At 36.5% G+C, this 144,179-nt stretch overlaps 3 protein-coding genes, 3 long non-coding RNA genes and 1 pseudogene across 7 annotated transcripts; 4 read left to right on the top strand and 3 right to left on the bottom strand.

The window, feature by feature from the left end:
- The window catches only part of LOC133193913 (vacuolar-sorting protein SNF8-like), a 16,113-nt pseudogene extending 6,315 nt beyond the window's left edge, over nucleotides 1–9,798 (bottom strand).
- A 5,076-nt stretch (nucleotides 9,799–14,874) lies between these two features.
- Nucleotides 14,875–16,684, bottom strand: LOC133193638 (uncharacterized). Its single transcript, XR_009721961.1, has 4 exons — nucleotides 16,620–16,684; nucleotides 16,262–16,388; nucleotides 15,734–15,912; nucleotides 14,875–15,633 (listed from the first exon to the last, which is right to left on the bottom strand). It is a non-coding gene; the product is annotated as an uncharacterized LOC133193638 (long non-coding RNA).
- A 61,959-nt stretch (nucleotides 16,685–78,643) lies between these two features.
- LOC133193637 (uncharacterized) lies at nucleotides 78,644–80,820 on the top strand. 2 transcript variants are annotated; one of them, XR_009721960.1, is made up of 3 exons: nucleotides 78,644–78,731; nucleotides 80,262–80,377; nucleotides 80,521–80,820. It is a non-coding gene; the product is annotated as an uncharacterized LOC133193637 (long non-coding RNA). The 2 variants fall into 2 exon arrangements; XR_009721959.1 differs by having other exon boundaries at nucleotides 80,262–80,397.
- Nucleotides 80,821–82,287: 1,467 nt separating this feature from the next.
- Nucleotides 82,288–85,170, bottom strand: LOC133193636 (uncharacterized). Its single transcript, XR_009721958.1, has 2 exons — nucleotides 85,108–85,170; nucleotides 82,288–82,597 (listed from the first exon to the last, which is right to left on the bottom strand). It is a non-coding gene; the product is annotated as an uncharacterized LOC133193636 (long non-coding RNA).
- A 15,551-nt stretch (nucleotides 85,171–100,721) lies between these two features.
- Nucleotides 100,722–110,000, top strand: LOC133193635 (fibroblast growth factor receptor 4-like). The gene is made up of 7 exons (XM_061329592.1): nucleotides 100,722–100,788; nucleotides 103,583–103,749; nucleotides 106,647–106,770; nucleotides 107,176–107,336; nucleotides 107,569–107,812; nucleotides 108,332–108,415; nucleotides 109,393–110,000. Exons 2-7 carry the CDS (start codon nucleotides 103,723–103,725, stop codon nucleotides 109,602–109,604), a joined length of 852 nt encoding a protein of 283 aa, XP_061185576.1. The 5' UTR covers nucleotides 100,722–100,788; nucleotides 103,583–103,722; the 3' UTR covers nucleotides 109,605–110,000.
- Nucleotides 110,001–111,065: 1,065 nt separating this feature from the next.
- Nucleotides 111,066–118,367, top strand: LOC133193634 (fibroblast growth factor receptor 4-like). The gene is made up of 6 exons (XM_061329590.1): nucleotides 111,066–111,161; nucleotides 112,818–112,981; nucleotides 114,400–114,523; nucleotides 114,718–114,878; nucleotides 116,716–116,965; nucleotides 117,833–118,367. The coding sequence occupies exons 1-6, from the start codon at nucleotides 111,074–111,076 to the stop codon at nucleotides 118,006–118,008; spliced, it is 963 nt and encodes a 320-aa protein (XP_061185574.1). The 5' UTR covers nucleotides 111,066–111,073; the 3' UTR covers nucleotides 118,009–118,367.
- An 11,033-nt stretch (nucleotides 118,368–129,400) lies between these two features.
- On the top strand, nucleotides 129,401–139,177 carry LOC133193633 (uncharacterized). Its single transcript, XM_061329589.1, has 4 exons — nucleotides 129,401–129,619; nucleotides 136,842–136,961; nucleotides 137,376–137,486; nucleotides 138,184–139,177. Exons 1-4 carry the CDS (start codon nucleotides 129,526–129,528, stop codon nucleotides 138,549–138,551), a joined length of 693 nt encoding a protein of 230 aa, XP_061185573.1. The 5' UTR covers nucleotides 129,401–129,525; the 3' UTR covers nucleotides 138,552–139,177.
- The last annotated feature ends 5,002 nt before the right edge of the window (nucleotides 139,178–144,179 follow it).

Below are 144,179 nucleotides of genomic sequence, written 5' to 3'. Positions count from 1 at the left end.
GGAAGCACGCTCTTCTTCCCACTTCAAAGAAGACATCAACGATTTCTTAGACACAAATCCTTCACTCTACAAAAACAAAAAAAAAAAAAACAATACTGAGGAACTTGACAGGAAAAAAACTAAAACTAAAATCTTAATATGTGCATTTCATCTGAATTCTTATACAGAATAAAATACTGATCATTGGGATTTGTCAAATTGAAGGATGACCATGGTCTCCATAAAAACAAGATTTTGTTTGATCTCTCGACAAAAAAAATTGCTTCCTCTACAATGATTAAATTAAAGAAAATATTTATATACATGTACCTGAGCTTCTTGCAGTAGTTTGGTGTGATCCATAGTTAGCTCCCCTGGTACACTCTGCACCATGTAACTCTTTCCGAGGGCTATCACAGTAAAACCATTACCCAGAATCCTCAGCTTCTTTATTGCACGCAAGAGATCATCTCTGAAACACATGAACTTGTAAATTAGATTTTCAGCCTTGTCATTTGAACTAGAATGGTGCATGACCAACTTCAATATACACTGTTTTCAATTTATTTCACAAGGGTTAAAGATCAGTTGTAACAGGCTAGGGGCTGAGGTTTATGAACAAAATCTCTTACAATTATTTTTCAAATTTTTTATTTTTAAGTGGCATTTATATCAATTGAAGTGGTCAATTTGGCCAGTAGCTAGTTCCTAGGGAAAACACTGAATATATCCATGGATTCAAGATAATGAGATTAAAATATATAAAGAAAGAGTGATGGGGACTTTCAGCTCACATTGACATATTCAAGATGTTTGAAATATTGATGGTCAACACACCAAAGTTCAACTGTAAAGCTTAGGCCTCAGTGAAGATGCAGTATACATTTAATTCATTATACATTGATGTAAATTAGTTGAATTTGATTTGTTGAGAAACATTTGTTAAAAACACACTGTTATCCTCTAAATGATGAAACCATGCCTTCCATCTTGATAGAACAACAGTTGGCATTACTTGACAATGGGTTATATATTTCAAAAAATATTAACCATGCAGAATCTATGCGCACACTGTTCATTGTTATTAGTATTTATTTAAAACATTCAGTATAATATAATAAACACTTTAAGTAATTGAAGGAAACAATGAAGATTTTCACCCCAAGATAACCATTGTCCAAACTGATTAAAATCAGAACTTTGTTACGCTCCGAAATTCTGATGGTTGCTGTACAAAGCAGCGACCATCAGAATTTTGGAGCGTAACAAAGATCTGATTTTAATCAGATTGACCATTGTCAACCTTGGCTGTGCCTCGGTTGACAATGGTTTTCTTGTGGTGAAAATTTTCAATTTTACCCATAACTACATGAATTATTTATATAATAATGAATTTCTACATTACTTATTAAAGATAATCAAAACTACATCTATTTCTAATGAATAACATATTTTTTTTTAATTACATATTAGGCTGAGGACATCAGTACTCACATACTAATGGGCTGACTTTTCTTTCCCCTGGAGGCTGTTACTTTGTCCCTTAATTCCTCTATACTGATTAATCCTGTAACATCAAAGTAAATCCAGTTTATACATGTACATGTATATACTCTTGATGTGTAATTTAATATTACTGAGGTCATATGAGTGAATAAGTAAATTTACAGATTTTCTAACAAACTGAACAGTATCAACAAGACACCCAAGGACCACGATGCTTACCTGAATCATCCTTTTGACAAAGAAATACATTCATAAATAAAACCACTTCTAGTTTACCCATCAACTTTAAAAACTCACTACTTTCAGCAATTTTGATTACCAGGTAAGTATATTGAAGTTTGAAGTCAAGCATATGTATTTTAGCCATGGTGTTCTTGAAAAATTTTGTACATTGCTATCAAATTTGAATGCCCTAATTGTGATCCCATTCCTAACCTGGGACTACTAATTGAATAAACTTGAGAATTCATGTATGTGCAGTGTATAAATGTAACTAATTTCTGAGTCTTTGTTCTTGAAAAAAAATTCATGTTTAATTCTATGTCCCAACTTCACCCCCATTCTAATCTTGAAACTACAATAATTATACATATAGCCAGGAAGCTTAACTTAACTTTTAATTAGTCTTTCTTAGCCAAATGGTCTTTGAGATGAGAACTTTCAAATGACCCATCCCATTTTATCATTTATTGATTAACTCCCCTTGGAAGGGAGAACAGTCAAATTTAATTCTCCTGCACAAAGAGAGGCTAGCAAAAGTTTACAAAATTTTGTTAAAAATTGCTCAAGGTTTTTGGTAAGAGGTCAAAAATGTTAAAAATTTACAGACCGCAAATTTGATCAGAAAACCTTGATCTCAGGTGAGATAATAAAGAGAAAATAATACACAAGCGATACTACTAGTATATGAGGATGGCATTTAACTCCACAAAAATGAAATTCCTGGGAAAAGCAAACATTTTTAACAAACTGAACAATAAGTCACCAGTTATTTATCTCCATTTCTATGGTTGGTTGCCATACATACTTCAATAATCTGTACTCCCAGCTCGTAGTAAAAGTCTCCCACACCCAGCATCTCTGCCCAGAAGCCTTTACTGGCTAGAGAGAAAACAAGATGTGTTTGTGAAACACTGATGCCCCCGTATGGCAGCTTATGGTGAAGGTTAAAGTTTCTCAAATGCAAGTCAAAATCCAGGCCAAAAGATAAAAAATGTTGATACCCAAAGAAAGGTCTTGTCTCCAGGAATACACCTGTGAAATTTGAAAGACCTAGATACAACTGTTCAAAGGTTATGGCCAAGGTTGAAGTTTTTTAAATAAAAGTCAAATGTCAAGGTCAAGGTCAAAGTGGTTGGTATCCAAAGGAAGATCTTGTCACAAGGATTACATATGTGAAGTATGAAAGCCCTAGCATCAACCATTCAAAAGTTATGGCCAAGGTTAAAGTTTTTCAAAAGTAGGTCAAACTCCTAGGTCAAGGTCAAAGGGTCAAAGTGGTTGGTATCCAAAGGAAGGTCTTGTCACATGGATTACTAATGTGAAGTATGAAAGCCCTAGCATCAACCATTCAAAAGTTATGGCCAAGGTTAAAGTTTTTCAAAAGTAGGTCAAACTCCTAGGTCAAGGTCAAAGGGTCAAGGTGGTTGGTATCCAAGGGAAGGTCTTGTCACAAGGATTACATATGTGAAGTATGAAAGCCCTAGCATCAACCATTCAAAAGTTATGGCCAAGGTTAAAGTTTTTCAAAAGTAGGTCAAACTCCTAGGTCAAGGTCAAAAGGTCAAAGTGGTTGGTATCCAAAGGAAGGTCTTGTCACAAGGATCACATATGTGAAATATGAAAGCCCTAGCATCAACCATTCAAAAGTTATGGCCAAGGTTGAATTTTTTCAAAAGTAGGTCAAACTCCTAGGTCAAGGTCAAAGGGTCAAAGTGATTGATATCCAAAGGAAGGTCTTGTCACAAGGAATACACATGTGAAGTTTGAAACCCTAAGCACCAACTGTTCAAAAGTTATGGCCAAGGTTGAAATTTTTCAAAAGTAGGTCAAACTCCAAGGTCAAGGTCAAAAGGTCAAAGTTGTTCGTATCCGATGGAAGGCCTTGTCACAAAGAATACACATGTGAAGTTTGAAACCCCAAGCACCAACTGTTCTGAAGTTATGGCCAAGGTTAAAGTCTCATAAAATTTTTGCGAAAGTGGGTCAAACTCCAAGGTCAAGGTCAAAAGGTCAAATATGATGGTACCCAAAGAAAGGTCTTGTCACAAGGAATACACAAGTGAAATATGAAAGTCATAGCTCCAACCAATCAAAAGTTATGGGCAAGGTTAAAGTTGACAACAGACAGACAGACAAACAGACAAACAAACAGACAAACGGACAAACAGACAAACAGACAGACAGGACAAAAACAATATACCCCCTGGATCTTTCGATCCGGGGGCATAAAAAAACATACCAATAACAACAACAAACAAGAGGATTAAAATAGAAGGCAAGATAAAAATAGATATCAAAATATATATATTTAGTAGAAAATTCAATGTTCTGTAGTTTGATATGATAATCATTTCATGAGTAAGGGATGATTTTTTTTGTATATTTTCATAAGTACAAGGGACTACTCTTAAGGATTCCTTCAGCAAGAGGGTCCACTCGCAACAACAAAAATACTAACAGCAGTGATGTCTTCTCTCACTGATTTACTGTAGATTCCTAAGTATTCGCGTAATTTCATATGAAGCATCACTTGCGAAATAAAATTACTCACTTATGAATTTGTGGTGCTGAAATCCATGTAAAATCAGTTGATCAACAGTCCATTCACGAATTATTGTTCTCGTGGTTTGACGCCTAACGGCAATTTCATGATATTAAGTACTCACATAGAATAAGGAATCTACAGTAGATACTTACAGGCTTGATGTCTACTCTTACTGATACAGATACATACAGGCTTGATATCTACGTTTACTGATATAGATACTTATAGGTTTGATGTCTACGTTTACTGATATAGATACATACAGACTTGATGTCTACACTTACTGATACAGATACATACAGGCTTGATGTCTACATTTTTTGAGACAGATACATACAGGCTTGATGTCTACATTTACTGATACAGATACTTACAGGCTTGATGTCTACTCTTACTGATACAGATACATACAGGCTTGATATCTACGTTTACTGGTATAGATACTTATAGGCTTGATGTCTACGTTTACTGATACAGATACATACAGGCTTGATGTCTATGTTTACTGATACAGATACTTACAGACATGATGTCTACACTCACTGATACTGATACATACAGGCTTAATGTTTATACTTACTGATACAGATATGTATTTACAGGCTTGATGTCTACACTCACTGATACAGCTACATACAGGCTTGATGTCTACGTTTACTGATACAGATACATACAGGCTTGATGTCTATGCTTACTGATACTTTTAGGCTTGATGTCTACATTTACTGATACAGATACTTACAGGCTTGATGTCTACATTTACTGAAGTTTGCTCTTACTGATACAGACAATCACAGGCTTGATGTCTACACTCACTGATGTCTACTCTTACTGATACAGATACTTACAGGCTTGATGTCTACTCTTACTGATACAGATACGTACAGGCTTGATGTCTACTTTTACTGATACAGATACATACAGGCTTGATGTCTACTCTTACTGATACAGATACTTACAGGCTTGATGTCTACATTTACCGATATAGATACTTACAGGCTTGATGTCTACTCTTACTGATACAGATACTTACAAGCTTGATGTCTACGTTTACTGATTCAGATACATACAGGCTTGATGTCTACTCTTACTGATACAGATACATACAGGCTTAATGTCTACTTTTACTGATACAGATACTTACAGGCCAGTGGGTCCACTCCTATGGAGGCACACATCTCCTGGAAGCTGACCCTGAACTGTGGGTCCTTTTTAATGTCATCTTTGTGTTAAGCAGCAAAGTCTTCTAAGTTCACTTTGAACATTTCCATTTGTTTGGCCATCTAAATGTTCAATCAAAGAATGCTTAACTTAATGCTAACCATGCAAACATAACTTTATGATCCTTGAAGTTCATTTAAAGACACAGAGATACAGGAAATATTGGGTCAGAAATCTTGAAACTAAAAGGCTTTGTTATCCCCCTCCCACACAACTCCCTCCCCTAGAATCATTCTCCTGCTACATTCCTTGTGGTAAGTTTATCAATGCTTATAGTAATTTACTCCTTTAAAGTTAAGTTATATAAATTGGTATTGTAATTCAACTTTATTAACAATACAATCATAAATATATACAGCTCTTTTGCTTAAGTTTTATATCTCTTGTTTGTAAACACATCAAAGTAGAATTAATTTCTTATGAAATGAATAACTAATAGAACAAAAAAAAAACAAAAAAAAACAAACAAAAAAAACAAAAACAAAAACAGAAATTTGTCAATTCTAAATGGCTAAAAGTATTTTTTTTTGTTAAGCTAGTTTAGGAAATAAATAAGAATAAATCAAAAGCTGTACCCAATATTTAAACATCAAGCATAAAGGCTAAATGTACCTTTTAGTCTCCACAAGACAATTATTTCAAATTCTTTTCAGTCTATGCGAAAGTCTAAAATTTTTACAGGACATACGGTCTGGTAAAAATATATATTTTACCAGACCAAGCATTTACTTACCAGACCGACCTTTTTCTTTAAATTAATTCATACATCATTATGATTCAGAGATTGAAAAGGGGGGGGGGGAGGGGTGTATTCTCACTGTTAAATTGAACCTTAAATAGATCCAGAGTTGAGATTATTAAAAAAAAATGATTTTTTAAGAAATAAACAACAATGTTAAAAAGTTCTCTGGGAAATGAACTTGGTTGGTCACGTGATCAAATCCTGTGAAGCCCGAAGGGCTTCTCAGAAGATTTGATCACGTACCAACCAAGTTCATTTCCCAGTGAACTTTTTAACATTGTTGTTTATTACTTTTATTTACATTTGAGACAAATATTCTGAAAAGAACTGCATTTATTACACGAACGGCCCGCCGTATTGCTACGTTGTGACGCGCAATGACCTAGAAGCTGTTTGGTCTTGAGAGTTCGCCTCGCTCCAACATTTGAATACTTACATTGATGTTCAGCAGTCCAGTTCAGGAAATATCTGTTCCTAATGCAAAACAATGATCGCTACTGACAATAATCTTACTATTATTGTATGAGTTCTTTATATATGAAGTCAAAAGCGGTGCTATCGTCTTCCGTTTACATACCTTCAGAGGGATTTCGGGTTAAAAAGGTAAGCGTGATTTTAGGCTTTCTTCGCATCGAAGAAAGAACAAATGATCATTTGTTGAACGAAGAAAAACATATATGTTCCAATAATTTTATCTTTTTCATCGCTTTAACGGGTTAGAAGTTCCGAAACCAGTGTCACCGTGACAGAAATATGTAGACAGATATCATCGCGCTGTGTGATTCGGTCATGCCATGACCTCTGACCCCCAAATAAGTTCATACAGAATTGAACATATTTTCTCTTCAATAGGTTCATCTAAGAAAAATATTTGCAAATGTAAATAAATTGAAATGAACAAACTTATTATTGTTTTTTTGTTTAAAGGTAGTATATATGACAAATGCATACAATTTTTCTTTTTCTGGTTATTTGACACATACAAACGAAATATACAGTGTCAAAGATTTTTTTCTAAAACTTAAGGGGATGAAGGACACATGGTCACATGACTTTGTTAAACTACGTCATAGTCTCCATTTATATAAGTGCAAAACGTGTATAGCATCAGTTCTTGTATAAATTTTTGACAATTTTTTTTTCTTTAATTACCATCTTATATTAAAAAAATAAAAAGTTTAACATTCTTGTAAACATTAACAAATTATGAAAAAAGATTGATCCACTCCTCTGTTTCTTTAAACTGCGCGTCCAACAAGTCGGTGACGTCATACACGATCTGCTAGTACAGCAAGATCATACTCGGTGAATACAAGGGCGGTATTATTATGCAAAAACAGGTCATAATCAGTATATGATGAAGTATTTTGAGAAACGGGGAACACAAAAATTATTTTTGCATGGCTGATGACGGAAATCTTATGTAAGTATATCTTATTTCGCTTATTTAGCTTACGTGTGACGTCATAGTTGGTTTTTCCCGTTCTCGAGAAATTAAACATGACAAGTTTTTGTCCTGCTTATGTCGTCTTTAACGATGTCCTGTGTAATATTGAGGTCAGCTTCACCATTCGAAATTTTTACAGTTAATCAATAATTTGAAGGACTTGCATTTCAACGTAAATTTAAAAATATTGAATGATAGGATTTTTTGTAAATTACATTTCTTGTTGTTTAAGTTGTCTTAAAAAGTTCGTAATTTTCCCTATCCAGATGCAGTGTGATAGATGAAACTTGCCTTTTCGAATTTTAAACCCAATTCATACTCTGAAATATTTTAAAAGATACATGTTCACTTACATATTTTTTATATATGCTTTAAAAATCCAGTTATGGACAGAGTAATGAGCCCGGAAACATGGAGAATTAAAACTCCACTTAGATACTGTAGGGCATAATATTTGTCAGTAAATATCTCTAAAATAAGGTAAGAAACCTAATGATATAACTGCTTTAAGATATGTGGGACATACTTAATAAGAAATATACAAAATATAAAAAAAAATGAATGACAAGTACTTTTTCAGCTAAAGGTCCTTCTTCCCCTTAAGAAAATGCACTTTAAAATATATTTATTTATTTCCTGAAGTAACTCATAATAGTTATTCTTGTTTAGTAATGAAAATAATCTACCCAACCGAATCTACGTATGAGCTATCTATAGATCTATATTCCATGACAGAGGAAATTCGAATTAGAAATAAACGATCATAACAGGGTTGATATAGATTAAAATTAATCATGCATTACTGCTAAATGGATCGAATAAAGGATATGTGTGGAAAATAAGACCATATGAACATGTAAATTCAGATTTTTAGGCCTTATTTTTTCACCGGACATTTGGTCCTATATCCTGAATTTTTTTACCGACCCAAACCAATTTTTACCAGTAAAAACCGACGGTCCTGTGACTTTCGCATAGACTGTCTTTTAAAATTGAATATTTGGTACATGTAATGCAGATGCTTTTCATACTGGTCTGTGGCAGCTAGGGATCATTACTCTTACCTCAGCCATTTGGCTTTGCTCCAGCTCATTGCCTTTGTTTTTGTAACGAGCCTGAAACAAAAAAATAATCAAAACATGTAAATTAAATTTGATCTATTATCCATTATTGAAGAAATTCAGAAGAATGCATAATACACTTTTCCACATTTCTATACAATTTAATAAAGTAAATTTTAAAATAAAAACATTAAACTTTTAATAACCAATCATTTAGATTGAGATTCTTTCTGATAAAATTATTTTGTGCATGTATATAACACAGTTTCATTAACTAAAGTTAATTTCATGGACTGACCAATGCATGTAAATGGTGGTACATGTATAAGTGTTTCTCAACTAATTTTCCTGAATTGAACAATTGAATGTTCTGTTTTTTGTGATTTTCCATATATAGGGTATATGCCATAAACATAAATATGGAATGTGATTGCTGACCTGGATCGGGGTTAGAGCATCTGATTAGTCATGCAGGGGTCCAGAATTCCTGGCCCAGCCTTTCATTTTGATTAAGTATTTATAAATTTTCATATGTGTGTATAAATTTTCAATGTAGATCTAACTTAGGTCCATTTCTCCTCTAACACATTGTGTATGTCTCTTTTCTTTCTCCGCCATGTCAGTCCTGGTATATTGCTGTGGAAAATAGCATTTCCCTTTATCTTTCCTGTGATACCTTTTTTAATAATAAAATTTATAAAATATTTTGTGAACTTTACTTCTTGATGACACTGCTACCAGACCCCCCCCCCCATTGCCGGCGAGTGCCTTAGTTTGGGTCGAAGTCACTTTTCTTTAAGTATTCCTCCTTCAGTTAGTTTTACACTGATTATGTTACTAACCTCCGCTAGGGATTTGTTTTTTACTGCAGCAACTCCCAACTTTCTAAGGCGATGTGATGCACCTAAAATCTCTTCACATTTGTGGATCGAAACAGTCATTCAGAAGTTTAATTTTTTAATAAAAGATAAAAATGTATCGATATCACTAATTTTAAAGCACCGAGATCAAGGTATGATATTTTTTTGGTTTAAATACCGTATGTCCGATGCATGGGGAATATTGTTCGATCCATGGTGAATTCTGACTTATTTCGAAAAAATCGGGTTTTAATGATATTTTCTCTATAAATAGCACACGATTGTGTCAAAAATTTTATATTTTAACCACATACTACATGTTAAGTTCCATTTTGATAATATTCGGTTGGTAGCGATATCGCTAGAACTTGTTGAAGTGCGAGGGTGTACGATGCATGGTGAATTCACCCTACTAAAGCCTACCAGTATCAAGTACCCCCCCCCCCCCAATAATAATAATAATAATAAAAATAAAAAAAAACATTAACTTCCCATTTTATCGCAATCATAAAATACTTAAAAAAATTATAACATTGGGCATTATTATTTTTTTCTTTTTTCATGGTAATATGTTTGTAAGCCAAAAATATCAGAGCCATCAGGCCTAAAATATTTTTTAGAACAGATATCACAGAAATTCAGTTTGCATTGTAACCATAATCTTAATTTACAATGTTTGTTTAAAAATAACTGCAAAGGATAGATGGGGTAATTTTTATATACATTATCTGACCCCCCCCCCCCCAAAACAAACAAACAAACAAACAAAAATACAAAAAAAAAAATACAAAACAAAACAAAAAACAGTTCTCATCAGAGATTTCATAAAATTCATTAAAGAAATGCAGAGCATGCTGGATAACGACATGGTGTTTTTAAATGTAAATACATATACCTCACGAACTTAATTATTACCAGCCGCCCCCCCCCCCCCCCCCCACAATTAACAACATTCAGAGAATTTTACGTGTAATGACCTCCAAATCAGCTTAATTTATACACTTGAAAATCGCTAACTTATCAATATTCAGCATTTTTTTTTTTAAAAATGGATTTAAACAAATGCATTCAAAATTATGATATTTCAATTTTTTCGAATAACCAATAAAAAAGTTTTGATTACCATCCATCCCACCAAGTGACCAGTTAACTGGTTAACGGTTGGAAATTTCCATCCCTAGGATTTATTTCCATAATTTTCTTTTTTTTTCTAAAAAGTCTAGATCTGACGTGCTCTTCTGGACATTTCTGACTCTTCTTAACATTTTATACGATATCAATAAATCATGAATCGATTAACAGCAAATTCTAGTTTTAAAGTGTCGTATTTTCAAACAAAATACCAAGGAGCAGCTAGAGAGGAAGATTTTCAAAGAATTAATGCAGTTCACTATATAATCAATAGAGCCCCACTCAAACACTGGCCCCCTGACCCAGGGGCCATGAAATTCAGGATAACTATGCACTTTGTTTGTTTGCTTTATACCCAGGAGCAGAGATGAAGATTTTCAAAGAAATAATGCTCTTTCACTATATACATATCATCAATAGATTCCCACCAACACCTCCTCCGCAGAACCCCCGACCCTTGGGCAACAAAATTCACCATTTTAGAGGAGGTCTCCTTGATCATCATAACCATGCATCTAGTTCTTCTGCTTAACATGTAAAAACAGAGGGAGAGAAGGATTTTTAAAGAATTTATGTATTTTCACTATATGGTCATTAGAGCCCCATCCTAACTCCAGAATCTTTGATGTTGGGGCCATGAATTTCACAATTTTGTTAGAGGGATCAATGCCTATTACAACCATGCCAACAGTTTGAATGCTTGATGTTCAGGAGTAAAGAAGAATATTTTTAAAGATAGCACTAATTTAGATGGTTTTAGCCCCACCCCTTTAGCCCCACTGGCCAGGGGGCAGGGACCATTAAAATCATAATTTTTGTACCTAGCTTTTTATCCATTAATGCTATAAACCAAAATTTGTTGAAATTGGTTCAGTGGTTCAAGAGTGAATCAGGTGACTTAAAAAAAGAAAGGATGCTAAAACCATATAATAAAAAAAGTTTTTCTAAAGATCCAGTAAAAAGTGTGGTATTCCTCCCTAAAATGTTTGGTTGAAACTTCATGAATTGAAATATTTTTAGATATCATACTATAATTCAACATTTGTGAGGCAAAAACACTCATTTTACACTGGGCCAAAATATGGGGTCAGAATGTCTCAGGAATTAATTAGTAAAAGGAAAAAAGAAATTAAATTATTTAACACTGCATAGTGCACACCCTTTATCTTAGGGCACTCTTTGGATGAATGGATGAAGTTTGTGCCTGAGAAAAAAAAATGCTCAAGAAAAGAGTTTTTCTGACCTTGACCTTTCACTTAGAAAATTTACTTGAGATCCTTCCACACCCTCTACATGTACCTATGGATTCTCTATGGGTGAAATATGAGCCCAACTGGGCCAAGTGGAGAGTAACTAATTTTACACAGAGGTTTTTGACCTTGACCTTAGATCAAGAAAATTGGTTTAAGGTCACTCCACACCCTCTACCCACTGACACTCCATGGGTGAAGTATGAGCAAGATATCACCAAGGGGAGAGGAAATATGCTCTAGACAAGGATTTTTTGCAGAGAGGTTTTCTAACCTTGACCTTTCATCTAGAAAATTGGTTCATGGTCACTGCACCTCCTCTACTCACTGACACTGGCACTCTATGGCTGAAATATGAGTCCATCTGTACCAAGAGGTGAGAAAATATGTTCAGGACAAGTATTTTTTAAAGAAATTTTTGACTTTTCATCTAGACAAGAAATGTTTGAAAAACCTACTTGTCCCTGTGTGGCAATTTTGAAAACAGAACAACTTTAAGAAGTCCGTAATTATACTGAAAACAATTTGTCATCTTCTATTCAGGGGCAAACATAATACATACAGAGTTTGCTCACTATCAGATCTCAATATCAGTAGGGGTAGTATACTTCTCGAAGGGTACCAGTGTACCAAAATTGATGTAAGCAAATGGTACTCAAGAAACTTAGCTGACAATATCTTCCAATGTCTAGTGTCTACATGCAGGGGTTTAAATTTTCCCTAAACATATCTACTATGCCTATGACATTCACTAGTCCATAACATTAGTTCATTAGTCCATTTGCCACCCCCCCCCCCCCCCCAAAAAAAAAATGAAACATTTTTTGACAGTTTACTCATCTGATGGCTCCTCTTGTATCATGCTGTCAATCTGATGCTATCAAACAAAAATCCAAAACCAATAAACAGAATTATGTATCTTAGTATAGTCTACTTGTGTGCCACATTATATTAAAATCAGACCAAAACTGTAGGAGGAGTAGCATTTTTGAAAGTATTTCACAGAAATTTCTATTTTTAGTTACCATGGCAATATCATTCATCGAAATCAAAAACTGATACATAGAATTATGTTTCTTGGATTCTACTTGCGTGCCAAGTTATATTAAAATCAGACCAAAGCTGTAGGAGGAGTAGCATTTTAAAATTATTTCAAAGAGAATTCATAATTTTAGTAACCATGGGAACACCATTAAATTGAAATCAAAAACTGATAAACAGAATTATGTTTCTTAGTTTAGACTACTTGTTGTCAAGTTATATTGAAATCAGAAAAAAAAACTGTAGGAGGAGTAGCATTTTGAAAGTATTTCACAGAGAATTTATATTTTTAGTAACCATGGCAACACCATTCATTGAAAATCCAATATAAAAAATTATGTATCTTAGTGTAGTCTACTTGTATGCTAAGTTATATTGAAATTAGACCAAAACTGTAGGAGGAGTAGCATTTTGAAAAATTGTATACAGAGAGACAGACAGACACCTCACTTTTGCATAAGCTCTTCTGGTCTCTGACCAGTAGAGCTTAAAACCTTTTTTGTGGTGGTGGGGTCCACATTTAATAACTGCAAATTCCGGGGGGGGGGGGGGGGGGGAGTTCTGGACCCTAACCCCTCTCTAGATCTGCATATGAAATCACACAGACTTTTCATGTAGGCATATTTCAGGAAATGTGCTAGTACTTCATGAAAATTATACCTACATGCAAGCTCTGTAGCCTCATTTTGGTGACACTTTAGTGTGATTTTTTCTCTGTAAATTTCTAAGCATGAGTATACATGAAATTTGACATTCAAATCAATTTCATAGTTGGCTAAATAGAAAGCACAGCAAATGTAACAAGAACTCTGTGAGCCAATGCTCACTAGTAATACCCCTGCTTTGATATGAATATAAACTCTCATGTGAATACTGTAGATCACATTTTATTTGTGAAAACTTAATTTTTTGCGTAATTATGCGAGACTGCCTGCTCGCAAAAATTTAATTCACGCAAAAAGATTATATAGAACAATAACCAGAGTTCGTGAAAATTACGTCTCGCTCATAAAAACCAAATGCCCATCTCGCAAAATTAAAGTGTTGCGAAAATTTGGTAATCTACAGTATATTGGAATGGACAGACGCAGGGATAAACAGGAAGTTGACATCCAATTCATTCAAAAATGAATCCCACCATATGGCATGAGAAAAAAAGAGCGTGCTAAAATTTCAAGCATCTGTGATAAGTAGTTGCTGAGAGAACTGTGACGGAATTTGGTACACACAGATGCAAGGATTAACAGGAAGTTGACAACAGATTTGTACAAAAAAGAAACCCACCATATGACATGTCTTAAGACAAAGAAAATGCTAAAATTTTAAGCATCTGCAAAGAGTACCAGTAGCCACTGAGAAAAAATGCGACAAAAATTTGTGAAGGACAGACAGACAAAGATCACAGACAGACACATAAGGGTAAAACAGTATACCCCCCTCTCCTTTGGAGTGGGGGTATAAATATTAGATAATGTTCTACATGTACATATACACTGTACATATAATACCAAAACTTCTCCTCTGCTTTCAAGGGCTTGGAACCTTCTGCTTGAAAAAACATGCTAAACATGTTAATCCAAGCAGGCAGCATTAAAAGTTTTGTGCTATTTTGGTTTTGTTCCTTTTTTCTGTTTTTTTTTTGTTGTTTTTTTGTTTTTTGTTTTTTTTTTTTTTTTGGTTGTTTTTTTTTTTAAATTATTTTTATCATTTTTTCTGTGTACTTCTGATTTTGTTTTGGTTTTTTTTTTGTTTTTGTTTTTTTGTTGTTGTTTTTTTGTTTGTTTGTTTGTTTTTTGTTTTTTGTTTTTCATTTTTTGCACAAAACTTGCCAATGATTCAGAACATTTACAAATCACAATGTAACATTTACAAATCACAGTATAACATTTACAAATCACAATGCATGTATAACATTTTCAAATTGAAATCTAACATTTACTGTACAAATCACAATTTAACATTTTCTTCAAAATTTATCAATTACTCTCACTGCGTATTAGTCTTCACATTTCAATTATTCAATAAATTAACATTTAGTGTCAGCTTAACAATTATTATTACAATAGCTAACATATATACATTCTAGGAACACTTCTGTAATTTAATATTTTCATTATCTGCAATATATATATATAATGTTTAATTTTAGATAAACTAAAAACAAAGAGCATAAAAGACAAGGCAGCCTACAACTAGTCGCATTTTCAACCTCTCCTCCCCGGGCCAGCCTGGCTACCGTAGCGGCCAAGGAACTTGAAGTTCCAACCAGTATTGCCCCAGGGTATTGTAAAGGTCTACTTATACAACTAGCCTTCAACTACTTCATCTATTTAATGATAACAATAACTAATGGTTATTTCAATGACATAAAAGAAAAAGAAAAAAATGGGGTCAGTGTGGGAGGAAGCCGGAGTACCCGGAGAAAACCCACGTGTCCGAATTGGGCAACCCCATACCCTTTCGTAATTCGGACACCCATTACAAAAATGTTTTTAAAAATGTTTTCGATTTTAAAAACACATGAAAAACATAAATTAGCTTTGAAGATTTGGATATCTGCACTGTGTCTCGCTTAGAACTCCATATGATCTCAAGGATGTCCCTCTTAAATTTCTTCACTCAGGCTTTCTGCAAATGAATGAAACAAGATCTAGAGGTATTCATCAGATTTCAGTAAAAAATGAAGGAAAAAAAAGTAAAACATTGTAATCAAAGAAACTCTCCATACCTGAAGGGTCCTTGTCCTTGGTTGTTTTTTTTTTCTTCATTTGTTGTTTAACATTCCTTTCGAGAATTTTTCACTCATATTGAGACGCAAAGCCTTGTCCTTGGTAATGTCAAGCAAACCCACGTGAATTCAGCTTAATTCCCTAGCTACTCAGTACATGCAGTCACCAAATCTTAAAACTTTAAAAAAAGAGAAATTGTTAATGCTACACATCAAATATAGGACAGAACAGAAAATAAGACAAAACTACATGCATTTGAGTAAAATAATTCATGAGGATATCCATACTCATTGTGCACTTCATCATAATCCTTATATAGTGTCAGAAATGTATGTTTGTACAGGTTCAGGTCTCACACAGGGAAATATTTTCAATACATATTACTATATAGCTTAATTAAATTAAATTAATCAATTAACTAGACTCTCAGCAGATAATCAATGAGGGAGTCTGTACAAGTAAAAATGTTTTATTTTTTATTATTTATCTTATCAAAATTATTTTAATTTATTATCTTGTTTTCTTACCTGTCTGATGAACACAACAAAGGTTACAGAGGTGATTGGTAGAGATACGGGAACTCTCTGTTGATGACCAGACAGCATACCACATTGTATATTCGCCATTATTGATCTTAAACAGGGGAGACTACTCCTGAAATCAGAGAAATTGTAGTCAGAATGAGAGTTACCTGTTACTCTTTAGATCTCACACAAGGATTCCGAAATATTTTCACTATAGGTTACAATATAGCATTAATTAAATTAATTGATTAACTAGACTTTCAGCAGATAATCAATGAGGGAGTCTGTACATGTAAATATGTTTTATTTTTTATTAGTTATCTTATTAAAATTATTTTAATTTATTATCTTGTTTTCTTACCTGTCTGATGAACAAAACAAAGGTGATTGGTAGAAATATGGGCATCAAAACTCTCTGTTGATGACCAGACAGCATACCACATTGTATATCTGCAGCCATTATTGATCTTAAACAGGGGAGACTACTCCTGAAATCAGAGAAATTGTAGTCAGAATGAGAGTTACATGTTACTCTTTAGGTCTCACACAAGGATTCCGAAATATTTTCACTATAGGTTACTTTATAGCATTAATTAAATTAATTGATTAACTAGACTCTCAGCAGATAATCAATGAAAGAGAAAATAAAGATTAATGCTTAGACAAAAATTAGATGCCTTATGCGGCTTTTAAGAAAGAAAATTGACAGTAAACATACCTACCCCGAAATACACATGGGTTTCACATGTTGACAAACAGACTACACACCATCCAGGAAGTTGTATTATGCACACCTGAAAAAAAGTTCCCTTTAATTCAGTGTAGAGTCCAACCTGTAGACTCCTACACAGAAACCATGTCAGATGATCCCAAACTCAAAACTATACAAAGTCCTTCACCAAGAAAAGACTGCTTATTTGTGGAATCAGGCATTTAAAGAACACTTACAGAAGTTTCCAGACTGTGACATTTCATTGGACTGGAATCAGCATGGGGAGGAAAAAACAAGGCCTGGCATGGATCCTTTCCATCTGATATAAGAAGTGCCACTATATCAGTCACCAAGAAAAGCTGTATTAAATGGTGAGATGATCCAGAAGGGGACGTAGAGCTGCACAGCTAAGTGTGGCCATGGCTGTCGGTTACCTGGATACCAGTCTTACTACAGAGATGCTTCTTGGTGCAAATATTGAACCAACATCAACCACCAACATGCAACAGACCTGCAACAAAGTGGGGAAAATTATCACAGATGTGAATAAAACTAGTATGAAGAAAATAAGGCAGAACATTCAAGAACTTCATGAAAAATATGGACTTCCTGATACCCCTATCAGAGCAGAAGGAGATGCCCGATATAATAATGCCACTTTCAGTGCCATTGGAAAAACCCCATTCCAAGCTGCCACCCAAGTGACTAAATATACCATAAGTAAAAATGTAACTCAGAGGAAAAATGTTGTGACAGTGTTCTGTGGGAATAAGCTATGCAAGAAAGGCGCACATCTGAGAAGCAAAGGAAAGGAAGTTACCTGCCCAGGACACGACAACTGCACTGCAACCATTCCTCCGGAGACCACCATTGGAGATGAGAAGAGATGGGACGCAAAATGTATTAGTGAGTTACAAAGTGATGACTGTCCACTAGTCATTTCCCATTTCACCAGTGATGGAGATAGTGCCACTGCATCTGGTGTATCTGAAAAACAAGGACATGTCATTGAAAACTTAAAGACTTGCATCACTTCTTTAACTCTCAAAGAAAACAGACAGCTACACTGCTCCATTCAGCAGTCACACATTTCTGAGAAAAACCAAAGCCATAAGAGAATCCATGCAGAGAAGATTTGCCTTGGACCTTTAGCTTGGATGCAGGACAGAGTACGAAAATTGCTACCAAACACTACTCCAGAGACTTACCTTTGATGAAGTGGGCTATGTCTACTGCTGTCGGTTCCATCGTAAGCTGCTACCAAGGACAGTGCAGAATGTCCTGTCAACTTTATTCCTTTTCCTGACATGGACTGAAAAGCAATAAGTGGAAATCTTCAGTGTTGCCTAGTGACTTTAAATTAAATATGACAGAAGAAGACAATTAAATGTTTGTTAAAAGACTGTATAAATTGACTTTAGGACCAAGTAATCTTGATAGAATTAAATATCATACTTGTACACAAAAATCTGAATCTGTGAATAGGGCATATTTAAAATCAAATCCAAAATGTATTACAAGTTGTAGTAGTAGAAATTTCGAGAGTAGAATACATAAAGTTGTGCACTCACTGAATAAGGTCATGGAAACTCAACATTGGAACTTTGTGAATCTGAAAGGCACCTGTTGCAAAAGGAAGTAGAGTGGTCCATCATCTATAGCAACAAAATAGGCAAAATTACTTAAAAATGAAACAAAAACCATTAAAACATAAATCTCAAAGAAAATACTTTAGATCTAAAAGATATCAGCTCATTGATAAAAAAATCTAAAGACACTAGCTTACAGTAAATCACTAAAGATCCAAAATTAAAAAGGAAGTTGTAAGTGTGAAAATGGGGGAGGGGGGGTTGATGCTGATATTTAATTTAAAAGTATGAAATTTGTATTTAATACATAGTTTGTGAATTCTATTACTGTAATAATTGTTGCTATGTTTTATTATGCACTGATTCTATCAACTGTGTAAATGGGGAAAATGTGGATATGTAAATGATGTATAGTTGTATAATGTGACATTTTCTTTTATTATACTTTCATGTTAAATACTAATATCTGATTGGTTTAGACGCATTTAACAATCCGTAATGTTACCCTCAGCGTTAGCAACAGACTTGACAACGGGTAACATTACGAAAATATCACATGCGTTCAAATCATGCGCGTACGGTTCACCGTAGAATTCTCAAAACGTCGGTTGTGCGTTTGAAAGAAGCCGAATAAACGACGTCAATAAAAGCTTGCGTCCGATGTAGCTTACTTGAAAACAACAAACGACAGACGAAACATCCTTGCGAGTGCAAACTTTAGATGATAAAGGACTTTTTGAGTAGCAAACAAACAATAAAGAGGTTGGTAAATCTTTTCCGAAGCTTTCTTATTGAGAAAAATAGAAGCGGGGAGATTGAAAGCTTTCTAAGCGTGAACTTAACGACGATCTCCGAATTTTTTTATGACATCCGAAATCAATAAGACATTCAGTATAATAAAATAAATAGTACACGTTTTTGAGGGTAACAGTTGAAATTGACACCCCTCGGAAAACCATTGTCAACCTCCGCTGACGCGTCGGTTGACAATGGTTTTCCTTGGGGTGTCAATTTCAACTGTTACCCTCAAAAACGTGCACTATTTATATAATATTATACTTTCATGTAAATTAGTTGAATCTGATTCGTCGAGAAACATTTCTTAAAAAACACTATTACCTGCTGAATAATGAAGCCACGCCCACCAGCGTAGCAACAGTTAACATTGCTTGGCGACGGGTGTTATTCCAAAAAATAGCGACTGCGCAGAATTTATGCGCGCAAGGTTCACTGTTATATGTATTTATATAAAACATTCAGTACAATATAATAAATATTGCATGTAGTTGAGTGTAACATTGAAAATTTTCACCCCTCGAAAACCATTGTCAACCTCGGCTGCGCCTCGGTTGACAATGGTTTTCTTGGGGTGAAAATTTTCAATGTTACACTCAACTACATGCAATATTTATATAATATGCATGTGAGTCTATACATGTAAATATTTTTTATCATTTATCTTATCAAAATTATTTTAATTTATTATCTTGTTTTCTTACCTGTCTGATGAACACAACAAAGGTTACAGAGGTTATTGGTAGAGATACGACAGGTGTCAAAACTCCCTGTTGATGACCAAACAGCATACTGCATTGTATATCTGCCATTATTGATCTTAAACAGGGGAGACTACTCCTGAAATCAGAGAAACTGTAGTCAAAATGAGAGTTACCTTTTTCTCTTGTCTCACACAAGGAAATATTTTCACAACATGTTACTTTATAGCTTCAGTTAAATTAATTATCTAATGACTCCCAGCAGATAATCAATGAAAGAGAAAATAAAGCTAGATTAAATTTGAGATCAGAAAAAATATGCCTTATGCAGCTTTTAAGAAAAAAATTGACAGTTAACATACCTACCCTGAAATACACATGGGTTTCACATGTTGACAAACAGACCAACAGACTACACACCATGAAGTTGCATCATGCGCACCTAAAAAAAAGAGTTCCCTTTAATTCAGTGGGACAGTTCTGATAAAGATATGATATTCCTAGTACATGAGTTCAAAATTAATACTGTAGGCCTAAAATAAGATGCCAAAAAGTGAAAAAACAAAAAGAAATTGTCTCTCTATATATAGTACTATAATTGACTAAGTTCATGAGTATGAAATAAAAACTGAAGTGAACTGTTATGTCTTGCAATGTTATCACCCGCTTTTTATAGTACCTGATACGTATTACTATTATGCATGTATAACAATTTAAGTTATAATATAAGAACTATATACTACCACAGAAGTAGTCAAACTTTGTTATCTGAAACTCGATGGGACAGAGAAAAAGTTCGAAATATCCAAAGATTTGAGATATTGAAGGTAAAATACGTAAAGAATAAATTGTTGGGACTTCCAAATCACTTTGACATATCCATGGTATTCAAGATCCATGGTGTTAGAGATAATGAAGTTTAACTGTATTATATATATAAAAAAAAGTATGCAATTTTTCTAAATGTCCAACTACATGTCTTTTTTTTTTTTATCTGAAAATATACTGATCAGTTTTCAATTAGAAAATGTATAAATTAGAGCTTTTATTTCACAGGTTTCCTAAAAATTTATTTTTATATTTGAGATTTCATAATTTTCCATATATATATGTATAATACGATTGATTATAATGATAAACTCCGAAGAAATAACGTGGGCATATTTCCATTATATTTTGTGAATTTAGTGACATTTTTGTGAACATTTTCAATTACTTTACTGCTAATTTTTAGAACCTGAGGATTGGACTACCTTAAGAAGATTTTGGATGATGGCTGTGTCCTATACCTGATCAGTGTCAGTTATATACAGTAATTGTGGTATATCTTTTGGGAGGGTCAACTGATCTATCAAGCTCTTCCATTTGTTTCCATCAAGTCCTGCAGCTGCTGTTTCCACATCTTGGAAGATCAGTATCCATCAAGCTCGTCTCTTCTAGTTGTTTCCACCAAGTCCAGTTGACTGCAGCTGCTGTTTCCACCAGATCCACATCCACCAGGCTTGTCTCTTCTAGTTGTTTCCACCAAGTCCAATTGACTGCAGCTGCTGTTTCCACCAGATCCACATCCACCAGGCTCGTCTCTTCTAGTTGTTTCCACCAAGTCCAGTTGACTGCAGCTGCTGTTTCCACCAGATTCACATCCACCAGGCTCGTCTCTTCTAGTTGTTTCCACCAAGTCCAGTTGACTGCACTGCTGTTTCCACCAGATCCACATCCACCAGGCTCGTCTCTTCTAGTTGTTTCCACCAAGTCCAGTTGACTGCACTGCTGTTTCCACCAGACCCACATCCACCAGGCTCGTCTCTTCTAGTTGTTTCCACCAAGTCCAGTTGACTGCAGCTGTTGTTTCCACCAGATCCACATCCACCAGGCTCTTCTCAAGTTATTTCCACCAAGTCCAGTTGACTGCAGCTGTTGTTTCCACCAGATCAACACCCATCAGTCTCCAAGTGTGCTACTGCTTCCATCAATTTGTGTCCAACTCTGTATGCAGCTGCTGTTTCCACATCTCTATAGAAAAGAAGATTTTTGAAAGATGCCATTAAATTTTTACTAATTCTTAAATATCTCTCAATGAAAGAGGGCATAGCTTTTCTTTTTAATAAACTTGAATCTCCTTCATCCAAGGATGCTTTGTGGAAATTTCAGTTGAAATAGGCCAAGTTGTTCCATAGAAGAAGATGAAATTCTGAAAAAGTTTACGATGATTACAATGACAACAAAAGCAATGACAACAACAATGCACAAATTTTGATCAAAAAAGCTCACTTGAGCAAAGGCTCAGGTGAGGTAAAAACCTAACATATCCAATGTATTTTTTTTTAAACTGAGGATTGGATGAATAAAAAATATTGGACATGCATGCAGTCAATGAGATGTTTGACCACTTCTATGTTTTAATTGACATTTGTTAATCCTTAGTTGAGGCAGGATCATCCAACAACATTAGTCACACAGCTGTATTTGCATTTTTGTAAAACAAAATGGATTTTTGCTAGCCCTAAAGAATCAAATTGTTGCCTTTGTTTGGTCAGATAAAATGCCTGTTGCCCTTGAACCCAGTCAATAAAAGTGGGGGAAATAACTCACGGTGTGAATACATGTATATTGATTGAAATTATCCCCTGTCGTGACCCCACCCTACCCCTGGGGGAATTAACATTGCCTGAGGAAACTTCTGTTTTAAAATGATTAATAATTGATTTTCTGATCTTGAAAGATATTTCCTATGTATTCATTTGTAAAACTTTGATGGCCCATTGTGGCCCCACCCCACACCTTATTTAAACACATATGAATCTACACTACCTGAGGATGCTTCCATATGAATATGACTAATCGTTGCTTTGTCACAATGAGTGTTCTTGAAATATTTTGAAAGATTTTTCTGTGTTAAACTTTGATTGCCAATTGTGGCCCCACCCTACCACTTGGGTCATGATTTAAACAAATTTGAATTTACACTACCAGAGTATGCTTCCATACAAATATGACTAATCATGGCTTTCCTGTTTGTGAGAAGAAGATTTTTAAAGATTTTTCCTATGTATTCCTATTTAAAACTTTGAGCACCTACTGTGGTCTCACCCTACCCCCGGAGGTCATGATTTGAACAAACTTGAATCTACACTACTTGAGTATGCTTCCAGATAAATATGACCAATCATGACTTTGCTATTCTTCATCATCAGATTTTTAAAGATTTTTCTTATGTATTCCTATGTGAAACTTTGATTGCCTTTTGTGGCCCCACCCTACCCCAGGGGTCATGATTTGAACAAACTTGAATCTACACTACCTGAGTATGCTTCCAGATAAATATAACCAATCATGGCTTTGCTTTTCTTGAGAAGAGGTTTTTACAGATTTTTTCGTTGTATTCCTATGTAAAAGCTTTGATCATCCATTGGGGCCCCACCCTAGCCCCGGGGACCATGAATTGAACAAATTTGAGTCTACACTTCCTGAGGATGCTTTCATATAAATATGACCAATTCTTACTTTGCTGTTCTTCATCAGAAGATTTTTTAGCCAAGGATGCTTTGGAAGTTTGGTTGAAATTGGCCCAGTGGTTCTGGAGAAGTCAAAAACATGAAAAGTTCACAGACCGACAAACAGACAGAAGGACAGACAGATGCTGAACAAAATGTGATCAGAAAAGCTAACTTGAGCCTTTGGCTCAGGTGAGCTAATAAGTTTTCAATAAAGCTTTTTGTTTCATTTATTTTGAAAATTGAGTCTAGGTTATTGGTAGATACATGTATATCTAACATTATCAGTCAAGAGAAAAAACTAAGAACAGACTGAAGTCAAATTTTCAAATAAATATAACATCTGAAATAATTTTGATAATCAAAACAAATTTTCATAAAATGTCTGTATTTGAATATTATACGAATATGGAATTTTTTAAACACATATGAAATCAAAAATAAAACTTGATTGAATTTGATTGTATTTGTTGTTTTACAGTTGCTACCAATTTGTTATTGACTTTGATCAGTTGTGGCCGTGATTTGAACACACAACCTTCCAATCACAGAGTGAGTGCTCTACCAACTGAGCTTCCATGACGGCAATAAAACTCGAGATATTAAGAATGAAAATTTAGACTCATCTTTTCTCAGTTTATGGTCTCAGGGCCTGATCCTGCAAATTGGTTTTTATCAACATTTGGCTTTAAAAAAATTTTATTCAAATAACTCTTGGACTTGCCATAAATAAGGAATGATATTATTTTGTTGAATCAGATGTAACACATTTATCTTTACTTTGATGCTTTATCCCTTCTGAAAGAACTTTGTGGTGTACACGTACTCATCACAATATTAACATACAAGAAAATCATTTGACATTTTTAGTCAAAGCTGTTTGTTAGCACCTGTTGGCACTTTTTTTTTCAATTAATTTGTAAATTAAGTACCAAATCTAACCACTGCATTTAAACCTCTCTTGAGTATTATTCATGAAATGAATACATCTCGCTAATGAATGCTAGGTTACACATCCTTCTGGCTATGCTCTGGATCAAGGGAAGTAACTTTTATTTTATACCAATTCCACAAATTCATCAAACCATGATCATCTTTTTGTTTTTGTTTGTTTGTTTAACATTCCTCTAGAGAATTTTTCACACATATGGAGACGCCACCACTTGCTGGTCGAGGACTGCAAATTTAGACCTGTACTCGGCACTCAGGGCCAGTTGAGCAGTGAGGGATCTTTTTCGTGCCAGCACCTACTGTGACACAAGACCTCAGAAGGACCAGTCTCCATGTCCCCCAGTGCGATTAACCACAAACGTGTCAAAGGACACAAAAATGTGAAAATAACATCCCATGGAATTAATCCCCTTAATTTAGTATTTAACCGAATTTGTGAAAGATGGATAAAAAAGAATGGTCTTACCTGTGTCCTATAATAGTGGTCTTAATTTCTCTTTAAATGATCCTTGGTGTCATGGACAAGCTCCTTCTTAGCATTTTTTTTCTATCAAAAATTAATTTGTAAAGAAATGATTTTGAAATCAAATGAATTTTTCAATGAGAAAGAAAAGAGAGGAAGGAACTAACCAAATGTGCATCTTTACCTGCTTGTTCAATGATTATGGATACACAATCAGCTTCCCTCTACAGGCTGCAGTAGATGATGGCAGAAAAGTTAGCTGTTGGGAATTCCCTAGTTCTGTCCCCTGAGTCTTATGATAATCCCATTAGGCCAACAACCTATTCTTTAAGCCCCTGGCCACCAAAGGGCAATCAACACTATGTTAATCATGCAAACCTATCCACAACAAGCTCGAACTAGAGGTACTGTGAGCATTACCTCACAAAATAATACCCCTGCTTCAGTTTTTAATGTGTCATTTTGCAATTTTGCAAATGTGCCCTTGAACTTGCAAAAATGACCTTGGTTAGAAAAAATGACACATCCTCTGGTCCTAAATAATCTTTGAGTGAAATATTGATATTTTTTAATTTAAAAATTATAAACCGGTCATGCTTTTTATAATTTTTCTGCCAGTGACCTTGAACTTGTCACTTTGACCCTGGATCAAGGTTATGACACACCCTACGGTAAAAAACTATCAAGTAGGAGATTCCAACAATTCTCTATTTAATCTAATTTAACTGTTCTAGCCTGGACAAGAATTTTACACTTTTCTGCCAGTGACCTTGAACTTGTGAGAATGACTTTGTGTTAAGGTCAGGACACACCCTCAGCTCATAAGCAATTTTTGTACCAAGTATGAGCTTCAAGTTGTTCTCCATTACAAAGTTATTGCCCATACAAGATTGCACAAACAGACAGACATGTAAACAGACAAACAAGGTGATTCCTATAAACCCCACAAACTTTGTTTGCATTGAGCATAACTAACAAATACCATTTACAATAATGATTGACACATGCACAATTCCAAGCTGCAGTTCTAACAATTAAAGCCTACTAACTTAACTTCTACAAGAAATACTATAGAAATTAACCTAAACTGAGAAGACCAGGTTCTGTAAAAGAAGTGATCCCGTCAGTTTTCCCAAGTGACAGTGTGTGCTAAGTTGGAAAAGTTTGGGAGAAAAACTACAAGAAGAATGAAGACCTACTTCCCTTGTGCAAGATTATCTTGCACAAATGAAATTAGAGGAATTGGGAATATTAAATGAAAAGCAGAGGGAACCCTACTGGAGAACTTAAAACTAAAGTTTCTAATAATCATAGCCTGTAGAATAAGATCTACAGATTTAAAACTATACCATGAGTATACTGACAAATTATTCCCCAAGATGCTATAGAGACTTATAAACTCACAGTATTTGACAAAATGTTCACGGGTTCTGTAGAAGAAGTGCATGTCCCAGTCAGTTTTTCTCTAAAACTTACCAAAGTGGCGGTGTGTGCGAATTTGAGACACTAGGACAAGTTCAGGAGAAAAACTGTCCAGGAGAATGAAAACCTTAATAACTTTCCCTATTACATATGTATTATGCAAACAAATAAAGGAGAGGGAACCCCCATCTACTAGAAAACTTAACCTTAACTAATATTAATAATATTCCTAACTCTAAATAAGTCAGTGCAATACTGAATACTTAAATTTAATAAACTACAAGCACTATAACAAATGATGAATTGCTATGATGTAGAACTGGAAAGCTGCAAAAGAAAAACTTAACTTACTCAATATCATAAACTTGAGTCTCTAATAATCATAGCCTGAAAGTGTACAGATCTAATCCTACATCAGAAGTACTGACAAATAACTCCCTATGCTGCTTAAGGGACTAAATTAAACTCACAATACTCAATAAATTGTTTAAAGGTTCTGTGGAAGAAGTGACCTTGTCAGTTTTCTCTCAGAAACGTTTACCAAGTAGCGGTATGTGCAAACTTGAGACACTAGGGCAAGTTTAGGAGGAAAACTGTCAAGGAGAATAAAAAACCTAACTTCCTCTATTACGCAAACAAAAAGAAAAACAGGAAATAAAAGGGAAATTCAACACCACAGACACACATCGGAGGTGCCCGCAGCAAACAAGCCATTGCTCCCAGGAACACGAAGAATCACGTAGACCGCGCAAGGCACATCTCGCTCACGAAAATCAATAATCACACCGAGTCGCGTGCGACGCGAAGGTTAGATGTGGTGCAAGTGCTGGGAGAGCATTAGTTGATGGCACAGGGTTAGCTGTTAGATAGGAATTTCCTACTTCTGTCGCCTCTTACGACAAGCCCATTAGGCTGATAACCAAATTCTCTAAGCCCCCGGCTACCAAAGGGCACCCAACACCATGTTAATCATGCAAACCTATCCACAACAAGCACTAACTAACAAACACCAACTACAAATAATAACCTACAGCTACACTCATGCAGAACCTAACAATTAAAGCCTACTAACTAACTTAACTACTACAAAGCTGCACCTACAAGAAATACTACACAAACTAAACTTAACACTAAGAAACACCTAACTAACACAACTTACAACTACACCACCTCTATCGGGACTGCAGCAGGAAACTCTCCAGACTAACGAGGCAGCAGACACACATCGGAGGTGCCCGCAGCAAACAAGCCACGGCTCCCAGGAACACGAAGAATCACGTAGACCGCGCAAGGCACATCTCGCTCACGAAAATCAATAATCACACCGAGTCGCGTGCGACGCGAAGGTTAGATGTGGTGCAAGTGCTGGGAGAGCATTAGTTGATGGCACAGGGTTAGCTGTTAGATAGGAATTTCCTACTTCTGTCGCCTCTTACGACAAGCCCATTAGGCTGATAACCAAATTCTCTAAGCCCCCGGCTACCAAAGGGCACCCAACACCATGTTAATCATGCAAACCTATCCACAACAAGCACTAACTAACAAACACCAACTACAAATAATAACCTACAGCTACACTCATGCAGAACCTAACAATTAAAGCCTACTAACTAACTTAACTACTACAAAGCTGCACCTACAAGAAATACTACACAAACTAAACTTAACACTAAGAAACACCTAACTAACACAACTTACAACTACACCACCTCTATCGGGACTGCAGCAGGAAACTCTCCAGACTAACGAGGCAGCAGACACACATCGGAGGTGCCCGCAGCAAACAAGCCACGGCTCCCAGGAACACGAAGAATCACGTAGACCGCGCAAGGCACATCTCGCTCACGAAAATCAATAATCACACCGAGTCGCGTGCGACGCGAAGGTTAGATGTGGTGCAAGTGCTGGGAGAGCATTAGTTGATGGCACAGGGTTAGCTGTTAGATAGGAATTTCCTACTTCTGTCGCCTCTTACGACAAGCCCATTAGGCTGATAACCAAATTCTCTAAGCCCCCGGCTACCAAAGGGCACCCAACACCATGTTAATCATGCAAACCTATCCACAACAAGCACTAACTAACAAACACCAACTACAAATAATAACCTACAGCTACACTCATGCAGAACCTAACAATTAAAGCCTACTAACTAACTTAACTACTACAAAGCTGCACCTACAAGAAATACTACACAAACTAAACTTAACACTAAGAAACACCTAACTAACACAACTTACAACTACACCACCTCTATCGGGACTGCAGCAGGAAACTCTCCAGACTAACGAGGCAGCAGACACACATCGGAGGTGCCCGCAGCAAACAAGCCACGGCTCCCAGGAACACGAAGAATCACGTAGACCGCGCAAGGCACATCTCGCTCACGAAAATCAATAATCACACCGAGTCGCGTGCGACGCGAAGGTTAGATGTGGTGCAAGTGCTGGGAGAGCATTAGTTGATGGCACAGGGTTAGCTGTTAGATAGGAATTTCCTACTTCTGTCGCCTCTTACGACAAGCCCATTAGGCTGATAACCAAATTCTCTAAGCCCCCGGCTACCAAAGGGCACCCAACACCATGTTAATCATGCAAACCTATCCACAACAAGCACTAACTAACAAACACCAACTACAAATAACAACCTACAGCTACACTCATGCAGAACCTAACAATTAAAGCCTACTAACTAACTTAACTACTACAAAGCTGCACCTACAAGAAATACTACACAAACTAAACTTAACACTAAGAAACACCTAACTAACACAACTTACAACTACACCACCTCTATCGGGACTGCAGCAGGAAACTCTCCAGACTAACGAGGCAGCAGACACACATCGGAGGTGCCCGCAGCAAACAAGCCACGGCTCCCAGGAACACGAAGAATCACGTAGACCGCGCAAGGCACATCTCGCTCACGAAAATCAATAATCACACCGAGTCGCGTGCGACGCGAAGGTTAGATGTGGTGCAAGTGCTGGGAGAGCATTAGTTGATGGCACAGGGTTAGCTGTTAGATAGGAATTTCCTACTTCTGTCGCCTCTTACGACAAGCCCATTAGGCTGATAACCAAATTCTCTAAGCCCCCGGCTACCAAAGGGCACCCAACACCATGTTAATCATGCAAACCTATCCACAACAAGCACTAACTAACAAACACCAACTACAAATAATAACCTACAGCTACACTCATGCAGAACCTAACAATTAAAGCCTACTAACTAACTTAACTACTACAAAGCTGCACCTACAAGAAATACTACACAAACTAAACTTAACACTAAGAAACACCTAACTAACACAACTTACAACTACACCACCTCTATCGGGACTGCAGCAGGAAACTCTCCAGACTAACGAGGCAGCAGACACACATCGGAGGTGCCCGCAGCACACAAGCCACGGCTCCCAGGAACACGAAGAATCACGTAGACCGCGCAAGGCACATCTCGCTCACGAAAATCAATAATCACACCGAGTCGCGTGCGACGCGAAGGTTAGATGTGGTGCAAGTGCTGGGAGAGCATTAGTTGATGGCAGAGGGTTAGCTGTTAGATAGGAATTTCCTACTTCTGTCGCCTCTTACGACAAGCCCATTAGGCTGATAACCAAATTCTCTAAGCCCCCGGCTACCAAAGGGCACCCAACACCATGTTAATCATGCAAACCTATCCACAACAAGCACTAACTAACAAACACCAACTACAAATAATAACCTACAGCTACACTCATGCAGAACCTAACAATTAAAGCCTACTAACTAACTTAACTACTACAAAGCTGCACCTACAAGAAATACTACACAAACTAAACTTAACACTAAGAAACACCTAACTAACACAACTTACAACTACACCACCTCTATCGGGACTGCAGCAGGAAACTCTCCAGACTAACGAGGCAGCAGACACACATCGGAGGTGCCCGCAGCAAACAAGCCACGGCTCCCAGGAACACGAAGAATCACGTAGACCGCGCAAGGCACATCTCGCTCACGAAAATCAATAATCACACCGAGTCGCGTGCGACGCGAAGGTTAGATGTGGTGCAAGTGCTGGGAGAGCATTAGTTGATGGCACAGGGTTAGCTGTTAGATAGGAATTTCCTACTTCTGTCGCCTCTTACGACAAGCCCATTAGGCTGATAACCAAATTCTCTAAGCCCCCGGCTACCAAAGGGCACCCAACACCATGTTAATCATGCAAACCTATCCACAACAAGCACTAACTAACAAACACCAACTACAAATAACAACCTACAGCTACACTCATGCAGAACCTAACAATTAAAGCCTACTAACTAACTTAACTACTACAAACCTGCACCTACAAGAAATACTACACAAACTAAACTTAACACTAAGAAACACCTAACTAACACAACTTACAACTACACCACCTCTATCGGGACTGCAGCAGGAAACTCTCCAGACTAACGAGGCAGCAGACACACATCGGAGGTGCCCGCAGCACACAAGCCACGGCTCCCAGGAACACGAAGAATCACGTAGACCGCGCAAGGCACATCTCGCTCACGAAAATCAATAATCACACCGAGTCGCGTGCGACGCGAAGGTTAGATGTGGTGCAAGTGCTGGGAGAGCATTAGTTGATGGCAGAAAGTTAGCTGTTAGATAGGAATTTCCTACTTCTGTCGCCTCTTACGACAAGCCCATTAGGCTGATAACCAAATTCTCTAAGCCCCCGGCTACCAAAGGGCACCCAACACCATGTTAATCATGCAAACCTATCCACAACAAGCACTAACTAACAAACACCAACTACAAATAATAACCTACAGCTACACTCATGCAGAACCTAACAATTAAAGCCTACTAACTAACTTAACTACTACAAAGCTGCACCTACAAGAAATACTACACAAACTAAACTTAACACTAAGAAACACCTAACTAACACAACTTACAACTACACCACCTCTATCGGGACTGCAGCAGGAAACTCTCCAGACTAACGAGGCAGCAGACACACATCGGAGGTGCCCGCAGCAAACAAGCCACGGCTCCCAGGAACACGAAGAATCACGTAGACCGCGCAAGGCACATCTCGCTCACGAAAATCAATAATCACACCGAGTCGCGTGCGACGCGAAGGTTAGATGTGGTGCAAGTGCTGGGAGAGCATTAGTTGATGGCAGAAAGTTAGCTGTTAGATAGGAATTTCCTACTTCTGTCGCCTCTTACGACAAGCCCATTAGGCTGATAACCAAATTCTCTAAGCCCCCGGCTACCAAAGGGCACCCAACACCATGTTAATCATGCAAACCTATCCACAACAAGCACTAACTATCAAACACCAACTACAAATAATAACCTACAGCTACACTCATGCAGAACCTAACAATTAAAGCCTACTAACTAACTTAACTACTACAAAGCTGCACCTACAAGAAATACTACACAAACTAAACTTAACACTAAGAAACACCTAACTAACACAACTTACAACTACACCACCTCTATCGGGACTGCAGCAGGAAACTCTCCAGACTAACGAGGCAGCAGACACACATCGGAGGTGCCCGCAGCAAACAAGCCACGGCTCCCAGGAACACGAAGAATCACGTAGACCGCGCAAGGCACATCTCGCTCACGAAAATCAATAATCACACCGAGTCGCGTGCGACGCGAAGGTTAGATGTGGTGCAAGTGCTGGGAGAGCATTAGTTGATGGCAGAAAGTTAGCTGTTAGATAGGAATTTCCTACTTCTGTCGCCTCTTACGACAAGCCCATTAGGCTGATAACCAAATTCTCTAAGCCCCCGGCTACCAAAGGGCACCCAACACCATGTTAATCATGCAAACCTATCCACAACAAGCACTAACTAACAAACACCAACTACAAATAATAACCTACAGCTACACTCATGCAGAACCTAACAATTAAAGCCTACTAACTAACTTAACTACTACAAAGCTGCACCTACAAGAAATACTACACAAACTAAACTTAACACTAAGAAACACCTAACTAACACAACTTACAACTACACCACCTCTATCGGGACTGCAGCAGGAAACTCTCCAGACTAACGAGGCAGCAGACACACATCGGAGGTGCCCGCAGCAAACAAGCCACGGCTCCCAGGAACACGAAGAATCACGTAGACCGCGCAAGGCACATCTCGCTCACGAAAATCAATAATCACACCGAGTCGCGTGCGACGCGAAGGTTAGATGTGGTGCAAGTGCTGGGAGAGCATTAGTTGATGGCACAGGGTTAGCTGTTAGATAGGAATTTCCTACTTCTGTCGCCTCTTACGACAAGCCCATTAGGCTGATAACCAAATTCTCTAAGCCCCCGGCTACCAAAGGGCACCCAACACCATGTTAATCATGCAAACCTATCCACAACAAGCACTAACTAACAAACACCAACTACAAATAATAACCTACAGCTACACTCATGCAGAACCTAACAATTAAAGCCTACTAACTTAACTACTACAAAGCTGCACCTACAAGAAATACTACACAAACTAAACTTAACACTAAGAAACACCTAACTAACACAACTTACAACTACACCACCTCTATCGGGACTGCAGCAGGAAACTCTCCAGACTAACGAGGCAGCAGACACACATCGGAGGTGCCCGCAGCAAACAAGCCACGGCTCCCAGGAACACGAAGAATCACGTAGACCGCGCAAGGCACATCTCGCTCACGAAAATCAATAATCACACCGAGTCGCGTGCGACGCGAAGGTTAGATGTGGTGCAAGTGCTGGGAGAGCATTAGTTGATGGCAGAGGGTTAGCTGTTAGATAGGAATTTCCTACTTCTGTCGCCTCTTACAACAAGCCCATTAGGCTGATAACCAAATTCTCTAAGCCCCCGGCTACCAAAGGGCACCCAACACCATGTTAATCATGCAAACCTATCCACAACAAGCACTAACTAACAAACACCAACTACAAATAATAACCTACAGCTACACTCATGCAGAACCTAACAATTAAAGCCTACTAACTAACTTAACTACTACAAAGCTGCACCTACAAGAAATACTACACAAACTAAACTTAACACTAAGAAACACCTAACTAACACAACTTACATCTACACCACCTCTATCGGGACTGCAGCAGGAAACTCTCCAGACTAACGAGGCAGCAGACACACATCGGAGGTGCCCGCAGCACACAAGCCACGGCTCCCAGGAACACGAAGAATCACGTAGACCGCGCAAGGCACATCTCGCTCACGAAAATCAATAATCACACCGAGTCACGTGCGACGCGAAGGTTAGATGTGGTGCAAGTGCTGGGAGAGCATTAGTTGATGGCACAGGGTTAGCTGTTAGATAGGAATTTCCTACTTCTGTCGCCTCTTACGACAAGCCCATTAGGCTGATAACCAAATTCTCTAAGCCCCCGGCTACCAAAGGGCACCCAACACCATGTTAATCATGCAAACCTATCCACAACAAGCACTAACTAACAAACACCAACTACAAATAATAACCTACAGCTACACTCATGCAGAACCTAACAATTAAAGCCTACTAACTAACTTAACTACTACAAAGCTGCACCTACAAGAAATACTACACAAACTAAACTTAACACTAAGAAACACCTAACTAACACAACTTACAACTACACCACCTCTATCGGGACTGCAGCAGGAAACTCTCCAGACTAACGAGGCAGCAGACACACATCGGAGGTGCCCGCAGCACACAAGCCACGGCTCCCAGGAACACGAAGAATCACGTAGACCGCGCAAGGCACATCTCGCTCACGAAAATCAATAATCACACCGAGTCGCGTGCGACGCGAAGGTTAGATGTGGTGCAAGTGCTGGGAGAGCATTAGTTGATGGCAGAGGGTTAGCTGTTAGATAGGAATTTCCTACTTCTGTCGCCTCTTACGACAAGCCCATTAGGCTGATAACCAAATTCTCTAAGCCCCCGGCTACCAAAGGGCACCCAACACCATGTTAATCATGCAAACCTATCCACAACAAGCACTAACTAACAAACACCAACTACAAATAATAACCTAAAGCTACACTCATGCAGAACCTAACAATTAAAGCCTACTAACTAACTTAACTACTACAAAGCTGCACCTACAAGAAATACTACACAAACTAAACTTAACACTAAGAAACACCTAACTAACACAACTTACAACTACACCACCTCTATCGGGACTGCAGCAGGAAACTCTCCAGACTAACGAGGCAGCAGACACACATCGGAGGTGCCCGCAGCAAACAAGCCACGGCTCCCAGGAACACGAAGAATCACGTAGACCGCGCAAGGCACATCTCGCTCACGAAAATCAATAATCACACCGAGTCGCGTGCGACGCGAAGGTTAGATGTGGTGCAAGTGCTGGGAGAGCATTAGTTGATGGCAGAGGGTTAGCTGTTAGATAGGAATTTCCTACTTCTGTCGCCTCTTACGACAAGCCCATTAGGCTGATAACCAAATTCTCTAAGCCCCCGGCTACCAAAGGGCACCCAACACCATGTTAATCATGCAAACCTATCCACAACAAGCACTAACTAACAAACACCAACTACAAATAATAACCTACAGCTACACTCATGCAGAACCTAACAATTAAAGCCTACTAACTAACTTAACTACTACAAAGCTGCACCTACAAGAAATACTACACAAACTAAACTTAACACTAAGAAACACCTAACTAACACAACTTACAACTACACCACCTCTATCGGGACTGCAGCAGGAAACTCTCCAGACTAACGAGGCAGCAGACACACATCGGAGGTGCCCGCAGCAAACAAGCCACGGCTCCCAGGAACACGAAGAATCACGTAGACCGCGCAAGGCACATCTCGCTCACGAAAATCAATAATCACACCGAGTCGCGTGCGACGCGAAGGTTAGATGTGGTGCAAGTGCTGGGAGAGCATTAGTTGATGGCAGAGGGTTAGCTGTTAGATAGGAATTTCCTACTTCTGTCGCCTCTTACGACAAGCCCATTAGGCTGATAACCAAATTCTCTAAGCCCCCGGCTACCAAAGGGCACCCAACACCATGTTAATCATGCAAACCTATCCACAACAAGCACTAACTAACAAACACCAACTACAAATAATAACCTACAGCTACACTCATGCAGAACCTAACAATTAAAGCCTACTAACTAACTTAACTACTACAAAGCTGCACCTACAAGAAATACTACACAAACTAAACTTAACACTAAGAAACACCTAACTAACACAACTTACAACTACACCACCTCTATCGGGACTGCAGCAGGAAACTCTCCAGACTAACGAGGCAGCAGACACACATCGGAGGTGCCCGCAGCAAACAAGCCACGGCTCCCAGGAACACGAAGAATCACGTAGACCGCGCAAGGCACATCTCGCTCACGAAAATCAATAATCACACCGAGTCGCGTGCGACGCGAAGGTTAGATGTGGTGCAAGTGCTGGGAGAGCATTAGTTGATGGCACAGGGTTAGCTGTTAGATAGGAATTTCCTACTTCTGTCGCCTCTTACGACAAGCCCATTAGGCTGATAACCAAATTCTCTAAGCCCCCGGCTACCAAAGGGCACCCAACACCATGTTAATCATGCAAACCTATCCACAACAAGCACTAACTAACAAACACCAACTACAAATAATAACCTACAGCTACACTCATGCAGAACCTAACAATTAAAGCCTACTAACTAACTTAACTACTACAAAGCTGCACCTACAAGAAATACTACACAAACTAAACTTAACACTAAGAAACACCTAACTAACACAACTTACAACTACACCACCTCTATCGGGACTGCAGCAGGAAACTCTCCAGACTAACGAGGCAGCAGACACACATCGGAGGTGCCCGCAGCAAACAAGCCACGGCTCCCAGGAACACGAAGAATCACGTAGACCGCGCAAGGCACATCTCGCTCACGAAAATCAATAATCACACCGAGTCGCGTGCGACGCGAAGGTTAGATGTGGTGCAAGTGCTGGGAGAGCATTAGTTGATGGCACAGGGTTAGCTGTTAGATAGGAATTTCCTACTTCTGTCGCCTCTTACGACAAGCCCATTAGGCTGATAACCAAATTCTCTAAGCCCCCGGCTACCAAAGGGCACCCAACACCATGTTAATCATGCAAACCTATCCACAACAAGCACTAACTAACAAACACCAACTACAAATAATAACCTACAGCTACACTCATGCAGAACCTAACAATTAAAGCCTACTAACTAACTTAACTACTACAAAGCTGCACCTACAAGAAATACTACACAAACTAAACTTAACACTAAGAAACACCTAACTAACACAACTTACAACTACACCACCTCTATCGGGACTGCAGCAGGAAACTCTCCAGACTAACGAGGCAGCAGACACACATCGGAGGTGCCCGCAGCAAACAAGCCACGGCTCCCAGGAACACGAAGAATCACGTAGACCGCGCAAGGCACATCTCGCTCACGAAAATCAATAATCACACCGAGTCGCGTGCGACGCGAAGGTTAGATGTGGTGCAAGTGCTGGGAGAGCATTAGTTGATGGCACAGGGTTAGCTGTTAGATAGGAATTTCCTACTTCTGTCGCCTCTTACGACAAGCCCATTAGGCTGATAACCAAATTCTCTAAGCCCCCGGCTACCAAAGGGCACCCAACACCATGTTAATCATGCAAACCTATCCACAACAAGCACTAACTAACAAACACCAACTACAAATAATAACCTACAGCTACACTCATGCAGAACCTAACAATTAAAGCCTACTAACTAACTTAACTACTACAAAGCTGCACCTACAAGAAATACTACACAAACTAAACTTAACACTAAGAAACACCTAACTAACACAACTTACAACTACACCACCTCTATCGGGACTGCAGCAGGAAACTCTCCAGACTAACGAGGCAGCAGACACACATCGGAGGTGCCCGCAGCAAACAAGCCACGGCTCCCAGGAACACGAAGAATCACGTAGACCGCGCAAGGCACATCTCGCTCACGAAAATCAATAATCACACCGAGTCGCGTGCGACGCGAAGGTTAGATGTGGTGCAAGTGCTGGGAGAGCATTAGTTGATGGCACAGGGTTAGCTGTTAGATAGGAATTTCCTACTTCTGTCGCCTCTTACGACAAGCCCATTAGGCTGATAACCAAATTCTCTAAGCCCCCGGCTACCAAAGGGCACCCAACACCATGTTAATCATGCAAACCTATCCACAACAAGCACTAACTAACAAACACCAACTACAAATAATAACCTACAGCTACACTCATGCAGAACCTAACAATTAAAGCCTACTAACTAACTTAACTACTACAAAGCTGCACCTACAAGAAATACTACACAAACTAAACTTAACACTAAGAAACACCTAACTAACACAACTTACAACTACACCACCTCTATCGGGACTGCAGCAGGAAACTCTCCAGACTAACGAGGCAGCAGACACACATCGGAGGTGCCCGCAGCACACAAGCCACGGCTCCCAGGAACACGAAGAATCACGTAGACCGCGCAAGGCACATCTCGCTCACGAAAATCAATAATCACACCGAGTCGCGTGCGACGCGAAGGTTAGATGTGGTGCAAGTGCTGGGAGAGCATTAGTTGATGGCACAGGGTTAGCTGTTAGATAGGAATTTCCTACTTCTGTCGCCTCTTACGACAAGCCCATTAGGCTGATAACCAAATTCTCTAAGCCCCCGGCTACCAAAGGGCACCCAACACCATGTTAATCATGCAAACCTATCCACAACAAGCACTAACTAACAAACACCAACTACAAATAATAACCTACAGCTACACTCATGCAGAACCTAACAATTAAAGCCTACTAACTAACTTAACTACTACAAAGCTGCACCTACAAGAAATACTACACAAACTAAACTTAACACTAAGAAACACCTAACTAACACAACTTACAACTACACCACCTCTATCGGGACTGCAGCAGGAAACTCTCCAGACTAACGAGGCAGCAGACACACATCGGAGGTGCCCGCAGCAAACAAGCCACGGCTCCCAGGAACACGAAGAATCACGTAGACCGCGCAAGGCACATCTCGCTCACGAAAATCAATAATCACACCGAGTCGCGTGCGACGCGAAGGTTAGATGTGGTGCAAGTGCTGGGAGAGCATTAGTTGATGGCACAGGGTTAGCTGTTAGATAGGAATTTCCTACTTCTGTCGCCTCTTACGACAAGCCCATTAGGCTGATAACCAAATTCTCTAAGCCCCCGGCTACCAAAGGGCACCCAACACCATGTTAATCATGCAAACCTATCCACAACAAGCACTAACTAACAAACACCAACTACAAATAATAACCTACAGCTACACTCATGCAGAACCTAACAATTAAAGCCTACTAACTAACTTAACTACTACAAAGCTGCACCTACAAGAAATACTACACAAACTAAACTTAACACTAAGAAACACCTAACTAACACAACTTACAACTACACCACCTCTATCGGGACTGCAGCAGGAAACTCTCCAGACTAACGAGGCAGCAGACACACATCGGAGGTGCCCGCAGCAAACAAGCCACGGCTCCCAGGAACACGAAGAATCACGTAGACCGCGCAAGGCACATCTCGCTCACGAAAATCAATAATCACACCGAGTCGCGTGCGACGCGAAGGTTAGATGTGGTGCAAGTGCTGGGAGAGCATTAGTTGATGGCACAGGGTTAGCTGTTAGATAGGAATTTCCTACTTCTGTCGCCTCTTACGACAAGCCCATTAGGCTGATAACCAAATTCTCTAAGCCCCCGGCTACCAAAGGGCACCCAACACCATGTTAATCATGCAAACCTATCCACAACAAGCACTAACTAACAAACACCAACTACAAATAATAACCTACACTCATGCAGAACCTAACAATTAAAGCCTACTAACTAACTTAACTACTACAAAGCTGCACCTACAAGAAATACTACACAAACTAAACTTAACACTAAGAAACACCTAACTAACACAACTTACAACTACACCACCTCTATCGGGACTGCAGCAGGAAACTCTCCAGACTAACGAGGCAGCAGACACACATCGGAGGTGCCCGCAGCAAACAAGCCACGGCTCCCAGGAACACGAAGAATCACGTAGACCGCGCAAGGCACATCTCGCTCACGAAAATCAATAATCACACCGAGTCGCGTGCGACGCGAAGGTTAGATGTGGTGCAAGTGCTGGGAGAGCATTAGTTGATGGCACAGGGTTAGCTGTTAGATAGGAATTTCCTACTTCTGTCGCCTCTTACGACAAGCCCATTAGGCTGATAACCAAATTCTCTAAGCCCCCGGCTACCAAAGGGCACCCAACACCATGTTAATCATGCAAACCTATCCACAACAAGCACTAACTAACAAACACCAACTACAAATAATAACCTACAGCTACACTCATGCAGAACCTAACAATTAAAGCCTACTAACTAACTTAACTACTACAAAGCTGCACCTACAAGAAATACTACACAAACTAAACTTAACACTAAGAAACACCTAACTAACACAACTTACAACTACACCACCTCTATCGGGACTGCAGCAGGAAACTCTCCAGACTAACGAGGCAGCAGACACACATCGGAGGTGCCCGCAGCAAACAAGCCACGGCTCCCAGGAACACGAAGAATCACGTAGACCGCGCAAGGCACATCTCGCTCACGAAAATCAATAATCACACCGAGTCGCGTGCGACGCGAAGGTTAGATGTGGTGCAAGTGCTGGGAGAGCATTAGTTGATGGCACAGGGTTAGCTGTTAGATAGGAATTTCCTACTTCTGTCGCCTCTTACGACAAGCCCATTAGGCTGATAACCAAATTCTCTAAGCCCCCGGCTACCAAAGGGCACCCAACACCATGTTAATCATGCAAACCTATCCACAACAAGCACTAACTAACAAACACCAACTACAAATAATAACCTACACTCATGCAGAACCTAACAATTAAAGCCTACTAACTAACTTAACTACTACAAAGCTGCACCTACAAGAAATACTACACAAACTAAACTTAACACTAAGAAACACCTAACTAACACAACTTACAACTACACCACCTCTATCGGGACTGCAGCAGGAAACTCTCCAGACTAACGAGGCAGCAGACACACATCGGAGGTGCCCGCAGCAAACAAGCCACGGCTCCCAGGAACACGAAGAATCACGTAGACCGCGCAAGGCACATCTCGCTCACGAAAATCAATAATCACACCGAGTCGCGTGCGACGCGAAGGTTAGATGTGGTGCAAGTGCTGGGAGAGCATTAGTTGATGGCACAGGGTTAGCTGTTAGATAGGAATTTCCTACTTCTGTCGCCTCTTACGACAAGCCCATTAGGCTGATAACCAAATTCTCTAAGCCCCCGGCTACCAAAGGGCACCCAACACCATGTTAATCATGCAAACCTATCCACAACAAGCACTAACTAACAAACACCAACTACAAATAATAACCTACAGCTACACTCATGCAGAACCTAACAATTAAAGCCTACTAACTAACTTAACTACTACAAAGCTGCACCTACAAGAAATACTACACAAACTAAACTTAACACTAAGAAACACCTAACTAACACAACTTACAACTACACCACCTCTATCGGGACTGCAGCAGGAAACTCTCCAGACTAACGAGGCAGCAGACACACATCGGAGGTGCCCGCAGCAAACAAGCCACGGCTCCCAGGAACACGAAGAATCACGTAGACCGCGCAAGGCACATCTCGCTCACGAAAATCAATAATCACACCGAGTCGCGTGCGACGCGAAGGTTAGATGTGGTGCAAGTGCTGGGAGAGCATTAGTTGATGGCACAGGGTTAGCTGTTAGATAGGAATTTCCTACTTCTGTCGCCTCTTACGACAAGCCCATTAGGCTGATAACCAAATTCTCTAAGCCCCCGGCTACCAAAGGGCACCCAACACCATGTTAATCATGCAAACCTATCCACAACAAGCACTAACTAACAAACACCAACTACAAATAATAACCTACACTCATGCAGAACCTAACAATTAAAGCCTACTAACTAACTTAACTACTACAAAGCTGCACCTACAAGAAATACTACACAAACTAAACTTAACACTAAGAAACACCTAACTAACACAACTTACAACTACACCACCTCTATCGGGACTGCAGCAGGAAACTCTCCAGACTAACGAGGCAGCAGACACACATCGGAGGTGCCCGCAGCAAACAAGCCACGGCTCCCAGGAACACGAAGAATCACGTAGACCGCGCAAGGCACATCTCGCTCACGAAAATCAATAATCACACCGAGTCGCGTGCGACGCGAAGGTTAGATGTGGTGCAAGTGCTGGGAGAGCATTAGTTGATGGCACAGGGTTAGCTGTTAGATAGGAATTTCCTACTTCTGTCGCCTCTTACGACAAGCCCATTAGGCTGATAACCAAATTCTCTAAGCCCCCGGCTACCAAAGGGCACCCAACACCATGTTAATCATGCAAACCTATCCACAACAAGCACTAACTAACAAACACCAACTACAAATAATAACCTACACTCATGCAGAACCTAACAATTAAAGCCTACTAACTAACTTAACTACTACAAAGCTGCACCTACAAGAAATACTACACAAACTAAACTTAACACTAAGAAACACCTAACTAACACAACTTACAACTACACCACCTCTATCGGGACTGCAGCAGGAAACTCTCCAGACTAACGAGGCAGCAGACACACATCGGAGGTGCCCGCAGCAAACAAGCCACGGCTCCCAGGAACACGAAGAATCACGTAGACCGCGCAAGGCACATCTCGCTCACGAAAATCAATAATCACACCGAGTCGCGTGCAACGCGAAGGTTAGATGTGGTGCAAGTGCTGGGAGAGCATTAGTTGATGGCAGAGGGTTAGCTGTTAGATAGGAATTTCCTACTTCTGTCGCCTCTTACGACAAGCCCATTAGGCTGATAACCAAATTCTCTAAGCCCCCGGCTACCAAAGGGCACCCAACACCATGTTAATCATGCAAACCTATCCACAACAAGCACTAACTAACAAACACCAACTACAAATAATAACCTACACTCATGCAGAACCTAACAATTAAAGCCTACTAACTAACTTAACTACTACAAAGCTGCACCTACAAGAAATACTACACAAACTAAACTTAACACTAAGAAACACCTAACTAACACAACTTACAACTACACCACCTCTATCGGGACTGCAGCAGGAAACTCTCCAGACTAACGAGGCAGCAGACACACATCGGAGGTGCCCGCAGCAAACAAGCCACGGCTCCCAGGAACACGAAGAATCACGTAGACCGCGCAAGGCACATCTCGCTCACGAAAATCAATAATCACACCGAGTCGCGTGCGACGCGAAGGTTAGATGTGGTGCAAGTGCTGGGAGAGCATTAGTTGATGGCACAGGGTTAGCTGTTAGATAGGAATTTCCTACTTCTGTCGCCTCTTACGACAAGCCCATTAGGCTGATAACCAAATTCTCTAAGCCCCCGGCTACCAAAGGGCACCCAACACCATGTTAATCATGCAAACCTATCCACAACAAGCACTAACTAACAAACACCAACTACAAATAATAACCTACACTCATGCAGAACCTAACAATTAAAGCCTACTAACTAACTTAACTACTACAAAGCTGCACCTACAAGAAATACTACACAAACTAAACTTAACACTAAGAAACACCTAACTAACACAACTTACAACTACACCACCTCTATCGGGACTGCAGCAGGAAACTCTCCAGACTAACGAGGCAGCAGACACACATCGGAGGTGCCCGCAGCAAACAAGCCACGGCTCCCAGGAACACGAAGAATCACGTAGACCGCGCAAGGCACATCTCGCTCACGAAAATCAATAATCACACCGAGTCGCGTGCGACGCGAAGGTTAGATGTGGTGCAAGTGCTGGGAGAGCATTAGTTGATGGCACAGGGTTAGCTGTTAGATAGGAATTTCCTACTTCTGTCGCCTCTTACGACAAGCCCATTAGGCTGATAACCAAATTCTCTAAGCCCCCGGCTACCAAAGGGCACCCAACACCATGTTAATCATGCAAACCTATCCACAACAAGCACTAACTAACAAACACCAACTACAAATAATAACCTACAGCTACACTCATGCAGAACCTAACAATTAAAGCCTACTAACTAACTTAACTACTACAAAGCTGCACCTACAAGAAATACTACACAAACTAAACTTAACACTAAGAAACACCTAACTAACACAACTTACAACTACACCACCTCTATCGGGACTGCAGCAGGAAACTCTCCAGACTAACGAGGCAGCAGACACACATCGGAGGTGCCCGCAGCAAACAAGCCACGGCTCCCAGGAACACGAAGAATCACATAGACCGCGCAAGGCACATCTCGCTCACGAAAATCAATAATCACACCGAGTCGCGTGCGACGCGAAGGTTAGATGTGGTGCAAGTGCTGGGAGAGCATTAGTTGATGGCACAGGGTTAGCTGTTAGATAGGAATTTCCTACTTCTGTCGCCTCTTACGACAAGCCCATTAGGCTGATAACCAAATTCTCTAAGCCCCCGGCTACCAAAGGGCACCCAACACCATGTTAATCATGCAAACCTATCCACAACAAGCACTAACTAACAAACACCAACTACAAATAATAACCTACAGCTACACTCATGCAGAACCTAACAATTAAAGCCTACTAACTAACTTAACTACTACAAAGCTGCACCTACAAGAAATACTACACAAACTAAACTTAACACTAAGAAACACCTAACTAACACAACTTACAACTACACCACCTCTATCGGGACTGCAGCAGGAAACTCTCCAGACTAACGAGGCAGCAGACACACATCGGAGGTGCCCGCAGCAAACAAGCCACGGCTCCCAGGAACACGAAGAATCACGTAGACCGCGCAAGGCACATCTCGCTCACGAAAATCAATAATCACACCGAGTCGCGTGCGACGCGAAGGTTAGATGTGGTGCAAGTGCTGGGAGAGCATTAGTTGATGGCAGAGGGTTAGCTGTTAGATAGGAATTTCCTACTTCTGTCGCCTCTTACGACAAGCCCATTAGGCTGATAACCAAATTCTCTAAGCCCCCGGCTACCAAAGGGCACCCAACACCATGTTAATCATGCAAACCTATCCACAACAAGCACTAACTAACAAACACCAACTACAAATAATAACCTACACTCATGCAGAACCTAACAATTAAAGCCTACTAACTAACTTAACTACTACAAAGCTGCACCTACAAGAAATACTACACAAACTAAACTTAACACTAAGAAACACCTAACTAACACAACTTACAACTACACCACCTCTATCGGGACTGCAGCAGGAAACTCTCCAGACTAACGAGGCAGCAGACACACATCGGAGGTGCCCGCAGCAAACAAGCCACGGCTCCCAGGAACACGAAGAATCACATAGACCGCGCAAGGCACATCTCGCTCACGAAAATCAATAATCACACCGAGTCGCGTGCGACGCGAAGGTTAGATGTGGTGCAAGTGCTGGGAGAGCATTAGTTGATGGCACAGGGTTAGCTGTTAGATAGGAATTTCCTACTTCTGTCGCCTCTTACGACAAGCCCATTAGGCTGATAACCAAATTCTCTAAGCCCCCGGCTACCAAAGGGCACCCAACACCATGTTAATCATGCAAACCTATCCACAACAAGCACTAACTAACAAACACCAACTACAAATAATAACCTACACTCATGCAGAACCTAACAATTAAAGCCTACTAACTAACTTAACTACTACAAAGCTGCACCTACAAGAAATACTACACAAACTAAACTTAACACTAAGAAACACCTAACTAACACAACTTACAACTACACCACCTCTATCGGGACTGCAGCAGGAAACTCTCCAGACTAACGAGGCAGCAGACACACATCGGAGGTGCCCGCAGCAAACAAGCCACGGCTCCCAGGAACACGAAGAATCACGTAGACCGCGCAAGGCACATCTCGCTCACGAAAATCAATAATCACACCGAGTCGCGTGCGACGCGAAGGTTAGATGTGGTGCAAGTGCTGGGAGAGCATTAGTTGATGGCACAGGGTTAGCTGTTAGATAGGAATTTCCTACTTCTGTCGCCTCTTACGACAAGCCCATTAGGCTGATAACCAAATTCTCTAAGCCCCTGGCTACCAAAGGGCACCCAACACCATGTTAATCATGCAAACCTATCCACAACAAGCACTAACTAACAAACACCAACTACAAATAATAACCTACAGCTACACTCATGCAGAACCTAACAATTAAAGCCTACTAACTAACTTAACTACTACAAAGCTGCACCTACAAGAAATACTACACAAACTAAACTTAACACTAAGAAACACCTAACTAACACAACTTACAACTACACCACCTCTATCGGGACTGCAGCAGGAAACTCTCCAGACTAACGAGGCAGCAGACACACATCGGAGGTGCCCGCAGCAAACAAGCCACGGCTCCCAGGAACACGAAGAATCACGTAGACCGCGCAAGGCACATCTCGCTCACGAAAATCAATAATCACACCGAGTCGCGTGCGACGCGAAGGTTAGATGTGGTGCAAGTGCTGGGAGAGCATTAGTTGATGGCACAGGGTTAGCTGTTAGATAGGAATTTCCTACTTCTGTCGCCTCTTACGACAAGCCCATTAGGCTGATAACCAAATTCTCTAAGCCCCTGGCTACCAAAGGGCACCCAACACCATGTTAATCATGCAAACCTATCCACAACAAGCACTAACTAACAAACACCAACTACAAATAATAACCTACAGCTACACTCATGCAGAACCTAACAATTAAAGCCTACTAACTAACTTAACTACTACAAAGCTGCACCTACAAGAAATACTACACAAACTAAACTTAACACTAAGAAACACCTAACTAACACAACTTACAACTACACCACCTCTATCGGGACTGCAGCAGGAAACTCTCCAGACTAACGAGGCAGCAGACACACATCGGAGGTGCCCGCAGCAAACAAGCCACGGCTCCCAGGAACACAAAGAATCACGTAGACCGCGCAAGGCACATCTCGCTCACGAAAATCAATAATCACACCGAGTCGCGTGCGACGCGAAGGTTAGATGTGGTGCAAGTGCTGGGAGAGCATTAGTTGATGGCACAGGGTTAGCTGTTAGATAGGAATTTCCTACTTCTGTCGCCTCTTACGACAAGCCCATTAGGCTGATAACCAAATTCTCTAAGCCCCCGGCTACCAAAGGGCACCCAACACCATGTTAATCATGCAAACCTATCCACAACAAGCACTAACTAACAAACACCAACTACAAATAATAACCTACACTCATGCAGAACCTAACAATTAAAGCCTACTAACTAACTTAACTACTACAAAGCTGCACCTACAAGAAATACTACACAAACTAAACTTAACACTAAGAAACACCTAACTAACACAACTTACAACTACACCACCTCTATCGGGACTGCAGCAGGAAACTCTCCAGACTAACGAGGCAGCAGACACACATCGGAGGTGCCCGCAGCAAACAAGCCACGGCTCCCAGGAACACGAAGAATCACGTAGACCGCGCAAGGCACATCTCGCTCACGAAAATCAATAATCACACCGAGTCGCGTGCGACGCGAAGGTTAGATGTGGTGCAAGTGCTGGGAGAGCATTAGTTGATGGCAGAGGGTTAGCTGTTAGATAGGAATTTCCTACTTCTGTCGCCTCTTACGACAAGCCCATTAGGCTGATAACCAAATTCTCTAAGCCCCCGGCTACCAAAGGGCACCCAACACCATGTTAATCATGCAAACCTATCCACAACAAGCACTAACTAACAAACACCAACTACAAATAATAACCTACAGCTACACTCATGCAGAACCTAACAATTAAAGCCTACTAACTAACTTAACTACTACAAAGCTGCACCTACAAGAAATACTACACAAACTAAACTTAACACTAAGAAACACCTAACTAACACAACTTACAACTACACCACCTCTATCGGGACTGCAGCAGGAAACTCTCCAGACTAACGAGGCAGCAGACACACATCGGAGGTGCCCGCAGCAAACAAGCCACGGCTCCCAGGAACACGAAGAATCACGTAGACCGCGCAAGGCACATCTCGCTCACGAAAATCAATAATCACACCGAGTCGCGTGCGACGCGAAGGTTAGATGTGGTGCAAGTGCTGGGAGAGCATTAGTTGATGGCACAGGGTTAGCTGTTAGATAGGAATTTCCTACTTCTGTCGCCTCTTACGACAAGCCCATTAGGCTGATAACCAAATTCTCTAAGCCCCCGGCTACCAAAGGGCACCCAACACCATGTTAATCATGCAAACCTATCCACAACAAGCACTAACTAACAAACACCAACTACAAATAATAACCTACAGCTACACTCATGCAGAACCTAACAATTAAAGCCTACTAACTAACTTAACTACTACAAAGCTGCACCTACAAGAAATACTACACAAACTAAACTTAACACTAAGAAACACCTAACTAACACAACTTACAACTACACCACCTCTATCGGGACTGCAGCAGGAAACTCTCCAGACTAACGAGGCAGCAGACACACATCGGAGGTGCCCGCAGCAAACAAGCCACGGCTCCCAGGAACACGAAGAATCACGTAGACCGCGCAAGGCACATCTCGCTCACGAAAATCAATAATCACACCGAGTCGCGTGCGACGCGAAGGTTAGATGTGGTGCAAGTGCTGGGAGAGCATTAGTTGATGGCACAGGGTTAGCTGTTAGATAGGAATTTCCTACTTCTGTCGCCTCTTACGACAAGCCCATTAGGCTGATAACCAAATTCTCTAAGCCCCCGGCTACCAAAGGGCACCCAACACCATGTTAATCATGCAAACCTATCCACAACAAGCACTAACTAACAAACACCAACTACAAATAATAACCTACAGCTACACTCATGCAGAACCTAACAATTAAAGCCTACTAACTAACTTAACTACTACAAAGCTGCACCTACAAGAAATACTACACAAACTAAACTTAACACTAAGAAACACCTAACTAACACAACTTACAACTACACCACCTCTATCGGGACTGCAGCAGGAAACTCTCCAGACTAACGAGGCAGCAGACACACATCGGAGGTGCCCGCAGCAAACAAGCCACGGCTCCCAGGAACACGAAGAATCACGTAGACCGCGCAAGGCACATCTCGCTCACGAAAATCAATAATCACACCGAGTCGCGTGCGACGCGAAGGTTAGATGTGGTGCAAGTGCTGGGAGAGCATTAGTTGATGGCACAGGGTTAGCTGTTAGATAGGAATTTCCTACTTCTGTCGCCTCTTACGACAAGCCCATTAGGCTGATAACCAAATTCTCTAAGCCCCCGGCTACCAAAGGGCACCCAACACCATGTTAATCATGCAAACCTATCCACAACAAGCACTAACTAACAAACACCAACTACAAATAATAACCTACAGCTACACTCATGCAGAACCTAACAATTAAAGCCTACTAACTAACTTAACTACTACAAAGCTGCACCTACAAGAAATACTACACAAACTAAACTTAACACTAAGAAACACCTAACTAACACAACTTACAACTACACCACCTCTATCGGGACTGCAGCAGGAAACTCTCCAGACTAACGAGGCAGCAGACACACATCGGAGGTGCCCGCAGCAAACAAGCCACGGCTCCCAGGAACACGAAGAATCACGTAGACCGCGCAAGGCACATCTCGCTCACGAAAATCAATAATCACACCGAGTCGCGTGCGACGCGAAGGTTAGATGTGGTGCAAGTGCTGGGAGAGCATTAGTTGATGGCACAGGGTTAGCTGTTAGATAGGAATTTCCTACTTCTGTCGCCTCTTACGACAAGCCCATTAGGCTGATAACCAAATTCTCTAAGCCCCTGGCTACCAAAGGGCACCCAACACCATGTTAATCATGCAAACCTATCCACAACAAGCACTAACTAACAAACACCAACTACAAATAATAACCTACAGCTACACTCATGCAGAACCTAACAATTAAAGCCTACTAACTAACTTAACTACTACAAAGCTGCACCTACAAGAAATACTACACAAACTAAACTTAACACTAAGAAACACCTAACTAACACAACTTACAACTACACCACCTCTATCGGGACTGCAGCAGGAAACTCTCCAGACTAACGAGGCAGCAGACACACATCGGAGGTGCCCGCAGCAAACAAGCCACGGCTCCCAGGAACACGAAGAATCACGTAGACCGCGCAAGGCACATCTCGCTCACGAAAATCAATAATCACACCGAGTCGCGTGCGACGCGAAGGTTAGATGTGGTGCAAGTGCTGGGAGAGCATTAGTTGATGGCACAGGGTTAGCTGTTAGATAGGAATTTCCTACTTCTGTCGCCTCTTACGACAAGCCCATTAGGCTGATAACCAAATTCTCTAAGCCCCCGGCTACCAAAGGGCACCCAACACCATGTTAATCATGCAAACCTATCCACAACAAGCACTAACTAACAAACACCAACTACAAATAATAACCTACAGCTACACTCATGCAGAACCTAACAATTAAAGCCTACTAACTAACTTAACTACTACAAAGCTGCACCTACAAGAAATACTACACAAACTAAACTTAACACTAAGAAACACCTAACTAACACAACTTACAACTACACCACCTCTATCGGGACTGCAGCAGGAAACTCTCCAGACTAACGAGGCAGCAGACACACATCGGAGGTGCCCGCAGCAAACAAGCCACGGCTCCCAGGAACACGAAGAATCACGTAGACCGCGCAAGGCACATCTCGCTCACGAAAATCAATAATCACACCGAGTCGCGTGCGACGCGAAGGTTAGATGTGGTGCAAGTGCTGGGAGAGCATTAGTTGATGGCACAGGGTTAGCTGTTAGATAGGAATTTCCTACTTCTGTCGCCTCTTACGACAAGCCCATTAGGCTGATAACCAAATTCTCTAAGCCCCCGGCTACCAAAGGGCACCCAACACCATGTTAATCATGCAAACCTATCCACAACAAGCACTAACTAACAAACACCAACTACAAATAATAACCTACAGCTACACTCATGCAGAACCTAACAATTAAAGCCTACTAACTAACTTAACTACTACAAAGCTGCACCTACAAGAAATACTACACAAACTAAACTTAACACTAAGAAACACCTAACTAACACAACTTACAACTACACCATCTCTATCGGGACTGCAGCAGGAAACTCTCCAGACTAACGAGGCAGCAGACACACATCGGAGGTGCCCGCAGCAAACAAGCCACGGCTCCCAGGAACACGAAGAATCACGTAGACCGCGCAAGGCACATCTCGCTCACGAAAATCAATAATCACACCGAGTCGCGTGCGACGCGAAGGTTAGATGTGGTGCAAGTGCTGGGAGAGCATTAGTTGATGGCACAGGGTTAGCTGTTAGATAGGAATTTCCTACTTCTGTCGCCTCTTACGACAAGCCCATTAGGCTGATAACCAAATTCTCTAAGCCCCCGGCTACCAAAGGGCACCCAACACCATGTTAATCATGCAAACCTATCCACAACAAGCACTAACTAACAAACACCAACTACAAATAATAACCTACAGCTACACTCATGCAGAACCTAACAATTAAAGCCTACTAACTAACTTAACTACTACAAAGCTGCACCTACAAGAAATACTACACAAACTAAACTTAACACTAAGAAACACCTAACTAACACAACTTACAACTACACCACCTCTATCGGGACTGCAGCAGGAAACTCTCCAGACTAACGAGGCAGCAGACACACATCGGAGGTGCCCGCAGCAAACAAGCCACGGCTCCCAGGAACACGAAGAATCACGTAGACCGCGCAAGGCACATCTCGCTCACGAAAATCAATAATCACACCGAGTCGCGTGCGACGCGAAGGTTAGATGTGGTGCAAGTGCTGGGAGAGCATTAGTTGATGGCACAGGGTTAGCTGTTAGATAGGAATTTCCTACTTCTGTCGCCTCTTACGACAAGCCCATTAGGCTGATAACCAAATTCTCTAAGCCCCCGGCTACCAAAGGGCACCCAACACCATGTTAATCATGCAAACCTATCCACAACAAGCACTAACTAACAAACACCAACTACAAATAATAACCTACAGCTACACTCATGCAGAACCTAACAATTAAAGCCTACTAACTAACTTAACTACTACAAAGCTGCACCTACAAGAAATACTACACAAACTAAACTTAACACTAAGAAACACCTAACTAACACAACTTACAACTACACCACCTCTATCGGGACTGCAGCAGGAAACTCTCCAGACTAACGAGGCAGCAGACACACATCGGAGGTGCCCGCAGCAAACAAGCCACGGCTCCCAGGAACACGAAGAATCACGTAGACCGCGCAAGGCACATCTCGCTCACGAAAATCAATAATCACACCGAGTCGCGTGCGACGCGAAGGTTAGATGTGGTGCAAGTGCTGGGAGAGCATTAGTTGATGGCACAGGGTTAGCTGTTAGATAGGAATTTCCTACTTCTGTCGCCTCTTACGACAAGCCCATTAGGCTGATAACCAAATTCTCTAAGCCCCCGGCTACCAAAGGGCACCCAACACCATGTTAATCATGCAAACCCATCCACAACAAGCACTAACTAACAAACACCAACTACAAATAATAACCTACAGCTACACTCATGCAGAACCTAACAATTAAAGCCTACTAACTAACTTAACTACTACAAAGCTGCACCTACAAGAAATACTACACAAACTAAACTTAACACTAAGAAACACCTAACTAACACAACTTACAACTACACCACCTCTATCGGGACTGCAGCAGGAAACTCTCCAGACTAACGAGGCAGCAGACACACATCGGAGGTGCCCGCAGCAAACAAGCCACGGCTCCCAGGAACACGAAGAATCACGTAGACCGCGCAAGGCACATCTCGCTCACGAAAATCAATAATCACACCGAGTCGCGTGCGACGCGAAGGTTAGATGTGGTGCAAGTGCTGGGAGAGCATTAGTTGATGGCACAGGGTTAGCTGTTAGATAGGAATTTCCTACTTCTGTCGCCTCTTACGACAAGCCCATTAGGCTGATAACCAAATTCTCTAAGCCCCCGGCTACCAAAGGGCACCCAACACCATGTTAATCATGCAAACCTATCCACAACAAGCACTAACTAACAAACACCAACTACAAATAATAACCTACAGCTACACTCATGCAGAACCTAACAATTAAAGCCTACTAACTAACTTAACTACTACAAAGCTGCACCTACAAGAAATACTACACAAACTAAACTTAACACTAAGAAACACCTAACTAACACAACTTACAACTACACCACCTCTATCGGGACTGCAGCAGGAAACTCTCCAGACTAACGAGGCAGCAGACACACATCGGAGGTGCCCGCAGCAAACAAGCCACGGCTCCCAGGAACACGAAGAATCACGTAGACCGCGCAAGGCACATCTCGCTCACGAAAATCAATAATCACACCGAGTCGCGTGCGACGCGAAGGTTAGATGTGGTGCAAGTGCTGGGAGAGCATTAGTTGATGGCACAGGGTTAGCTGTTAGATAGGAATTTCCTACTTCTGTCGCCTCTTACGACAAGCCCATTAGGCTGATAACCAAATTCTCTAAGCCCCTGGCTACCAAAGGGCACCCAACACCATGTTAATCATGCAAACCTATCCACAACAAGCACTAACTAACAAACACCAACTACAAATAATAACCTACAGCTACACTCATGCAGAACCTAACAATTAAAGCCTACTAACTAACTTAACTACTACAAAGCTGCACCTACAAGAAATACTACACAAACTAAACTTAACACTAAGAAACACCTAACTAACACAACTTACAACTACACCACCTCTATCGGGACTGCAGCAGGAAACTCTCCAGACTAACGAGGCAGCAGACACACATCGGAGGTGCCCGCAGCAAACAAGCCACGGCTCCCAGGAACACGAAGAATCACGTAGACCGCGCAAGGCACATCTCGCTCACGAAAATCAATAATCACACCGAGTCGCGTGCGACGCGAAGGTTAGATGTGGTGCAAGTGCTGGGAGAGCATTAGTTGATGGCACAGGGTTAGCTGTTAGATAGGAATTTCCTACTTCTGTCGCCTCTTACGACAAGCCCATTAGGCTGATAACCAAATTCTCTAAGCCCCCGGCTACCAAAGGGCACCCAACACCATGTTAATCATGCAAACCTATCCACAACAAGCACTAACTAACAAACACCAACTACAAATAATAACCTACACTCATGCAGAACCTAACAATTAAAGCCTACTAACTAACTTAACTACTACAAAGCTGCACCTACAAGAAATACTACACAAACTAAACTTAACACTAAGAAACACCTAACTAACACAACTTACAACTACACCACCTCTATCGGGACTGCAGCAGGAAACTCTCCAGACTAACGAGGCAGCAGACACACATCGGAGGTGCCCGCAGCAAACAAGCCACGGCTCCCAGGAACACGAAGAATCACGTAGACCGCGCAAGGCACATCTCGCTCACGAAAATCAATAATCACACCGAGTCGCGTGCGACGCGAAGGTTAGATGTGGTGCAAGTGCTGGGAGAGCATTAGTTGATGGCAGAGGGTTAGCTGTTAGATAGGAATTTCCTACTTCTGTCGCCTCTTACGACAAGCCCATTAGGCTGATAACCAAATTCTCTAAGCCCCCGGCTACCAAAGGGCACCCAACACCATGTTAATCATGCAAACCTATCCACAACAAGCACTAACTAACAAACACCAACTACAAATAATAACCTACAGCTACACTCATGCAGAACCTAACAATTAAAGCCTACTAACTAACTTAACTACTACAAAGCTGCACCTACAAGAAATACTACACAAACTAAACTTAACACTAAGAAACAACTAACTAACACAACTTACAACTACACCACCTCTATCGGGACTGCAGCAGGAAACTCTCCAGACTAACGAGGCAGCAGACACACATCGGAGGTGCCCGCAGCAAACAAGCCACGGCTCCCAGGAACACGAAGAATCACGTAGACCGCGCAAGGCACATCTCGCTCACGAAAATCAATAATCACACCGAGTCGCGTGCGACGCGAAGGTTAGATGTGGTGCAAGTGCTGGGAGAGCATTAGTTGATGGCACAGGGTTAGCTGTTAGATAGGAATTTCCTACTTCTGTCGCCTCTTACGACAAGCCCATTAGGCTGATAACCAAATTCTCTAAGCCCCCGGCTACCAAAGGGCACCCAACACCATGTTAATCATGCAAACCTATCCACAACAAGCACTAACTAACAAACACCAACTACAAATAATAACCTACAGCTACACTCATGCAGAACCTAACAATTAAAGCCTACTAACTAACTTAACTACTACAAAGCTGCACCTACAAGAAATACTACACAAACTAAACTTAACACTAAGAAACACCTAACTAACACAACTTACAACTACACCACCTCTATCGGGACTGCAGCAGGAAACTCTCCAGACTAACGAGGCAGCAGACACACATCGGAGGTGCCCGCAGCAAACAAGCCACGGCTCCCAGGAACACGAAGAATCACGTAGACCGCGCAAGGCACATCTCGCTCACGAAAATCAATAATCACACCGAGTCGCGTGCGACGCGAAGGTTAGATGTGGTGCAAGTGCTGGGAGAGCATTAGTTGATGGCACAGGGTTAGCTGTTAGATAGGAATTTCCTACTTCTGTCGCCTCTTACGACAAGCCCATTAGGCTGATAACCAAATTCTCTAAGCCCCCGGCTACCAAAGGGCACCCAACACCATGTTAATCATGCAAACCTATCCACAACAAGCACTAACTAACAAACACCAACTACAAATAATAACCTACAGCTACACTCATGCAGAACCTAACAATTAAAGCCTACTAACTAACTTAACTACTACAAAGCTGCACCTACAAGAAATACTACACAAACTAAACTTAACACTAAGAAACACCTAACTAACACAACTTACAACTACACCACCTCTATCGGGACTGCAGCAGGAAACTCTCCAGACTAACGAGGCAGCAGACACACATCGGAGGTGCCCGCAGCAAACAAGCCACGGCTCCCAGGAACACGAAGAATCACGTAGACCGCGCAAGGCACATCTCGCTCACGAAAATCAATAATCACACCGAGTCGCGTGCGACGCGAAGGTTAGATGTGGTGCAAGTGCTGGGAGAGCATTAGTTGATGGCACAGGGTTAGCTGTTAGATAGGAATTTCCTACTTCTGTCGCCTCTTACGACAAGCCCATTAGGCTGATAACCAAATTCTCTAAGCCCCCGGCTACCAAAGGGCACCCAACACCATGTTAATCATGCAAACCTATCCACAACAAGCACTAACTAACAAACACCAACTACAAATAATAACCTACAGCTACACTCATGCAGAACCTAACAATTAAAGCCTACTAACTAACTTAACTACTACAAAGCTGCACCTACAAGAAATACTACACAAACTAAACTTAACACTAAGAAACACCTAACTAACACAACTTACAACTACACCACCTCTATCGGGACTGCAGCAGGAAACTCTCCAGACTAACGAGGCAGCAGACACACATCGGAGGTGCCCGCAGCAAACAAGCCACGGCTCCCAGGAACACGAAGAATCACGTAGACCGCGCAAGGCACATCTCGCTCACGAAAATCAATAATCACACCGAGTCGCGTGCGACGCGAAGGTTAGATGTGGTGCAAGTGCTGGGAGAGCATTAGTTGATGGCACAGGGTTAGCTGTTAGATAGGAATTTCCTACTTCTGTCGCCTCTTACGACAAGCCCATTAGGCTGATAACCAAATTCTCTAAGCCCCTGGCTACCAAAGGGCACCCAACACCATGTTAATCATGCAAACCTATCCACAACAAGCACTAACTAACAAACACCAACTACAAATAATAACCTACAGCTACACTCATGCAGAACCTAACAATTAAAGCCTACTAACTAACTTAACTACTACAAAGCTGCACCTACAAGAAATACTACACAAACTAAACTTAACACTAAGAAACACCTAACTAACACAACTTACAACTACACCACCTCTATCGGGACTGCAGCAGGAAACTCTCCAGACTAACGAGGCAGCAGACACACATCGGAGGTGCCCGCAGCAAACAAGCCACGGCTCCCAGGAACACGAAGAATCACGTAGACCGCGCAAGGCACATCTCGCTCACGAAAATCAATAATCACACCGAGTCGCGTGCGACGCGAAGGTTAGATGTGGTGCAAGTGCTGGGAGAGCATTAGTTGATGGCACAGGGTTAGCTGTTAGATAGGAATTTCCTACTTCTGTCGCCTCTTACGACAAGCCCATTAGGCTGATAACCAAATTCTCTAAGCCCCCGGCTACCAAAGGGCACCCAACACCATGTTAATCATGCAAACCTATCCACAACAAGCACTAACTAACAAACACCAACTACAAATAATAACCTACAGCTACACTCATGCAGAACCTAACAATTAAAGCCTACTAACTAACTTAACTACTACAAAGCTGCACCTACAAGAAATACTACACAAACTAAACTTAACACTAAGAAACACCTAACTAACACAACTTACAACTACACCATCTCTATCGGGACTGCAGCAGGAAACTCTCCAGACTAACGAGGCAGCAGACACACATCGGAGGTGCCCGCAGCAAACAAGCCACGGCTCCCAGGAACACGAAGAATCACGTAGACCGCGCAAGGCACATCTCGCTCACGAAAATCAATAATCACACCGAGTCGCGTGCGACGCGAAGGTTAGATGTGGTGCAAGTGCTGGGAGAGCATTAGTTGATGGCACAGGGTTAGCTGTTAGATAGGAATTTCCTACTTCTGTCGCCTCTTACGACAAGCCCATTAGGCTGATAACCAAATTCTCTAAGCCCCCGGCTACCAAAGGGCACCCAACACCATGTTAATCATGCAAACCTATCCACAACAAGCACTAACTAACAAACACCAACTACAAATAATAACCTACAGCTACACTCATGCAGAACCTAACAATTAAAGCCTACTAACTAACTTAACTACTACAAAGCTGCACCTACAAGAAATACTACACAAACTAAACTTAACACTAAGAAACACCTAACTAACACAACTTACAACTACACCACCTCTATCGGGACTGCAGCAGGAAACTCTCCAGACTAACGAGGCAGCAGACACACATCGGAGGTGCCCGCAGCAAACAAGCCACGGCTCCCAGGAACACGAAGAATCACGTAGACCGCGCAAGGCACATCTCGCTCACGAAAATCAATAATCACACCGAGTCGCGTGCGACGCGAAGGTTAGATGTGGTGCAAGTGCTGGGAGAGCATTAGTTGATGGCACAGGGTTAGCTGTTAGATAGGAATTTCCTACTTCTGTCGCCTCTTACGACAAGCCCATTAGGCTGATAACCAAATTCTCTAAGCCCCCGGCTACCAAAGGGCACCCAACACCATGTTAATCATGCAAACCTATCCACAACAAGCACTAACTAACAAACACCAACTACAAATAATAACCTACAGCTACACTCATGCAGAACCTAACAATTAAAGCCTACTAACTAACTTAACTACTACAAAGCTGCACCTACAAGAAATACTACACAAACTAAACTTAACACTAAGAAACACCTAACTAACACAACTTACAACTACACCACCTCTATCGGGACTGCAGCAGGAAACTCTCCAGACTAACGAGGCAGCAGACACACATCGGAGGTGCCCGCAGCAAACAAGCCACGGCTCCCAGGAACACGAAGAATCACGTAGACCGCGCAAGGCACATCTCGCTCACGAAAATCAATAATCACACCGAGTCGCGTGCGACGCGAAGGTTAGATGTGGTGCAAGTGCTGGGAGAGCATTAGTTGATGGCACAGGGTTAGCTGTTAGATAGGAATTTCCTACTTCTGTCGCCTCTTACGACAAGCCCATTAGGCTGATAACCAAATTCTCTAAGCCCCCGGCTACCAAAGGGCACCCAACACCATGTTAATCATGCAAACCTATCCACAACAAGCACTAACTAACAAACACCAACTACAAATAATAACCTACAGCTACACTCATGCAGAACCTAACAATTAAAGCCTACTAACTAACTTAACTACTACAAAGCTGCACCTACAAGAAATACTACACAAACTAAACTTAACACTAAGAAACACCTAACTAACACAACTTACAACTACACCACCTCTATCGGGACTGCAGCAGGAAACTCTCCAGACTAACGAGGCAGCAGACACACATCGGAGGTGCCCGCAGCAAACAAGCCACGGCTCCCAGGAACACGAAGAATCACGTAGACCGCGCAAGGCACATCTCGCTCACGAAAATCAATAATCACACCGAGTCGCGTGCGACGCGAAGGTTAGATGTGGTGCAAGTGCTGGGAGAGCATTAGTTGATGGCACAGGGTTAGCTGTTAGATAGGAATTTCCTACTTCTGTCGCCTCTTACGACAAGCCCATTAGGCTGATAACCAAATTCTCTAAGCCCCCGGCTACCAAAGGGCACCCAACACCATGTTAATCATGCAAACCTATCCACAACAAGCACTAACTAACAAACACCAACTACAAATAATAACCTACAGCTACACTCATGCAGAACCTAACAATTAAAGCCTACTAACTAACTTAACTACTACAAAGCTGCACCTACAAGAAATACTACACAAACTAAACTTAACACTAAGAAACACCTAACTAACACAACTTACAACTACACCACCTCTATCGGGACTGCAGCAGGAAACTCTCCAGACTAACGAGGCAGCAGACACACATCGGAGGTGCCCGCAGCACACAAGCCACGGCTCCCAGGAACACGAAGAATCACGTAGACCGCGCAAGGCACATCTCGCTCACGAAAATCAATAATCACACCGAGTCGCGTGCGACGCGAAGGTTAGATGTGGTGCAAGTGCTGGGAGAGCATTAGTTGATGGCAGAGGGTTAGCTGTTAGATAGGAATTTCCTACTTCTGTCGCCTCTTACGACAAGCCCATTAGGCTGATAACCAAATTCTCTAAGCCCCTGGCTACCAAAGGGCACCCAACACCATGTTAATCATGCAAACCTATCCACAACAAGCACTAACTAACAAACACCAACTACAAATAATAACCTACAGCTACACTCATGCAGAACCTAACAATTAAAGCCTACTAACTAACTTAACTACTACAAAGCTGCACCTACAAGAAATACTACACAAACTAAACTTAACACTAAGAAACACCTAACTAACACAACTTACAACTACACCACCTCTATCGGGACTGCAGCAGGAAACTCTCCAGACTAACGAGGCAGCAGACACACATCGGAGGTGCCCGCAGCAAACAAGCCACGGCTCCCAGGAACACGAAGAATCACGTAGACCGCGCAAGGCACATCTCGCTCACGAAAATCAATAATCACACCGAGTCGCGTGCGACGCGAAGGTTAGATGTGGTGCAAGTGCTGGGAGAGCATTAGTTGATGGCACAGGGTTAGCTGTTAGATAGGAATTTCCTACTTCTGTCGCCTCTTACGACAAGCCCATTAGGCTGATAACCAAATTCTCTAAGCCCCCGGCTACCAAAGGGCACCCAACACCATGTTAATCATGCAAACCTATCCACAACAAGCACTAACTAACAAACACCAACTACAAATAATAACCTACAGCTACACTCATGCAGAACCTAACAATTAAAGCCTACTAACTAACTTAACTACTACAAAGCTGCACCTACAAGAAATACTACACAAACTAAACTTAACACTAAGAAACACCTAACTAACACAACTTACAACTACACCACCTCTATCGGGACTGCAGCAGGAAACTCTCCAGACTAACGAGGCAGCAGACACACATCGGAGGTGCCCGCAGCACACAAGCCACGGCTCCCAGGAACACGAAGAATCACGTAGACCGCGCAAGGCACATCTCGCTCACGAAAATCAATAATCACACCGAGTCGCGTGCGACGCGAAGGTTAGATGTGGTGCAAGTGCTGGGAGAGCATTAGTTGATGGCACAGGGTTAGCTGTTAGATAGGAATTTCCTACTTCTGTCGCCTCTTACGACAAGCCCATTAGGCTGATAACCAAATTCTCTAAGCCCCCGGCTACCAAAGGGCACCCAACACCATGTTAATCATGCAAACCTATCCACAACAAGCACTAACTAACAAACACCAACTACAAATAATAACCTACAGCTACACTCATGCAGAACCTAACAATTAAAGCCTACTAACTAACTACTACAAAGCTGCACCTACAAGAAATACTACACAAACTAAACTTAACACTAAGAAACACCTAACTAACACAACTTACAACTACACCACCTCTATCGGGACTGCAGCAGGAAACTCTCCAGACTAACGAGGCAGCAGACACACATCGGAGGTGCCCGCAGCAAACAAGCCACGGCTCCCAGGAACACGAAGAATCACGTAGACCGCGCAAGGCACATCTCGCTCACGAAAATCAATAATCACACCGAGTCGCGTGCGACGCGAAGGTTAGATGTGGTGCAAGTGCTGGGAGAGCATTAGTTGATGGCACAGGGTTAGCTGTTAGATAGGAATTTCCTACTTCTGTCGCCTCTTACGACAAGCCCATTAGGCTGATAACCAAATTCTCTAAGCCCCCGGCTACCAAAGGGCACCCAACACCATGTTAATCATGCAAACCTATCCACAACAAGCACTAACTAACAAACACCAACTACAAATAATAACCTACAGCTACACTCATGCAGAACCTAACAATTAAAGCCTACTAACTAACTTAACTACTACAAAGCTGCACCTACAAGAAATACTACACAAACTAAACTTAACACTAAGAAACACCTAACTAACACAACTTACAACTACACCACCTCTATCGGGACTGCAGCAGGAAACTCTCCAGACTAACGAGGCAGCAGACACACATCGGAGGTGCCCGCAGCAAACAAGCCACGGCTCCCAGGAACACGAAGAATCACGTAGACCGCGCAAGGCACATCTCGCTCACGAAAATCAATAATCACACCGAGTCGCGTGCGACGCGAAGGTTAGATGTGGTGCAAGTGCTGGGAGAGCATTAGTTGATGGCACAGGGTTAGCTGTTAGATAGGAATTTCCTACTTCTGTCGCCTCTTACGACAAGCCCATTAGGCTGATAACCAAATTCTCTAAGCCCCCGGCTACCAAAGGGCACCCAACACCATGTTAATCATGCAAACCTATCCACAACAAGCACTAACTAACAAACACCAACTACAAATAATAACCTACACTCATGCAGAACCTAACAATTAAAGCCTACTAACTAACTTAACTACTACAAAGCTGCACCTACAAGAAATACTACACAAACTAAACTTAACACTAAGAAACACCTAACTAACACAACTTACAACTACACCACCTCTATCGGGACTGCAGCAGGAAACTCTCCAGACTAACGAGGCAGCAGACACACATCGGAGGTGCCCGCAGCAAACAAGCCACGGCTCCCAGGAACACGAAGAATCACGTAGACCGCGCAAGGCACATCTCGCTCACGAAAATCAATAATCACACCGAGTCGCGTGCGACGCGAAGGTTAGATGTGGTGCAAGTGCTGGGAGAGCATTAGTTGATGGCACAGGGTTAGCTGTTAGATAGGAATTTCCTACTTCTGTCGCCTCTTACGACAAGCCCATTAGGCTGATAACCAAATTCTCTAAGCCCCCGGCTACCAAAGGGCACCCAACACCATGTTAATCATGCAAACCTATCCACAACAAGCACTAACTAACAAACACCAACTACAAATAATAACCTACAGCTACACTCATGCAGAACCTAACAATTAAAGCCTACTAACTAACTTAACTACTACAAAGCTGCACCTACAAGAAATACTACACAAACTAAACTTAACACTAAGAAACACCTAACTAACACAACTTACAACTACACCACCTCTATCGGGACTGCAGCAGGAAACTCTCCAGACTAACGAGGCAGCAGACACACATCGGAGGTGCCCGCAGCACACAAGCCACGGCTCCCAGGAACACGAAGAATCACGTAGACCGCGCAAGGCACATCTCGCTCACGAAAATCAATAATCACACCGAGTCGCGTGCGACGCGAAGGTTAGATGTGGTGCAAGTGCTGGGAGAGCATTAGTTGATGGCAGAGGGTTAGCTGTTAGATAGGAATTTCCTACTTCTGTCGCCTCTTACGACAAGCCCATTAGGCTGATAACCAAATTCTCTAAGCCCCCGGCTACCAAAGGGCACCCAACACCATGTTAATCATGCAAACCTATCCACAACAAGCACTAACTAACAAACACCAACTACAAATAATAACCTACAGCTACACTCATGCAGAACCTAACAATTAAAGCCTACTAACTAACTTAACTACTACAAAGCTGCACCTACAAGAAATACTACACAAACTAAACTTAACACTAAGAAACACCTAACTAACACAACTTACAACTACACCACCTCTATCGGGACTGCAGCAGGAAACTCTCCAGACTAACGAGGCAGCAGACACACATCGGAGGTGCCCGCAGCACACAAGCCACGGCTCCCAGGAACACGAAGAATCACGTAGACCGCGCAAGGCACATCTCGCTCACGAAAATCAATAATCACACCGAGTCGCGTGCGACGCGAAGGTTAGATGTGGTGCAAGTGCTGGGAGAGCATTAGTTGATGGCAGAGGGTTAGCTGTTAGATAGGAATTTCCTACTTCTGTCGCCTCTTACGACAAGCCCATTAGGCTGATAACCAAATTCTCTAAGCCCCCGGCTACCAAAGGGCACCCAACACCATGTTAATCATGCAAACCTATCCACAACAAGCACTAACTAACAAACACCAACTACAAATAATAACCTACAGCTACACTCATGCAGAACCTAACAATTAAAGCCTGCTAACTAACTTAACTACTACAAAGCTGCACCTACAAGAAATACTACACAAACTAAACTTAACACTAAGAAACACCTAACTAACACAACTTACAACTACACCACCTCTATCGGGACTGCAGCAGGAAACTCTCCAGACTAACGAGGCAGCAGACACACATCGGAGGTGCCCGCAGCAAACAAGCCACGGCTCCCAGGAACACGAAGAATCACGTAGACCGCGCAAGGCACATCTCGCTCACGAAAATCAATAATCACACCGAGTCGCGTGCGACGCGAAGGTTAGATGTGGTGCAAGTGCTGGGAGAGCATTAGTTGATGGCACAGGGTTAGCTGTTAGATAGGAATTTCCTACTTCTGTCGCCTCTTACGACAAGCCCATTAGGCTGATAACCAAATTCTCTAAGCCCCCGGCTACCAAAGGGCACCCAACACCATGTTAATCATGCAAACCTATCCACAACAAGCACTAACTAACAAACACCAACTACAAATAATAACCTACAGCTACACTCATGCAGAACCTAACAATTAAAGCCTACTAACTAACTTAACTACTACAAAGCTGCACCTACAAGAAATACTACACAAACTAAACTTAACACTAAGAAACACCTAACTAACACAACTTACAACTACACCACCTCTATCGGGACTGCAGCAGGAAACTCTCCAGACTAACGAGGCAGCAGACACACATCGGAGGTGCCCGCAGCAAACAAGCCACGGCTCCCAGGAACACGAAGAATCACGTAGACCGCGCAAGGCACATCTCGCTCACGAAAATCAATAATCACACCGAGTCGCGTGCGACGCGAAGGTTAGATGTGGTGCAAGTGCTGGGAGAGCATTAGTTGATGGCACAGGGTTAGCTGTTAGATAGGAATTTCCTACTTCTGTCGCCTCTTACGACAAGCCCATTAGGCTGATAACCAAATTCTCTAAGCCCCCGGCTACCAAAGGGCACCCAACACCATGTTAATCATGCAAACCTATCCACAACAAGCACTAACTAACAAACACCAACTACAAATAATAACCTACAGCTACACTCATGCAGAACCTAACAATTAAAGCCTACTAACTAACTTAACTACTACAAAGCTGCACCTACAAGAAATACTACACAAACTAAACTTAACACTAAGAAACACCTAACTAACACAACTTACAACTACACCACCTCTATCGGGACTGCAGCAGGAAACTCTCCAGACTAACGAGGCAGCAGACACACATCGGAGGTGCCCGCAGCAAACAAGCCACGGCTCCCAGGAACACGAAGAATCACGTAGACCGCGCAAGGCACATCTCGCTCACGAAAATCAATAATCACACCGAGTCGCGTGCGACGCGAAGGTTAGATGTGGTGCAAGTGCTGGGAGAGCATTAGTTGATGGCAGAGGGTTAGCTGTTAGATAGGAATTTCCTACTTCTGTCGCCTCTTACGACAAGCCCATTAGGCTGATAACCAAATTCTCTAAGCCCCCGGCTACCAAAGGGCACCCAACACCATGTTAATCATGCAAACCTATCCACAGCAACCGAAATCTACGATAATAACCTACGTACATTCATGCAGTACTCTAACTGTCAAAGTAACAATTAAAGCCTACTAACTTTAATACAATGAAAATAAACGTACAAGAAATATACTATAGAAATTACCCTAAACTGAGAATACTTATTTAAATGTTCAAGGCGGGCCTGGTTCTGTATAAGTGACCCCATCAGTTTCTCTTAAAAAATATTCCCAAGTAGTGGTGTTTGCTTAGTTGGAGAAGACACTAGGACAAGTTTAGGAGGAAATTTACAAGACTGAAGACCTTCTACACTTTTCTTGTGGAAGAAATCTTGCACAAGTAAAATTAGAGAAATTAGAAATAAAGAAAAAGGAGAGGGAACCCCCATCTACTGGAAAACTTAAAACTGAGGTTTCTAATATTCATATCTTGTGGGTCTACGGAACGTATACCTATACCATGAGTATAATGAAGAATAACTCACTAAAGAGACTAAACTAAATTGACATTACCGTATTTGGCCGAATATAATACGCATTGGTGTAAAATACGCACCCCCCTTTTGAGCCTGAATCTGGGGGAAAAAACGCAGTTCGGATGTATTATACGCAGCAGAAAATTTTACCAAGCGGTGTTCTGAACTTTTGAAAATCGCGGTAATTTGCTATGAAAATCGGCGCGGAGATAAAGTGCCGAAAATTTACCGAACTCGATATTTTATTCAAATGCGTTTTTACTTCTTAATCTTGACTTTCCATGTCGCGGCAATCTGGAGGAAATTATTTATTTTAACAAAGCACGAGATAATTTTGCATTAAAGTATTAAAAGAGTTTATTATTATTATTTTTTTTTTAGCATACGGTGATATTGAAATTATACGTCGCCGTATTCTAACTATTCTTTGTGGAAATAATTTTATTTCGACAAAGCATGAGATATTGTTGCAAGTTTAACAGTTGTCATATTTATTTTTAGTTTAAGGTAATCATGTTGAAAATTATGTAAATTTAACAGGGCAAGCGATATTGCAACATCAAAGTATTTATAGACTATGATTTTCTTCTTTTGAACTTGAAAATTAATTAATTAAATAAATAGCTGATGTTATAAAAAAAATCCAAATTTAACAAGCGTGTAAAGTGTAGTTATCAACACACCTCCAAAGCTGTGAAAAATGATGTACAAAAGTGGGATATATGTCTTCACACATCGAGGTAATTTTCGTGGATATCTTATTTTCTACAGAGCACGAGTAAATGATAACACTTAAGTTTCAACATACTTCATATTTCCTTTTTTAACTCTCAATCATTTTAACACGAGGCCGATATAAGATAAAGTAAAATTACATTTAACAAGCGTTTAACTGTTTAATGTGTCGTAATCAACACAGGCTTATACGTATACATACGAAAGATCATAAACCAACCCCCGATTTTTAACAAAGAAAATAATCAAAGCCATTAATAAGGGCAGTAAATAATCAGTGCTCTAACTGTAAAAACAATGCTTTGGAGTCGGTAAACAATTTAATTGCCTGCAGGGGTGTTGAGGGGTAATTATCAAGTGACAAGCGCACGTGTTCATACATGTAACATTGGCTTCCATTCATTGGGACGTATAGAGGGGTGTGTATGTTAAAATGAATTTCACTGAGTTATTTAAAACCTAAAATAAATTTTATTTTAATTGTATTTCATTAAAAAAATGACTTATTACTTTTTTGACCGAGTGTCTGACTGATTAGGTACATGTGTACTATGATTACGGAAGCATGTGGCAAAGGAATGTGTGAATATCTATAAATAACATCGTTAATGGCGGCCTACACGGAGACGATGAACATGCAGCTCAAATTAATTTTAACTTGCTTTTAAATTTAATTTAACTATCAAAAGGTTATAAATATAACATTTTTAACAAGCCTACATTCCAACAATAACTTTCCGAAGTTTTAAATACGCAATAAACAGCAAGAAATTGCACAAGTCTCAAGGTAATATTACGGTATGTGCGTATGATAGCCGTGTTTCACATGAAAGAAAAACCTATCAAAATCCCATTGTGGTGTAAAATACGCACCTCTTTCTCACAGAAAATAATTTTGGGAAAAAAGTGCGTATTATATTCAGCCAAATACGGTATATACTCAACAAAATGTTCAAGGGTTCTGTAGAAGAAGTAACCTTGTCAGTTTTTCTCAAAAACTTATCCAAGTGGCGGTGTGTGCGACTTTGAGACACTAGGGCAAGTTTATGAGAAAAACTGTCAAGGAGAATGAAAACTGAGGTTTCTAATGTTCATATCTTGTGGGTCTATGGAACGTATACCTATACCATGAGTATAATAAAGAATAACTCGCTAAAGAGACTAAACTAAATTGACATTATATACTCAACAAAATGTTCAAGGGTTCTGTAGAAGAAGTAACCTTGTCAGTTTTTCTCAAAGACTCACCCAAGTGGTGGTGTGTGCGACTTTGAGACACTAGGGCAAGTTTAGGAGAAAAACTGTCAAGGAGAATGAAAAACTTAACTTCACCTATCAATATTAAAAAAAATAAAATGAAAAATGGTAAATAAAAGGAGAGGGAACCCCCACCTGCTATAGAACTTAACCCTAACAAATATTTCTAACTCTAATAAAGTCAGTATAGTACTGAATACTTAAATTTATTGTACAAGCTCTTACAGTTACCAATGGTTAACCACAGTGATAAAGAACTGGAATTTAGCTGCAATTAAAACAATTAACTTACTTAATATCATAAACTATTGTAAAAAATAAACCACACTAAATTTCACTAATATCTACCTATTTAGTAACTAATAAAACTCTCAAGACTAACAAAGCTAACACGCTATGGGTCCCATAACCACACCCAGTCAGGTGGACGCCATGGATAGATGTTGCGGAAGTGCTGGAGGAACGTTCAAAACCAGACCTACAAAAAATACTGAAAACTAAACTTACATGTACTATGATCACTAACAAATTTATACCTAAGTAATTATTATTTTCCATCTTGAATGTAGTTGCAGGAAATTATGAAAAAGTTTCTCATATTTGATAATTTGATCAAAACCACTGAAAGTATAAAAGCATGGTGTCAAGTGATAATAAGTATACTGTAGATCATCAAATTTTCAGACATCTTAATATTGTAGCAAGACAATTATTTGATATTTACTTAAGCGCAACAAAAATTTCAGCATTGTTGTACACATAGTCTTTAATAATAAAAATATGTGAGAATGAAATTACACAAAAATAAATGTAGCACATAATATTAACCAGATACTGTGAACTGCAGAGGTTTAAATTTCTTTCTGTCGAGTCCTTAAATGATAGCAGCAGGTCAGGGTAATTAATGTGTCCCATGTTTAGCTTCCAGTAATGTTCCAATCTGCATCCTGTCAATGAAAATTCAAGAGGAAATAAATAGGGATGCACAATTTTTCGGTATACAGGTATATTACATGATACATATTGTGATAAGGAGACTAAAATACTGGTATTAAGTACATAATACTAATAATAAATGGTGGAATAATTAGTTTTGTTGTTCAAAATTTTGCATTAAAATTACTGGAAGTGTTAAAAAAAAAAGATCTAAAACAGAAAAACAATGGCATCCTAGCATTCAGACATGCCTTATCAATATATAAATGAAAATGAAAAGGTGAAGTTATGTTTTCACTCCATATATTTATTGAGAAATCAACTTCAGGATCAGAAGTATGATTTTACTGCTCTTTGATTGGTTAGGAGTTCACTGCTCTTTGTTTTGAAAAGTCCAGTAGATGATGCAACCGCAGCTATCTTCTGATTCCTGGACTTTGGGCATGCTGACTGTTAAATTTACTGCGTTTTAATTTTTTTTTTCTGACAATGGAATATGTGTAGCCCCCTCCTGGGATAATTAAAATACTATTTATCAAAGGACCAAAAGTTATACAGAGGCTTTATGTATTCTATGGTGCAGAGACATAATAGAGGGACCGCTGACTCATTTTCGCACCAAATTATCTTCCTGTTTTCGCAGCGCCCCCACCGGGAGGCATAGAAAGACTTCCTGTCATAACAGCTGTTGTGTTGTCTTCACAGCCTTTCGGGTAAATATTGCAAATATATTCTATATTTTATTATATATAGCCTGTACGTCAATTACTATTTACATAAGGTGATGTCTTAGATGTATTTTTCCAGCTATAATGAGAAATAAAGAAAAACGTAGAACTTTAGATCATCAGATGTTGACACGCAAGCCATGGTCACATCGATACAATAATTTTCAAGAGTTAAAATTTTGTCTTGTATAAAAGTTGTTCCCTTATTATATATCATCATGATAATTGTAGACTCAGGCCCGTAAGAACCGGTGAGCAAGAGGAAAATAATTTTGCCGGTATACAGGCACGTAGTCAAGTATCATTTTTTAAAGGGGGGGGGGGGGGTTATATCTGAAAATCTTGGACAAGCAAAGAAAAAAAAAAAGTAAAATTGTCAGAACTCGAAAATCCTATTTCATGGAGAAGGGCGGGGGGGGGGGGGGGGGGGGGGGGGGCTTTCAGTGGATATTTTTTTAACAGTAAAAGGTTGTGTAAAAGGGTATGTTTGGAAAAGGGGAAAGCCCCCCCCCCCCAATACTACATGTTACATGTCAGAGTGTATATAAAGCCTAAACATCAGAAACTACAATTACTTTAATGTGTCACCTAAAAAAAATATTAAAGTCAGACAAACTTTTTTTTGGCTCAACCAAAATTTCTAAAATACCGTATATACTCGCCTATAAGTCGGTCCGCCTATAAGTCGGTTGTATTTTTAAGCTTATATTAGAGGGTTTGACCCTCTAAAATACCAATCTTTTTAAAACTCGCCTATAAGTCGGACATAGAGTTTTGGACCAAAATTTAACTCCCAAAAAACCGACTTATAGGCGAGTATATACGGTAGGTTGTGTCCCAAAAACTGAAATTCCTTCCCACCTATGGGGCCTGAGAGTTTCTAAACATAATTAAGACCTGATGATAGTCATGGGATGTATTATTTTATCACAAATGTTCAATGGTTTTATGTAGTCTGTCATGTGATTGAATTTTTGTATATCCAAGAATGAATAATCAGCATGTTAATTTTTTACATCATGTTAACATGTACTCATTATTCAATTTTATGAAAATTGGTTCTTCATGTAATCTCCAGGTATGAAATCACTTTCCTCAGCAACAGATACAGCTTGCCAGCAGTGGAAATGCAGAATGCTTATTTTAATGTGGGAATTTATTCCCACCACCATAAATCTGTTAAGTGAGTGGCAATTTTCTTTCTATTATGTCACAATGATTTAAAAAACTAGAAATATGTCCATAGGACATGAATGCCCCGCCGAGGGTATATTAGTAATGCAACATTTTAACACAAATTGAGAAAAGTGAGGTCAAGGTCAAAGGAGAGGTCTAGGTGAAAAAATATTGATGCAGTTGAATAGCTTACATCAGTATGTATCAGCATATGAAGTTTGACACTAATTTAAGAAAAGTGAGGTCAAGGTCAAAGGAAAGGTCAAGGTCAAAAAATGTTGATGCAGTTGAAAAGGTTACATCAGTATGTATTAGCATATGAAGTTTGATAAAAATATTGTGAATGGTTTCTTTAAAACTGAGCTAAACACTAATTTAAGAAAAGTGAGGTCAAGGTCAAAAGAAAGGTCAAGGTCAAAAAATATTGATGCAGTTGAATAGTTCTCATCAGTATGAATCAGCATATGAAGTTTGACCCTGATTTAAGAAAAGTGAAGTCAAGGTCAAAGGAAAGGTCAAGGTCAAAAAATGTTGATGCAGTTGAATAGCTCTCATCAGTATGTATCAGCATATGAAGTTTGATAACACTATCTTGAATGGTATCTTTAAAACTGAGCTAAAACTTATTTCAGAAAAGTTAGGTCAAGGTCAAAGGAAAGGTCAAGGTAAAAAATATTGATGCAGTTGAATAGCTCTCATCATTATGTATCAGTATATGAAGTTTGTTAAAAATATCTTGAATGCTTTCATTAAAACTGAGCTAAACACTAATTTAAGAAAAGTGAGGTCAAGGTCAAAAGAAAGGTCAAGGTCAAAAAACGTTGATGCAGTTGAATAGCTTACATCAGTATGTATCAACAAATGAAGTTTGATTACATTATCTTGAATGGTATCTTTAAAACTGAGCTAAACACTAATTTAAGAAAAGTGAGGTCAAGGTCAAAAGAAAGGTCAAGGTCAAAAAATGTTGATGCAGTTGAATAGCTTACATCAGTATGCATCAACATATGAAGTTTGATTACACTACCTTGAATGGTATCTTTAAAACTGAGCTATACACTAATTTAAGAAAAGTGAGGTCAAGGTCAAAGGAAAGGTCAAGGTCAAAAAATGTTGATGCAGTTGCATAGCTCTTATCAATATCTATCAGCATATGAAGTTTGATAAAAATATCTTGAATGGTATCTTTGAAACTGAGCTTTGAACAGAGCTAAACGCAAAGTGTGACGGAAGGACAGACGGAAGGACGGAAGGACAGAAGGACGGAAGGACGGAAGACAGACATGACAAACACTATATGCCCCGGCCATATTCATGGCGGGGCATAAAAAATGTATCAACCTGCTACATGTAAGTGTTAACATCAACATTTGCATCAGGATCGATGTCGAATGCTGCCTTGATTTAAAGATAATTATGCTCTTTGTGAGGGGATGCTCCGCCGTGCGGTGCCCTAGCTTGTTTTAGGGGGAGAATGTTTTTTCAAGACTGCCTTTGTAGTGTGTGTGTGTGTGTGTTTTTTAAATATACATACATGTATTTATGATGGACAATTGCCCTAACCCAGGTTTTGCAAGTATATCTCATTGAGCTATTAAATTCTTTTATTCATTAATTTTGCATTTTCATATTTTCAGATATTATGGTACCTCTATTGATTGATTCTACAAGATACTGAAGTTTCCTGTTGTCTTCCCAAAAGACCTTGACCTGCTTTAGAAGGGTGTTTTAAGTGAGATCTTAGGATGAAGAAGGCGACGAATAGCAGTTTAGTAAGCTGCAGAGCTTAAAATTGTACCATGCTGCTGTGTCAAACATGGCCAAACTCGAAACGCCACTGAAACAAACATTGGCTTGTATCGCACTACTGTTGCGTGGTTTTTCAACAATACTGCAACTGAATTAATGATATCCTTAACTTTTAATGGTAAAAATCTGAGCTATCTCTCACTCCAGGACATTTGTAAAGGTTTTTTTTTTGGACTTCCGAGAATTTAATTATTAAATATTTTTCCAATCCTTGGACTGTAAATTCTGAGTAAAAAAAAGCATATATATGATGTACATTTCAAATTTCAATGTGATGCAATTGCAGCATATAAACTGGAATTTACTGCAAGGCCTAAATGTGTGACAATAAAACTAACTTTAAGTCAACCAATTCATATTTTGTCTTTTTTGAACACCTACTTTTTCAAGTATATATATATATATATATATATATATATATATATATATATATATATATATATATATATATATATATATATATATATATATGTTTGTCATTTAGATTTGAATAAAAGACAAAGTAACCAAGTACCTCTACATATTCACAAAGAATCTTGATCCTCCTCTCTATCATTTTTTTTTTTCACATTCAGAAGAACTGTATAAATCTTTGGTACATATAAATATACTTTGTAGTAAATGCAGGGTTTTTGTATGGGCAAAACATTCTTTAACTGTGCCAGCTTGCAGGGCTGATATACATGTAAATAAAGTATTCATTAAATTTTATTTTGGCTTAATAAATGTTAGGAATGCTTGAATTGATTAATATCAATGAATATATTGTAAATTTCAAATTATTTCATTTTTGATTAGAATGTAGATCTAACAGGTCAGTCTTCCTGCATATAAGTACCACATAATAAGTCTAAGGTGTGCAATGAATAGAGGGCTCCTAAAACCATAAACATTACATAGACCGAGTGCTCTGCGATGGTGTTTTCTTGATCAGCATCACTTTAGTTAATTTTTTTCCAATTGACTTTTCTTTTTTTTTTTGCAAAATGGCACTTGTAACAATGTTTTAAAAATGCAGTAAATGATAAAATGTATGAGTTGCTTGATTAGACTACAAGTCACAATCTATGCTTGGTTTCAGGATGGTGTATTTTGTGTTCTTAGATATGTTATAGGAAAACAAAAATAAAATAATATATTCATATACCGCAATCAGTGATTGGGGGGGCCATAAAGGTCAATGGGACTATGGCGCAACTGTCAGAGTTTTTAATGGGCCATTTTGAAAATGAATGGGCCATCTATATATTCTGATGGGCCATTTTAAGAAAAAACAAAATGACAAACGAACATCAAATATGAAAAAAAAAACACGTTTCTTCATTAACCAAATTTTATTTTTCACGTATGCAGTGAAGCACATTTAAAGGAACCCGCAACAATATAATTTTCTTGTATTTTGGATCAATAACATAAAAGTTTCAATTAAACATTGGAAATGACTGAGTTAATCACTGCGCAATATGATATTTTTAAAAAAGGCTAATTTCAGCAATTTTTTATTTTAATTTTAATGAATATATACAGATATATTTATATAACGATATATATATAAAAAAAAAATAAAAAAAAAATACGGGAAATACACCAATTTAACCTAGCTGCATGAAATCTAGCACCTACATACATGTATAGGTAACCACTAAATAAAATAATGCATGCCAGTGCAAAACCGACATGGCAAACAAATGGCCTTGTCAAAAAAGGTCTTCTTATCCTACACTATAAAATACATGTTACAGTGTATTTCTTAGTGTAGACTAGAGGTTGTAAAGAAGACGAGCCATCATGAACAAATGCAACTCGAGTCGGGGTTAGAAGATCGATTCCATCAATTTACTGTAGATCAATTTGTTCTTAATTCTTTGTTGTCATGAAAACGAAAGTAACTCATCCCCCTATGATTAATGCCACGAGTAAATTTTGCTTAAAATTGGAGTTGTAGCGATGTTTACTACCCATTCAATGATGAAACGTACGCCATACTGTTTATAGTTTCTATGCCTCCTGGTGAGGGCGCTGCGAAAATCGGAACATCATTTTCCATTCAGAATTAAAGTACCCAACTTAAAGTGAAAAGTCAAGAAACGTCCCGAATGAGTCAGCGGTCCCTCTATTATATGTCTCTGTATGGTGAGATTGCAGTCAAGGGACATAACTTTTGAAAATATGGAACATGTATATCCCATGGAAATCCCATGTTCTAAAGACGACAAGCAAATTTAGTAATATTCCTTTAAGTTTTTGAATCAGAATGCGTTAGGCAAAATAAAACTCTAAGAAATACCGGTGACATTGTTCTTTATAGCCAGATTTCGTCCTACTGTGTGCAAGAAACATCTCTACCTTCTTTTTGAAGATCAAAATCAAAGGTGGATAACTCTGATTGAAAAATAGATTTTTCCCATGTATTTTACTTTACAACAAATTATTTATTTGTACGCGTTATGGGTGGATTAAGTGGACACTCACTGGGATTGCAGACACATACAAGATTAAGCATTACAGATATACCCCCCCCCCCTCGCCCCCCGAGCGTCATTGATCACAAATATACCCTAAATCCGGCCCGAGTCATACGAGTGTTCGCTATAACCTACCACGTGGAGACCGACAGTACCAAAGTCGACCAGTGCCTTACAAAGTATAATACACATTCAATAATATCAAATACACCAAAAAAAAAACCAACTTACTTTCACATTTTTTGTAGATAATTGTATCTTTCATAAACTACAGTACCTAGACATGGCCTCTTGAGCATGTTGAGAGCAGTGTTCATGCATGAGACATGCGCAATTATACACTGTACCTTAAAAGGTTAAAAGGTTAAAGCTGACATATTGATCTGCCAATGGAAATTCATTCAGATAAAACAATCATATATTATATTGGTTTTTTTAATTATTATTATTTACAGATTGGCATTACATTTTTACACACGGTAATGGAATATAGTTGACCCACACATACTTGTAATAAAAAAAAAATAGAACATGTAAAAAGGAACAAAAAAAAAAAAAAAAAAAAAAAAAAAAAAAAAAAAACACCCCCATCAAAATATATATTCCTCCACTAAAAAGTATCAATCTAGGCTTTCATATTTCCATTATTTTCCATCCTAGTAGTAGCTGGGAAAGACATTTTTCTACCGCAATACTGGCAAGTGGGACTAGATTATCAGTCCCAGTTACGTGTAGATTATTATTCAGAACAGGTGCCCCCAATAATTTTTTATACTTCATTCCAAAAAAAAGTTATAATTTACAGTTGTGCTTCTCAATAATTTGGTCAGTTTATACTATACATTAGAAAATACTACTATTTTGTTGTTGTTGTTGTTCCTTCTCAACAGCGTCTGGTGACCTTGTTAAAGATTACCCCCCCCCCCCTTTGAAATTGCTTCCTACATTTACGGGCCTGACTAAACCCTTTCATTCAACAGTGCAAAGACTGGTAAGAGACGAACAGGCACGTTCGTGTAACAGCTTTTTAGGTTGAGGGGGTAGGAGACAATGCTCTTTTTGTGCAAAAAAAAAAAAAAAAAAAAAAAAAAAAGGGATAGATTAACACTATGATCGTACGTACTTCATCAAAAAGGGCCTTTCAATGAAAATTTAAACTTTATTTTCTTATTCCCTGTATATATATATATTAATCAAAGAATTCCAATAATTTTAAGGGCATTTGTGCGACTTTTTAAAAAAATGAATATTCAGCATAATTTTTTTAAAAAAATTTTGAGGAAATATCGCTAAAAGTAAAACGATATGTTTTGTAAATTTTGTACATTTTTCTTTGAATAAAACAAGGATTTTCTTGATATGTGTTCAAAACAGCTGGTAAATGTATGCTGAGTTTTTGATGGTACTATTGATTTTAAATCAAAAAGATCTTGGAAATTTACATGTATCAATGGGCTAGGTACATTTTAAGTTACGTTGCGTGTGATCTTGACGGCAAAAATAGTGGAGGTGGCTTTGGCAGTCCACTCACCCACCCCCCTTTTCCTGCATGATATTCTGTACCTGAAAGTGGACTTAAGGATCGAGATGGAGTGTTATGATCCGGAACTATATAAGAGAACATATCCCAGTAGTGGTCTAAAAAAAGTCGGAGGAAAATTACCCTTTATACCATCTGGACTTTCTACCTACATGTACGTTGTACACTAAAATAAAACACTTTCACAACAAAATTGATATAAGCTTACCAAAAGACGAGGAAAGTACTATAGTATCATAGTGGTCACATTTTCAAAGTTTTGTATACAGTGTACCTGTGCTAATCTGGACAAAGACTGACCAGAGCAAACCAGAATATTTGGGGGGAATTTAGTAAACCAATAAAACACAAGATCTCAAAACTAAAACCCAATAGAAATAGAGAACATATAGAGACTTATGGCCAGGACCTTAATTATGACCCTGCAGGCATTAATCAGGAGGTATGTTACACGCGAGTGATTTTATTAAACGGAAATTAATATCTTAAAATAAAATATATACATGAAGAAAACATGAACACTTAATAATTATATTCATTATTTTGTTAAACAATATATGAAGTCAAAGAAATCCAAAACCATCCATGTAACTCGGTGCATGGCGGATCTACATAAGGACAGTCACTATCCATCTTGCTCGGTGGCGGATCTAAGGGGAACACACCTTTTCGTTCCGAAATACGCATAAATATAAATTACAAGAGTGAATGGCCCGCCTATTTTAGAGAAAAGACAATTTTTGCTTTTTTCCCTATAGACATGCTTCTTCAACAAATGGAAAGGCTCCCCCCTTTATTTAGTGATTTACACCGCTTAACAATTAGCAGTACTTAAGTGACAACGTATCGATCTATAGTTGCCCCCCTTCCCCCATATCAGCACTTACGACACTGCTTTTTAGCTCTGTGAATGCTCAAGTGAGCTTTTTCCATTGTCTGTCAGTCTGTAAACTTTTACCATTTTCGACTTGTTCTTATGAACCAATTAAAGAACTAAATTCAACCAAACTTGCCCTAAATTAAGCCTTCTTTAGTGTAGGGAATTCAAGTTTATTCGAAAGAAGAGTCATGAACATCCTCTTTTAAAAAGAGATAATTAGAAAAAAGTGAAATATGCTACCATCTTTAACAAGAGGCCCATGGACCACATCACTCACCTGAACACTTTGGCTATAGAGATTGATTGATTGTATGTTGTTTTACGTCCCATTCGAGAATTTTTCACTCATATAGAGACGTCACCATATACCGGTGAAGGGCTTCAAATTTTGACCTTTACTCGGCACTCAGGGCCATTGAGCAGTGAGGGATCTTTATCGTGCCAACGCCTGCCGTGACACGGGGCCTCGGTTTTTAAGGTCTCATCCGAAGGACCCGCAACTTTCACTTCAAAGTGCCGAGCGCATGGCCAAGGAACAGTTGCTACCCATTTTTTATCGACTTAGGTCAGTCGCGGCCGAGATTCGAACTCACGACCTCCCGATCACGAAGCGAGCGCTGGCTATAGAGAAAAGCAGAAATCAGTTCAGTATTGAAAAGTTTAAATATATATCTCCTCAAATGGGGAGGCGAGGGGCAAGGTTTTTACGAACTGGAATCTATACAGTATGTGGATACTTATATATATTTTGACTAATCATGGCTTTAGAAGACTTTTTTTCTTTTTTTTTTTTCTTTTTTTTTTTTTTTTTTAAAAATCCCATATATTTCTACACCAAAGTTTGATCTACTATTGTTCCCCCTACCCCGAGGGTCATGGTTTGTATACTACTGAGGATGCATCTATATGGCAAGCCCTTTTACTATTTATTCGTAAAATAAATTTTCACTCAGAATTACAGAGATATCTCTTATTTTAGAAAGATATCTCTTAAAAAACAGAGATATCTCTCAACTTAAAGAGATATCTCTCAACTTAAAGAGATATCTCTCTAAGAAAGCGATATCTCTTTCACTTAGAGAGATATCTCTTACACTAAGAGAGATATCTCTTTCACTTAGAGAGATATCTCTTTCACTTAGAGGGATATCTCTTCCACTAAAAGAGATATCTCTTTTCCTTTGAGAGATATCTCTTTCGTTAAGAGAGATATCTCTTAGCGTTAAAGAGATATCTCTTTCACTTAGAGAGATATCTCTTTCACCTAGAAAGATATCTCTTTTACTTTGAGAGATATCTTTCCAAGTTAAAGAGATATCTCTCAAAGTAAAAGAGATATCTCACTAAGTTTATCATAAGAGATATCTCTCAAAGTGAAAGAGATATCTTTCAAAAGTGTCCAAAAGAGATATCTCTTAAGCAAAAAGAGATATCTCTTTACTGTAAAGAGATATCTCTCTACATTATTTTTATTTAAAAAACATTTTTAATGACTTCTCCCTTTACCGGAAGTAAGCTTTATATTCACGGAAATGCATTAAATCAAAACGAAAGTAGAGACGAGAAAGTAGAACATGTGGGCATGATGTGGTGTTTTTATGGTATTTGTGAGCAAATTACTGACTTGCAGGTGTAACAATGACCACAAGATACGACACAAAAAGGGAGCTGTCCTTCTACAAGTGCTTGATCAACTGATTTAATGGAAAGAAGTTCAGAGTAAGAAACTTAGCCGATCACGTATCACAGGGGCTTGCTCCCGAAATGTAAACAATATAAATTAAGAATATATATATCTTAAAACCCATCGTGATGACTGATACAATTTAGTAGATCTACAAATATTTCTTTCTCTTTATTAACATTGTTTACATTCCGGAAGCACTCCCTGTGATCGTTACATGTACCTGCATACGAGTTGGATACCTTATGTTATTAATATACTATCATACTATGGGTTAAAAAAAGTATTACAGAAACAAGTGCCTGTGGAAAGCGAGTAGATCATTTGATTCTGAAAGGGGGAAGTGACTTGCAGATTTTGGAAATAAATAATCTGAACCTCAAAATGTTGAAAACAAATAATTTGTCCCCCCCCCCCTTGTGTGTGTGTGTAAGGGGGGGGGGGTTAAAATGTTATAAGTGAAGAAAAATTTTTTTTTTCTGTATTTATCATCTTGAAAATAGTTAGTTTGTCCTTCACTGGTATGGAAAGAAATAAGCTGACTTGAAAAATAGCCCTGTATCCCCCTTCTTAGAATGAAATGATTTTTAAACATATTTAGCTTTCCTGTGCTGAAGGCTCAATTGAACTTTGAATTCTGATCTAAATTTGTGGATCAAATGAAAGATATTCAAATTAAAGGTCCCGCTCTCTTTCAATAGGAGATAATAAATAATTAGTGAAAATTTTATGATATATTTGATAAATATAAATCTTTCTCAAGAACCACTGGGCAAGGTGAGTTGAAACTTATGTGCAAGCTTTATTATATAGTGTAGATTCACAATCATTCATAGCTTAATTGACCCTCTAGGGTAGTATGGGGCAACAATGGGTGATCAAGTTTTACATTTGAATATGTAGGAATTTTTTATAGAATCTTCTCAATCAAGCTAAGGCATAATTGTTCATACAGTAAAATCTCATTATCTCAAACTCAATTGGACTAAGAAAAAACTTTGAGATATCTGAGGATTCAAGATATCAAGGGTATATTACTTAAACAATAAGCAATTGGGACTTCGACATATCCATGGTATTCAAGATATCAGTGTTCTCGATACTGAAGTTCAACTGTATTTACATGGAAGCATTAGGTTGTGTATTGTACGTTCAATCAAATTTGTTCAAATTATGACATTGGGGGTATGGTGGGGCCATTATGAGCAATTAAAGTTTTACAAAGGAATATATATGGAAACAAATCTTTAAAAATCTCTTCTCAAGAACAATAAAAAGATAAGTAATATTTCTAAGGAAGCTGGGATCCTCATGTCTCCAGGGGCTAGGGTTGAGCCAGCTAGAACAGGCAAAACAATCAAGTTTTACTTCGGAAGAGGGGGGAGGGGGTCTGCTTATAAAGAACAACATGGCCATAGTGACTATGGTGATCATTGTGGCCATGGGCCTTTTGATTTCATGTTTTTCTAGTGCAGTTGCAGACCACTGTATTTAATTTGAAAAGATCAGTTATGTGTAATGATTAATGAAACATCCCCTACAAATTTTTTCTGTCATTGTTTCAGATATGAAGTGCAACAAGGGTATGTCCAACACACTTTCTGTGACACTTGTCTTTGAATGCGAAGGATGTCCAAGATTCCAGTGATTGTAACATGTCAATATGATTACCTAAAAAAGTGTGAGTTAATTTTTACATGTGTATGTATTTTTTTATTATAACTTAGAAATATGCTGTTAACAACATTGAAACGTGAAATAGATCAATTCAAAAAGACACTATGTTCTCTTAGTCTTAAAAGATTTTTCCTTGTGTATGTGTAGGTCACAAGTACAGTCTGCAGAGACAAGCACTTCTATCATTGAGGGAAAGTCTGCATTGTCAAGTTCTTTGCATAGACAGAAAAGAGATAAGCAATGGGGTGTATGGACCAGACCAGGATTCAAGTCAGGGCTCCCTGAATCAGTAGTCATTTACTCTACCAATTTAACTATCTGGCCACCAGAAACTGAACCCACCTGTCCTGAATGCCCTATATGGATCTGTGGAACTCTGACATATCCAAGTTTTATCAATAAGAGAGGTTTTACTCCACCTATGTCAAGTGACCATAATTTAACAATTCACTGTATACATTTCAACAAAACTGCAACCCAAGAAGAAATTATTGTCCTATTATTAATCTTCTGGCTACAGAAAAAAAAATTACATGTGATGTTAGTATAGTTTTTTATTATGTTTACTGATACTGTGGACCTTATTTAAACTTGTAGGATATCAATCTCCTATGCAGAGTTGTCATTTGTTCCTCTCTCAGACATGTATGGGCCAATGGTAGAGAAAGGTAGAATATTTCACATGTATAATATTTTTACACAATACATTCAATTTAACGGCAGTCAAGTTTATAAATTAAGATTTTTGATTTTTTTTTTAATTCTAGCTCCCAATACACAAGTATATCTTTCATTTTTCATTCATCTATAAGTAATATACAATTTTTGTCTTTTCTTTCATTTTCTTTTCTTTATGTTGTTCATATTTACCTTACACTTTTTGAGTGAGGGCTGAATGAAAAGGCTGACTGTAGCCCAAACCCTGATTTCCTATTGAAGAAGCATTGGAAGTTTGTGCCTCATGCATAGATTGAATATATGTGTGATGGCCTTGACCCAAGGTTATTTGATGAAGTTTAAGGTGATTTTATAAAATAAAAATTTATAAAAATCTATAATTCCTGTTTGACTATATCTTGTAATTGAGAACATTTAGAGGCTCATACTTATCGCAAATATTGAGCATGACCTGTGGTTATGACTGATCTTAAATAAAGGTCATTTTTAAGCAAGTTCAAGATAACTGGCAGAAAAAGTGTATTACCTTTGTCAAATGCATAATTTGCAAATGATACTTGACACTAAGATTGCTTATGACTAAATGGTGTTTCATGACCTTATCCAATGTCAAGGTTACTGGCAGTAACTGTGTGAAATTTGTTTTCATTTTATTACTCCCTCATGGATAAGTATTGAAACTGGAAACTTCAAAGATTATTTGTAAGCTGAAAGTACCTCATAACCTTTACCCATGATATTGTGGCAAGTTCAAGGTCATTGGCAAAAAAATTGCTCATGTCAGGTCCATAATGTCTTAATTGAGAAACAGTAAGTATCTCCCTTTTATTTAAAGATTTATGATGAATAGAAGATGCATCTTTTCTTTCTTAACCAGTATCATTTTGTCAAGTTCAAGGTCACAGTTAGAAAACTGATATTGGCATTTTCAGAAAAAAAAATGTATAGGGGTATAATGTTGGAGTTTGTTCACAGTTATTGAATTATATAGGCATAGTTCAATTATAGTATACATGCAGGTAGAATCCATGACAATTCAGCCATAACTGGAAGGTATTTTTGAATCCTTAATGATTGAATTTTTGCAGATTTAGATTTTACTGACTTAACTTGGGAAGACCTCTTAAATAAAAAAAAGTCACATAAGTATAAGCATCAGGGTGACTATACTTTATGATATTACAATTTTTCATAGCATGTATTACCAGTACACAAAAAAAAACAAGTATTGATATGTACATGTAATAACCTTTTTATCTTGAATTCAAATAAAGATATTGAAAACACTGATACATTGTTTTATTGACTTGGGAATAAATTGCTTTGTCATTGTTGAAATGTGGATACATGCATATACACGGTACCAGTAAGTAATTAAACTTTTTCAAACAATTTTAGACATTTAAAAACGAGTAAATGTGCAGAGAGTGTAGAAGTCTGTGCATCAATTTTCTTGGCCTGGAATTCTTCAAACAGGACAGGATAGGTTTGGGAGGACACCCTCAGATTCTCAACTTTGTTTAGGTAGTTGCTTCTTGTGATTCACCTGTGAAATTATTATTTCAAAAATAAATATAACAAAATGTAGTAATGTAACTGATCATTCAATGTCAAGCTAAGCAAATAAAGGAATAGATAATATAAAATTAAAAACAAGAGACCCAGGGGCCACATCGCTCACCTGAGCACTATGGCTAGGAAAAAGCAGATATCAGTTTAGTCTTGAAAGGTTGAAAAGTTTAAATATAAAAGTGGTTTGGGGGGGGGGGGGTTACCTGAGGATGCTTCCATTTAAATATGACCAATCATGGCTTTGCTGTTCTTGAGTAGAAGATTCTTAAAGATTTTTCCTACGTATTTCTATGTAAAACTTTGATCACCCATTGTGGCCACACCAGACCCCCAGGGGTCTTGTTTGAACAAACTTGATTCTACACTAATCTAAGAATGCTTCCATATAAATATGACCAATCATGGCTTTGCTGTTCTAAGAAATAGTTTTTTAAAAAGATTTTTACTATGTATTCCTATGTAAAACTTTGATCGCCCATTGTGGCCCCACCCGACCCCCGGGGGTCATGATTTGAACAAACTTGAATGTACACTATCTGAGGATGCTTCCATGTAAATATGACCAATCATGGCTTTGCTGTTCTTGAAAAGAAGATTTTAAAAGATTTTTCCTATATATTCCTATGTTAAACTGGGGTCATGATCTGAACAAACTTGAATCTACACTTCCTGAAGATGCTACCATATAAATATGACCAATCATGGCTTTGCTGTTCTTGAGAAGAAGATTTTTAAAGATTTTTCCTATATATTCCTATGTAAAACTTTGATCGCCCATTGTGGCCCCACCTGACCCACAGGGGTCATGATTTGAACAAACTTGAATCTACACTACCTCGGGATGCTTCCATGTAAATATGACCAATCATGGCTTTGTTGTTCTTGAGAAGAAGATTTTTAAAGATTTTTCCTATATATTCCTATGTAAAACTTTGATCGCCCATTGTGGCCCCACCCGACCCCAGGGGTCATGATTTGAACAAACTTGAATGTACACTATCTGAGGATGCTTCCACATAAGTTTCATATTTTCAAGCACAGTGGTTCTTGAGAAGAAGATTTTTTAATGATGCCATTAATTTTTCACAAATTCATAATTATCTCCCCTTGGAAGAAGGCGTGGCCGTTCATTTGAACAAAGAGCTAGGTTCACTTTATGCATAAAATGGCCCTGTAGATATACCAATTTATTGACTAATACCCCGTGTACCATTTTCAACATTAATATAAAGTAGAGACTTAGTGCTTTCAGTTTATATAACAAAATTTCCTTAGAAGCGTCCAGGCATTGAAAAACAGGTTGTGTGAAATTGCAATGTTATGGAATTTTGCAGAAAACAGGTGTTTTTTAGAACCTTCAGCAAAGACTTAAAATATGAGCACACCCCTCCATCCAAAAATTGAAATATGTTTTATAATCTTCATTAACAGTTCTTTTATAATATATTTGAACATTTTGGATCGAAGGTTGTGCTTTATATGAAATATTGAAAAATGGCATCATATTTTGGTCATTTTTGAAGAAATATTCGGGTTATGTGAATAATGACGTCACAATGCATTGACTAGAAAGAAAATTACGTCATTTTCAGTAGATATTCATTCACCAAGTGCTCAAGCATTATTTACTGCCTTGTTGACTAAAACTATACAGTTTTGAATTTTCAGAAATTCACAGGGCCAAAAAAGGCCCTAAGTGGCTCTTGCTCTTTGAATCCCCTTTACCCAAGGATACTTTGTGGCAAGTTTGGTTGAAATTGGCCCAGCTTGGTACTGGAGAAGTCGAAAATGTGAAAAGTTTACAGACAGACTACAGACAAAATGTGATCAGAAAAGCTCACTTGAGCCTTCGGCTCAGGTGAGCTAAAAATATGAAAGTGAGAGAGGGCCAAACTAAGGGTTTAATTATTAATTCATAATGGAAGTAAACAAGCTTGAAAGACACACAATTCAATCTTCGAACATGTACCTGGTATTTCTTAAATTTTAAGTTCATTTAAAATGTGTGTAGGTGTCAACATTTCATCAACTACCTCTGTATATAATATTGAAGGGTTTTAATTTGTAAGACAGAGTGAATTAAAGTTATACATGTATTTATTTATGTGTATTTAACACATCACCATAAATGTGATGACGCAGAATGGACTACAAACAAACAAATTAATTTTTTGTGATCTCATAAACAACATGTGTCTTCCTTCTGTGGCCAAACATGTATAAAATTTGAAAGCTAAGGATATTATAAAGAAAACTAATATTGTTGAGTTGTATCCCACTCCCATATAAATGTTCAATGAAATATATTCATAGTGATTGGACCCTTACAACTATAGTTGTCTTTCTGTAATGGACAATTCTTCTGTGTAACATTTTTTTTTAAGTAATGAGGTAAATCAAAGATTGTTAAACAGATGGAATTCATTAAGATATGATTAATATATTTTATTAATATTTAGTCATGCAATCAGTAAGAATAAATACCTGTTGGCTCTCTATTCCCTTAGGAATACACCAGGTCTAGAGCACAGTCCTAAGTTAGCTTAGAGTACATTTTGCTTAATTTCAGAAATATTTGATTTCAAAAATATAAAAAAAAATTCTGAGGAATTGTCAGAGAATGTACATGTACCATGATAGATTAATTTTGCTGGGAAATGAAAACAAAGACCAAAGGGCAAGGATTTTATTTTACAAACAAGATGTGTGTGGTAACACCACAAATGCCCCCGCACACAGCCAAAATTTCAAATTGCAAATTGTAAATTGCACATTTGTAGCCAAGATAATGATTAGAAATTGAGAATTTTTAAATCTTTTCCAAGTTCAAGGGAGGTAACTGTCAATACCATGACCAAATTCAATTCAAACTTGACTGCATATTCCTATGACGTATCCATATATCAAATTTGAGTTGAATGTGTACAACTGTTGCCGAGATAATGAACGGAAATTCAATGATGACGGAATGACAGAATGAAGGAACAGGGTAACACTATATGCCCCCCCCCCCCCCCCCGACCATTTTATGGCGGGGGCAAAAAAATTCTGAAGATTAAGGGGTACCTATATTCTCCTACATTTCAGATGACAAGGAAAGTATATTTCTATTCTGCTAAGGCAAATTTTCAAACTTCTAAAAAAAACCAAAACAATTCAAGATATAGATTTCCATAAAAGAAGTGTTGCAATTATGACTTGGCAATCCATTATTATAATTTTTATTTCCATTTCACACAATAGAATTTGCATCAAAATCAAAGAATGTCTTGATCCCTTTCCTTTAGTAAGAGCAGAAAAAATTAAAATTAGACCCAACTAGATCGCAATGTGTAGCAATCTTGTTGGAGCGGAATAAAGATCTAATTTTAGTTAGACTGAATTTATTTAATAAATTTGTTAATTTTTTGTGCGATTTACTGAAGGATAATGATTAGCGCATATTATTGACCTTTGCAATCAATCAGAGTTCAGCTTATTGTATAAAAGTCAAGAGACAAAATGTACATAATTAAACCACAGGTGCTTCAAGGGAACAGGAACACAACCCAACCCAACCCTCTAAAATTTTGGGCTTCCCGGGTTATTTTTTGATTAATTTTTTTAAGCAAAGATGTTGATGTATAATGCACTATAAAAATTCACAATTAATGCATTAATAAGCTATGTATAAAAATATACCAATGATATAAATAGAGAGGTTATTTATATTTTTTTTTGGGGGGGGGGATACATCAGATACCAGAGACATATATATCTCTGGATACATATATACATGTATAGCTTATTGCATCAATTGTAAATTTTTATAGTGCACTATACATCAACAAATGCTTTAAAAAATCATGAAAAATAAATCAGAGAGCCATTTATTTTTTTTGGAGAAGTTGCTACCCCCCCCCCTTTCGCCTTTTGAAATCATTGCAACGGGCCTGGTTGGGGGGGGGGGGTCCTGTCCCCAAGCACCTGTGCATTAAACCATGAGTATCAGAACCTAATGAGGCTAATTGTAGAATTGCTGGTGGTCGGCTGGGAGCAAATCTCCCCACTTTTTTCCACAAAACAACATTAATTACGCCCAATAAAAATATTCAGCAAAAGTTCACTGCATGTTCAACGGAATAGACCCCCACCCGATTTCTCAACTTGATTTCGACGAGGATGTTAATTAAAGTAGTCTTTAAATTTGACCTATTTTACAATATAACTTAAATAAATATGACAAGTAATTCAGTGTTGTCTAGATTTAAAATTAGAAACAACTGATTATTTCAAAAGCTGAGAAAATTCGGTCCATCGCAGTTGAGATTATTGCTAGCCTACTTTCGTTTTCCTGAATATAAAGACTTTAGCATGTTTATCAACAAAGTAGTCATTATCCTTTTGTTGTTTCAAACAAGGGATTTAGCATTTCTTTCTACGTACTTCATTCTCGGATTGGGCATGCTGAATCTATTCCAGAGGCAGAGATCTACCGTATATATGATCATCAAACATAACACTTCCTGCCATGTGGTGTCTAGCCTCGCTTTCGTATTATTAGGGAGGAATAATTATTTCATTTTAAGGATTACTTGAAAAGAGATATCTCTTTCATTAAGAGAGATATCTCTTTAACTTAGAAAGATATCTCTTTCTGAAAATCTAAAGAGATATCTCTCTAACTTAGAAAGATATCTCTTTTAACGTTGTTAAAGAGATATCTCTCTAACTTTAAGAGATATCTCTCTCGCTTTAAGAGATATCTCTCTAGCTTAAAAAGATATCTCTCTAAGTAAAAGAGATATCTCTCTTGCAAAAAGAGATATCTCTTTTGTTTATAGAGATATCTCTATAGGTTATAAAGATATCTCTCTTAGTCAAAGAGATATCTCTCTTGGTCAAAGAGATATCTCTTTTAGTTAAAGAGATATCTCTATAAGCTAAAGAGATATCTCTCTAAGCTAAAGAGATATCTCTCTTATTGAAAGAAAAAATTATTTTACGAATAAATAGTAAAAGGGTTTGCCATACATCTATATTGATATGAACAATCTTGATGTTGCTGTTCTTGAGAAGAAGACTTTTCAAAGATATTTCTACATGTACATGTATATTACGTAATTGTCACGTGATATTTCTCTATACATGTATACATGTATCGGCTCGATATATAAATATATCCCAGTGAACTTGAAATCAAAGTTACCACAGCCTGACACATCCGTTTCACTTTTGGATATTTTACTAGAAAAAGACGTTAATGGTAACTTAACAACAAAACTTTATGATAAAAGTGACACTTCAACTTTTCTATCGTCAACTTCCCTTACTTACGTAGCAATATGCATTTATCACAAATATATAGGATTTATATCTCCCAGTTGATTCGATACGCAAGAGCATGCTCCACGTACGAACAATTTCTAAAACGAGGCAAGCTATTCACAAACAAGTTGATGAAACAAGGATATCAACAGTCTCGTTTAAAATCATCATTTCGCAAGTTCTATGGTTGATATAATGACCTTCTCAGCAAATACAATCTATGATCATTAAGTTGAATGTTGACTGACATATTTCATACTTATTGTTAGGCCATTTTTAAACACTGAATTGCCTATGGATTTTTCCGTTTGGCCGATCATGACAATGAGCACACTGCCGGTGTGACCTGTCGACAGGGGATGCTATTTCCTCCATGGCACCTGATCCCATGCACCTCTGATGTTTTTAGAGGTCCGTGTTTGCTCTGCTCCCGATTTGTATTGTTTCAATGGACTTTTGAGTTTGATTACTGTTCATTTTCTCCATTCCTAACAAAAAAATACTATAGTTAACTATAGTTAACTATTGTTAACTATAGTAAATCAAAGTGTCAAAGTTATCACTATAGTGTCATAGTGAATCAAAGTTTTCATAGTTATCACTATAGTTAATCAAAGTGTCAAAGTTATCACTGTAGTATATCAAAGTTTTCATAATGTCAAAGTTATCTCTATAGTTAACTATAATAAACTATAGTTAACTATAATATTTTTTGTTAGGGATATTTCATGGTTAAAAGTTTTTTCTCCCTTCTTTTTTATACTGATTTAAATTATATATTTATTTTTACTCTTCAAAACACATTCATTCTATCAATTTTTCTAACATGACTTTCACTTGCAAAGTGTCCCCGTAAAATAATTTATGTCCTCAGACAGACATGAGCAAAGACTGAATGCTTTAAGTATATAGATAATAATGGGGGAGGGGGTTTAACATCTTCTGTTACAAAAACAAACAAACAAACAAACAAACAAAAAATAAAATCTCATGTCATTTCCCATACCACCCAGCATAGTATACCATGTATAATATTACTGCCAACAATAAGTGCAAAAACCAATTTGGAGTAAAACATACCAGTGCGAATCATTCATGGACACGAAACATCCAGGTACCGATTCAAAAACGGCGTCTACTTAACTTGTACCTTGATCGATTCACACCGAGTGCTTTCTCAAAATGTAATATGCCTTTTCAGGGTGTGCCCATCTTCGCTAGCCAAGGGTTTCCGATCCGAAATCTACTTTTGTAGAGTAGATTTTGGATCGGAAACCCTTGGCTAGCGAAGATGGGGAATCAAGGGACTTTGGAAATGAAGTGTTGCTTGACATTTGGTCAAGTTTTTTAAAAGTTGACTTTGACAAAGCTTCCTTTTTGTGTCAATTAACTTTGGCCCAAGACTGTTTTCAATTTTCCTGATTTCAAATTACAAATGGAGAGCACGAGAAAGAAGGATGCAACTTTTTGTAGATTTTTAAAAAATCTTAAATAGTGAACGCAGAATCAAAACGAAGCAAATTTGCATTACGAAGAAGGGAAAACATTCTTTTCATATATCGTGAGTGTACCATTTGATATCATGACGCCTTTTCAACGTTTGGTTATATTTTTACTGGTGGGCAATGCTTGTCTTGTGTCAGTAGTGGGTGGTCAAAACAAAAACAAGCGTAAGTATTATGAAATATTTCAGATGGGAAATAAAATGCAGAGGGACTCAGTTTTGACTGTTTGTTTTAACATTGATTGAAAAAATTAAATTGTATTTTTTTTAATTCAACTTACCGTTTTTGTTTTGTAATTCGGATTTATTTGCCTTGTATGGACGATGAATATAGCTTTGAGATTGATCTTAATATATATCTGCCAATACTTTGTCAACAATAACTTCCAGTAAAATTTGGTGCAATTTAAGCAAACATGTGCTCAAAAAGGTTTTGAGAGATATAATGCTAGAATTTTATTTACTTCAAGGTTTGTACAAGTGGTCGTATTAAAGTCAATCCAGGCTTTTAAGTGCGACTATATATTTGTTTATGTTGTTAATTTTACTTAAGCCTTACTTCACACATTGAAGTTAGCTATGAATTAAGATCTTACCTAAATGTTTCTGCTAATACGTTCTATTTCCATTAGTGAACTCTTCAAAATCAGAGGCGCGTTTGGTCGTTTGACTGGGACAGCATGGTGTTGCGGATAATACGAAACACGCCAATCTCAATCCAAGTTTAAATGTTAAATGTATTTGTCATTCCAATTAAAGAATAGAAGAACTAAAAGACATATGTAACAGAGCGAGAACCCTAAATTTATCATCCATTAATAAAAAATACGATATTTCCGAGGCATGTGTATTGTATTTAGATGTACCATACGATAAATAGATAAATACGATCAACAATAGATGTAAATTGATATCGTTGTCATTCCTACTCTTGATGTATATAAAGTCCACAACAATAAAATATTTCATTTGCATTTTCTTAGGATTTGTTCATCTACATTCAACATATTGTTTACATGTTTACGTTGCGCTTGTCCCAGAAATCCCGCGAGATTTGTACATTTTCCGACTTTTTCACAAAAGAGCGCACTAAGAAGTATAACTCTTTCATAGTGGAAATAGAACGTATTGTCTCCGAGTTATCAATTTCTAGTCAAGAAACCTCCTAGATAGTATTCAAACCAATTTGGGTACATACCTCTATTTATTTTTAGAATCGGTAGGAGAAGAAAGTAGTGCAGAAAAAATTACAAGTTCTTTAATTTGCAGACCTGAATAAAAAAAAAATGTGATAAGGTATTAAACTGAGCCTCATACTTGTTGATAAGGAGTATGTTCCCTTGCAAAAAAGCTTGGCAGATGTAATTTATCAAGAAGATCAGCAGAATTATTTTATGTATTATCACTCAAGCTCAACAAAATGGTGCAAATGATGTCGCTGGGGGTTAAGGGTAAAAAAATAATGAAATGTCAAAGAAAATACTTTTTGAATGAATGCATGAATATGTAACCTTTAAGGCAAAAATATAAAAATGAAGTGAACAAATCATATTGAGATATTTTATTTGGCATAAAGTGATTTTTTGAAACGTACGTTACTGTCGCCAACATCGAATAATTACACTTAAATGGCTATTTTTTGTACAAATAACAGTTGAATCTTTAATTAGATAGCATATGTCTTCAAAACATTTATTTGTAAAATGCTTTTAATAAATTATTGAGCATAATCACAAATATATTACCAAACTTTGATTTGATATCCCAATGTCGCCAGAAACAAAATAAAAACGGACTGTGACATTAAATATAGTATGTGTATTCGGTATTGTATGCCTGTAAGATTGGAATACGTTTTATTTTGAAGTAAACTTCTTGAAAATTAAAAATAAATGGTACAAAGCCTTGTATATGTTACCAATTTTTTGAAATTACATTCTATCTTCCTATTTTACATGCGTATGGATAGGCATGAAACATTCGTTGTATTAGTTTAATAGATGAAATAGAATGATATCATAGTTAAACATGTGATACTTTTTCTTCTATCCAACAACTGTATTCCATGCTCCAACCATGATTTAACAATGTCTTATTGTTAGCTTACTATTTAAGAGAAAATGATTAAATGAAACAACCGTTACCGAAACATTCGTTACCAAACCTCTTAAAAAAGAATGATTTATGAGTTCAAACATCTTCTGCACATATACGTAGTCAAATATTTTGCGCCAGTATTCAAATTTTGACATCCGGAGTACGGTACTGCCTTTTTATGATTTTCTTCTGAAGTCTAGGCAGTGTTGGTGAGTTTGTTTTCTAGAATGCAATAACAATGAATCAAATGGAATGAATTAGTATGTAACTGTTAATATTTATATATAACGACCGACAACAACTACGCAACCAGTATCAATCTGCACCTGAATGTCCTCTATTAGTCCTGAAAGTGGTTGAAACATTCGTTACCGAAGGTAACGAATGTTACGAAATTTTTAACAAAACATATATCAAAACTGCAACAATATTTACAGAATTTCTTTCATGACTAATTGTTCGAATGTAAACTTTATTGATTGATTTGTATCATTTTAAGCTTAAGTTGCATAAAATTTTAATATAAACTGATTCTAAAGACGCATTATTGAACACACACATTAATTCTGAAGAAAAACATTAATTGAAATTATTTTGAAAGAAATTTTTAGATTGAATCGTATGATATTGATTAAACAAAGGCTTGAGATTCTATTCTGAATCTACATCAGGGTTTTTTGTTTCTCTCTTATAATTTTGATACTGTTAAACTCGCATTTTATGTTAAGTAACGTACGTTTCAGAATTTTATTTTAGTTGAACTTTGGCATTGACCCAAGCAGAAATACGAAGGAAGTTTCCATTAATGGTTAAATGATTTCAAGCTAAAAGTCATCAGAAAAATTGTTATTTACATTATTTTAGGTTCTGTTAAAACGTCTATACAGACAATTTTACATATATCTCTTATCCGTTTGTACATATAGTACAGTTCAAGGAAAATATGACACGATGATATAAATGACGCAGTTCAAATTATGATTTCTTTTGACATTTTCAATATAATGGCACAAGTAGAGCAGAAATTACATCTCATGAATTGGTCCATTTTGTTGGAATTAATCTTAAAAACAGTAAATATTACTTCTCATGAAACATTCGTTACATACGAACGTTGTTGCATTTGAAAGTGTAAATAAAAACAAGATCACAATTCATGAACAACATTTTATTTAACGTTTCTATAAATGCATCCTCTATTCATTTAGAACTCCCATTTGCGCTGGGCAGTTTTGATTTTTCTTGAGGCATATTTGAAATATAAAATTTTAGAGATGTGTCAAATTCATTTGAAGAAAAAATATAATACGACAATTTGACTGCATTAATTCATAAAATACATTATGACAGTTGAGCTTTTTTGTCTTATCACGAAAGTAAATAGACTGATTTGCTTTTGACATTGAGGATTTATTATATTCTATATTGTTTCATCCTAAAATCTTCAAGGAAAACTATTATATAATACGTAACGCTTGTTTCTCAGCAAATAATGATCAACAATACACCTTTATTTCAAATTGACGTAATTTCTTAACCAATGAACTTAACTTGAAAAATCTTTGGGAATACAAACTTGATATGTTAATCTATCCGAAAATGTTGTTAGCAGATGGATAATCAAAAGTCGATTTTTGAAGAAAAAATATCTTGAATTGCACCAATTTATTGAGTTTGGGTGTTATAACACCATTGAGAAGTCTTGAAATCCCCTACTTTCACTTTCATTTTCAGAGGTTAACGCAGACAGACGCATTTTGCCGGAAAACGAATCTGACATGCCACCTCGAGATTTTAAGCAAGGAAAGACAACTTGATGTGCTTTGATTTGAGGGGTCACTCAATGCTGAACGAAAATTAGGGACATTGCTATGTGAAGAAACGTTAACATTGCAGCCTATGGGAAAACAATTAGTGGGCTGTACCCATTTAGTCACTCCTCCCTGTTTCAGACAATGCAGTACTTGAAGTACAGGGTAATGACTAATGGAACTACCTTACAAGTCAAATCTCAATTTACAAGCCTATCCAGCAGTTCCCATTCAAATGTTTCTATAAAAATTCTCATTGCATGAAAAAGGCGAAAAACAAACAGTGATCGATCTAAAAAAAATCTACAAACAATACATATTTGTGAACAGGGCATAAAATACACACCCTAGAAATCCCAGAGGTGGATCAGGTGCCCAGAAGGAGCAAGTAACCCCGTCGACCAGTCACACCCGCCGTGAGCCCTATGATCAGGTAGACGAAACGTTCCGTAGTCAAAAATTCTAACAATTGGTACGGAATACGTCAGCCAAAAAACGACCCAATGATAGGTTATATTTGCTAATAAGGTCATTATAAAGTCTAAAGAATAAACGAAATACCGACTTTAAACAATGCTGTTGAAATCCCTGTAACATCAACTTATCAGTCAGTAGCCTACCTCGGTTTAAAAGTTGACAGTATTCATTTACTCGAGTATCGAATAAGATGGGAGACGTAAACCCCCATATGCAGGTGATACCAGAATCTTACTATATAAATAAAGGCAGTTGATGATGGAAAACTTGAAGTCATCTTATTTGTCATATAAATTGTCATATGAAAACAATAAAAAGTGAACACCAACCTATTTAAAACAATCAAAGTTAATTTACTTGAATTTTGTTTTAAATTCTAGTTTAATATAAATTTAAATCAATATATATATTTAAAGTTCTGTCATTGAAAATAAAGTACGTCTGAAATTTAATGATATTATGTTCTTGCTATTAATATACTGTAGAAGAACGGTTTCCGCGTGGTTTTAATTTACGTTATATGTACGCGTTCACAAATTCTCCGAAAAAATTTGTCCCAGAGTACTTAAAGGACATCTAAGGTATAAAATAGCAATGTGGTTGGTTGATTGTTGTTTACCGTCCCTCTCAAGAATTTTTCACTCATATGGAGACGCCACCACTTGCCGGTGGAGGGCTACAAATTCTGACCTATACTCGGCACTTACGGCCATTGAGCAGTGAGGGATCTTTTTCGTGCCAGCACCTACAGCGACACGGGACCTCGGTTTATACGGTCTCATCCGAAGGACCGGTCTCCACGTACCGCAGTGGGATTCGAACCCGCGACGTAAGGATCAACTCCTTGCTTCGCGACTCTAGAGCAGACGCTCTAACCACTGCGCCACGCGGGCGACTAATAGCATTGTGAGAAATCTGCATAATTTTCTACCCGTGGATTGAACAGAAATTGTTTTCGCGGAATGATGAATCCGTTTAAAAAAAGAACGATTACAGTATTTTTAAAGCTCCAACATGAAAGAAGAAAAAGTCATGACCACTCAGTAAGAGTATCAGTATTACCAAGTTTTTGGGAAGTGACATCCACCTTAACTGCATGTTCAATATACGTGTATCCTAAACCAAAAACAACGTGGTTCAAAGACAGAGATGTGTTTCCTGAAAAAATTACGACTTAAGGTATATAAATTTTTATATTGGAAATTTGATTTGAAATATGAAGATAAAATCCTGTTTATTGCATTTATATTGTATATTATTGTTATTACGATCAAAATCACTGAATATGTTATTTTTGGGAAAATGAATTTTAAGATTAGTCTTTTTTTTTTTTGAGAGGTGTTATTGTTATAAGTATGATTGAATTCCTCAACATCAGTAATCAGCAATCTTAAAAAAAATATTGTTTATTATAAATAATCTACAGAAATATACAGAATAAACATAATATAGAAAAATATAACCGTTATTCCACATAAGAAGGAAAATAAAGATTTTCCTCTTTTTTGTTTTGAATCGGAGTACATTGCATTTTCTTTGTTCTAACAATCTCTAATTCAATCAATATTATACACCTTGATTAACATGTATCATGCACAAAAAAATCCATTTTAGAGAGAAAGGAATGAAAAAGAAGATAACGAAGAATATCAGTCTCAAAACATCTACAAACAATACGTATCTCCGAACAGGGCATAAAACACGGACAACTGGGAATTAGAGAGATGAGATCAGGTGTCAAGGAGGAGTAAGCATCCCCTGTTGACCGGTCACACTGGCAGTAAGCCCTATGTATTGATCAGGTCGATTGAACGTTCCGTAGGCAAATTGTATATTAAAAGAAAGACCTAACAATTGGTATGAAACACGTCAAGCAAAATACGACCCAATGATAGGTTATATTTGTTAACAAGGTCATCATAACGACCATATAATTTCCGAAATGATGACTTTAAACAAGGTTGTTGAAAGCCTATCTTATCTGTCAATAGCCTGCCTTGGTTTAAAAAAAAATGATCGTACTCTGAGCATGCTCTTGAGTATCTAAGTTGGGAGACGTAAACACCAAATGCAGGTGATAGCGGAATATATCTACAAAATAAGGAAAGTTGACGATGGAAAAGCTGAAGTCATCTCGTTTGTCATACAATTTAGTTGTTAGTTGGTCCTTATCTTCTACAGTCAGTAAGATATCAAAATATGAAACAGATTTGGCAGACATCTGTGTTGTCTTTAATTTCAAGTTCACAGGGATATATCGAATTGACCTATGAATGTAAGTAACTATTGTTAATTGATAAAACGTCGCCGATATATCTGAATGTCGAGTTTAAGGCAACAGGAATTGTCTTCCTCTTCTCATGTAGAAATTTTTGAAAGAAATGATATATTATAAATTCTGAAGTTTTAAAAATTAATAGTCAATACATTTTTGTAACATTTGAAGGGTAAACTTAAAGATTTATGAATTTATTTTTGCGATCTTTTTTGAGTCATTATTATTTTTTTTTAAGTTTATGTCTTAACAAAAAGTGAAAAGTTTCAAAAATTTAATATGCTTAAATTAAATTTTAGACAATAGCCAGGAATGGTTACGTAAGACTCAAGATTCTCCAGAAATCAGACACCGGAAGCTATACTTGCTTTGTCCAAAATTCAGATGACAGTCTACGTCTACTTTACCTTCCGTTTGGTTGTTGTAGGTAAGATTGCTAAAAAAATGAAAGAAAAAAAAAGAAAGAAACTGAAGCAGCATCACTTAGTTACAATTCAAAAGCAAATCACAACTTCTTATCATACTTTTTTCAAGTAAACAGTTACAGCATAATATTAAGTTAAACATTAATTAAATGACGTAAATAATTGAATGTGTTAAACAAAGTATTTTTCTTGATATCAAATTCACATTTCGAAAACATGTTAATTTTGGGAATGCATTAAAGGAGGGGTTATGATAATGGCCAAATTTGGCCCATTATTTGATGTAAAAATCAGAACACACTTAAAATGCCAAAACAACCACCAGAAATATAACAAACACCACAGTGAAACCTAACACCAACTTCACAATAACAACCACCACAACAGAAGCAATAACAAACAACACTACTCCAACCACCACCATTACAACGACGCCACGACCAATAACCCAAAAGTTCTATGATACATTTCCCAGATACCACAGACAACTAGGATCTTGAGAGTAATATAATTTTAACTTTCTTAGCATTTAAGGTGCAATTTCATCATCAAGACTAACAAAAACAATGAGCAATTGCAATCAATATTTTATTTTTAAAAGAACGAGAACAGGCAATACATGTAGTTCTCCCATGGTTTGTAGTTGGATATGATTTTTTCTCCAATAGTTGTGTGTTCTTATCCCCTCGCTAAGGCTCGGGGATAAAAACACACAACGAGTTGGATTTAAAAAACCTCGTATCTAACCACAAACCATAGGAGATTCTTTTTATCACGTGTTTTACACATAGCTATTACATATTTTACACTGTTTTACTGTTGTAAATCCACAATATGTGACTTGATCAAATTCAGACAAAAACCATTGTGACTTCACACCCTTGGATATAAAACGATATCCCAAGCTATATCCACCGTATAAAGGAATAAACATGTGATAATATACAAATATTGCTGTTTTGAGGTCAATATATCGACTTAGTCACCTGAGAAGTACAATATTCAATGATTAAATGATACAAACTCGCTAAGCGAGCCATGGTATCTTTTTTAAATTGTTTACATGTGTTGAAGTCCTGGCTAAACAAAGTGAGAGAGCAGGGTTAAAATAAACATAACCAGTTGCATCAATTTGGAATTGTCTGACAGAATAAAAATAAATGGTCAGGCACATGGTATATATTTTGAAAGGGGGGGGGGGGCAGGAAGGAAAATAATTGACAATGTACCTATAAAGAAATCACTGACAAGCATAAAAGAGAGAATTCTCCACACTCCAAAGTCGTATTTCCTTGGGGGGAGGATGTATTGTCCATGAACATTGGAGGAATTTGAATATAAAAAGTGAAGGGGGAAGGCAAGCTTTCTTGCAATGAAAGGTTTATCCTAAATTAATATAGTAAACATTTGATTTTTAAAATAAGGAGAAATGGGGCACACCCTTCTATGCCCGGCCCCAATCTTTAACACACATACAAATACCACGTGCTGAATGTAACATTTATCTGAGTAGAAGTCGAATGCCGGTGAACTTATCGTATCAGTATAGAAGTTCCCATTCTATTTTGAGTCCAATGTAGAAAAAAATAAATCCCTTTGTTAACCTGGAAGGTCGTGTGACGATGATATAACGTAGTGTTTTTCTACAAAGTTGGATGTCAGCAATTCGGAGAGGTTTGAATCATTCAATCATATTATAATTTTATTTACCCCCTTTCTCTTTATTGACCTAAGGGAACGCATCATTTCAGGATTAATGTTAAAGGTTCATTAGTTATTAATAGCAAGGCTTAGTGATCAATATTAATATTTATTTCAATTTTCTCAGTCATATAACTTAAATACAATCTTAACAGAATTTAACATACAACGTCCACCGACCAGTAAAGAATCAACACAGCATGATGAGGCAGACGAGGAAACAACTTCAAATACAATTTACATAATCGTGGGTGTGGCCGTGGGGGTCGTGCTCGTGATAATGTTTGTGGTATATTATTCCAATCGGAGAAAGATGTCATATAATACAAATACACACCAATATGAGAAAATATGAATAACACCTCAGGAAATGAGACTTAAGTAAGCTCAGGGATGAGAAAATAAGCTGGTATATTTGTATAAATCGGCAACTCCGACAACTGACAACATGAGCATGTTGTTTAATAAAACCTGAATTGTATTTTTTTTTCAAACTATGGGGGTTCAGAGACTTTTATGGGTATTTTTGTCCTTTTCTCAACTTTCTTTATTATAGGAGAGAAATATGAATTGATTAAATTTTACAATCATTATGCATGCTTTCTTCGAGTATTGAAATTTCATGTATCAATTTCTATTACTCATATATATATTGGAATATCTTTTGATATTCAATTGGGTCATTATGATATCTTATAGTATTTAAGTTTTTCGAACTTTTGTCCAGTCCCAAAGCACATGTGCAATAAAATATATGCAAATCATAATATCTTAAAATAATCCACAAAAATTTCCAAGTTTTGTTTTCTAACAAAGCTCAATATCTTAACAAGTGTGTACAGTGTATATTTTATTATGTAGCCAACCATATCTGTTAAATACTTGGTTTTTACATTATTGAGAGAGGACACCTCTTCTATCAAAATACGGAATTGTTCTTTAATCATGTCTTTGTAGTATTCCGGATCTGAGTTATATTTTAGTCTGTTATTGAGAAAACACAGTGCATAAATACTAAAGGACACATGCAAATTAAAGTTGTTTTTAACTTTTTCTCTAGTTCCTGAAAATCAAACACGTTTATGAGACTCTTATGACGATGTATACAACTTCTAGAACTCATTTTGAGGAAATATCAGCTTCAGCTACTAGTATATAATTAGTCTCTTTCTCATTGAAAAATCAGTATTTTCATCATTTGACATTTTTCAAAACTCCTGTTAATGTATTATGATTTTTTTTTGTCTTAGAGCATCGGAATGTACTTTAAAATTTAATTAACTGTAGAATATCTTGCAAAATTATCGAAGATACTATACGTAAAGTATGTTCTTAATAAAAGAAGTTTTATAAATGTTTGCTCACGTGTTGATTTATATAACAAAAATTTTCGAACAGAAGATTTAGATTGATTGAAAATCAAGCACATTATATATGCCATATGGGATTTGACTTTAGATAAATTACTACTGAAGTTGAAAATTTTATGAAGTCAAAAATTCATACTTCAATTTATAATTTTAGATTTATCCCTGTCTTTAAAAACAGTCTTGTGGAATGATTTATTACAGAAGTTAAAAGAATATGTTTGGAACGCACTGTCAGTATCATATGCGATGCATAGCAGTTTTTGATATTGTCATGTAAACAAACATTATTTGTTTGTGTTAAATTCTTGGTGTCGCCCACGTGGCACAGTGGTTCGAGCGTTCGTTTTAGAGTCGCGGAGTAAGGAGTTGATACTTACGTCGCGGGTTCGAATCCCACTGTGGGACGTGGAGACCAGTCCTTCGGATATAAACCGAGGTCCCGTGTCGCAGTAGGTGTTGGCACGAAAAAGATCCCTCACTGATCAATGACCCTGAGTGCCAAGTATAGGCCAAAATTTGCAGCTCTCCACCGGCAAGTGGAGGCGTCTCCATATTAGTGAAAATTCTCGAGAGGGACGTTAAACAATAAACAAATAAAATAATTTCTTGGTGCATCACAGCAAATTATTTAACACCGGGTACTTCTTATTAACCTTTTAAAATTTTCTTTCTGGGCAGTGCCGTCGCGGGAAGGACAATCCCCACCGAACAGTGCTAACAGTATTAACTTTTACTTTATGAAATACACCTTTTGTATTTTTTGTTTTAATTATTATTCTTTAAATCTATGCACTATCACGCCTTTATAAATGTTACTCAAATTATGTCGGAAGATATTGTGAGAGACGGCTAGAAAATTTAGGGGCTTTGGAAATAAAGTGTTCCTTGACATTTGGTCAAGTTTTTTAAAAGTTGATTTTGACAATGCTTCCTTCTTGTTTCATTTAAACTTTGGCCCAAGATTGTTTTCCATTTTCTTATTGGAGAGCATGAGGAAGAATGTTGTAACTGTTTTTAAAATCTTAAATAGCGGAAACGAACCAAATTTGCATTATGAAAAAAAGTAAACATTCTTTTCATAAATCGTGAACGTAACATGTATTTTGTATCATGCCACCTTTTGAACGTTTGGGTATATATTTACTGGTTGGCAGTAATTGTCTTGCATCATTAGTTGATGGTCAAATACAAAAGAAGCGTAAGTATTGTGAAATATTTTACTAAGGGAATATAATGCAGAATGTCTTGCGGCTGTCTTTTTCAGTATTGATTTCAAAAATCAATTAAGTTGTATGTTTTATTATTTAATTTATCGTTAATTTGACTAAATGTATTATGAATTTTGTAATTTTATCATGTTTTCAAAATCATGATGAATATAGTTTCCTCTCTAGTATTTAGATGTTCCCATTTTGCACGATTAACTGATTAGCAGCTATGAATTAAGTTTTCACAGATTGCAATTGAATATAATTTTCATTGAAATGTCTTCCACATGTCTTTTTGATCCGTCGGCATGTTTTTTTTTTCAAACTAAAGTCTTCTCATTTCATATTAAATTTCAACTGAAATGCTTGTGATTGAGTTTCATCTAGGAATGCATGTTTCTCGGCCACATTAGTCTAGAAAATGCATTGCGTTTGAGAAAATTTCTTGTACTCATCAGGTGCGATGGATATTTTACCACATGGGCTTATTCAGAATTTCATAGAAAACATTTTGTATATATATGTAATACCTGTATTTAGCAGCGTGTTATAACTCAAAAGCGCAAAAGATATCTAAAACGAAATGTAGTTTCTACACGTTCATTGACCTTAGACAATCCTGATTCAAACCAAAATAAAAATAAAAAAGGAAGACTGGACCATACTCAAAACATGGAAACAGCATATTAATAAAAAGATGTGAAAATCACTCTAGCAAGAAAGGTGTTTATCCCCCTCTCCACCAAAAAAGTTTTATGAAACTTAGTACTACATAAGTACTACAAAGTAAATTATCCATAATGAATATAAAAAAGGCTATAATAGAATTGCAAAATTAATCATATCTTTTTGTTTAGGCCTTTGTTTAGTAGTAATATATTTAATTCCAGAATTTGCATTTAGTTCAATTATTTTTTTTAAGTCGTTAAGATACTTATTTCCTCAAGTTAAGCTTATATACAAAAAAATATAATATTCACTATTCGGGCATAATACAGAACTTAAACTTTATAAAAAGTAAATGTTAATGTTTAGAAATAATACGCACAAAAAGTTATTCAATTGTTTTTACGATGAACTAGAGAAATGTAATTACTGAATGTTTCACAGATATCAAAAAAAATCTTTAAAAAAATATGATGTACTTAAAGTGATATTGCATGTTTTTTCTGCAGATCTTTTTTTCAGAGGAAGCTTAAAATAATTATTAAAGTATGAAATAAGGAAAACATTGAAGTTCCTGAGTGATTCATTATTACAGAAAAATGAAATGTATTCTACATGTATATATATATATATAATAGTAGAAGTCAGTTATTCAAAATTATCATTACAAAATATTAACAAATAAAACATTTCGGTGAAAATGTACATACAGCCATTTCAGCAAACAGTCATGTGCTCAAAAAGGTTTTGGAGTGATATAATGCTATGCGGAATTTACTTTTTGTACAAGGTTTGTACAAAGATAAGTGGTCTTATTAAAGTCAATCTAGGCTTTTAAGTACGACTAAAGAACTACGCACGCAAACTTTCGATTCCCGCCTACTTTTTACACCCATTTAATTCAATACTAATGGCAATTTGGCCATAAAATCTTTGTTGAATGCAAAGAACAGTTCAATGGTAATTCACTGATAATTTTAATACCAGTGTTAAATAGTTATTTACCCCTAATTCCAGCTCTTTAAATAAGGGGGGTAGACGATATTTTTCATTGAAATCGGGCTTTAAAGCATCACCACATTTTAAAATATTCATGGAAATGAATAAACGTTCCTTAAATCTTTTCTTATGTTTTACTCATATAAAATTAAACATATATTATTAATAAAATACAATGTTTTAGTTGTAAACCCCTTTGAAATTGTTGAAAAAATAAGCATTTTTGTGGTTTTTTGTCTGTAAACATATGCCCCCCCCCCCCCACCCGTGAAACACAAAAAGCTTTGGTATGAAATTGTGAAATGACAGTTCATATTACCTGTAAAAAGGAATTTTTGTTTCACGGGGGTGGGGGGGGGGTTGATGTTTTAAAAATATTTTCCGTTTTCCGTTGATTTCTATAGTGAAAAACACAAGTTTTACCAAAATTATAGAGTTATCTCTCTTTGTTTTCCCAAAGAAGTAATGTTTTATGTAAATGCATATAAATATCTATATAGATATGAAAAATCATTCAAATGTAATAACTTCTGAAAACTGACTTTGAGGTAGGCGGGAGAACAATACTATCGTTCGCAGTTCTTTGTTTATGTTGTTAATTGTCTTTATGCCTTACACACACATCAAAGCTAGCTATAAATTGAGATATTAAAGAAATGCCCCTGCTAATTATCTCTTGGTTATCGTTGTCTGGTTAAGAATCCCCCTAAATAGAATTCTACCCAACCCACTCTACTCAGTTTAAGACAGTGCAGTACTTGGAGTAATATGTGGTAATGACTAATGAAACTACCTTATAAGTCATATCTCAAATAATCTTTAAGCTTATCCACAAGGTCCGTTGCAGTAAACCTGTTGTTCAAAAAAAAAAAAAAAAGAAAAAAAAAACAGCCCTACCCTAACACCAGAACCCATGACCCAGGCTTGTTGAAAAAAAAAAATCCTTTCAAATATTTCTACAAAACACGAAGGTAATTAAAAACTGAACACCAACATATTAAAAAAACCATAGACGAAATTAAAATAATAAATCAGTATTTATCTTCAAAGTTTCCTCATTGAAAATAAAGTACGTGTGAAATCTAATCTAATAATCCTGCAATCAATATATTTTAAAAGCTCCAGTATGGAAGACGCCACAGTCATGGCCACTCAATAAGGGTATCGGCATTACCAAGTTCTCAGGAAGTGACGTCCAGCTTAACTGTTCAACATACGGGTATCCTAAACCCAAAACAACGTGGTTTAAGGACGGGGATATGTTTCATGAAAAATTACGACATAAGGTATGTAATTTTTCATATTGGAAATCTAATTGTTGAAATATGAAGATAAAATAATATATCTCTCATTAATATTATAAATTTTTGTTATTGTGATCAAAATCATCGAATGTATTATTTTGAAAGTATTAATTTTAAGATAAGTGTTATTGTTATTGGTATGATTGAATTCCTTACCATCCGTAAACAGCAATCAGATAAAAATATTGTTTAATATAAATAATCTTTATAGCAATATATTGTAATAAACATGATATAGAGAAATATAACCGTTATTCCACATAATTAAGAAAATGAAATTTTTCCTCTTTCTTGTTTTGAATCAGAGTGCATTGTATTTTCTTTGATCTAACAAAACACGAATTTAATGCATTATTATACACCTTAATCAACATGTATCATACACTAAAAAATCAATTTTAGAGAGATAGGAATGAAAAAGTTGAAGATAACGAACAGTGACCGATCTCAAAACATCTACAGACAATACAAATCTGTGATCAGGGCATAAAACACGGATCCAAAGAAATTCTAGAGGTGGGATCAGGTGCCTAGGAGAAGTAAGCATACCCTATTGACAAGTCACACCCGAGCCCGAAGTATTGATCAGGTAGACGGAACACTCCGTATTCATTTTAGTATAAAAACAAAGGCCTAACAATTGGTATGAAACATACGACCGAATAATAGATTGTTTACAAGGTAATCATAACGACCACAGCATTTACGGAACGCCTACTTTAGACAAGGTTGTTGAAATCTCTGTAACATCAACTTGTCAGTCAGTAATCTGTCTTTGTTAGAAAAATTTTTCGTTTTCAGAGCATGCTCTTGAGTATCGAATAAGTTGGGAAACATATACACTATACGCATGTGAGAGCAGAATATTACTACATAAATAAGGAAAATTGACGATTGAAAAGCTGAAGTCATCTCGTTTGTCAAACAAGTTAGTTGTTGTTTGGTCCCTATCGTCTATAGTCAAATGAAACAGATGTGGCAATCTCTGTGGTATCTTTTATTTAAAATTCACTGGTATATATTGATTTGACATATGAATAGAAGTAACTATTGTTAACTGAGAAAACGTCGTCGATATATCTGAATGTCGAGTTTAAGGCCACGAGTGATTTTATCTTTTCATGTAGAAATTTTTGAATAAACTCTGCTTCATTGGAATATAAAAAAGAACTCGTCTTAAAAAGGAGCAGAATTAACACCAATCGAAATTCCAATAATTTGTTGGAAGAAGTTATGAAGCATTAAAAATTAATAGTCAATACATTTTTGTCATATCTGAAGGAAAATTTATGAATTTACCTTTGCAATCTTTATGAAATAAGTCCTCTACCAAAATTGTGAAATTCATGACCCCAGGGTCAGGTTTTCTCGTGCTAGAGGTGGGGCTATATAAATCATATAATGAAAGTGCATTATTTCTTTGAAAATCTTCTTATCTTTTCCTGGGTATTAAACAAACTAACTAAGTACATAGTTATGATAAGCACGAGTGCTTCTTCTATACTTGTGAAATTCATTGCCCCTGGGTCAGGTCTTAGGGCGGGCCTACATTGATAATATAGAGAAAATGCATTAATTCTTCGAAAATCTTCTAATAATTATGATAAGCAGGGATACCTCTTCCAAAATTGTGAAATTCATTGTCCTAGGGCCAGGGGTTCTGGTGAAAAGGGGGGAGGCTCTATTGATTATATAGTGAAAAAGGATAATTTCTTTGAAAATATTCTTCTCTGCTCCTAGTTACAAAGCAAAGAAACTAAGATAATAGTTATAATGAGCAAGAGAGCTTCTTCCAGTATTGTGAGTTTCATGGCCACTGGGTCAGGGGTTCTGGTGTTAGGGCAGGGCTCTATTGATAACATAGTGAAAATGCTTTAATTCTATTAAATAGTCCTGTCTGCACCTTGGTGTTAAGCAGGTACACAAAGTGCATAGTTAATATGATCAAGGGTGCTTCTTACAAAATTTTCAAAAGTTTTGTTCTCAGGGTCAGGGGTTCTGGTGTTTCTCTTGGAAGGGGGGGGGGTATATTGATAATATAGTGAAAATGTGTTGATTCTTTGAAAATCTTCAACAAAGTGTTTAGCTATGATGATGAGGGTACCTCTTCAAATTTTTGAATTTCATGACCCTGGGTCATGGGTTCTGGTGTTAGGGTAGGCTGTGTTGAATCTGTAGTGAAAATTCATTATTTCAGTGAAAATCTTCTCTGCTCCTGGGCATATCGGAAGCAAACATTTGAATAGTTTTAATGAGCAAGGACATTTTTACCAGATTTTTTAACATTTGGTCCTGACCAGGGCTCTATCTATTTGTATTCTACTGAGAAAATTTAATCCCCTTTGCCATTCACTTTTGATAGTTAATCACTGTAAGTAATGCATTTGAAAAGTTAAAAGAATAAGTGAATTATGCAAGAATTTTTATTGTATAATACAAAAAGTACTTCTATAGTTTGAATGATCAGGTGGACTTGTATATAATATAGATAGATAAAAAATAACTTATCTTATTAATGTTTTCCTTCAAAGAGCAAGAGAGACAAATGTGAGAGGTTATAATATGGGTTAAAAATAGTACAGAAGCACTAATAGTTTGTTAATAGTCTGCATAGTGATAAATGGGGACAGATTATAACTTAATTTTTAAATTGTTACTGAATACTGGACTAATTATTTCATTGATCCTGATCATCCTATTTCTCTTGCTTTTGGGTAACAAAGCTTCATCTATCAGTTTATTTTATACTCTGGGATCCTCTAAATTGCTGTATTATACTCAGATGACCGTTAAGGCCCTTGGGCCTCTTGTTTAAAGTTTATGTCTTAAGATACCAGTTAAAAGTTTTAAAAATTTATTTTGCGTCAAATAAATTTTAGACAAAAGCTAGAAATGGTTACTTGAGACTCAAGGTTCTCCAGAAATCAGACACTGGAAACTATACATGCTTGGTCCAAAATTCAGAAGGCAGTCTTAACTTTACCTTCCGTTTAAATGTTGTAGGTAAGATTGCGTTTTTGTAAATTTCTAAAAAAAAAAAAAAAAAAAAAAAAAAAAAAAAAAAAAAAAAAAAAAGAAACTAAGTAAATCACAGTAACAAGTATTAGCACTCAAAAAGCAAATAACAACTTCTCATTGTATTTTCTTTCAAGTTAACAACTACAGCGACAGCATAATATTAAGCTAAATATTAATTAGATGGCGTAAGTAATTGAGTGTATTAAACGACTTATTTTTATCTACATTATATTCAGATTTCGATGACATATTAATTATGTGGATACATTAAATAAACTTACATTTAACGGTTTAAAGTAAAATCTTCTCTTGATGATAAATTTAAAGATACTGCATTTGACGAAGACAGTTATTGTATATTGCTTTAAACCAGTGTTATCATACATTTAGAAATATCCCTTCTCGTACTGGTGGATAATCCGAGGAGAGTTACAGTGCTGGAGGGAGACAGGGTGGTCCTCCGTTGTATGGCTTTGGGTGACTCTGATGCCAATATACACTGGGAAAAGATGGACGATAGCATTGTTGATCCTGAAACACACAGTAGAGATGTATGTGTTTAACCCAAGTTTTCTGAGTTATTCAAGTCTCAATTCTCTTATCTATGATTTTCGACAAAAAATTAAGATAACTCTTAAATTTCATCTGTTCATTTCACATCATTTTTTCCGCAATCAATGATCTTTCAATTTATGTCTATGTTAAATTTAAAGTTTTTGTATTAATCTCATCCTAATTTAATTCTGTCAAATGATATGAATTTCGTACAATGTTTTATTTTAGTTCCTTCCGTGCAATGACCCAGAAATTGTGTTTGAGAAAGTACAAGTCAGTGACGCAGGGAAATATACCTGTACCATAGAGTATTCTACTACGTATTCTATCGAAGTAAAGTCTGCTGTTTTCTTGTTGACAGTAAATAAAGACAGAATTGTCACAAAAACCAAACCAGCAGTATCGATGATAACTCCAAAACCTATTTTTACAGATCCCAAGATGAATGGATTAGATGATGAAGAATTTTTCGGTATTGTACTAACTCATTATTTGATCAGAAGCACTTTTAAGCATACTAATATTATTACAAAAGTAAATTTAAAAATCACTTGGTTTAGGAATTAATGAAAATCCCTGCTATAGTGTTATAGTGTATTGTCTATGAGTGAACAAACCATTGCACCCATTAAGAAGACTTATATAATAGGTATTGAATGCGTTGATCACTTATGACGTCACTATGAAATTACCTAGATCCTTTATATGACTAAACAATCAATTTATGATCCCATGACGAACCTAGTTTTACACAGTTGTAAAAGCGTCTTGTTCAAATGTGTTATATAAGGGAATCATTTGCGAATGTAAATATTTTGGCATAAATAATCTACATCTAGCTTTATAATATCTACCTATATAGGTATTCAGTTTGGTATTTTAAGAATAAACGGTGCAATATTCTACCAATTTGTTGATGCAATGTACTATTTCTTTCTATTAAGTTAATTCATTGTATGAACATCAACATTATTTTTTTTTACTTTCAAAGGCAGTGGAGTTGATGAGAACTATGATGATGGAATTCTTAGACCGAGAGTAATTAATACTCTATCCAACTTTAACTACAGTGAAGGTGTGGTTCTTTCTCTGTCTGATCAAAAGCATGATTATTGGGAGCATTTTTGAATGAATGTACAGCTGTGTTTAGGAATTGATCTGATCTCAACAAAAATTCATTATTCGACGAAGTATTGAACGTTTTCGTTATAACTTTCCTTGTACATTTAACCGAATACTGTAAACCAACTATTATTCGCGTGCGAGAAATATCCGCGAGTTTGGTGATCTACTTTATCTCGCGAATATCGCCGCGAACCATTTATTTTGCTTTGTATTTGTAGAGGATGTTTGCCCAGTAGCGACAATTAATCGTAGCGGATTGATTTCAAATTGACGAATCGGGAATTAAAGACGACGCGAATAATAGTTGGTTTGCAATATAAAAGATGATACAAACTCATATGTACTTTTGTTTTTAAATTTCAAGTATTGGTTTCGTTTTATATTAATGTGTCATATTTCAGTACTTAAACTAATTATTTCACTCGGCGTTCTTTAAATCATAATAGAAAAGCATAAAATGTTTTATGTTTTTTAAAGACATTTTTTTTTTGTAAAAACAGTTATATTTCCTCCAGCATCTTTTTAAAAATCAATTTCTCTTTTTCTTGTCAAAACATCCCTTTTAGAGGACGAATTCCTGACAACCAAACAAAAATTTACTATAGTTAACCATAGTTTACTGTAGTTAACAATAGTAAATACTTTGATTTACTATAAAACTTTATATACTCTTGAATTAGGATTTAGAGACAAAATAATTCTTAAATTATATATCAACGATGTATTTTTTTGAAATAATATGTGAATATACAAGTAATAATTCCTTTTAATATACGGATAGATATACGGTAGGAGTTTTAGAAAATGAAATACAAAAATTTGAAATTGATGGTCAAAAAAGTTTGATTCACTTTAGCTAAAACTTTGATAAAAAACTTTGATACTATAGTAAACTAAAGTTAACTGTAGAATTTTTTTTTATGTTAGAGAAGGACCAATTTCTACTAAACAACAACAACAGTATCCAGGACTCCCCAGCAGGAAAACCGCCCCATACAGATGAGGAAGGACTTATGAAAGCAAGAACAATTGACGTCATCTTGGGTGTGGTGGCGGGCGTTGCACTCTTGGTGGGATTGGTGGCTATAGTGGCGATACTTTATCGATATCGTTTGAGGAGCTTAACAGTTACAGAATAACCTTTGGAAGATGGGAAATTTCTAATTTCTTTTCCAAGAAAACTTTAAAAGCAGTTTTTTGGGGCCTGATGTAGTGCACGTCAATTTTAACAACATCGTTTCAATTTTTATCAGCATATTCAGTACTAAAAATATCTGTTTCAACAAGGCCAACCAAAATAGTATCATGTTATAATAATGTTAAAAGAAATTGAAACTTGATGTAATAATCTAATGTTGTTAGGTCATTTGAGTTCTCTGGTGAAATTGCAATCTGTTTGTGTGCATTGTCTTGTGACGTGTGTTGTTCGTTAAAACTTGAACATGTTCAGCTTGTTCTCTTGAACCGCCCTGACAATTTCAATGGAGATTTTGGTATATTGCATGTATGGGCAAATAAAAAACAAATATTCTAAATTTCATGGTCTCTGCCTTCTTGCGGCCTGAGTGATTGAATAATAAAAAGGGGCCACACAGCACAGTGTTCAGCGTAAATGGAAACACACAGTTTGTAAACACGATGTTGCTATAAAATTGGTTGATAGCATTTTTGTTGAAATGTCAAATAATGCATGTTATGTTATATTTTCCCAACAACGGACTAGAATACTCTGTTTGAATAAGTATGACATGTATCAAAACAACTGCTATCATATATTGAAGTTATTTATTCCTTTAACCAACTTTACTCTTAAGATAAAAAAGAAAACTTCAGAATACTTTTCAAAATTTATCCGAATTCTTGCAATATTACCAAGAGAAAAATATCAAAAGAAAATAGCTCTGGCAATTAGCTCCAATATTTACAACAAAATTAAAGTACAAAATTTTATTACGGTCTGTCACTCATTAAAACTTTGCAATCTCTGCGATTTTCTGAATCAAATCTTTCAAAGATTTGAAATCGTCATGACCGAATATTTTAGAAAAAAAGTTTGAAAAGAACATTTGTTTATATAGAGGAAAAGATTTTAATATGTGTATATTGTTCATCTCTTAATCTATTAGAAAAATGGTACTTTTTCGAGTGGTTTTAATAAAGATGCTTTTAAAGTCTATTTATTAAGAGTGGTCCTTGCTTAACATTACAAAAGAAATGAAACAAAATGTCAAAATTAATAGTTATAAATATATTAACCTGATTATCTGTAAAATTATTGTTAATTCATTGTCAAATGAGGTCTTCAACTATCTTCCCTTAGATAAAGACTATTATGAGTGTGTATGATCTCAGATTTCAGCCGGAAAAACTCTATACTATGTCGACATCCTCAGCTATCTTCCTTCAATTACAGTCTATTTTCAATGTACGCGATTTGAGATTTCAAAAGTTCAACCGGAAAAAATGTATCATATGACATTCACACTTACGGTAAGGAGCATAAATTACAATAAACAAGGTCGATAAGTATTAAGACATTTCAAACATAACATAACTGCGGCTTTCTTCATAGTTAAATGATTTGATTTTTTTAAAAACATTTATCATTATGTTACCTCTACAACATTTATTAACCTTGTTGCTGGTGTGTAACATTTATGCTGCATTGCCAGTGGATGGTCAAAAGATTAAAAGAGGTAAGTTCTATCAAACACATCGTTCAATTTTGATTTAGAATATGAAATATCATCATGTTCAATATTCAACCAAAAATATAGATTGAGAGCAGTGCAAATACGAGCCAATGAAAATATCAGAGGTTGGATCAGGTGTCATTGGAAAATAAGGATCCCCTTTAGACCAGTCAAGTCCACCGTGAGCCCTTTGTCTTGTTCAGATAAAGGAAGCAAACAGTGGACAAATTAATATGAAATAATGATCTAACAATCTGTATTAAAAACGTAAGTCAGTATCAACCCAACATGCTGTATTTGCAGACAAGGTTATTGTTTCGACCATAGAATTTGCGAAATGTTGATAATAAACAAGATTGCTGATACCCTTGTAACATCAACTAATTTATCAGAAGCCTGCTTCGATTTAAAACTTCACGCATTGAAATTGCTTTTACTACCAAATGAACTGAAACACACTGACACCAAAGCAGGTGATAATCAGTAAAAAGGGAAGTTGATGATAATAAAGTTGCACATCAAGTTAATCAAACCGAAGCACATTGACACCAGTGTAGATGATATTCATTAACAAGAGAAGTTGATGATAAAAAAGTTGCACACATCAAGTTAATCATAAAGTTTATTTGTAAGTTGACCATTAATATCTTTTTCCATTAAAACATCCAAATATGAATATGAATTTAATATACTTGCGAATTGTCCTGCAATTTTTTTTGTTTATTATTTGGAGATGTATCATTTAAGACATCTTAATTGTACTGTAAAATTTCTCTTCGGCTACCATAAATATAAATGTACAAAATCATGCATATTTTTGAAAATCTACATTGTTATATTTTTTGGACTCATCATTTCCAGTGCATAGTGGAACATTTTGCCTGCAGTGTATAAAGCTACCTTAAAAGTCTATTATTTACTTAATGTTACATGAGGAAATTCAATTAAATGCATAAAACATCTGATTACTTATAAAAAGCCAGTTAAGTTATTGTCACGTGAAATTCATCGAGATCCTCAACTATCTTCCTTCAATTACAGTCTATTTTCAATGTGTATGATTTCGGATTTCAAAAGTTCAACCGGAAAATGTATCATATGACATTCACACTTACAGTAAGGAGCATGAAAAAAATAAGAAGGTCAAAACGTACATAGGTAAAAGGCTGACATAAATGTGGCCGTTGCAACTATTAAGGGACCCAGGCCCAGTTTCCTGATCAAATGTTTCTCAATCTGCTTTTCTATAGAATGGAGCAGAGAAAGTAGGACTATTTGTGAAATGGTAAATCTTTTTTTCAAAATACTGTCCTACATTGAAAGAACAGAAGTCAAGGGAATTTAAATGTTTAAAAATATGTTAAAGATCCCTTATTTATTTCAAACCTGTATCTGACATTCTTTTGATAAGTTAATCTTTGATTTCCCCGACGTAAACAAGTTCACAAATAGTGCATTCAATTTCACAGACTACTGCAAAATTCATAACTAGGACATCCATCAGAGAATTAATCATTGAAGTATATTGGTTCCTCAATTGAGATCCTATGTTCACTAATGATATACACCAAACAAGTTGATACAATTAAATAAGAGAAAATCTATCACAGGATTTCAAAACTCAAAAATAAATATGCTATGTTCACCTATTCTTAACAGCCCCAAAATGGAAACCCAATTCTAGACCATACAATGGAGATAAAAAGATTGCCACAACATCAGGAAGTGACATTAGAATGAGCTGTCCAGCATACGGGTATCCTAAACCAATAGTAATATGGTACAAAGAGGATAGCCTGTTTGGTGCTAGCCAGAGGCCAAAGGTACGAGATTACGAATTACAGTATAATTTTACTCTGCTTTGTTTCTGGGCATGGGTAAAGGATTAGATTTTAAACACTGCCATTTAAGCTGCAGAAAACTTTGAAAAAAAAAAAAATCCTACAATACGTTAACAGGTTAATATTCACAAATACGAGGGTTGTTCGGGAAAAAAAACGTGGACAAAGTTGTCATTGAAAATTAATGCGTCCGATAAGCTGGAATTTTCAGCAAACATTATTTATTATAAAATCTCAGTACATCTTAATTTTTTGATAAAATATAGACAAAAATAATTTTTTATAGAGGATGTTGAAGTAAAAATTATAAGTTTTTGAAGTCAATATCGATTTTGTCAACATTTGAAAATTTCAAGGCGTATAATTTTTCCGCGTCAAAAAAAGATTACGTGTTTAGTTGAATATAGTGAGAGCACTGCTCTTACTATAACTTACTGTCCAACTTACTAATACAAATCTTCAAAAGTTCCCATAAGTTTGCGAGATTGGTCCCTCGCCTGTTTATAGAGGACGAAAGGACAATTTATTAAATGCATCAAATTTTCGAATTATAAGTGAGGGTCATTCAATTTTTTAAAGCAAAGACGAACCGTGAGGTTGTTATAGACACCTTGACGTTAACATTGGTGGCGATACCACACATAACATATTTTGTTGATTTGAGCAAACATCTATTTGAAATTTATTATTCATATTGATGAAAAATGCATTAAAGATTAGTGCAAATTTTAGAAGGCAATGATGATTATTTTTCATTCTGGCAAACTTTTGAACAATTTTACGGATCAGCACTCGTATTATTGTAATAAAGTACTGCTTTTTCCTAATGAGGAGTAGGGATCAAAGTTTGATTCCTTTAAACTATAATCAGTAGGTACAGTCAATCTTAATTTAAACGGGACTAAGCGAGCGCTCTACCGACTGAGCTCAAGTGACGGCAACATCTTTCAATTAAAAAATGGGGATAAGACATCTTGGTTGAATATAATTTTACAGGAAAGAAAAATGCTATTCTCATATTGATTTTTATAAGGTTAAAGTAAGGCCAAAACTAGAGTGGTCAAAATGTACAAAATACAAAATTTTGCAAATTATGATCCGCCATAGCATTCACATCCAGAAACATGAACTTATATATACTAGTACTTCTTCGTTACTCTTAATTTTCAAGTAAATTCTTATTTGTACTTCATTAGTAGTTAGGTTGCTTTAAAGGGGCATATATGGCAAAAATGTGCAGTGTAACGCAGATCGGTTTGAAAAACTGAATTGTGACTACTATAAATAGATGATCAGTTAAAAATTCTAATAGTCTTAAATATCACTATTCAGGGTTCTAATCTTTTATGTTTTTATTTTGTATATCAATGTCTGTTACTGTGTTATTTGACACATTTCAGACAAAGATCAGACGCTTTTCCCTGGATTTTAATGATGTACAGACATCAGACAGTGGGAAATACAAATGTGTGGTCCAAAATTCAGAGGGCAGCCTAGAATTCACGTTCTTTGTGGATGTTAAACGTAAGCGTATATTTGTTTTCGTTAGATCAGAATGTATAATTTACTATCTTAAATTTGATTTTTTTTTCCATAACTGACAGCGATTAAGCAAAAGATTATCATAAAGAAGATTTTATATTTGAGAAACAGGACATAAAATTTGCTTCCGTTTCTTAATATGATATATATCAGTCTATTTACAATCCCGTATTTAGCAATCCCGTGGCCACTAGAGTTGGAGGAGCCACTGAATGCCACAGTGATGGAGGGAGAGAGGGTGGTGTTCCGATGCCGCGCCTTGAATGACCCAGATGCCACCACTGAGTGGATGAAGCGGGACACTGACGGTGATTCTGCAAGTGGATTCGATACAAATGTATGTGTGTACTTAACCATATCACCGCACTACTCAATATTTAAATAAATATAAATAATAAATAATATATATGTTCCTATAATAATAAATGTAAATAAATAAACTACGTGACAAATAAATTGCAGAGTAACACCAGTATTAGAAACTATTAATCTGGGAATTGTCTACAGCTTTTGAGATTGTATACTTAAATGATTTTCCTTGAAGCTGTTCTGTAGCTTTTGTAAAGATACAAAATCTTTTTAAAATATTATTTTCATACTGTGGGCAAGTAGTGTCTTTAGAGTCTCTAATAAATTTGAGACCTAACTTCTATCAATGGTCCATCATCTGATTTTGCACTTTCTTTAGATAATTTTCTAGGGCGTCTTTTGTTCCCTGCTTCCGCGAAAGAGCGGGGGCTTGAATCTCATTTGTCGGTCTATCTGGCGTCGGTCTAGCTGTCCATTCATCTGTCTGTCACTCACAAAACTTAAAACTTGGTCAAACCTTTGAATGAGGGAAGATAGGGCTTTCATATTTCACATCTGCATATATGTGACAAGACCTTTCAGAATGAATAATTATTTTTCACCTAATTACTTTAAAACTTTGACCTCCTTTTCAGAATTTTTAACTTAAGTAATAACTTTTGAATGAGAGAAGATAGGGTTTTTATATTTCACATGTGCATTACGTAAGAAAAGACCTTTTTGAATATACTTTGATATTAGACCTCATGGTCTTGACCTTGAATTATGATTCTAAAAAATTCTTAAGTAACGAAAAAGGTGAATATAACAGTGATCGATCTCAAAGACATCTATAAACAATACACATCTGTGGAAACTCCCGAGGTGGAATCAGGTCGGTAGGAGGAGTAAGCATCACCTGTTGACCGGTCACACCGCCCTATGTATTGATCAGGCAGACGGAACATTCAGTAGTCAAATTCAGTATGAAAACAAAGACCTAACAATTGGTATGAATTACGTCATCCAAAATACAATGATAGGTTATACGAGTATTTGCTTACATGATCATTATAACAACCATAGAATTTACGAAATGTTGATTTTAAACGAGGTTGTTGAAATTCCTGTAATATCAACTTATCTGTCAGTAGCCTACCTCGGTTTAAAAATTGATCGTCCTTGGAGCATGCCCTTGAGTATCGAATAACTTAGGAGATGTAAACACCAGATGCAGGTTATAGCGGGATATTATTACATAAAGAAGGGAAGTTGATGATGGAAAACAATTTAGTTGTTTTAGTTGTTAGTTGGCCATTATCCTTTATAGTCAGTAAAACATCCAAATATGAAACAGATGTGGCAGACTCTGTGGTGTCTTTTATTTCAAGTTCACCGTGATATATCGAGTCGACATCTGAATGGAAGTAATTTATTATTTAATAATACATGTATGCAATACCCGTGACAATACCTTTCTGATTGTACTATTGTTTTTGATTCTAACGTTGATCATTGATCTACTCTTCAAATATCTTAACCTTGGCCGAAGCTTTTGTACCTGAAAAGATAGGCTTTCACATTTTACCTGTGCATTACCTGTATCAAGGTCTTTCCAAGTGTACTGTGAATTTTTACATTATGACCTTGAAGTTTGACCTACTTTAAAAAAAGTACCTAGTTGTTAAGTTTCCCCTGAAGATATTACTTTAAAAATATATAATTTTTTAGCATGATGAACAGACAACACAGTTCTCATATGCTAATTGGTTCATTGAACCTCAACAAACAAAACCCCTAGAGCGGGGGACCACAATTCTCTGAATTTACTTCTTATCATTTAATTTTGATATCCTTTTTTGCATTCTTTCTTTTTTTAATTTTAGAATTTTCTAAGCAGTGGACCAGAAATGGTTATTGAAAATGCTAGGACAGAAGACGCTGGAAAATACACATGTCTGGTAGGGAATTTGTTTGGGATAAAGTACGCTAATGTCTGGCTGACAGTTAGGCATACCACCACCACATCATCAGCTTCTACAAACCCCACTAACAAAAAATCAAAAACTACCACCTTAACAACTACAGAGCAACCAACAACTTCAAGTCCTGTGATATCATATTCATTTTTAACAGGTATCATAAGTGAAAAAGGTTTTGATGTACTATTCACTGTATTAGCATAAAATCCTAGATTTCTTATTTCACAACTGTTGAAAACTACGGAAAATTAATTGTTTTTTTTTTCAAGTAAGTGATCATTCGGTGTATCATTTAGATGTGTATTCATATATTCTTTCTTCATTTTTTCATGCAAGAAATAGCACGGAATTGTTTGCACAAGTTATATAACCTGAGAGAATGATTTGTTACATATAATAAGCATGTTTTGAATTTCCCACAGAGTGCTTTTTCTCGAACTTTTTCCTTCAAATGAAATGTAGCGCTCGCTTCGTGATCGGGAGGTCGTGAGTTCGAATCTCGGCCGCGACTGACCTAAGTCAATAAAAAATGGGTAGCAGCTGTTCCTTCGCCATGCGCTCGGCACTTTGAAGTGAAAGTTGCGGGTCCTTCGGATGAGAGGCCCCGTGTCACGATAGGCGTTGGCACGATAAAGATCCCTCACTGCTCAATGGCCCTGAGTGCCGAGTAAAGGTCAAAATTTGAAGCCCTTCACCGGTATATGGTGACGTCTCTATATGAGTGAAAAATTTCTCGAATGGGACGTAAAACAACATAAAATCAATCAATCAAATGAAATGTAATAGATGAAGATAAGACAGTTTTGCTTTAGAATTGAGAGAAAGTTGTTTTGTTTGTATTTGTAAAAGACTGTAAGTAACCATTTAAGAAATATCTAGGCTACTAGCCAACATTTCGGTGGCGAGGCGATTTTATTGGCTAATCGAAAGGTCGCTCTGATCTGACCCTTCAAGGAATGTTTTTAGATGTTTGAGATGTTTCCATTCACACAAAATATATGATATTGTTTCCTCTTGGCAGGAAATTTCACCAAAAAGAATCAGACCGACAGAAACACTTCTCTCGCCTGCCAGAGTCTTCTAAAGATCAATGAGGAAAAAGTTAATCTGCAGAAAAGGACAGTGGACATTCTGGAGGAAATGCTTATTATACAAAAACAGAAATTGACACTTTTGCAAAAATCGCTTACATGCTAATCCACATACTTTTCTATACTTCATTATCTTTTTATGTACATAAATTTGTAGAGAAAGTGACGCAGCTTGAAGTGTAATAACCCTCTACTCTAAATTTCACCATTTTCTTAATTCCCAACATTGGCTTTCATCAACAACAATAGCGTTAGATTCAAATGGAAAATGAATTGATGTATGAAGCTTTGCTTACTTTTTCAGAAATGAATATTATGTCTAATCATGATATGAAGAAAATTTGAGACAGTGAATAGGAAGATCAATAATTTACATGTATTATCTCAACATAAAATTAAAAATATGAGATATAAAGGAAAATAATATTTAGTGTCATACATATTAAATTCATATTGTAAACATAATGAAGCGTTGCTTTTTAAAACTGAATATCACATTGTTATCTGTGTTGTAAAAAAACATCCATCTACAAGAGTTATCATTTCATCTACAAGAGTTATCTCTCTTCAAAATATTTTCAAAGGAAAAAAATGTACCAATAATGACAATTCTATATCTGGTACATGATAAATAACATTTTAAAAATTGTTAATTAATATATATATATATATATATATATATATATATATATATATATATATATATATATATATATATATATATATATATATATATATATATATATATATATATATATATATATATTAACAGTTTAAAGAACTGAGTTCAACATTTTTTAGTTCAAATATTATAACTAACTATCAAAAAATCGGCAAAAGAAAAAAGAAGTCAATATTTGTAACATAACTCAGCCTTGAATGAATTGACTACATAATGGTCCTCATTATTAAACTCTGGAAGGACAATTCCCTGGACAGCTTGCAATTATTTACTTGGGAAGTTATCTCTCTTATCAGAGGTCAATCCACCTTAAAGTAACCTGCTGTAATATTTTATTGTAGTTATTGTAATTGTACATGTAATAAACACATCCGTAGCCGTATCTTCGTATCCTTCTATGATACACCGTAGCTTCATCATTTTCACTGAACGCTAAGCCTTATTTCCATTGCTTTCTTGGATCATCCAAACTAGGTTACCTAGTAAATAATCAATGATTTTCAAAGTTTACTAACAATAGGAAGGGGTAGATCGATTGTTCTTTGTGCACAAAATCTACGAAACTTGATTCTCACAGAGAGTGATGACAACACATTATTATTTACAATCCTACATAGGAATCCTTATTCAAATCAAAATTCACATCATTCACGGATGATGTTTCTACCCTAATGTTTCGATACCTGTAGATAGTTAGTTGAATTTATTTACATTCGTGTACTTACTTACAAAGAGTAAGTACGTACTAAATCATATACTTCCTTTACGTAGTTGCTGCAGTGGTCCCTGTATTCCCCTTTTTTGTCGATGTCATCGAAGATAAAATTCTGTTGATATATGTTAAAGAGAATTGGGTCACACAATTACATAGGAGGTGCAGCTTTAATTTTGTTGATATATGAAGAATAATTTTGTTGACATATCAGCACCTAGTAATAAACAATTAATAATTGTACCTGAAAAGATAGGCTTTCATATTTTACCTGTGCATTACCTGTATCAAAGTATATATGTATATCATGTATACAGTGTCAGACCGACAGGAACAAGCAATACTGGGCTACAGGGACTTTCATTTTCGTCTTTCTGTGATTTGCATTTTATGATGCGTAATCTGTAAAATGTTAACATTTTTTGACAGAATACATTGTGGTTTCATACAATGATTCCAAATAATACAAAGTATCATTTACATCTTTTATAAATATGGAAATACATGTATCTTTTGTTCTGAAAGGGGGCATTCTAGCATTATTGTTTGATCTGCTCATGTAAAAACATACATCAGTTGATGGTGTTTCATTTTTGGTGCAGATAGCAAATATTTTGACACCCCTCCATTAGCTTTCTTCATTTTTCTGAACAGTGCTGTCGCGGGGGGGGGGGGGGGATATTCCCTCTCCACCAGTGCATTTATTAACTTTTATTTCATGAAATACACTCTTGCGTTTTTTGTTTAATCTTTAGTCTATAAAACTCCACTATAACCCCTTTCTAAATGTTACTAAAATTATGTCGGAAAAGTTGGTGAGAGAAGGCTAGAAAGTCTAGGTGCTTGGGATATGGAGTGATCCTTGACATGTGGTCAAGTTTTTAAAAGTTGATTTAGAAAAAGTTTCCTTTCTTTGTCAATTAACTTTGGTCTAAGACTGTTTTAAGTTTTCCTTATTCCAAATTTCAACTTGAGAACAGGAGACAGAAGGATGCAACTCTTAATTTGTTTGAACCTTAAATATCAAGCACAGAATGAAAACGAAGTAAATTTGCATTCTGAAAAACAAATCAAATTATATATCGTGAGCGTTTCATTTCAAGTTATGCCACTTTTCCAACGTTAGTTGATACAATGTATTTTTACTTTTGAAAAGTCTTTGTCTTGCATTATTAATGGAGGACTAATAGAAAATAAAAGGGGCGTAAGTTCTCTGAAATATGAAAATATATCTTCAGGGTAACATGCAAGTGTTTGTTTCAATTTTCCTTTAAATATTTAATCCAGTTGTGTATTTACAATACATTTGCGATTGATCTAAATATATCTGCCAATGTTTTGTCAATGATAAACGAATCAGTATAATCTGGTGTTATGCGTCGTGCATTTATATCCCAAATATCATCTCGGTGACTCACCTCTGAACTATTTCTTTGTGTCCTTCTTAAGTAAAATTTCGTCAGAAGGCATAGTTAATTTATCGACTTCTTTGTTAATAACTTATGATTTAATCTGTTTGTTATGCACAATTTTATTGGATAGAAAAAAAAAATCGTACATACAGTATAATTTATGCTGCCTACAACACTATGACTTACGTCAATAACGTATCAATCCGGCTGACGTTGGAATTAAGCTTTCTACAATTTGAAGGCATTTTGGAAAGGAAAAGTGATATAAAATTAAATTATAAGGAATAAATTAAACACTTACCCAAATTATACATGTAAAATCTGAGTTGGAACAGTTTACGCTTTTTGATCAAGCACGTATACTGTCTCAACCCTAGCTGCAGAACTGTAGCGTTATGGTTTTACATTTTAGTCTTTGACCATAAGGCTATATTACCAACCTGTGTATTTTTTTTCCACCTAACCCTTTATAGTCGTATCTACATACATCTCAGTGAGATATCGTCAGTGAGTCAAAATGGCTGTTGGAAGACAGAAAATTCATAAAAGTGAATTTATTGGTCTGTAGAGAAGACTATAAAGGTTAGGGGGTGGATAAAATATACAGGTTGTTAATAGAATATGTCTAGAATTAGGATAGAGAAATACATCCCCAACCGTGCGCAGAAAATCTTGCGCCGTAAATAGCACTTTATTTGCATTACGTGTACTGTCGCGTTATGGTCAAAGGCTAATATATAAAACCACAACTCTACAGTTCTGCAGCTATCCCAACCCAAGTTATACAGTATAACTTTAAAGCTATTAAATCCTTTCCTTTAGTAGTTAGATATCATGCTTTCCCCCAAAACAGGTTTGGAAGCATGATAATAAATTTGTATGGAATGAGGAAGACATCGAAGTTCTTTAAAAACTTTAAGAAAATTTAGATTAATTCTGCTTCAGTTTAAATATTCATAGAAGTCGATAAATGTGGATATTTTTATTCAGAGTAGTACAGTAGTTAAATTTTAACTATTTAAACTATAAATATGGGTAGAAAAAGAACATGGAATATTGTAGCATGCAGACATTCACATACTAACATTTAAGAAATTTAAAATGAACACGTTGTCATATGTAAAAATGGTTATTTTGTTGATGTGTGAAGTTTCAATCCATTCGATTTAATAGAAATCAATTTACTTAATTTTAAAATCTAAATGTTTGATTACCCCGGACCACACTAAACAACATCATAGCGTCATGAGGTTCTCAAAAATAACCTAACTATACATTTCACACAGTCTGGTCCAATATCTACTCATTAAAAAAAGTAAAAAATGTTCCAGTAGCATAATTTTATTTGTCAATGTTTTATTTTTTTTAAACGGTAACTGTGCTTTCACATGATCAGCAACTGTGAATTTAAGACCTTAATAACTAAAAGTTTTTGGACAGATTTTTACAGATAATCCGTTTCCTCACAGATCTTCCCTAGTCTGGAACAGAGTCCATATCATTCAAATACCGCCTGGGCCATTTACGCACACATGCACTACTCACTTTTCTTAGAGCATTTTAGAGTTTATTCTGAAGTTTTCCAGAGTACAACACAAAATTGTATCGTATTTATTGCTGCTCAGTGACGTTATACGACGTCACCTTTTAAGCTTTTTCATGAGGACTACTTATCTTCTGAAATTGATTTCTTTTCCACGAAGTAAACTATTGATTCATAATTTGGAATATGAAACGATATAACGAATCTTAAATTTGAGCGTCTAGATTTTTTTTTCGGTTTTGAGCCATTTTACAGAGAATATGACTACAGACATTATTTTGTGGATTGTTTGTAAATTACTAAATTTTGACCTGCTTCGCGATCCAATTTTCGCAGTTTTTAACTCAGAATAAGTTTGAAGTAAAACATCATATTTTAAAAGATTTTAATACAAATCATTAGAATTAATTGTTCAGAAATTTCTACCAAATTTTGATATAATATGACGTTAAGTAAAAAAGATATGACGGAAATCTCGAGAACTTTTCGAACAACCCTCTTACAGGTTTTGTATAGTGTTATGAAACTACGCAGAAATATCTCGTAAGTGATACAAGTGGTCTTTTTCTTTTAAGTGCGACTACAATGGCTCAAGTTGTTTATTTCCTTTTTTCGCAATAAAACATTAAGTTTCAAATTAGTTATGAATTAAGATCTTAAGTAAAATATATAATTGTCTCTAAAATATTTTTCTTTTCTATTTATTCCAGCTTACTTGAGATATAATCAGTTTATCACTTGACGTAGACGATAATGACTTAATGGAATATCTACATTCATTAAATTTTTTTAATAGCTAAAATCATGTTCAAGCTTTTCTACTTTTTCTTTGATTGCACTCTTCTATAGATATATCGTCAACCTCCCTAACTCCGTCACTACCCTAACTCCGCCACTTTCGGGAAATTCCGCGCTGTTTGTAGTGATTGTGACGTCATTCTTTGCATGCTGAAAATGTACAATCAAATGCTGAGAAATTATAACAGTTAAGTTAAAGAACGTCAAAAACAAATTACAAATACATTACGCTCTAATATCTATCATATTTCATGTGAAATCAGTAAAGTCCAGTCCCTTTTAATAATCTTCAATTGTTTGATATGTTGTGTAATCTGGCATGTTGTCTAGTACGGCCAATTTATTTGGAAGCAATAGTGGCCGGATTAGACAAGTTTTACTTTATATCATTCAGATATCTGTAATATCAGGTTAAAAATTTGTCATGTTTAAAAATCGAAAGTAATTATCTGTTAGCACTTAATCTTTTTTGGCACTCATAATCATGGATTTTCTTGAAACTTCTTGCATGCTGCCTTTATCTTGCAAATTTAGACTAATGATTATTTGCTAATGATTTTTCAGTCCATGGCTAAGGGCCTAAAAATGAAAAAAAAATTTAGCTATTTTGATTCCATAGCGTGCAAGGACAAAGGATACAGATGAAATATATGACTTTTTTTCAACTCCGAGAATGGGCATCCACATATTTTCACTATTTTCAAAGGAAGTGGAAGAGGCAGTGAAGCGAGTAATAACGATGATGTAATGAAATTCTTGGTCCTATATTACCCAGTAGTCCACCTAACTTTAATTACAATGAAGGTGTGATTCCTTCAGGGTCTGAATAAATGCAACGCTTTTCAGAACATTTTTAATGAATGTTCTGTTGTCCTTAGAAATTGATTTGGTCTAAATAAAAAGCTCTTATAGTGAAGATTATTTAGTGTTTACAGAGAAGCATTGTCTTTGTGAAATAAGGAGATAACGAACAGTATTCAAGCTCATAAGTTCATTAAAACAATACAAATCAGGAGCAGAGCAAACACGGACATCTGAAACATCAGAGTCGAGATCAGGTGCCATGGAGGAGTGAGCATTCCAAGCCAACCGGTCACACCCGCCGTTTGCTCATTGTCATGATCGTGAAAAAAACGAAAAAAATCCGTAGACAAATCAGTGTGTAAATTATGACCTAACAATTAGTAAAAAAAAAAATATCAGTCAGCATTTGACTTAATGATGGATAGTATTTGCTTACAAGGTCATTGTATCGACTTTAAAACTTGCAAAATTCTGACTTTAAACGAGAATGTTGATATTTTTGTCACATCAACTTGTGTATCAATAGCTTTCCTCGTTTTAGAAATTGTTCGTACGTTAAGCACTTGTATCGAATCAACTGAGAGACATAAACCCCATATGCAGGTGATAAGGGTATATTGCTACATAAGCAAGGGAAGCTGACGATAGAAAAGTTGAAGTCATCATGTTCATCATAAAGCTTTGTTGTTAGTATACCATTAACGTCTTTTTCTAGTAAAATATCCAAAAATGAAACAGATGTGTCAGACGATGTGGTATCTTTTATTTGTATCGAGTCGACATATGAATGGAAGTAATTATTGTTAATGGATAATACGCCGTGGGTATATATAAATGTCGAGTTGAAGGCTACAGCAAGTGTTTTCTTCTCATGTATAAGATTTTGAATAAATTCTGCTTTATGTGAATAAAAGAATAGATCTGCTAATAATGGGTGCAATTGGTACCCATGGAAATTTCTCTTTTAGTTAAGAACAGCTTTAATGAAATTCACGACAAGGAACAACTTCCGCAAAACAACAAGTTTCCTGGATCTACCAGCGACATACAGATGAGGAAGAAATTATGAAAACAAAGACGATTTTGGGTCTGGTGGCGGGCGTTGCTCTCCTGGTTGGGTTGATGGACATTGTGTCGGTATTTCAACAAAATCGTTTGAGGGGCTTAACATTTACAAAACAAACCTTGTAAGACTGGGAAATGTGAAGATTTTCTCCGAGAAACTAGACCTTGAAAGCAATTTCTTTTTCTTTATCTCCACGTTTATAAGATGGAATGATCTTTTCAATATCGATGGAATATGAAGCAATAATAAGAATATTGAAGAAAATAATAGACAATAGACAAGCAATAAAATATGTGTCATGTTAAAATATTAATATTTAAAAAAAGGAATGATTGTATTAAGTTTCTTTGTTTCTTTGTCATGCTTTTCCGATTCATTTTGTTACATACTACATGTTTATCTGTATTCCTTAGTATGCAACACAGATATGATGGAAATAGGATACTGTAGAAGAGTCAAAGGGTCATTTCGCTATATATTAAGTGCTCGCGAAAAAACAAGGAATCTACAGTATTGTTTTGTAAGACTAATGCTTAGGACCAGAAATATGCCAATTTTCGCTTTCAATATTTATAAATGTTTATATTTTTACCTTATATGAATTTTTAGCGTCATGTTAAAATGTCATGTTAAATATTTCTTATTGTATTTACACTGCCCTTATCGGTTTGTCAAATTGCTTTCTTTACGAGGAACTAATTGGATTTTTACAATGTAATTCTTGAAATTTTATACACAATTAAAAAGATATACACAAAAGAAAAACTCGTTAAAATTTATTTACCGGTACACAGAATCCTTACGTTTCAACAACAAAATAAATTTAATTTCCAATCAGTAAATGTTGTTCTGAGGACATTTTACATTTGTTGTTGTACACGTAGCTGCAGTTCGTACGTGTGAGAGACACCACAATTGTTCCAGTGTCGGAGTCAAAGTCGGCAGGTTCATCCTTATCTCCTAGGGTATAGTTTACTTTGTTATTGTTTACATAAGCTCTGTAATAAATTTTTTCCCTTGTTCCAAGTGTAGATGGTCCAGCTGAATACAGACTCCACTTACCGGAGCTGAGAAAACGCCACTATATTTGTGTATCCACCACCGAAATTTGTTCTTACTACGTCGTTTGGTGAATGCTTGGATTTGGTATTGGGTGAGACAGGTAGGCGTGGAAGGCAAAGATATCATTAGAAAATCCGGTGTTTCGGATAAGGTTCACATCAGATGATGACAAGTTCTGTAGTTGTTCTGAAAAAAGAAGATGATTGAAAATCTTGTGTGGAGTTTTTAAACTTTAGTTAATAAAGTCGCATTTCCAAAATTACAGTTATCAGAAGTAATTATAACTCTTTTTATAGTTCTATTAATCAACATTTTACAGGCGATTAAAAATTAGACTTGAGTCTAAGTCTCTTTCATGATCCTGGGGCCAGATCTCATTTTTCAGCTCGAGAAATTTAAAATGAGCACATTATCATATGTAAAAATATCTATTTTGTTTAAGTGTGACGTTTCATTCCATGTGATTTAAAAGAATTCCTGTAATTCAGTTTGAAAATCAACACGTTTTTTAACCACGGAGCAAACTCAACAACACTGTAACGTCAAAAACATATATACCGACATGAGGTTCTCAAAAATACTATCCCCATACATTTCATTCAGTATTGCCCAATACTAGTGTAGTCATTAAAACGTTTCTCTTTCACTTGAAATCTATTTTGCTAACAATTGTTCCAGTAGCATCATTTTGTTTGTCAATGTTATATTTTTTTCACTGCATAACTGTGCTTTCACAAGATCAGCATCTGTGAAGCGCCAAACTCTAACTTTTCAATGTTTTTGAAAAGATTTTTACAGATAATCCATTTTCTCACAGATAACCATCGTCTAAGCAGAGTAGTCTATCATTCAAATACCGCTTGTACCATGTACAAACACATGCATTTGACATATTTCCTACTTCCTCTGGCATTTTCAGAGTTTTTTTTTTTTTTTTTTTTTTGCATTTCCAGAGTACAACGCAAAATTGTATGGTTAACTGCTGCTCCGTGACGTTCTACGACGTCATCTTTTTTTGCCTTTTTTCAATGAGTACTACCTATCTTCTGAAACTGATTTCTTTTTCAACGAAGCAAAATATTAAGTCATAATTTGGAATAAGAAACGATGAAACAATTCTTAATTTGAACGTGTAGATTTTTTTTGTTTTTGTGTCATTTTACAGAAGATATGACTTCAGACATTATTTAGTGTCATGATTGTAAATTACAAAATTTTGACCTGCTCCGTCATCCGATTTACGCATTTTTTAAAATCTAAATAAGTTTGAAAAAACAAGATATTTTAAAAAATTTAATACACATCATTTGAATTTACTGTTGAAATATTTCTTCCAAATTTGGATACAATATGACGTTAAGTAAAAAAGTTATGACGGTAGTCCACGAACTTTCCGAACAACCCTCGTATAAAGGTACCCGGTAATATCTTTTTTTTTTTTTTGAAGGTAACAGTTGCATTATATTAAATAAGTCGTAATTATCATTCGCCACTTGTGTCTTAATGCCCTGTTTTATCTATTTCGTTTACTAAACAGAATTGGCTTTCAGAAATTATAATTATTCAATTGAGATCAAACTGCTTTACAAAATAAGTCCTTAGAAACAATTTTATGTTAGAGCAGAATTACGCTGATTTTGAAGACTGATACTGGCTTTATTTCATTGACAAGTTTAAGTGATATTTATTCAACACCATCTGTCTATTTAACAAGACGGTGGTAGGTAGTAAAGTCAACTATATTCATTCTACTTTTATATGTAAGGATTTTAAAAAAAAATATTCACAGCAATTAAAATATGTGAAAACTTCAACAATGTGCTGTCAGAAACATGCTGAAAATTCTATTTATTATATGGACTGTTCCTATAAATCTTTGTCTTAATACATGTATAAGTATTTATCTTTATTTGTTTCTAAGAAACAAGATTAAAAAGAAGAATTGTTACATATATGTACTATTATTAAGAAAAAATTTCTTAAGTGAAGTACTTAGACAGTTTCTCTTACTATTACTTTCGGAGACACAGGAAATATTCAAAACAAGAATATCATTAATATACTGAAACGCAAAAGAAACGCAACAAGCAGTAATCTACAAATATTTGAATGTTTTAGCTAATGATTTTCAAAAATGAATACAGTAAGGTAAAACTCGATTTAAAAACATCAGAGATTTGATTAAAATGGTAAATGATTATCTTTTAACTTAAGAAAGTAACACATGACTGTTATAACACCCCATCCCCGCCATTCAAATTACAGCGTGCAAGTCGCCATGCACAACAATTGCAGCTTGATTTCTACGATGCAATAGGTTCATCTATCTCGAAATCTGAGCGAAAGAAATATTCTTTGCCATTTTTAAATGCCTATTTTTCTTAAGATGAGGTCGAATTTTCTCTAGCCTAGCGCAGTGTAGTAACCCTTGGACTTCCGGTCCAAGGACTGTCATTCATGCTAATGATACGTAAGAGCCTGTAGAGGCGTGATGTAGTGCATATTTACATCTGGATCTCTGCATCACCTTTATGTTGAGATTTTCAAGCTAGAACATTGAAAATGCGTACTTAAATCATTTTCAGGAAGCCTTAGCATCGCTTACAGAAAAGAAGGGAGAATTTATTTTTCGGAATATTGCTGCATTACTTATGATGAACAGATACAAACCCTTAAACCCCCATATTATTGCCAAATGTTTTGTTAAACATGCAATTATTCATTTCTGTTAAGCGGACTCAAACTTAACTTCCGGTAATGGTATGAAAATCATTCAATCGTTCAATTAACGATATTTACAAAGTTGAAGATGTCCTTACTTTTTAGATACAAAATTGTATCCTATATATAATAATTCCCCATAAAATAGGATGTTGCGTTTCTTTTGTGTTTCAGTATATATGTTTCCCTCTACTTTAATGTTTGCTCAACAGGCAAGATCAAATCAGATTTATTAAATGAAAGGATTTGAAATACACAAAAAGACTGAGGAAATAAGATCATAGCACGAAAATCATATTCAAAATTAGAAACCTTTCAACGGGGTAAGGTATTGACTCTTTCTGTCGAGTCCTTTTAGGTATTGATGAATTGTTAAATTTCTTTCCACAACCTCACTGAATTCAATATATTTGGTAATTAAAAGACACCCTCTTCATTGTGTGACATTTTACTTTGTCAAACTGAAAGAAATGTAAAAACACTCCCTATCACTTGATTATCATAACTAGTAATGCACATTGACTTTCATTTAAAAGAAATTGCACAACCACAGAGTCATTGCTTTGTGCTAAGTGTTTATCACTCACCGCACGTTTACATGGCTTCCTATTTATGAAGAGCTTTTATCTATTTTGGATTTTCCATCTCCCTAAGCACTTCAGGAAGCTGTAGGATGTGTCCATATAAACTTTTACAAATGTAAGTGATGAGTGCAGAGGGCAAAAGAAGTGGGACTGTGAAAGTCCCCAACATTCTATTTTCCGGCACCAAGAGGTTAAAGATTTCCTCAAACTTTCGTTTCTGTTGATCTGAGATTTTCACCATGCTACCTGCTGTAAAGATTCTGGTTTTGGTCGTAATTAGCAATATTTGTCTTGCACCGTTCATAAATGGCCGAATGTTTAGGAGATACCAATGTAAGTACTTATATACTGATTAGTTGTAATTCAACGATTTCAACTGAGTTCGAGAAGTTTGTTTGTTTAGTGTTTTCGTAAACATGAAGTCTACAGTACAATATCATTTTATTTCTCAATATTAACATCCGTAAAAGGCTCATCTTGAGGTCTTATTCTTTTATTTTGAAATAGTCAAAGTAGTGCACCAGATTTGAGGAAATTTAGTGCAAACAATGTCACTTGAGCACTTCATTCATGTATTGCATTTAAATACTCCATAAGCATTGCAAATAGATATTTTGAGTTCGAAAAAAAAAATAAAGTGTATTCTAGAGATTCGGGCATGTCAGTTTCCCCTCATATCAACAATGAACTCATTCATCCAGCAAACAGAATATTTGTCAGTCAAAAATAAAAATCGGGCTTTCAGTTTACTCATTAGTATGAAGCTTGAAAATATTTTTAATTTAGAAGGTATATACGTATAGAAATCCTTTTTTTAAAACCTATTATCTACAAAATGGCGAATGAAAATGCAAGATTCTGTGGTGCTTCATTTCTTCAGACTGCTAAGTATTTTTTTTACTGCTATGGTACAATTTTGAGCTATAATTGGCTCACACAAAAGTGCAGCTATATAGCCCATACTTATAAAAAGAAGTGTCTAAATGCTTATGTTTAGTCCCCAAATTAGGCCATTCCTGTAACCAGTAAGATTAAAGCCTTTTTTATGGCAGAGGACATGTCTTAAAGCAGAAGAGCCATGATATGAAACTGATGCCCTTTTTTAGTTGTTCTTTAGGCTTTTACATTTAAAAAATAAACGGCCTCTGACCTTTATGTACCCAATGTACAGATCCTTTTCACTATATGTTTCGTTTGTTTTTCAAAATTTATTCAATATCTTTTAACCTCAAGTTGTTCTCTGTGAGCTTTAGACGTCATATTCACCATTTAAGGCATTTGCTAAGACGTGATGCCTACAACATTCTATTTGTAATTTTTGCTGATGAAGAGAGCTGTACTTGGTGCCCAAACAAAAAAAAAATGAATTTACACCTCCAGCTTACATTTTATATAAATCTCACTTTCTTTTAAGAGACATGGATTTCTATAACTTTACAAAATTACATGGATCGTGTTTACCTCCACGTTGCTCAATAAGAGACTATTATTTCATTCCAATTATTGAAATTTAACTTAAAGAATAAAACGCTGAAGTTAATTTTATTAACAAATATCTAGTTTCAACTGTTCACTGATATCAATTTTTTGAAAAGCATAACTGCATGCGAACGTTTTGGATAACTTGTCTTATGGGAAAGTGGGATTTGGTTGCAGAAATGGTTTTGCTGAAGTATTACACTCTTCCGAATGAGTGATTGGGTTCATATTTTGAACTGTTTTATTCTTAATTGTTCTCTGTACTGAAAAAATTAATTTGCGATTTAGCATCTGAGGGTGTATACTACTTACCATGCTTCGAAAATGTTATGAGATCTCCCTTAAAAAATACTATATTGATTGATTGATTGTATGTTGTTTAAAGTCCCATTCGAGAATTTTTCACTCGTATAGAGACGTCACCGTATGCTGGTGAAAGGCTTCAAATTTAGACCTATACTGGCCAGTGAGGGTTCATCATCGTGCAAACGCCTACCGTGACACGGGACCTCGGTTTTAAGGTCTCATTCGAAAGACCCGTGACTTTCACTTCTAGTGCCGGATACTTGGCGAAGGAGCTGTCACTACTTATGTTTACGTCTTAGGTTTGACGCGGCGCGGCGAAAGAGATTCGAACCCGGGCCCCCCGATCACGAAGCAAGCTCCCTACCACTAGGCTACCGTGACCGCTAAAAATACTATACAGAATAATATAGTTAACTATAGTTTGCTATACATGTACTTAACAATAGTAAATTAAAGTTTTCAAAGTTATCATTATGGTATGATAGTGATCAGTGTAGTGTCATAGCTATCACTATAGTGTCATAGTTATTACTTAAGAAAATCAGTGTCATAGTTATCACTATAGTAAATCAATGTGTAAAAGTTGTTACAAATTTAATCAATTTGTCAAAGTAATTAGAGTGGTAAATCAAAGTTTTAGAAGCAAAAACTATAGTAATTCAAAGTTTTGAAATTATTACTACAGTATATAATGTTTATATAATAGTGTTGTACTTTGCGTGCACTATGCCTAAATAGTAGTCAGGGTTTGACACATGGTGCACGAGCCGGAGGCGAGTGCACTATGTGTCAAACCCTGACTACTATTTAGGCATAGTGCATGCAAAGTACAACACTATTGTTATTATTATGCTGACTGTTGTATAAAAACGACAATATTTTCTCCATTTCCAATGTTTCATCACCTCTTACATTCATGTTAGTACACCCCTATTATGACGTCACGTTGTGCTACATGTACGTCATAATCTTTTGTCTTTAAAATTTTGAATGTTCCATGTACAAATAGTTGAGAAATTTAGTTGTGTGAAGGGTAAAAAATTGCAAGATATTATAAGAATTATTTTGTTTATTTTTTTTTCTTTTAGTGTAAAATCTTTGAAACTAAGTTTATATATATTATAATACAGTGCTATAGATAACGGCGTCTCTAGCGTAATCGGTAGCGCGTCGGACTGATAATCCTGGGGTCGTGAGTTCGATCCCCGGCGTGGGGGCTGTCGGATTTTCTTCAGAAAAAGAAGCCGTGCTCTATTTCGGCATAATATGCTTACGCTATATAAATCCTTAGACCACTATGCGAAAATAGTTGGGTATTGACTATGTAGAGACAAACTGACAGGAAGCATAATAATCTGTGATAGAGGTCTCATTTAATTTCATAACAAAGGTATGATCAAGTTTTGCAGATTTCCTCATTTTACCAAAGCTACCCGTTGGTATTTTCAACAATTTCATGCAATTTGCATGCAATTATTTTGAATTTTATTAGAAGTTCGATACTTTTTGATATATTATGTTTTCCAAAAACTGCTACTGGTAAAACATTCCTAAAAATAAATAGTGTTTGTCTTTCATTTTAAATGGCCTCTTTTTATATGAAACTGTCATAAAGTACATCAAACAAGTTGTATTGAGTTATCAACTTATACACAACGATATAAAACATTTTGAGTAAAAACTATAGTAAATCAAAGTTCTCATAGTGATCACTATAGTAAATCAAAGATTCATAGTGTTCACTGTAGAAAATCAAAGTTTTCAAAGTTAACTCTGTAGTACATCAAAGTGTCAAAGTTACCACTATAGTTAACTTAAGTTTTCATAGTGTCAAAGTTATCACTATAGTTATCAATTGTAAACTAAAGTTAGCTAAAGTTTTCTATAGTATTTTTGTTGGGGCCATTATAATTTTCCAACTGGATGTTTTTTAGTACTTCAATTCCCAATTTCCCAGAGGTGTATTTTTTAATATTCTGTAAAATCACTTATTTTCGTGGGGTCAAATTTTCGTGGATTGAGGACAAATGACTGGTTCAAGGGGATTTGATTTCGTGGATAAGGGAGAAACATCCATACTGAAGTAAGTGATTTTAATATTTTATGGGGGATATGAATTCGTGGGTATCTTAATACCACGAAAACAACGAAAATTAAACCCCCACGAAAATTAGTGATTTCACAATGCAAAGGATGCTGTGTGTCCACAAATTTCCCAATGAGTAATCAAAACTGTTAAAGGAAGTAAAGACGTAAGGATGTAAGATCTACATTAATAAGATGTACTTAGAATGTACTGTAAGACCTGTTTTTTTTTCCAGATAAGTAATAAAGTTAAAAATGCATAAGTGGGCTCATTTTCCAATTATTTATGTCTTATTTTGACCAATAAAAGTTATAGAGCAATGAGTATTCAGGTAATGGGAAGTCTTTCTTAAACCAAATTTTAATAACCACTACAATTTGAATCCTTCATTCGTCAAGTAATTCCCAGAAATAAGATTACTAAATAACTTTAACCTAGATGCAATCATCAGAGAGCGAGAACATTTTCTTTTTGACAGTGGTTTATAGATTGTTGTTGCTCATTTAAAATTACGCGAAACGAGTTAACTAAAAAATGTCACATTATTTGACACAGAATAAACGATGAGTAGTTGTTTTGAAAACACTTGACCCTTTAAATTACAAAGTTACTAGTACGTGCTTGTTAGGTTTTCTATAACCTAAATTCAACACAACTGCGGTGACTTCATTAACCCATTAACACATAAGAATTTCCGATGGCATTTCCAATACGGTCAAAGGGATTCACAAAGTATCTCAATGAAATGCAACACTATATAGCAAATGGTTATCAAGCTCTAAAATCCATTAAACATAACAAACTGAGAACAGAGAAAAAACACAGGTCCGTAGAAATATCAGAGGTGGGATCAGGTGCCATGGAGGGGTGAGCATCCACTAGCAACTAGTCACATCTGCCGTTAGCCGTTTGATTTAATCGGGTAAACAGAAAAAATCCGTAGAAAATTCAGTATGAAGATAAGGGCTTCACATTATGTATTAAAATTGTAAGCCAACATTCTACTTAAATGTAGCTTGTATCTGCTAAAAAGATACTATTGACCATAGAATTTATGAAATTAACTTAAAAGAGTGTTTTTTTCCGTTGTAACATAAACTTATTTGTCAGTTACCGGTGTCCTTTAAGTGATTATGCCCAGAACATGCTCTTATGTACCTAATTACCTTGGTGACAGTTGATAATGGTTGACGATGAAATATTTTACTATGAAATAAACTTGTAAGTTTGCCAGCAATGTTTCGCTCTAGTAAAACATCCAAATATGAAATTATATATTGCAGACTCTATTATGTCTTGTATTTTGAGTTCATGCAGTTGAAAAAATTGGTCTTCTTATCGTATCTAATAAGAGTCCGATATTTACTAAGTGATTTTATCCTTTTTTACTTGTTTATCGTCATTACGTCGTTAAGCAAATAAAAAGAATTAAGAATTCTTAACTCAACATCTTCCAAATAACATTATGTTTATTCAAGTTAGCTTTCATGGATACCTATTTTCAAGTAAACAATTTAAGTTTTTATGAATACTTAAATAGATTGAATCAACGTTTATTAAAACAATTCAAATTGAGCATAACGTTTTTTAAAACATTTTTTAAAGTGCCAAATAATTTGTCATTTCAGGTACACTTTTCAAAATTAATAAGACTCTGCATTGTCAATTGAAGTCACTACAATACTCAGTATTTCTTTAGATGTACTTAAAAAATCCCACTTTTTATATACTTTTTGCGCAGCTCGCCCTCCTTGACATTTAAATACATAAGAAAATACTAAAAATTGTTAGTCAGGCTAGTGTATGACGTAAACAAATTGAAGACTCTTAAAAGGGTTAAGTTTAAGGACATGCTTTCGTGTGTCATTTTCTCCTCTTTTTTTCTGCGAATTTCACAATACTATTTTTTTCTTACAAACGCAATCTTGACGTAATTTAGAATGCCCCCAGATAATGTTATCGTTTTTTCCTTGTTTCCCAACCGTACCGCAATTTAAATTCTCTGTCTCTAACGTATAAATGCTTATCAAAGAATATTTCTACATATAATTCCCAATGCTTTAAAACAAACGGATTTTTTTTTTTTTTTTAAAGATACATGTGCTGAAATTTGGAAATTATTGTCTTAATTTATTTATTTTCTTCCAGTACGCGTTACTATTGATTCTTTGAATTAGCAGCGTTACTTAAAAGTATAGGGTTTTATTTAAGTAAGAAAAGGGGATGTGCCACTTGACCATCATCAAGTGTTTCTTGCAAATTTTCTCACAAGCGAACACAAAGTTGGTTTAAATTAGTGCATTAAAGGAAAGGATGATATGGTTTATAAGCGGAGTTAGGGTTTGAAATTGATCACTGAGCTTTCCAAATTGTCTTCAGAATGAAAGAAACAACTTCTTAAAATGTTCTATTAACATACGAGGGTTGTTAGAAAAGTTCGCGGACAAGTTCTATTGTAAGTGCGCTATTTGCTTGAAACTAGTAAATCTCTGCAGATAAAAATTATACGTATTTTCCAATAAATATGCAAAAAATTGGTGTTTTCCGATGATCCTTAAAAAATATACAGCTATATTATTTATTTAAAACGCGCTTCACGGAGCATGTCACTTTTTCGCACGCATACATTACAGAGACATTTTTTTTATAAAAAGGTTGAGCATAAAGATTTGTTATCTCCAAAGTCGCTACAGTATTCATGGAATGTCATTTGGTGTATTTGTGAACTAAATTGGAGGGGTTATGACTGTGTCATCGCTAATTATAGATGATCAAGGTAAAAGGTACTGTCATTGAACGTCTTGGAGCACCGAGCTATCAAAAAGTATGTGTGCAGATAGAAAAATGCCTGAAAGAAACTAAAATAGTTTTGAAGCTGCTGGGGATTGCCTGTAGTATCTGAAACCAAAGTTTTCAAACGTTAGATTCTTTGTGAGAATGGAAAGGTTGACATTTTTGATTAACAACTCCTGCCATTCCCAATTACCCCGCTTATCGTATGGACGTCGCGTCTATGAATTTTACATTGTTTCCCTACCTGATCGTTTAACTGCGAAGACAATGATTTTAAGATCTCACTAATATCCGAAACGCCACAAAAGACATTTTAGAAATACGTAACATAATTTGATATAGTTATTCAATTTCTAAGTAGGAAAAAGACAGACATGAATACGTAAAAGACGTGTATAGAAATGAAAGATATTTAGATTTGCGGAAAAGCTTTAACAGGTATGGAATCAGGTTGTCACGTCACCTAACGTCAAGTGATAGCTCCGTGAATCTATGACCGCACAGAAAAATCGTTGTTTATATTCAAAATTTTAATAAAAGGACCTGACACTTTACATACTAATAAACGAATATACAAATTTAATCAGAAATACATGATTCTTCAAAATACACAATCATTTTTCGTACATCAATGTCTCTGCGAACTTTTCTAACAACCCACGTATACATGTATCATAGAAAGCATAGGAATATAACTGATATTTATCTTATAAACATAATTGAATGCTTCAATGTGAACATCTACAGCACTTCTGTTTTCTCTTGTATGAAATTTGAATTACAATTACTCAACGTAACAGAGTTTAGAAATCTCTTAACTTTCATATTAAGAATGCTCTTTTGTTATATGTTTTGTTAACGATTTCATTTCTACAAAATATTTCCAATTAGATGGAAGTAGATCGATGTTTGGTAACCAACGGGGATATTTTTGGAAACCATCTTACACAGGACAGTATTATCTACAATTTCTTGACAGGAAATTCACCACTGATGATGAGTATCTTGAAGGTAAAGAACTGTTCGTTTTTTCTTACCCATGTTGGGCAGTCCAATAGAATGTATTATGGAAACAGAGGCAATGTCAAAATCACACACCTTTTTCATGTTGTTAAACAGAACATAATAAAAAGAACATATCAATGAGTCTTATTTGCATCTTAAATGCATCTAAAAAATTATGAAAACCTGTTCGAAAACATTACTTTAATGAAGAATGCAAGATGGATACCGACAAAAACTTTACCATTTTAAGTTAAGGAATTATGGATTAAAGGAAGAAAAAATGATAAAAATCTTAAGAGTTTCTATGCGGGAAAAGGTTTATTGAGGCGAGGTAATGTAATAATTTTTATAAATCTACAATACACTATACTTATGAAGATATTTCCAAGGTATTAATAAATGACTAATAATTTCTAATAGAAGGAAGCGGAAGTGGTAGTGGGGACGGCAAAAGTGACATGGAGGACTTAACCGGTCTGATAATTACACCAAAAATAAAACCAATTGAAACTACTTTTGACAAGATTGCAGGTAAGAATTACTTTAGATTATTCTCTAGACAAGGCCCAGGCACTAAGCCCTTTAATTTCATTACAATGTGGCAATCTTAATTCATGCATTTTCTCTCATTTACATAATGTTACTGTTCATTTTCTCAAACTTTTTCGAGAAATTCTATAAATCATTCGGCACTTCACCTTTGTATTGGGACCACAATTTCTCCCTTCATCCCTAGATCAGGTATCGTAAAAAATGTCCAGTGCACATTCCTCAGTTATTCCAAGTCTAAGTTTCATCCAAGGGTTTCTTCAAACTCTTCTTACCTTAGAAAAATTGTCAAAGGTCACACTTGCAAAGCTTTGTTTCTTTTAGCGCTATTATTAGTTATTTACTAGTATTCTAGATTACATATTTTTTAATCAATATACATTTGTAGTTTAGGTTTTAAATCATTGTTTCCTTATGATCAACATTAATGTATGGGAAATCAAACATCAACATAGTGAATAATTCTTTTTGTATTTTCCATTTTTTTATGATCTGAAAATGGACGGTATTTAATGCTTCTTATTAAAGTTATTCATCTCAAACTATAAAGCTTTCTTTTCACAATATTTCCTTTTGGATTTGGAACACATGCTTGTTATTTTTAATAATGGGCATATCTTTTTATAGTTTATTGATATTTCTTGGAACCTAAATTTCATGTGATTTTATTTCCTTTAAGGTGTGTCAGACCCTGTTCCCCAATCCCAATCCACGATCCCGCCTTCAAAGGAAACCAAGAAAATCTCCACAACGTCTAAAATCCCTGACACCGACCGATCTTCAAACAGTGAGAAAACCCAACCTGCAGAAGTTGTTACAGAATCAAATCCGAGCAAGCCATTTCCGAAGAATAGAAAAACTCAGGTAGATTCGTCATTAGGAGCACCTGCAAAAGAAGAAGGGGAAGGCGGATTGAGTCAACAAGCTATTTACATCATCGTTGGTTCGACGGCAGGCGGTGTGGTCCTTGTCTTGTTGATTGCGATGGTAGTTGTTCGTTTAAGTCGTAGAAATGTCCAAGATGGGTACAGACACAACTTGATGTAAGAGGGACATCTGTTTTTTGATGTAATACGGAATGGCATGTACGATGATATGCGGTTCTGGGAAACCATGAACCAAAATTATTTTGTAATATGTTTTAGTTGTTATTTTCAATTATCCAATTGAAATCATCATTATCTTTATTTCATGAAGAATCATTAAATTTGAACTAAACATAAGTAGCTACGAGTACAAACTATCATTATAAATATATATATTTTTGTAAACATCTTGTTCTTCTTTATCATAATGACACTTAATTCATCATTTCTACCTAATTGTATGGTTATATTATTAGACACATGTCGAATGCGATACTCTTTTTAAAGAAAATAAAAGGACTTATTTTTTGAAATTTACATTTAAATGCGACCTCTCAGATTTTCATGATTTGTGAATGCATTGTTTGGATAAGTTTTGAGATATATCTTAATTTCAGATAATGATACATTTGTACATAAAGATACATCCAGTATATTTTCCCATTTCTTAAAGAATTCAAATATACTCGTATATGCTATGTTTGTTTTCCCAATGTTTTATTTGAGACGCACAAATACTCTCAGAGCCAAATGGTTCTATTGAATCACTCATTTTATTATCAATAAAATGCAACTTACCATTTTGTAGATTTGTTTTTAGTTTTAGTATTTCGTTATATAGCCTTTAAATCTTGTAATCAGTCGTAAACTTTTTGGAATTGAGAGATATAAATTGTGTATATACATGTAGAATAATGGAATGGATTGAAAAGCATTATGAATCAACGCCTTGAGATCTTCTACATGTAGGTCTCAGTTTTTTTTTTTCATTTTTAAATTGACTTTTGAATACTTTTGATATTTACATCGATCTGGGAACTGAGCAGGTCATATGTGTGGGAGAGTTTAAATACAGTCCCTGAAACGTTCTACTTTCCCATTTTTCCGTTCGCTCACTGTTCGTTCAGTGTGCGTTCACCGTCTGCTCTCCGTTCACAGTTTTGCGTTCAGCGTTCACCGTGCGCTCGCGTTCACCGTTCACTTTGCGTTCAGCGTTCGCTCTCCGTTCGTTCACTTAGCGTTCACCTTGCGTTCAGCGTTCACTTATCGTTCAGTTTCAGTGTCATTCGGAACTCCGAAGTTAAAGGACCTATCGTTTAGTAAGTAAGGATTTACACGTTTTTTTTATTTGATAATTAACATATCGTGTTTAAAAATCATTAATTCATCGAAATTATCCACAGTATTCAAACTTAATATTTTTTATTATTCTAATTTAGCTGTTAGGTTTTTATTATTTTACTGTGGAAAATGTTGTTAAAAGTATGTACAGTACCTATGTACATATCTAGAACGATGCTGAAAAATTAAATTTAAATACGGGCAATATACAGATACTTCAAGCACTGCAACATTTTGTTGTTATGTTAAAGACGACAAATCCATCATGGAGAGATAATTATCCAAGTCAATTAATTTACAACCTGCAGCAAAATTTCGGAAATAATTATTTCTAACACATTTTTTTCTCCAATTACTACAGAAATACATGATAGAACAAGTTCTGAGAATTATACATAGTACTGCGGATATCCAGTTAGTTAAACATCTTTGGAGCGAATTAAATTGATAGTGCGGTTAAAAAAATATTTATTTAAAATGTAATACACTACAGAATTTTTTCTACTTTTTACATATATATATATATATATAAAGTTTATTGTTATAGAAAAAAAAATCTTCCTTCACCGTAACCTTATATGTTTGGCATTCGATATAATTAAGAGCCCCCCTCCCCCTTTCCCAAATCGGTTACTTGTTCAGTATTTCCCGTATATTTTAATAAACATTTAAAAAGAAGTTAATGTATTTTTTAGCACAAGAAAGTCAGTCTCAAAACATATATGCATCTTAAATTGACATTAAACAGTAGTAGTTCAAAATATACACGTGCCGGCAGTGGTATTTCAAACTGCCAGGGAGTATGTTTCAAGTGCAAGTGCTAATTAACACCCAATGTATTTAATTAATTTATTTATTTATTTTTGAAACGTTGGAATCAAATCTAGAAATGATAAAACAAAAATGTTAAAACTTGATGAAAATACTAGCACTTCGCCTTCGGTGTGACGAAACTTTCACACCTGCACAGTGTCGAATGATTTTGATTGACAGGACAAGCACGTGGACTTCGTGTGAACTTAAAGCAGGAAAATAAAAACCGATTATGACTGTCATAGATAAAAAAGTTACTTTCACTGCATGATCATGATACATGTATATATAGAAAAAATTTAAGAATTTTTGCTTGATTTAGGTACATATACGTGTATTTGGTGAAGCCTGAAAAGGGGGGGGGGGGCTAAAACGGAACTTTCTCTCTCTCTCTCTCTCTCTCACACACACACACACTTTTGTTTGTTTAATCAAAACTATGAGAGCATTTTACTTATAAATATCAAGTTCTGAAAATTTAATCTATAACAAATAATATGAATATGCCTCTGTGTATTATCTTGACCGAGTATTATCAATTGCCTTAAATCAGTCATTCTACAAAAACATGACCAATTAAGAATTTTTTATGTCGCTTGCAAATTTACCGTTGTAATATCTTAATTATAAATTTAAAGGTCGATTTCAACTCTAAGGCTTAAAATACACACATGGTTTTGTAAATATTCACCGATACATGTATATATGCAGTTAAAGTTTTGATATGAACATTATGTAATGTTGAAAAACATATTCCACTGCAAATCTTATGTCGCTTCATTTATATACAAATTTCAAGATGAAATTTTCAGCCGTAAAATCGTTCCGAATAGAGTGCAATGAATGTCAAAAAATGTCTTTTATCCTATATAAAAAGAAATCAAACCACTTCTCGCAAAAGAAATGCATAGATCTCCTTTCATGCAAATTTATAAGCATGTCGCTTAAAATCGATTAACTTCCGTAACGATTTTGTTTTAAATTTCACGCATAGAATGTGGATTTCAAAAAGAACTGAAACTTATCTGAAAGTGACTACGGAACCTTATATCATCGATTCTAGTTGCAAGTCAGCTATTTTACACGATTACATTTTGGACATAACAAAATGAATTAGACAAAAACAGTTGTCTCTCTTAAAAATTTAACTTCCGTAACGGTAATTCAGGAAAGTTTTTGCATTTAAGGTATAAAATTTTTGATTATTTTGGGAGCTAAATGCTTCATACTTTTGTTTAATATTCTAAAACAAACTTTGATTTTAACTATTGAGGAGAATTTTAACTTTTATTGCTGGGAATTAACTTCCGTAACGATTAACTTCCGTAACGATATTTTTCCCGAAAATTTAATTTAAATTCGGATTCATGCAAGACTTCACGAATCATACTTTCGCGTTCTTTACTGAACATCAGAAAGGAAAAATTCGTCAAATTCAGCTTTATTTAAAAAATAATAAGGCTTGTTCAAGCATTAACTTCCGTAACATTACCTTAAAATCAATGGTATCTTGAAATTGTTGTAAGAAGTTAACGATACAAGATTTGTGGACAATTCTTTGTTTTCAAGTTCACTGATAGGTCTTTTAGAGAATTATGATGTTGATTTTGCTATTTGAAACAATTATTTTTTTTCATGTTTTTTGTACTCTGAATTGGTCCATTTATCGTAGAATGACTGAAATACTTAGTTTGCAAATTCGATAGCTATTAATACGCATTTTGATCGCCTTGTTCACCTATCTTTGTGTATGTAGATTAAAATGTACATGTAAGTCCATTTTTATAACTATTCATAAAATTAAAAAAAAAAATTACTTACCGACGAGGAGAGTAGCGTATCAGAAACCCTTGGCTAGCGAAGATGACCGACCCTTATTCTATCAGTATTCTAATAAGCACACTTTTTTCGTTTTTTTTTTTTCCAAAGTATTTTCTTCTCAAAATACTATCTATTTTTCATTTCTTTCACATTAGTTTCTACTCAAAATACTGTCAGTCTGTAGAACCATTCTTTAGCTATATGGCCGTTTTGCGGCCTACAATGACGTCAAATTTTCAGGTAGTATTTTCCCTTTTAAAAAACGCATGAATCGATAGGCTAATAATCCAATTTCATGATAAATTTTGATTGGTTAATGATGCTTTAGTATTCGTTGTGATATAGGGTCACAAAGCAATGTACTATCGGTCCGTATTAGCATTAGGGTAATGGGAAAATTTAATAGTGTGAGTGCTTTAAACAAATTATACAATGTCATAACCACCTTTGACCAACACCAAAATTTGCATGTAAACCATTTATAGGCATAAAAAGTGAATGCCAGTTTATGAACTTGGTTAAAGGTGCTTATGACATCTAAATAAAATCTTTTCTTCATTTTAATGATATTTGCAGAAAAGATGTTTACCCAAATTGAAGGTTTTCAGCTTATACGTAGATTATTTCATATTAAAAACTTTTATTCGAGTACCTATTTCTGTTGATTTAACAAGAATTAACAAAAGTTATACAATTTTCTCAAAAAGATCGACTTTTTACTTAAATAAAAAAATCTCAGATCATTGGATGCTATGAAATTACAAATGAAGAAATCTCATTGAACGGTCTGCTGGAAATATAGAAAAATAATTTTATATGCTATAAAGTGTGAATTTAAGTTATTTTTAATAATAATAATTATTTACAATTATCATATAGTTTAGTTAATCTGTGCTATTTCTTTGTATTTTTTCCTTAGAAGTATCTGTATCTGTAAGTACTAGAAATATTAGAAATGATAAAATTAAATTTATCCGTGTTGTTTTGGAAGGTACATCTGTACTTGTGTGACTGGGTCATAATCAAAAAAGGAAAAGAGAAAAAAAAAGGTTCACATGAAAATCGGAGAAAATAAAATATTTCTGTTTCTATTTGAATGTAAAATGATCAAACAACACGATATTTTGAAGGAAAAAAAAAATTAGCAAACAATAGGAAAGGTATATTAAATTTTTCAGAATTTTCTCGAAAAATAAAATGAAATAGTGTTTTTCCGTCATTGGTGTTAAGTTATAAAGTATTGTTGCATAGAACCAAGTGAAAATATTATGAATGCAAACTAGGATAAAAAATTTATTAAGATTGTTGAAGTTTGCTAATAAGTCTGAAAGTATCATTATCCAGTGTTGAAAATTAAGTTTTCAATCAGATTTGGACATTGACATGTATTCATAGACAAATGCTAAACTATGCTGAAAATTTCTTGTCATGTACATGTGTGTAAAAATAAGAAAAAAAAATTAATTAAATTATATTGTTCAAGAAATAAAATTAGGTATTGTACGGATATGTCTTACATTAAAACCTATTAAAAGTCAAAATAACAAGTTTTAGACTGGTTACTCCCCTGACTCAGCCGTGACATTAATGACCAAAATTAGTAATATCAGTGACTTAACACTTTTAATTAGCATTTAAACATATTATAATATAAAACTTAACTTGAAAAGCTGAATACGCTGTAAGTCTAACATACATAAATATAATCAGTTTCTCAGAATTCATACTTAAAATGTTCTTATAACAAAAAGAAAACTGGTATGCCGGAGTATAACGCCATTGACAATGACTTATCCCACTTTCACCTTATGCATAGAATAATGCTTAGCTGCTA

Source organism: Saccostrea echinata, unplaced genomic scaffold (genome assembly GCF_033153115.1).
Source record: "Saccostrea echinata isolate AGI-Se365-2 ecotype Australia unplaced genomic scaffold, CSIRO_AGI_Sech_v1 ptg000028l, whole genome shotgun sequence".
Taxonomy (NCBI): Eukaryota; Metazoa; Mollusca; class Bivalvia; order Ostreida; family Ostreidae; genus Saccostrea; species Saccostrea echinata.
Note: the sequence above shows the minus strand (reverse complement) of the source record. Positions and strands in the feature narration are given on the sequence as shown.

Coding starts and splice junctions, on each gene's coding strand:
- LOC133193635 (XM_061329592.1), top strand. CDS start 103,723: ATGTTTCATGAAAAATTACGACATAAG. Junction 103,750..106,646: donor ATGAAAAATTACGACATAAG/GTATGTAATTTT, acceptor AATAAATTTTAG/ACAAAAGCTAGAAATGGTTA. Junction 107,337..107,568: donor CTGAAACACACAGTAGAGAT/GTATGTGTTTAA, acceptor GTTTTATTTTAG/TTCCTTCCGTGCAATGACCC.
- LOC133193633 (XM_061329589.1), top strand. CDS start 129,526: ATGCTACCTGCTGTAAAGATTCTGGTTTTGGTCGTAATTAGCAATATT. Junction 129,620..136,841: donor AATGTTTAGGAGATACCAAT/GTAAGTACTTAT, acceptor ATTTCCAATTAG/ATGGAAGTAGATCGATGTTT. Junction 137,487..138,183: donor TACTTTTGACAAGATTGCAG/GTAAGAATTACT, acceptor ATTTCCTTTAAG/GTGTGTCAGACCCTGTTCCC.
- LOC133193634 (XM_061329590.1), top strand. CDS start 111,074: ATGTTACCTCTACAACATTTATTAACCTTGTTGCTGGTGTGTAACATT. Junction 112,982..114,399: donor GTGCTAGCCAGAGGCCAAAG/GTACGAGATTAC, acceptor GACACATTTCAG/ACAAAGATCAGACGCTTTTC. Junction 114,524..114,717: donor GTTCTTTGTGGATGTTAAAC/GTAAGCGTATAT, acceptor TCCCGTATTTAG/CAATCCCGTGGCCACTAGAG.